The 142,989-nt window shown below is 49.9% G+C and overlaps 1 protein-coding gene across 5 annotated transcripts; it reads right to left on the reverse strand.

Annotated features, from left to right (window-relative positions):
* Positions 1-27,677: 27,677 nt before the first annotated feature.
* On the reverse strand, positions 27,678-77,502 carry HRH2 (histamine receptor H2). 5 transcript variants are annotated; one of them, XR_006060279.2, is made up of 5 exons: positions 77,422-77,502; positions 56,793-57,017; positions 50,529-52,129; positions 43,795-43,929; positions 27,678-40,826 (listed from the first exon to the last, which is right to left on the reverse strand). XR_006060279.2 is itself a non-coding variant. In XM_042251981.1 (4 exons), exons 3-4 carry the CDS (start codon positions 51,602-51,604, stop codon positions 29,984-29,986), a joined length of 1,431 nt encoding a protein of 476 aa, XP_042107915.1. In that variant the 5' UTR covers positions 51,605-52,129; positions 56,793-57,017; positions 77,422-77,502; the 3' UTR covers positions 27,678-29,983. The 5 variants fall into 5 exon arrangements, 2 of the variants coding, with proteins under 2 accessions (XP_042107915.1, XP_042107916.1); XR_006060278.2 differs by having other exon boundaries at positions 27,678-42,471; XR_006060281.1 differs by having other exon boundaries at positions 30,229-30,338.
* Between the last annotated feature and the right edge of the window lie 65,487 nt (positions 77,503-142,989).

Genomic DNA, 142,989 nt, shown 5'->3' on the forward strand with positions numbered 1-142,989 from the left:
GTAGCAGAGGTGCTCTGATGGGAGTGGGGAGGGTGTTGTCCTGATCTTGTCAAAGGGGGTCCTTGATGATCTTGCGCGAGAACCCCATCCTAGGTCTTCGTTCCCTCGTCCATGAAATAGAAGCAGTCACTTCATCCTCTCAGAGATGTTTGGAGGATTTGCCAAGGTGATGACCTCTTGGCAAGTGCTCTGCGAGCACGAGGCAGACTCTGAACCAGTGTGGCCTTAGGCAAGTTGCTTCTGCTCACTGAGCATCTTTGCCTGTACAGTGAGATCATGGTTGATCTCTGCACCCAGGATCAGGCATGCAGGAGGCACTCAATAAGCATTTGGAAACTGAGAGGAGAAGGAACTTTGTAAATGATAAATACCTACCAGGTGCCAGGTGTTTTCATCTATCTGGTCTCACAGTTACTGAGCTGTTCAGATGAGGAAACCAAAGCTCAGGAGGTGAACTTACTTCTCTGAGATCACACAGCGGAGGGCAGAGCCAGGCTTTGAGCTCTGTCCCTTAACTACCATTCCAGTCGCTTCCCGTATAAAGGCCTCCCCCTCAGGGCCTGGCTAGATGTTTACCTCTCGTGCAGTCTCCCCAGGGCCCCCAGCTCCCCAGGGTTGGGGCCGCTCCTCCCTTGCTCGCCTTCCCCCCACTCTCTAGCTCCCTAGGCCTCCATCACAGCGCTTACTCCCTGGAGTTGGAGCTGTCTGTGTGTGTCTCCCCGCACTGGACAAGGGATCAGGCCTGTGTGCCTGAGAAGCGCTGGTCCCTGGTATGCTGCTGGGAGTGATGGAGCGGGTCGGAAGAGAGTTTCTGGTTTTATTCCCAGATCTCCCTAGATGGACCTCGAGCAGAGTCCTGCACCTGGCTGAGCTTCAGCTTTCTCTTCTGGGGAATAGGAATAACAGGACCCTCTCAGCTGTGTTGTTGTCAGGATAGAAGTAGTTTAATAGTAGTAAGCAACATTGTTTGAGGGCTTACTCATTCTTCTTAGTTCTTGCAACAGTCTTTTAAGGCAGACACTAGAATTGTGCACACTTTATAGGAAAGAAACAGACCAAGAGAGAGGAACAGATTTGCCCAGAGTTGCACTGCTGAAACGTACAACATGCACGGCGGGAACCCGATGAGGGGGATCTACAGCAGGGATAAGTGTTCGTGGAGTCCCACACTGACTCTCTCTCTCCTCTGCCACCGTGGGCCCCTTTGTTGTTTTCAGTTGCTCAGTCGTGTCTGACTCTTTGCAGCCCCTTGGACTGCAGCACGTCAGGCCTCCCTGTCCTTCACAGTCTCCTGGAGCTTGCTCAAACTCAGGTCCATTGAGTCAGTGATGCCATCCAACCATCTCACCCTCGTCGTCCCCTTCTCCTCCTGCCCTCAATCTTTCCCAGCACCAGGCTCTTTTCCAATGAGTTGGCTCTTTGTATCAGGTGGCTCTTTGTATCTTCAGCTTCAGCATCAGTCCTCCCAATGAATATTCCCTTGGTCCTTGTTAAGTACAAAGCTTACCCAGGGCAGGTTACTGGTCTGTAAGAGGTTGGGAAGGAGAGTATGGCTCCATACCCCAGGGCTGGGGTGATTTCTGGAAGGAGGGTGGTTTGGGGCAGAACAGATGTCTTACTCGGCCAACTCTGAGAAGATACCAGGCTCGTGAAATCTGATGTTCTGATCTGGAGAAACAGGGTGCCCCTTCTCCCATCTCAGATTTTCCTTGCCTCTTCCCCTTAGCCACACCCTCCTCCTCCCACAGGAAGAGCTGCAGCGCCACACGTAATCTTGCAGGAGCAGCCGGCGACATTGCTGGAACATTTACAGCCTGTGCTCTCCTCAAAGAAGGAACGGCAGAGAGACAGGGGGCCCAGCACTGAGCAGGCTGGATTCAAATCCCCACTCTGACGCTCACATACTGTGTGACCTTGGCCTCGTCCCACTTCCTCTAAAGGCGGGAGCAACTGCCACCCTGTCTCGATGGATAAAGTGAGTGAGGTCTCAGTAAACACCCCTAGCATACAGTAGGTGCTTAGAAATGCTTCCTTCTCCTTCCTGCCACTTGCCTTCCTTCCTGAGACATTTTCTGAGAGCCTGTACTAGCTGTAGCAGAGGGATCTCAGGTTCTTTGGAAGCCTGGAAGAGCTGCAGTGTTGCATCCAAGGATCAATGCTGAGCCCAATACGTCTCCTCTCCTGGGCTCAGTGTCCCTAACTGGATGCAACTGAATGTCCCTCACCAGCAAGTGCACTGTCCTGGCTTCCCTGGAGGCCCCAGGTGAGAGACCATCAGCCTCCTTGGTCCCCTAGGTGAGGATCTCTTAGGATTCAAGGAAAGAAGGTGGTCTGAGGGTGGGGACTCTTTGCTAATCTCTGCCTGCCTTGGCTAAGGTCAGGCACTTAGCTGGGTGAGGTTGGGAACTCTGGGGGTTTTGGAACCTTCTGGTTCACGTCATGGCTACATGACCTGCCAGGGATCCCTCAGGAAGGAGCTGGAGATATTTGAAGTAAAAGGGTGGGAACTATGGAAATATGGGGGGCAGAAGTGATGAGGAGCTTGAGAGACATGCGCAGCGCACCGCCGTTAGTGCTAGGACCGGGGCCCGCCCGGGAGTGGAGGGGCAGTGGGAGAGGGACGCACTCAGGCTTTCCCAAAAGACCGGAGGAAAAGGAAGTTTAGGGGGCAGACTTGGACCCACTGTCCAGGGAGAGGATGATTTGCCAGAGAAGTGGTAAGCTCCCTGTCTCTGGAGGCATTCAAGGAGAACCCATGCCTATCAAAGACATGGAAGGGCTAGGTCACCAGGAGCCTTGAGGACCCTTCCTGATTCTCTGTCCGGGGCTGATAGATGATCTGCTGCTCTTCCTCTCGGTGACCCTGGCCTTGCAGAGAAGACCCCAGGGTGAGAAGCCTTGAGCTTCCTTTTGAGATCCTTCAAGGACAGGGCACAGCAACCCTCAGCAAGGTGCCAATGACTCCTCGTTTTCCCTGATCTCAAGGATGGCAGCTGCTGCCTCTCCCGCGGCTTAGCATCTGGTTCTGATGGATTCATGCTCCATGAGCTAAGTAGCCAGAGAGCAGACGGGCAGCTCACTCCCTGAGGGTGAAAGGACAGGGAAGGTCAAGAGGGCTCGGGGAAGGTACTTGGGTGACGTTGTCACCTGGAAGAGGTCAGGATCCTATGGGAAGCATTCCAACCAGAGCCAGGTGAGTTGGGAGTGTGGAGGATCAGGGACATCTTCCTTGGAAAGGTGGCATGAACCACAGTCTTGAAGAACGGGAGAAACTGAGGAAGAGGGGAGAGACGTTGGCTGTGCCCCCTAGACCTAAGAGTAGTGCCAGAGACTGGCCGTGCCAACGTCCATTTGGTTACCACCGCTAGAAAGAGGATTAAGCCCAAATGGGATTCTGCTGTGTTGTTGTCGTTCACGTGATCGAGATGTTGGCTTTGGTTATAGCTAGATCCAGATTCTCAAACAATGCTATGATTTCTTTCAATAAGACCCTAGTCTTCTTTCTCCATGGATTATGTCAGAGGAGCTGGCCCACGGTGGCCACCAGCAGCAGTTTATTCCCCAGCCACTCCAGAATAACCTACAAGAAAGCTTTCGTTGTCCTGGCTTGGACCAGTCCCACCGCTGAACCAGGCATGAAAGACTCTGGTTGGCTTCAACTTGGTCATGGTCCAACCCCCAGGTTAAGAATGTGCAAGAGTATCTCCACAAAGAAATTTGGGTTGCAGTCACGAGAAGGGGCAGAGCGAAGGCAGGCAAGGCACAAAGGGCTGTCTGTGCAGAGGGGTGATGCACTTCCCGCTGGGGCGCTGCCGCCTCGCCTTCCGACTTCCCAATACGCTCGTCTATCCGTCACTGCACTTGGTCACCTGCATGGCTGCTCTTTCTCTTGTCTGAGCATCCTCTTGGCGATCATGATGCCCCCCAAAGATGTCCATATCCAAAACCCTGGGACTTGTGGAGCAAAAGCATCTTGGCAGATGTGATTAAGTTAAGGATCTTGAAATGAGGAGATGCTTTTGAATTAGCTGGGTGGGCTCCACATAATCCCCTAATTATGTAAGATTGCTTATAAGTGAAAGAAGAAAGCAGGAGAGCCCAGGGTTGATGGGGGGTGGATATGGGGGCAGAAGCTGAGGTGGGAGGGTGCAGCAGTAGGCTGGGAGCCAGGAGCCGAGGAAAGCAGGCTGCCTCTAGAAGCGGGAAAGGCAGGAAGTGGACTCTGCACTGGAGCCTTCTTGAGGCCCCTTTTGGACTTCTAACCCCCCAGAAGGGTCCGATAATACATTTTCTTTGTTTGCAGCCATTGAGCTTGTGATAACTTGTCACATCAGCCCCAGGAAACTAATAACCCCCTCAGTACCTGGTGTGTCCACCTTTCGAATCTCTGCCCCACTCTGGTTCCCTCCATCAGCCGAAGATTGAACCATCTCCCAGCGACTCACTGGGGAAGGCAAGCGAGGACTCCAGTCTGTTCTTCTCAACCAACCGCACTCTGCCTGGCAGGCTGGGCCGTGCTCTGCACTGTCACCCTCCGTCGGGGCCACGGTCAGACAGCTTGCAGGTCTCAGCCTAAATGCCATCTCCAGGGAGTCCTTACACGTGTTATCAGCCACCTTGCTGGTGCTCTCTCCATCAGCTCCGTCCTCCTGGGGTACACAATTTTGACCATACTTCGGTGCAATCGCTCATCGTTTAAGTCTCTCCATTAAGCTTTGAGCTCATTGAGGACACTGATGGCATCTGATTCACTGATGTATTGTTGAGTTCCCTCACTCAGGGCCTGCACACAATCGGGTAAATGTCTGACAGCAGATGCACCCCCAGCCATGTGAAGCGGGCCAGAGAGACGTCTCTGAGGACGGGCTTGGACTTGGCCGTTGCCTGTTCCCCTCAGATTCACCTTTCTCACTTCCTGGTTCTTCCGCCCTCGTGGAGGGATGTGGTTGTGGGCTGAGTTCTGAGTTCTGGCCCGTGAAACGCAGGCAGAAGCAATGGACTTCCTTTGGGAGGCTGAGCCTTTTAAAAAGCAGGTGTGTCCCTCCTCATTTCCGCTCCTTCCTAAAGCTGAAGGAGACGGTGACAAGGCCCTTGTTTTCAAGGGGATGCGGCTACAAAGTGAAGCCTACTGCCTGGTCACGAGGAGGAGGAAGCTCCTACTGACTAGGAACACAGGCTCAGGACTCTCGTGCAAAGAAGAAACCAAATTCTGATGCTGTTAGCCCTTATTTATTTGGATCTATGTTTCAGCAGTTTATATGATTCTAATTAATACTCTAATAAATTGGTACCTTGAAGCGGAGGTGTTGCCATAGCAACAAGCTTAGAGTGTGTGGCATGGCCCAGCGCTGGGCAGTGGGTGGGGAGGACGTGGAGGTCACAGGCAGGAAGGCGGGGCACTCATGTCCTGCAGTTGAGAACACCTAACGAATCGTTGCCTAAAATGGGCATGGATGTGGTTGTCTCCGGAGAAGGGGTAAAGAGTCTGAAAGCTAGTGGGCATTCACTTCTTTCCGCTGCCTGTAGTAAGGTAATACAAGAAAGACACGCATTTAGGCAAGAACAGTCCAAACTGTAAACCAAAATGAAAGGAAATACAGTTTGGAAATGCAGGGCCTCTCTGGTTGGATTTTTCAGACTTGCACATTGTGTGAGAGAAGAAATAAATGTCTGCTGTGTTTGAATAGTCTTCTCTGGGTCTCAATTTTGTGGCTAGCACTACACACGTGATGTTGGCGAGTACCACCTTTGGGTATAAATGGAATCTTTGACACGCGCGCGTGTGCACACACACATACACACACACAATGCCTGAGTTATCCAGCATGTAAGTGTGGACCGTGCTGAGCCACCTTCTCACAGGGTGGCTCCCCAGGAACCTGCGGCATGGGTCTGCAGACTGAAGGCAGGACTTAGGCGGCTGCAGGATGCCTGAGAAGCAAGTTGCAAAACCCAGAGAGAGAAAAAAAAGGGCTTTGTTTATTCCCAAATAAAAGGCCCTAGGCTTTGTTTTCAGAACCAGCTCCCACGTCACCAAAGGGAAAGGCAAAAATAACAACTTGGAAATACAGTTTAGAAGCTATCTCGTATTTGCTTAGTTCCACAATTGACAGCGTTCTCACACATCTGTAATCTCATCCGATGCTTCCACCAAACCTGTTTGTAGTAAGGTGTTAGTCACATCACACATTTCAGCTGAAGAAACGGAGACTTCTTCAGACGTAGAAAACAGACTTACGGTTACCAAGTTGCTGCTGCCCCCACACCACAGTCTTCCGTGTTCCACACTGCAGAGCTGGGCACAGGAGAGGATGTTCTGGCGGCCCAAACTTGCGGTATCAAATGATGTCATGGATTTCCACTAGCCTGTAGCCTCCCTGCCCCTTTCTCTGGGGGTCTTGTTCCTCCTGAGCTTTCTGGGGGTGCGGTCCTGGGGCTGCCCATCGAGATGCATGTGTTTCCCAGAAGGGGAGAAGGGGAGAAGGGGAGGGGAAAGTTAGGAGTTTGGGATTAGTAGAAACACACTACTACACATAAAATAAATAAACAACAAGGACCTACTGTGTAGCGCAGGGGACAATATCCAACATCTTACAATAACTTATAATGGAAAAAAATCTATATATCTATAGCTAAATCACTTTGCTGTACGCCTGAAACTAACGCATTATAAATTGACTATGCTTCAATTAAAAATTGCAGTTCAATTCAAGACTAGTGGCAGCTAACGAACAAAGGGGCTAAAGCTCAAGGCCAGCTTCCCATCTCTGGGAGTTTGCTGTTTAATGAATGAGATATGGAGGGGGTTCTGTTTCCCTGGGGCCCGGTGAGTGTGTGTGAGTGTGTGTGAGAGGTAGTGGATGACAGAGGAACCCTGTCAGTGCTGTAGGCCGTAGTGACCCCGTCTATTGGGATTCTGCTGGACGGAGGGGCCAGGGCGGCAGAAAGGCCTTTACTGACGATGCAGCTGAGGCCCAGAGGAGGCAGAGGCCTGCCTGACGTCGCACAGCAGGTGGCAGGTGGGCTGCCGTGAACACCCAGGACTGCACCAGGGGCCTCTCCTCTCCCCCATCCTCTGTGAGCCTTACCCGCTCAGCCAGCTCTCACACTCTCAGAAGGAGGAATCTTGCCTGCTGCCCCCACACCACAGCTTTCTGTGTTCCACACTGCAGAGCTGGGCAGAGGGACAGGAGAGGACGTTCTGGCGGCCCAAACCTGCGGCATCAAATGATGTCGCGGATTTTCACTAGTCTGTAGCTTCCCTGCCCCTTTCTCTGGGGGTCTTGTCCCTCCTGAGCTCTCTGGGGATGTGGTCCTGGGGCTGCCCATCAAGATGCATGTGTTTCCCAGGCCAAGCCAGGCCGGGGGTGGTGGTGGCGGGGGGTGGCTCACTCCAGTAGTCTTGAACCACAAGGAGGGACCGTGAGAGGTCACTCATCCCAGGAATGGCAGCCGGGCCGCCAGGAGAAGAGTTCTCTTCATCTGGGGCCCCCAGAGATGCTCCAGCGTTTGCTCAGCTCGATCCCCTGAGCTCTTTTCATTTTTTGAGCTGACATCCTTCCAACAGATTCAGTTCCCTCAAGTCAGGGTTTAGGGCTTGCTGCCAAGCGCTGCTGAGGATGCTGTCAGAAACCCTAGTGGATAGTGGGGGAGAAAGTGTTTCCCAACGCCTTCCTCAGAGCAATGCAGTGTGGACTGATTGAGCACCGACTGTGGCCTGTGGCACTGCCTTCTCCTCTGTAACAAGCCCAGGGAGCTCCCGTCTGTGGGCAGGGGGAGAAGACAGGAGAGGGTCAGGGACCAGCGGAAGCGCTCTGCCGAGCCCGCTGTCTCTTGTGGAATAAACTCCCAACTGCTAATTCAATTGGCACCCCGAAGGGTTTGCTTCTGTTTCCTCTCATTTCCCTTAAAACAAAATCAATAAACTGTTCACGATGTCTTTAATAGAGGCTAAATCAGAGCTTTTCATAAGCTTGTTATGGGGCTTGGCATTTCAACATTTTTCCCCTAAAGCCAAAGTTGGGTTAATGTGGCATGCTCTGGGAATCAGACAGTGGACTGAGACTATGGGTGAATGATGATTGGCCGATCATCAATCCGCACGTGGCAATTTACCATTTCTGGAGGCTCTCCAAGGCGTAGCAAGAACCCCAAAGGTTAGGAGACGGAGGCTCAGAGAAGGGAAGGAACTTGCCTTAATTCACACAGCCAGGAGGGAAATGAGAGAGCTTGGGTTTGATCCGGGATCTGCCTGATGGCACAGCCTTGATTTTCTTGTTCAACAGTGCAAAGAAGCGCGGGAACTCAGAGCTGCGGGGTGACCGCGGCTGGGCGGAGACAGTTTCTGCAGAGATGGGAGCCTTAGGGAAGGGCGTTCTCAGGGGCTGCTGATGAGCATGTGTGTTCCCGCACTGCCCCCTGGTGGCCGCCCTGTGCCTGGCCTCTGGGGTCTGGGAGTTCTGAGCTTGAGAAGTTCAGGCTGGTTGTAGCGGGGGGGAGAAAAGGGGCTTCCCTGGGTGGCTTAGAGGGTAAAGCGTTTGCTTGCAATGCAGAAGACCCGCGTTCGATCTCTGGGTCGGGAAGATTACCCTGGAGAAGGAAAGGGCAGTCCCACTCCAGTATTCTTGCCTAAGATTCCAGGAGAACTTCCTGGTGGTACAATGCCTGTTTTTGGAGGGGTTCGAGGCTAGATAACAGACGTTCATGTATCACCATATTTGTGGGAAAAGTGTGCCTTCATTAGATCATTTCCTCAGGTCTCCAGAGACATCTGTCTGTAAGCCTCAGGGAGCCCCCAGCCCTGTGGGAGGGTAGGATGTCAGAGAGACAGGAAAGATGCAGGAAGAAGTGGGCACCATGCAGCCACGCGCAGAGCATCCTGAGAGCCCTCAGCTGGCCGGAATGGCGTGTGGAGGGAGGGGGTCAAGGAAGGTAGCAGGTGGGGTGCAGGTTAAAAGGGAGCTGGGACCAGAGGGGTCCAGCTGACCCCAGCAAAGGAGAGGCAAGTCAGCTGTGATCCAGTGGCCGGAAGCTTCGAGGGCCCTCACTTTCCAGGGCTCGGGAATTCATGTTGCATTCATCATTTTGTGTGCTTTTCTTTCAGGAAACCCACCCGCTCCCTCTGCCAGATTGAATAAGCTTCCGGGGCTCCATCAGATCTGGAGGAGCCAAGGCGGCAGCGGGGTGGGCTGGGGAGCGGCAGAGGAAACACCGACAGAAGCAGAGAACGCAGGCTGGCCCAGCCAGAAAGCGCGGAATCTGGCCCCCGCCCCGCCCCCGCCCCTCCCCGCCCGCCCCGGCCCCTCCCCGCCCGCCCCCGCCCCTCCCCTCCCGCCCCCTCCCTCCACTCCCCATTCCTGCCCAGCTTAGGGCTCCCAGCATGCTCTAGGCGTGGCTTCAGGGTGCCCACTTCTCCCTGCATCTTTCGTGTCTCTCTGAGGATCCCACCCTCCCACAACGCTGGGGGTTCCCTGAGGGCAAGAGCTGGGTCATCAGCCTTTCGGCCTGGGTGTCTCTGTAAGGGCGTGCATGCACGAGAGCGCGCGCGCGTGTGTGTGTGTGTGTGTGTGTGTGTGTGTGTGTGTGTGCGCGCGCGCACTAAGTCACTTCAAAGTAGTGTCTGACTCTGTGTGACCCTACAGACTGTAGCCTGTCAGGCTCCTCTGTCCATGGGACTCTCCAGGCAAGAATACTGGAGTGGGTTGCCATGCCCTCCTCCAGGGGATCTTCCCGACCCAGAGACTGAACCCCCATCTCTTATGTCTCCTGCACTGGGAGGCGGCTGCTTTACCACTAGTGCCACTTGGGAAGCCCTGTCCTACGGACAATGGAAGTGAAAGTCACTCAGTCGTGTCCGACTCTTTGCGACTCCATAGGCTATACAGTCCATGGAATTCTCTAGGCTAGAATACTGGAGTGGGTAGCCTTTTCCTTCTCCAGGGGATCTTCCCAACCCAGGGATCAAACCCAGGTCTCCTGCATTGCAGGTGGGTTCTTCAGCTGAGCCACAAGGGAAGCCCAAGATTACTGGAGTGGGAGCCTATCCCTTCTCCAGTGGGTCTTCCCGACCCAGGAATCGAACCGGGGTCTCCTGCATTGCAGGTGGATTCTTTACCAACTGAGCTATCAGGAAAGCCCTTTCAAGGGCAGTGGGGGCCTATTAAAAGCTTGGAGCAGGTCAGGCCCCTCCTGAGTTGGAAAGTTTTCTACAGAACAAGGAGCTCTCCCAATGCAACGCCCAGTCCCAGGCAAGAGGGACCCGGGCCGTGGTTCCCAAGCTTTGAAAGACCCTGTCTCGGTATTCCAGCTGGGCCGCTCCCTACAGGCGAGGAGTCTGTGGGCCCAGAGGATGTGCCCACTGGGAGCCCATTGTCTTCCCCTCTTCCAGATCACACCCTGGGGAACTGGGATCTGATTCCAGAACCTGTTCAGGCCTTGCCCCAGCTGCAGTCTCTCAAAGGTGGGCCATATTGACAGTTTGTGTTCTAGGCTTTTTGGCTGAGATCAAGTGGTGGCTCAGACGGAAAGCGTCTGTCTACAATGTGGGAGACCTGGGTTCGGTCCCTGGGTGGGGAAGTTCCCTGGAGAAGGAAATGGCAACCCACTCCAGTACTCTTGCCTAGAAAATCCCATGGACAGAGGAGCCTAGTGTCCATGGGGTTGCAAAGAGTTGGACATGCCTGAGCGACTTCACTTTTTTTTCTTTCAAGGATGGCTATTTAGGGGACATAGTGGGGGAGTTGGAGGAGGGCTAATGCAGGCCAGCAGGCAGCTGGAGCTGCTGTCAGGTGGGGGAGAGGCCACTCTCTGGCCTCCCTGCATGGACCTTCGTCCCCTCTGTGGTGACTTCTGAGCTCCTGCACTGTGCCCTGTGCTGGGCTGACGCGGAGCCGGGGCAGGCTCGGCTGGGTTGGACGTCCTCTGCAGGCCTGGGTGCTACTGGCAGGAAACATCCAGAATGGGCCCTGCGGGTGGGTTGTGGAAGCGGTGGGGGTGGGGCAGGGTGGGGTGGGGAAGCTTATTCCAAGAGGAGTCGGGCTGCAGACAGGCTCCAGGCCAGACAGGGGAGATGGGGCCTCAGGGCTGACCATGCCTCCTGTGCCGACCCGTGGAGGAGGGCAGTGCAGGGCGAGGGCCAGGACCAGATGCCAGCACACAGCAACCTCTGCTCACAGTTGGTGAGGGGCTGCAGCACAAGAGTAGGTCTAGCGGCTCAGGAGTCCTTGGGCAGAAACCCAAGGGGAGAAGCCATGCTCCGCCAGGAACCCAAGGGGAGAAGCCACGCTCCGCCAGGAAGCCTGATCTGGGGTTGTCTTCTTGTCTCTGGGATGCAAGCCAGACCTCTTGTTTCCTCAAGAATGGGATTCCCACCACGTCTGTAGCCCCCAGGAGACAGCAGGAGTCTCCCCGGAGGTTGGAGGAGGCGCTACTCTGGCCCAGCCTGGCAATTAGATCCTTCAATTGCAATTACTTTTGCAATTAGCTCAGCTGGTAATAGGAACTGGAGGTGGTAATTTCTGTCCTTCATGGAAGCTGCCTCTGAATGGGGCTTTACTGATCCGTCCAGGGGGCAGGGTGGAGCTCCGGGAGCCCTGGGCTCTGTAGAAGCAGCCGTGCACACTCAGTCCAGGGCTTGGCTCAAAGTAAAGCCAAGGTTTGGGTTCTGCTGGAGCCCCGGGGGAGGGGCGTTTGGGGCCTGGTTCCCTTGAGTGTGGACTGGCTTGGTGACTTGCTTCTTACCAATAGTAATGACAGAGGTGATGGTGCCCCTTCCATCAGAGTGTCCAGAAGATCGTGACTCCTGGCTTGCTGGCAGACTCCTTCCTGCCTCTGGCTTGAATGCTTTGACGATGTCAGCTGCCATGTCGGGGAGGCCCACGTGGCAAGGAACTGATCCAGGGCTTGCAAGGGACAGAATGCTGCCCACAAGCCCTGAGTGAGCCCAGTCGGGCCTTCAGATGAGACCATAGCCCCTGGGCCAACATGTACCATAACTGCAGCCTTCTGAGACTGAAGCAGAAAAGCCAGCCTAGAAGGTCCCAGCTCCCTGACATGAGACACTGTGAGATGATAAATGTGGGCTGTTTTAAGCTGCTAATGGTGGGGGGGGGGGGGCAATTTGTTACACAGCAATAGGTAACCAGTACACAGACAACCTATTAAAATGAAGTATGTTCTACCCTTTGAACTTGACCAAGTATACTGTAAAAACTACCTGGAAGGTCAGGCTCAAATCTGGAATCTTTGGGCTCCTTGGAGCTGGGCACCAGAGCATGACGGGAGGGGAGGGCTGGACCTTGGCATGAAGCCATCCCTCTTCTCTTCCCAGCCTGGCTCCGCCCCCTACACCCCCAGTCTTGCACACGCTGAAGGGTTAAAACCCCACATATCCCCCCTGCAAACAGCCACTTGGGGACTTCCCTGGTAGGGTCTGGTGGTTGAGAATCCGCCTGCCGATGCAGGGGACATGGGCCCGATCCCTGGTCCAGGAAGATTCTACATAGTGTAAAGCAGCTAAGCTTGTGTGCCATAGTGAAGCCCACGCGCCCCAGAGCTGGTGCTCTGCAGCAAGAGAAGCCGGCACCGGGAGGAACCCGCACCCTGCCACTGCTTGCTCACGGCAGCTGGAGCAAAGCCCGAGCAGCAGTGAAGACCCAGCGCGGCCAAAAAAAAAAAAAAAAAAAATTAGCCACCGGGCCCAGGCATGAGTACATGCCTAAGTCTGTCCCGTGGAGGCTGGCTTCTGGCGTAGAGCCTGCACAGACCCTACAGTGGGGCTTTAGCGAGTTCGGCTGAGGAAATCCAGGGGTCTAATTCCTCCAAGAGTGCTTGACAAGGAGGAGCGGGTGGGCTATCGTGGGCACATCCTCTTGGCTCCGCAGACCCTGACTCTGGGAGGCACAGCTGGAAAGCCAGGGAAGGATTGCCCAAAGCACAGGAACCACAGCAGGGGACCTTGCCTGGGGTCCAGGCCCAGGCGACCAGGCAGCCACCTTCTCAGTGAAGCAGGGAAGACACGCCTGAGGCAGATCCAGTGCTTCCCCCGAGCGTGCACGCGGGTTCTTGAAAAGCTGTGCCCAGCAGAGGCTTTTTGTTCGACAGACCCTCATTCAGTGAGAATTCACTGAATACCTAATATATGCTAGGAGCTGGGTATCAAGCAGAGAGGGCTTTATCAGCACAGGGGTTATTAGAAAGCTTACAGGTTTGTGGCAGAACCGGCTGGCTGGAGCTGTGACTGCGTCCCACCCTCCAGCCTGATGCACTGCAGCCTGAGTCCACGGCTTTCTGCACGGAGCTTCTTTTTAAATCAAAGGTGCTCCCTGCCTTTGATCGCGAGATTCTAAGTCATGTGTCTGCATTCAAGGAGTGAAGGAGGCTGGCGAAGGGAGATGTGTGCATTCTCCAGTGGACAGGAGAGATTCACAACAGAGAAAACTATAGAAAAAGGGAGAGGATGCTTACAGATTTGGGCAGCCATGATTGACAGCTGCCTGCCAGGGCAAGAAGAGATTCACAACAGAGAAAACTACAGAAAAAGGGAGAGGATGCTTACAGATTTGGGCAGCCATGATTGACAGCTGCCTGCCAGGGCAAGAAACAGACTAAATAGACCGAAGAACAAGCTGAGCAGCGGTAAACCCAGCAGCCTTAACTCAGCAATCCACAAAAGTGAAGCGTTTACATTTTCTCCTAATAGCATGTCACTTTTGTTTTTGGAGACCACTGGTTGGAAGAAGAAGGATGGATCTGATCTTGCCAAATAAAAGATTTCAATCCTTTCCAATTCTTTGCAAGTCACATTCTATTTAAATGTTGAGTAAATATTTAAACAACCTCATGAGTGTGCCTATGGCAGTTGCTGCCGTTTATAACCTCCAGATCAGCACTTCCTGCCCTTCTCACTGGTTCGTCAGCCTCCCCCTGTCTAGCTTCTGCCTCATTTTATTCCAGAATGTAAAAATAAGACTGCAAAATCAAAGCCAATCAATGTTTATATTTAAACATATTCTGCAAGCAGTAATATTAAGCCAGCTGGTGAACTGTAATTGAATTTAACACTAATAGAGTCATTTAAGGTAGGGTCTGAAAACATCCTCATATGTTGATAAGATGTAGAGAAAATCCCCCAGATTAGTATATCTTCAGCACTCATCAAACTACAGGATTATTTTAAATCCAGAAAACTTTACTACTTTCAGCTGGTGACATGTGAAAGTTATTAACTTTAAAATTATGGGACTTTTAGAGCAAATATTTACGAGGTACTAAATAGGTTGCTGCTGCTGCTGCTGCTCCTAAGTCACTTCAGTCGTGTCCGACTCTGTGTGACCCCATAGATGGCAGCCCACCAGGCTCCCCTGTCCCTGGGATTCTTCAGGCAAGAACACTGGAGTGGGTTGCCATTTCCTTCTCCAATGCATGAAAGTGAAAAGTGAAAGTGAAGTTGCTCAGTCGTGTCCGACTCTTATCGACCCCATGGACTGCAGCCTACCAGGCTCCTCCATCCATGGGATTTTTCCAGGCAAGAGGACTGGAGTGGGGTGCCACTGCCTTCTCCGAAATAGGTGCTGGGTACTGGTAAACATTATCTCCTTCAATCATGACCTGATCCTTAGACTAATGGCCACTCCCATTTTACGGATGGGGAAAGCCAAGGTACAAATGAATAAATTATACACTCTAAAGTTCCCTTAGAACTTGAACTGGAATAGGAATTCAGCTCTTATGGTTTTGAGGCTTAGAGAGGAGTGTATCCTTCTTAGTAAAAACCTTGAGACCTGCAACTTGTGTGTTTGCTTTCTCCTCCTATCCTGGGTCAGAAGAGAATCTGGCTTTGTCAACAATGATATGGTGGGTTTGACTGTAGTTTCAGAGAAGTGAGAAAGGGGGCCTTAAGGCCCACCCCACAGTTCTAAGAGTGACGTTAGAGCAATTCAGTTTCTTGTGCTTGAAAGAGATGGTAATGCGAATGGTGGATCCATGGTGAATCAAAACCGATTCTTCTAGATGATCAAAGACTGAAATGAGGATCTTAAAAAAAAATTAGCTAAGGACCTTGTGGACATGAGGACGTGAAATCCCTGTTGAGACCTCTTCTTTGCCCCTAAGCGTTACCATGGATACCAGTGGTGAATGGATTCCCCAGAAGACAGCTCAAGACCAGAAAGCTCTCAGCATTTCTTATTGCCAGGTCCTCAGAGCCTGCAGCAAAGATCCCATGAAGCCAAATCAGTTGGATGGGTGTCATCACCACATAGAAGAAGGAGCCTCCTACTAGGATGCTTTCACATGAAGTCTGGCGGGCCTTGGATCTTGTTGCCAGGATGGACAGCTGACGTGTGTCTTGACCCCAGCCTATGCCAGAGGCCCTGAAGCATGGCAACTGACCACAGAGAGAGAGAGGACAGAGCGTCCTGGAGATGCAGGAAGTCAGGGGAAGGCATGAACTGTGCCCACCCTCTCCTGCCAGATCCCGGGAGCCCAGGCAGGTTTGGTATGCAGACCTGGGGTTCTGTAGCCTAGAGTCAGTCTCAGAAGCAGGGCAGGTGGGACCAGCTGTCCCTCTAAGAGATTGTCTCCAAGTACGGAGCTATCTTTATTCCATCTTACTGCTGGTAAAAACTGACACATAGAACTTGCCTTCCCCTTCAGTCTTAAGGGATTCCTGACATCAGAAGTTGTGACCACAGAGAAGATCTCATATTAAAAGTAGTTTCTACATAATCCTGAGTGATAGTGATCTATGGTTAACAAGCTATACTTTACACTGACATTTGAAATAGTGTATTTTGTCAATATTTAACTAAGAATTGATTGATTCCTTGATTTACATGTTTCTTTTCATATTTTGGAGGCTCTGAATTTTTTCAGGCCGCAAATACCTTTGTACATCTTGGAAAAGCTTGTGCTCTTTGGAGCTTCCCTAGTAGCTCAGCTGGTGAAGAATCTGCCTGCAATGCAGGAGACCCCGGTTCAATTCCTGGCTCAGGAAGATTCACTGGAGAAGGGATAGGCTACCCGCTCCAGTATTCTTGGGATTCCCTGGTGGCTCAGCTGGTAAAGAATCTGCATGCAGTGTGGGGGACCTGGGTTCGAGCTCTAAGTTGGGAAGATCCCTTGGAGAAGGGAACAGCTATGCTCTCCAGTATTCTGGCCTGGAGAATTCCATGGACTGTGTATAGTCCATGAGGTTGCAAACAGTTGGACACGACTGAGTGACCTTCACTCTCACTTTCTTTTTCATAGTGTCTGAAGGATACAGCAACCCCACCAGCAGCATTGCTGCTCACTAGCTGTCGTGAGAAATCTAATGTTCTGTTAAAGCATAATTTTTGAACAATTAAAAACATGACTCGTACAAATGGATAGTCAACGTGTGACAGATTAATTTATCCCATTAGTAAGGGAATGAGCAAGAAGGTAGAACCAGCTCAGACAGGTGTGTGAGAGACAGCTAGACATCTGCAAAGGAGGAGTCTTGAAATAAGATTGTTAAGTTAGATCCCAAACTGGTTGGTGTTCCATAGAACAATACACCATAACTTTTAGCCTTGTCTTTTCTATGGGACAGAAGTCCTCTGCGTTTCTACTGGGCCAGAAGAAAATTATTTGCAGCTTAAATTACTCTTCTACAAGCTGGGTTCAGTCCCTGGGTGGGAAAGATTCTCTGGGGGAGGGCATGGCAACCCACTCCAGTATTCTTGCCTGCAGAATCCCATGGATAGACGAGCCTGGAGGGCTAGAGTCCACAGGGTCACAAAGAGGTGGACACAACTGAAGCAACTGAGCGTGCATGCACACACTCGTATACAAGTTAACCTCTAACTTTGCAGAGTCTGGTCCTTAATCAACAGTAAATAGTAAATAAAGGGATGTGTCCCAAGAGAATCAGCTAATTAATCATGGTCAGGCCTGCTAGGTATACTCACATACGACATTCAAAGACGTGTTGTCATTTGTTAGCCTTATTCCCAAGTTTTGATGAATTTTTCTAACAATAGAAAAGGGGTTTTCTGAGCAAGTCTTGCCAGGGGCAGGTCTGGACCTAGGGGCAGGTCAGTTAAGCTCAGTTGTACAGTCGTGTCTGACTCTTTGCGACCCCATGGAGAGCAGCATGCCAGGCCTCCCTGTCCATCACCAACTCCCAGAGCTTGCTCAAACTCATGTCTGTGAAGTCAGTGATGCCATCCAGCCATCTCATCCTCTGTCGTCCCCCTCTCCTCCTGCCTTCAATCTTTCCCAGCATCAGGGTTTTTTCCAAAGAGTCAGTTCTTCACATCACATAGCCAGAGTATTGGAGTTTCAGCTTCAACATCAGTCCTTCCAGTGAATATTCAGGACTGGTTTCCTTTAGGATGGACTGGTTGGATCTCCTTGCAGTCCAAGGGACTCAAGAGCCTTCTCCAACACCACGGTTCAAAAGCATCAATTCTTTGGCACTCACTTTTCTTTATGGTCCAGCTCTCACATCCATACATGACTAGCTTTGACTAGACGGATCTTTGTTGGCAAGGTAATGTCTCTGCTTTTTAACATGCTATCTAGGTTGGTCTTAACTTTCCTTCCAAGGAGCAAGCATCTTTCAATTTCATGGCTGCAGTCACCATCTGCAGTGATTTTTGAGCCCAAAAAAATAAACTCTGTCACCGTTTCCACTGTTTTCCCATCTATTTGCCATGAAGTGATGGGACCGGATGCCATGATCTTAGTTTTTTGAATGTTGAGTTTTAAGCCAACTTTTTCACTCTTCTCTTTCACTTTCATCAAGAGGCTCTTTAGTTCCTCTTCACTTTTTGCCATAAGGGTGGTGTCATCTGCATATCTGAGGTTATGGATATTTCTCCCGGCAATCTTGATTCCAGCTGGTGCTTCATCTAGTTTGACATCTCATATGATGTACTCTGCATATACGTTAAATAAGCAGGGTGACAATATACCACCTTGACGTATTCCTTTTCCAACTCTGAACCAGTCTGCTGTTCCATGTCCAGTTCTAACTGTTGCTTCTTGACTTTCATACAGATTTCTCAGGAGGCAGGTCAGGTGGTCTGGTATTCCCATCTCTTTAAGAATTTTCCACAGTTTGTTGTGATCCACATCAGGCAGAGAAGTAGTTTGGCACTCCTTTAAATCCATGTCTTTCCATCTCTGTTCCACATTTATACAGATGGATCAGCGGAAAAGTGATTTTTCTGGTAGTAAAAACTACATACAGAAAGAAAATCACTTACTCATTAATGTCCATGATCCCAGTGGAGTCAGTTCTGAAAGTATTCAGCAAAACAGTTCCTATTGTGTGTGTGTGTGTGGTCAGGAGCTTAACTTCCTTAAGTTCCTTTGGAGAGTATCCAAATCAGATAGCTTAGTGGGATGTATAGCAAAGAGTTTTAATTTTGCATCATCTATATTTTATTGGCAAGCAGCGTGATTTTTATTGGTAAGCAACAGAAATGACTGAGTTTCTGAATGTCAGCAGATATCACTGTGGATTCCACTGCTCTCTGACTGTAATGTATGCGTGGCAAAATGTATGGAAGAGGCAAATCCATGGAAAAGAGAAAGGTCAGCGGCTGTCAGAGCTAGGCGGGTGGCCACCAGTGGGCAGAGGATTTCTTTAGACAGTGGTGATGGCTGCACAATGCTGTGAATATATTGCAAAGTACTGAATTGTATACATATTTTAAACTTTTTAATTGGAGGATAATTGCTTTACAATACCGTGTCAGCTTCTGTTGTACAACAGTATTGAATCAGCCCTAAGTATGTGCGTGCATGCTCAGTCATGTCCAACTCTTCACAACTTCTGGGACTGTAGCCCACCAGGCTCCTCTGTCCATGGAGATTCTCCAGGCAAGAATACTAGAGTGGGTTGCCATGCCCTCTTCCAGGAGATCTTCCTGACCCAGGGATCTAACCCAGGTCTTCTGCATTGCAGATGGATTCTTTACCCCTGAGGCACTGGGGAAGCCCAGCCGTAAGTATCTATCTATCTATCATCTCCCCTTCCTCTTAAGCCCCCCTCCCAAACCCCCATTCCACCCCGCTAGGTCGTCCCAGAGGGCTGGGCTGGTCTTCCTGTGTGATATAGCAGCTTACCGCCAAGAATCTATCTTACACATGGTAGTGTGTATATGGCAATGGTACTCTCTCAACTGAATTATATATTTTTAAAGGGTGAATTTTATGGTATATGAGCTATATCTCAATTAAAAAAATTAAAGACCTGGAGCAGAATTAGCACAGAAAGAGGTTTATTTATTTATTTTTTTTAATTCCAAAAATCATTTGCAAGTTTAGGAGTCAATGCACTTTTTGCCATTTAAGAGGAAAGAATGTCTGGATATCTGGGGGAACATATTTGTGGCTTGTTTCCGTGATATTTCAGAGCTCCCTACCCTGCCTGCCTGGTTCAAACCAGAGTTCAGCTTGGTCTGAGCCTGTCTTTAGTGACCTGTTTCTGGGGAGACAGACTCCAAGAACTGAGGGGGCTCTCCCCTCTCCTCTCCTCACATGTAATATGAGTCTAAACTTTTTCGGACCGTTTGAGACATCTGCTTAGATCCATCTGGTGCTTTCGTATATTATGTATGAGGCCTGCTCTTCACATTGGAAACTCCCGTTACATTGTTTCTGGTGCTGTGAGGCCAGCCACTTTCTGCAGGATGCAACCATGAGGAAACAGCTCTTCAAACACTTGTGTCTCCATGTATCCATTAGATACTTTCATTAATCATATCTCTTAAATCTACAAGGTAGGTTTTATGAATACTCTATAACCAAAATGACATCTCAGGCTCCCCAGTCCCTTGAGATCTGGACAAGGTTGGTTTGACCCCACTCATTCCTTACCCTCTAGGAACACAGTCTTCCCCGGACTCTGGTGACTTCCCAAAGGGCTCTGGTTCTCAGGTCCTCATGGTGTTCTCTTCCTCTGGGTACCTACACCCTCTGGGGTCCCTTCTGTTATGTTCTACGTGGACCTGGCTACCCCCTTCCTCGATGCCCCCTGAGAGCCATATGTACTGAGCTATGCACGAGGACAGTGGACCCTTCTGGAGATCTTGTTGTCAGAGGGATTGTGCAGAAGGGGTTGCCTCACATCAATGCTCACGAAAGTAACCTGCATGCTGGGCATTCCCTTTTCACTGAAGTGTCCTTTTGGAAATGTGTGTGGTCTCCATCTTGGTGCCTCTGGTCTGTTTCCTCTTTTCCCATCCCTCCCCCACACCATTTGCTACCCCAGACCATGCCTTGGGGATTCCAGATCCTTCTCCTATCATTTTTCAAATACAAGTTTTCAGACTCATCCAGGTGCTCAACTAAAACAAGGGGACTCAGTGAACAATAATGGCCTTCTCTTGGAAAGGCCGTGCAGGTTAGAGAGAGTGTAGAGGAAAAGTCCACAGCACTGCTGTCTCACGGGTGAGAAAGTGATGGTCAGAGAGGATGGCATGCATCACTTTCAGCCCTGCCTAGCTCAGCCCACCAGGCCAGATGCACGCTGGGTCCCTGGGACAAGGGTTCAGAGTAAGCTCAGCATGTTCTCCACCCCTAAATCTCTGTGAGATATTGGATGCCTAGGGCAGCCCTGACATCCTGGGCTAAGCTCCAAGGGTGGTGGTAGATTTCCCCAACTTTGGGGAAGGGATCGTTTGCCAGGTCTCAGTATTTAGAAGACTCAGAACTGACAAAGCAAGAACGGACAGCCATTCAGAGTAGGCTGTGAGTGTATCTCAAGACTGGAACCTCATGGGAGGGCCAAGGGACAACGTGGCCGAGGTCAGGCAAGGCTGTGAGAGCCGAGCCAGGGAGCCTGGTCTGCATCCACAGGTGATGAAAGCCCCAAAGACATTCAAGTACAAGAGTGCTTAGAATGATTTGCCTTTCAGCAATAACGATGGTTGATGTGTATCAAGCATGTACTCGTATCTAAGTTCTTGTATTGCATGGTTCAAAGCACCTTGCGAGCCTGATCTCCAACAACCCTGGGAGATACTGCAATTACCCCCATTTGATGGGGAAGAGACTAGTGTGCGAGGAGGTAAAGCGTTCACACAGAATCAGATTGCAAAGCCAGACCGAGACCATGAGCTACTCCTCCTCTGAGGTTGTAGTGAGGTGGCCAGGCATATTAGAGGAGGGGAGAATGGGAAATAGAAAGCTAGTAAGGAGCCCAAGAAAGCTGCAGCAAGGCCTGATCCACGGTGCTGACCATGGAGATGCCAGGAGTAGGCACCGCAAAGACACTTTCGGAGGACCAGGAGGTTCTTTGGAACTTTTGAGCACTGAAGAGAAAGCTGTTTTCAAGACAGAAGCAATTCACGTTCTTGCCAAGAGTCTTCTCCTCTGCTCTCTCCCCCTCTGTCCACCTCACCCACAGGGAGAAGGGTAGGAAGGGCTGGGAGTGTGGGCAGTGGGGAGCATCCTCAGGGGGGTCTGCTCTGAATGGGAAGCCACATGCCATGTCCCCTTTCTGTCCTCCAAAGGTTCCAACAGAGAAACAGGGCACTTCTGTATCCGAGACCAAGAACTGGTCCTCTGGTCAAATGTGGCCTGTGAAAAGGCTGGATTTTGTCTGTACAGTGTTTTTTTTTTTTTTTTTGGTTTTAATTTTTTTGCCATCTTTTGAAAGATCTATATGCTGCTGCTGCTGCTGCTAAGTCGCTTCAGTCGTGTCCGACTCTGTGTGACCCCATAGATGGCAGCCCACTGGGCTCCCCCATCCCTGGGATTCTCCAGGCAAGAACACTGGAGTGGGGTGCCATTTCCTTCTCCAATGCATGCAAGTGAAAAGGGAAAGTGAAGTCACTCAGTTGTGTCTGACTCCTCACGAGCCCATGGACTGCAGCCCATCAGGCTCCTCTGTCCATGGGATTTTCCAGGCAAGAGCACTGGAGAGCCTTCTATCTAATTTATTTTCTATTATCATTATTAATTTATCTGTCTTTCTATTATGATCTGTCTCTTCACCCATTTATTCTAATACTTCTACAAAACTTATCATGTGCTCACCACTTTTCTGAGATCTTTAACAGGTTAATTCATTAAAATGAATTAAAAATGAATTAATTCATTAAAATGAACAAAAATTACTAATAGAAATCCAGACTATGGCTTCTCCTAAAAAAATAGGCTCTGGCTCCACATCCCCATCAAGTGACATCACTGTACACGGAGTTGCTGCAGCCCCTTGGTAATCTGAATACATATGCACACAAAATTAGTATGGCAGGGGCATAAACCAACTGCAGGGATATTATTCAAAAACTACCAGTGTGTCCTTTTCTGTCTTTTTCAACTAGTGAACTCTGATGGTCCCTGAGAACATCTGAGTTTGGGAATCCCTGGGATAAGCGAGATGTGTCCTGTGATAGAGTGAGCACCTAGGAGAAAGTGATTAGCTCTTCTAGGAAGGGGCAGGGATAGTTTTGAAATGGAGGTGAGGCCCAAGCTGAGATTTCAAGAATGGCTAAGGGGAATTCTGAAGATTGGGAAGGATATTCTGCAGGGGACATAGCCATTGAGTGAGACTGCATAAGAGGCTGGGCCCTTGGGCTGGGTGGGCAGGATGAGCAAGGGGAGAGAGGTATGAGGTGAGCCTGGAACTTTAGGCAGAGCCAGACCATAATGTGACCCTGAGTGCCCTGCCCCAGTGATGATAATTTCAGGGGCAGTAAAATCGTGGTGCTGGAGCACACATGTGTCTTCAGCTAGCGCCCAGATTTGAGTCTTGGAGACCTGGCTGTAGGCCAGGATAGAGAACTAGCAAAAGGTGTGTGGGGTACTGGAAATGGAAGCAACTACAACACTGTGGTGTGGGAGGTGCAGAGAGCTCTAGGGAATTCCCAGTAGCTTGGGAGACCCAGGTCTCCTCCATCCTGAGCAGCCTTTGGTTCCTATCCAGGCTTGGCCACAGTAGTGGATTAGATCGCCCTGTAACATTCATCCCTCTCTCCACCTCAGTTCCATGGAAGGGGTAGACATGCTCACTCCATCTCTGCCTGGGCCATGCGACTGACTAACAGTGTGTTTGCAGGCAAGATGCTCAGGAACCTGAAATGCACTCATGCTGCTGGGCTTGCTCTCTCAGGTCCCTGCCATTTCTGCAAGAAGAGAATGCCTGGATGGGCATTCGGAGAGGATGAGAGACTCGTGCAGCTAAGATGAGCCCCCGCAGCAGAGCCCGTCCCCCATTAGCCAGCCTACAGATTTCCGAGCCACGCAAACGTTACTGTCGTATGCTGGGAGTGTGTGTGGACATTTGTTATGCGGCACTGCTGAGGCTCTCGTGAAATGATGCAGTCTTTCTCCAGTGATGTGACTTGGGCAAGTCTGCTGTCCTCCGCAGAGAGCCCAAGGAAGAACATGAGGCTTAGGAAGGCTCGTGGGAAACCCAGGGTGAGCCAAGGGAGCCCCTGCTTGCCCTGACTGGAGGTAAGGCATCTCTAGGAGGACTATTGTGACTTCTTGGGGGTGAAAGACGCCCCACAGGGTATGGTAGAAAAGGCACAAGCGGATGATGGAGCTGTGAGGAGTCAAGCCCCGCCTAGTGCTTCTGGTGGAGCTTGAATGAGCCGTGCCTCTCTGGGGGACTACTTAGCAACACGTAATGCTCCATATCCACATATACTTGTAGGTATCTAAACACACGTGCACAGACACACACAGACATGGACACAGACACACAGACAGACAGACAGACAGACACGCACACACCAATGACAACAAACCCACTTGCAGGTGTGCATGAGGAACCATTGCTTCAGTTGATCGGCATATTGTTATTTTTTAAATTGAAGTGTAGTTGGCTTACAATATTGTGTTAGTTTCAGGCATATACCAAAGTGATTCAGAAGAGCTTATTTACAAGACAGAAACAGACTCGCAGACATAGGAAACAAATGTATGATTGCCAAAGGGGAACGGGTCAGGGGAGGGATGAATTAGGAGTCTGAGATGAACAGATACAAGCTACCACATATACGATAAATAAACAACAAGGGTCTACTGCATAGCACAGGGAGCTATATTCAATATCCTATAATAACCTTTAATGGAAAAGTGTGCTGTTATGTAAACAGAAACTAGAAATGATTCAGATGTCCATGGCTAGTGGGAACAGCTAAATGAACTGTGTGCACCAATACCATGAGACAAAATACGTGAGGAGGCCCTTTATGTGCTAACGTAGTTGAACCTTGAAGACAGATTATTGAGTTCAGTCCCTGAGGTGCAATATAACTTTTATGTTGAAAACCAAACAAAATTGAACCGAACACCATACGGCAAACTTCGTAGCAGTGGTTGCCTTGGAAATTGCTCAGGGCTGGGGAGAGGAGGTCCAAGGAACTCTGGCCTTTCCTGGAATGTCACATTTTTGAAAAGAGGCTATATCTGGTTATCACTTAATCCTTACACATAAATTTCGTAATATGAATGGTTAAAAAAAAAAAAAAGGTCTGGACTCGGGAGACAAGGTGGTCTGGGTTGGAAACCCAGCTATTTCACTCGGATTTTTAACTTGGGGTGCACCCTGTGTCTCTTCAGGTCCCAGGTGGTGGGGATGCTACCCTCTGCCTGTGTCCAGTGGAAAAACCGGCTCTGTGGAGGGGCTGACCTAATGTCTGGGTGCATGACAAGGCTTCTAAAAGTTCAGTTGAATGTGAAGGATGGGTTGATCTGGGAATTGTGTCCTTTGGGGCCTTACTTCCTTGGGAATCCTGCCAGGCTCACCAGGCACATGAGAGTGTTGGCAAAGCCCCAGGGAGTAAGGGCCTGGCTCACACAGTGGCATCTTGGGGCCTGAGGAACATGCTGCTTTCCACGACCCTGAGTGGAGAGGCTGGGGCCCTGGCGTCAACATCTGCAAAATGCTCTTCAGTTCAGTTCAGTTCAGTTCAGTTCAGTTTCTCAGTTGTGTCCGACTCTTTGCGACCCCATGAATCACAGCACGCCAGGCCTCTCTGTCCATCACCATCACCCAGAGTTCACTCAGACTCACTTCTATTGAGTTGGTGATGCCATCCAGCCATCTCATCCTCTGTCATCCCCTTCTCCTCCTGCCTCCAATCCCTCCCAGCATCAGAGTCTTTTCCAATGAGTCAACTCTTCGCATGAGGTGGCCAAAGTACTGGAGTTTCAGCTTTAGCATCATTCCTTCCAAAGAAATCCCAGGGCTGATCTCCTTCAGAATGGACTGGTTGGATCTCCTTGCAGTCCAAGGGACTCTCAAGCGTCTTCTTCAACACCACACTTCAAAAGCATCAATTCTTCAGCGCTCAGCCTTCTTCACAGTCCAACTCTCACATCCATACATGACCCCTGGAAAAACCATAGCCTTGACTAGACGGACCTTAGTTGGTAAAGTAATGCCTCTGCTTTTGAATATGCTATCTAGGTTGGTCATAACTTTTCTTCCAAGGAGTAAGCGTCTTTTAATTTCATGGCTGCAGTCACCATCTGCAGTGATTTTGGAGCCCAAAAAAATAAAGTCTGACACTGTTTCCCCATCTATTTCCCATGAAGTGATGGGACCAGATCACTTCACAAAATGCTCTTCACAGTAACAAAATTATGAACCCTGGAGGGCTGCTGGCGCACAGGAGGGCCTTTCCCCAGTGGCCCTGAGGGCTACTGGTGACTGTTGATGGCTCTTGAATGATCACTGGAATGCTCAGGATTCTGGTGGGATTTGGGAACTGTGGTGGGAGAAGGATGTCCTGGGCTGTCATTCCCTGCTTGAGGGACCTGGAAAGAGCCCCCTAAAGTGGGCAATGGAGATGATAAACTCTCCCCCAAACTCCAGCTAGAGCCTGAACAGCCAAGTGTCATCTGCTAGCACCCTAGCTGACGTGGGGTGCCAGACGGATGCCCTGCATCTGGCCTTCCCTGATAGCTCAGCGGGGGAAGAACCTGCTTGCAATGAAGGAGACACAGGAGAGGCAGATTCGATCCCTGGGTTGGAAAGATCCCCTGCAGAAGGAAATGGCAACCCACTCCGGTACTCCTGCCTGGAAAATGCCATGGACTGAGGAGCCTGGTGGGCGTAGTCCAGAAGATCACAAAGAGTTGGCCACGGCTAAGCACACAGGCCAGGGCTCTGAGCAGTCTACTGCCTACCAAGTGTCTAACCCGAGTTTAAACGCAGTCCCATGTGCACCATGAATGTTTCTGCTTAGAAGTTCACAGCTGCCTTGGTCCACATCTTGCCACACTACACACACACACATTTTCCTTTCTGGGTGATCCCAACACTGGCCTTCATGTCCCATTCCTTCTCTGATTCCTGGCAATGTTTAGGCATCAGCCCATCTCTCTGGAGGGCGGGAAGGGTCTGATTCCTTCGGGTACCCGGCCTGGAGCCTGAAGTCTGCTGTAGGGTGTGGGGTAGATCTGATGTGACTATCGACACCTCCTTCCCCCACCCCCAAAGTGGGGCTGTCCTTGCTCACTCTGCCTTCATCCCTTCCCAAGCTGGACTCTGAAAGGTCTCTTTGGTAAAACAGACCTCATCAGCTCCCTCTCAATGCAGGCCTTTTTGAAGCCTTCCCACTACTCACAGGATGAGGCAATGTTCCTGGATGCAGGGCCATCTGGAACCGCTCTGCTCCATGGCCCACAGCCCTGCTCAAGCCTCCCAGCGCCTCCTTCCTCTCCTCTTGCCCCTCCCTCTTTGGCCTACTTAGCAACAGTGGTTTTGCTTCTCCTCCACTGCCTGTTGGTGGAATCTGAACCTGTTGGGATGAGATTCTGGAAACTGTGGTCCCTAGGCTTCTGGCCCTGGCTGGGCTTCTATAAAGTGCCCCAGTATTCAGCACACACAGAGTTTTCCTTCAGCAGACACCTCCTCACTCTCTTGACACCGCCTACATAGAACTGTTTGACATTATCTAGAGACTGCCTTGTTCTGCTACTTTCATCGTCCCCAAGGACCTCTTAACACACTTTGTCTTCTCTGCTCTGAAATATATGAAAATCCATTTCAGGCAGATCAGCTCCTGTAAGCTTTGATTGTATGACTCAAATGATTTCTTCTCTGTTTCCTGTGGGAATTCATCAAGATATGTCTTGGTGTGTCTTTCTGCAAGGCCCCCCGAGGTTCAGGATTCCACAGCCTCCTCCTTCCACCCCAGGAAACACTACTCACTGCTGATACCGCTTTTCCAACAGTGACCTGGACTCTGGTCAGCTCCCTCCCTCCCTTTTCCAAGCCCTTTCATGAGTGCCTTTGGGAATCATTTCTTGCATAGAATCCTTGACCTGGTTTTTCACTTGCGCTTCACTTACTCTCCACTGCAGAAGACTTCTTTGATTGACAGGTTTTCCATTTTAAAGATGTCTTTCTCTCCCACCTAACAAAGGCATCGCTGAATCTGGCAATTTCAGAAATATTCCCTTCTGCAAACACTGATCGAGGGCCTACCACATACCTGGCTCACCAGGTGAGACAGATGAAGCTCTGAACTTCTGACCAGCCTGTCCTTCATTTCCAACACGATGTTTCAAGACAAGGCCTCTTTTGCTGAGGACTCTTTTACCTTTCAAGGCAATTTCTCAGTTGGCTTCTACCCCAACATTTTATCATAATCCTTTTTCTAAATCAAGACACACTGTATGATGAAGTTTGGGGAGTATTTCCTCACCAGGAAGTTAAAAAATAAAGCCACAAGGCAGCATCTGTTTTGATAGCTTTATTGGAACATCCTGATAACACGAAATGTGGATTTGGGGGCGCAGTGCAGATGCTTCTCCTCTGGGCAGCGCACGCCCCACTTCTGCAGCCAGCAGGGGACGCGGGGGGTCTCCAGGAGGGCGGGCAGCTCAGAGGAAGGTCCGCAGGGGCAGGCGGCGCGTAGGCACCCTGACGTCAGCCCTGACCAGCTGAGTCTGTGATCAGCCAGACCCGTCTTATGCTCATCTACCTGGGCCGTGACATAGAGACCCACCTGTCTCAGGTTCCTGGGAAAACTTCCAAGAGAGGGATCCTGAGATTTCCAGAGGAATCCAGCCCACAGATTGAGCATCTCTGGAGAACCCTGGGGCAAATGGTGCCTTCAGGTGTATCGGCAGAGAAATTGCTTAAAGCTCCCACTACGTGGGCCAAACAGTCTCCGAGGAGCTAGACACACAACGGTCAACAGAAACAGGCAGGACTCACTGACAGACAAGGGTCAGGGGACCACACAGGCATGACAGGCATGCCCATGGCTCCCGGGGACAGTTCCAGGGGTGTGGGTGGGAGGCCAGACCCAATAGGGACAGTCAAGGAAGACTCTGGAAGACTCCCTGAAAAGCGATATTTCAGCTGAGATCCCGTGGCTGAAAGGACAAGAGCAGCTTTTCAAATGATGGGAACAGCTCTGTGCCAGGTGTAGCTGGAAGGAGCAGTGAGATAAATAAACCCAAAGGAGAAGGCCGGTGGGGCTGGGGTGAAGAGGTGGAAAAGAGGATCGGGGGAAGGAAGCTGGAGGGCACACCAGGGCCCACGGCGCGGGGCCTGTGGGCTGGCTTTCTCCGCGCGGTTGCGTTTTGCACAGCCCACTCTGGCTGGAGGAGGGGAGGGGTGGGCCAGTGGGGAATGCGGGAAGCTTTCCCGTTTTCCTGATGGAGGGGATGGCAGCGGGACCAAGTGAGGGCCGGGCAGGTGAGAGAACCGGGTGGAAACACGTGGGCGCTAAGTCCATCGAGAGCCTGGAGCCTGAGGAGCCAGGAGGAGGGTGGGGTCAAGACGGACCTTTGAGGCCAATGGTCGGATTTCTGTCTGGGGAGGGGATTCTGGGGCAGGAGCAGGTGCAGGGCAAAGGTCAAGGTGCAGAGGCCGACATGCTCCAGGCGAGGCTGAGAAACAGCGAGAGGGGAACCTGGAAGGTACACGTCTGTGAGGAATTTTCGAGCTAAGCCTCCTGGTAGCTTCGGCAGTGCTGATGGGGCCACAGAGAGTGAGGAACGGCAGTGAGAGGCAAAGGCTCCGGATGAGCCTTGGGCGATGGCCAGTGTGAAGCCTCGGGAGGGGGACTGAAAAGGCATGAGTGGGTGGGGAGGGGGACCCCAGGAGGGCGTCTTGCAACCAGGGGAAGAGGGGCTCAGGGAGGGGCAGTGGTCTTGCAGGGAGCCCATGGACACCCTCATCTCCTCCACCTCCTTGGGTCTCTTCAACAACCCTGAAAGTAGGAAAGGGGAGCGGTGCCCCCGGGACGGAGTGAGTAAGGGGCTGCTCCAAGGAGGAGGCCGCCGCAGGTCTCCCCGCCTCCAGCAGAGGGCGCGCCGGGGCCAACTTCCCGACTCGAGCCTGTTGGGTCCCCCTCCCCCAACCTGACCCTCCTTGCTGCCGCTCACGTTTTCCCCAGCAAATCTGCTCCACGCCACTCCTTCTTGATGGAAAGCACCAGAGAGAGTCAGAACTGCAGCATGAAGGGCGCCCCCCGCTCCCCCCAGGCTCTGGATCGGAGCCTGGCTTCCAGGAGGGTCAGCTGAGTCAAGGAACTACCGAGGCCTCTCTGCAGAGGCAGGGTAGGGTCCCGTCGAAGAGCATGGGCTGGAGGCCTGGATTTCTACCCATCCCCTGTTCGTCTGTTTGTTCCCTCCTTCCACAGCGATTCTCAAGCGTCCTGAGCGAGACGCACCTTCTAGCTGAGCGGCCCCACACTTCTCTGAGCCTGTCTCCACCCCTGATCCCTGGCGCGCGTACTAAGGACGACGTGAGCCGACGCAGGGGAAGCACCGGGCACACAGAAGGTGTTCACTAAAGACGGACGTCCTTCCCTTCCCTACCCTTCCCTCCCTGCATCCCACAGGGCGCTGGGATGGCAACACCCTCTGCGGTGCCCAGACGGCACCCGTGTTTCTGCACACACACAGGTCCTCAGAAGTCCCGCCGTCTCTGCTGGTGACTCAGGGCCAGCACCAACGCGAGCTTTGAACCCGTGGGATTCGGCAGACCTGGACCCAGGGGAGTCCCAGCGCAGGGCGGGTCAGCTCCATTTCAGCGGAGGACCCCAGCACCCACCTGCCGTGTGCTCTGGGAGTCCCCAGACTGGAGCCAGGGTGTGTTCTCTGTGGTTTGTGGGGCTTTGGGGTCCTTAGTGGCTCCGGGAGTCAAATCATGGTGCTGGGGAGCAGTTATCTTCAGCATCCTGGGGCCGGGTCTAGCGGTCTCGGAGGGCAGTGTCCTCACCGATTCCTGGGCAGGTGTTGTTGGCGGCTCCTCTGACAGTGGCACCCCTGGCTGCTCCTCCCAGGGGCCTCCCCCGTGTCTCTGGAGGAACCTAAGCGCCCAAAGGCTCTTGCAGCAGCTGAGAAGGTTGCTGGAGCACGCAGCGCGGGACCGTGCTGGATTCCTGGGGGCATACAAGCACAGGGTGGGCTGAGGTGAGCTCCACAGCAAGGCCAGTGGGCCAGACCTGGCCTCTGGCCTTTGCTTCTTCTCAGCTGGGCCCTGGGGAGGGTGGGGTGAGATGGGACAGAATTTGGGGTGGGGGAATGGTGGGACCTCCCACGTCAACAGGGCTTCCAACACGGGGGAACGTTCAGGAGACTGGCTTTCAACTCCCAACTTGGCTTCTAAGATGCTGTGTACCCTTGGTCAAGTTAGAGTTATAAAATATGTCTACAAGTATCCCATACATTGCTTGGCTCGTAGTTTGAACCCAATGAATGTTTGCTATTTCTGTGTCTGAATAAAATGATTCCTGAACACCTACATCCTGTTTTGCATGAGTCGGGGGGAAGGCTGGGAGAGGACACAAAGACTTGTTCAGCCTTGCATTAAAACCGGTTGTGAATACGTCTGCCTCCCCGTTAGAACGTGTGGTCCCTGAAGGAAAGGCGCTTGCCTTTCAAACTCCTACTGAGCAGCCAGCACATAGTAGGTCCTCAGTTAATATCTGCTGAGTCAAGCTGATTGAAGGTCCCTGAAGGAAAGTTAGCCAAACACTCAGGAAGAAAGGTTGTAACAAAGTGTTTGATGTACATTTTCAGAAAGGATGTCCCCCACATCCAGGTATACAAAAGTCCCTTGCCTGTTGCATGCTAGTGTGGACGGCTGACCTGCCTTTTCCTTCCACTATGTTCAGTGAGTAAGAATTCCTTGGTCGTTTTTATCTCGAGCCTTCTGAGGTCAAGAGAGAACGGCTCCACACAGCGGGCCTGTTTTTCAGCACCCAGCATGCAGGTCTCGCTTTATAGCCCGGAGCGAGGGCAGGCTCGGAGCTTTAATCAGGCAGTGAAATCTGGACAGACTTGGGGGGCATTTTCTTGTGTCACTGTTTCTGCATGCAAAAGCACTTCCATTTTCCACAAGTGATGCTGGATTTCCGTTTATGGCGATAATATAAAGTCCTATCAATTCATTTTGGTGAAAACAGCCAGGGGTGTGGAGATCTTAGGTGCACGTAATACAGTTGGGAGAGGACCGTGGGCTGCACAGGGAAGGGGATCTCCCAGCAGTTGTGGTTCTGGGGGTGTCCTTGCAAGTCCTGGCCCACCCTGGCTCACCCGTGGCCCCTGGAGACTCTGCCTAGGTCTCTGCAGCTCCAGGGCAGGCAAAATCTGGCTTCAGCTCTGTCTAAGGCAGCGGCTGCCGCCTAGCTTCGTGCGTCCCTGCCTAGGCTGCTGGAGCAGTGGCTTTCCTCGTCCAGCGTCAAGCTGGGAGCTAGCCTTCACTTGGTGCTGAGATCAGGTCCTCTCTGAATGCCTTACAGAAGCTCGTGCCTGGCCTCAGCTCTAGCCATGATCTGTTAAGGGATTCTGGCCACCAGAGGAAGCAAACTCACTGCCTTCTCCAGAGAGAGAAAGAAGAGCACCATTGCTCCTCTTGGAGTCCTTCAGAGGGGCGCTGTGATACGGCTGTGACTCTGTAAGACGTGGACAGGGACACAGCCGACACCCGAGCCTCCCTCAGCGCCTGGCGTGTCCCGGCTCAGCCAGTGCTGGAGGCCTCACGTGGCCCAGCCTCTCGCCACGGGTCTGGCCAGCCCCACTCTCACCTGCACGTCAAGGTCACATCCCTGGCATTTCAGAGGCTCCAGTTCTCCATGCCAGCAGGGTACATATTTGACCAAGCAGGCAGGGATCTAACCTTGGATTAACATACTGGATGGAGCCTGAAGTGTGATAAAATGACTTTCACTGAGATTAGTGAAATTATGGAAGGCAGGATAGCTCTAGGCTATGAAACTACCTCCCTTCTCCAAAAAGGCTTACAAATCCCTTAAAATAATGTGATTGTGAAGTATCACATGTTCATAGTAAAAGATTCAGAACATAGAGACTCACAAGAAGAGGAAAACAAACATCTCAAATAACTCCTCTACTCAGATAGATCTTTTTGCTCCATGGTGATTCTGCCCTTAAATATTTTTAAATAAAATACATCAAAGAGATTATACAAAAAACACATATGTGTGGCTTAAAATATTAAAATGCATGCCAGCATAACCACCTCTCAGGTTAAGTAGCAGAATTTACCAGCCTCTGACTTGTTTCAGCAAATCTGTATGTATTGGTAAATAATACTTTGTGTTGTTCCGCCAGCATTTCACTTTTATATAAATGGAGTTGTGGTTTAGGGGTTTTTTGTTTTGGTTTGGTTTTAATGTACTACCATTTTTTACAGTGGTTGTTTAACATTATCTTTTGGGGACTGCGCTGTGTTCACATGTGGACCTGCAGATCATTTTCACTGCCATAAGGTACCCCAGCATGGGAAGATACTCTAGTCTATTTATCTGTTCCCCTTTTGATGGACATCTGAGTTGTTTCTCATTTTTATGATCTTCCCTCACAGACGTCTTTTTCAATTTACACTCTGCTGGTCTCATTAAATGAACAGGAGAGTTTCCTCCTTTCTCCCCTCTGAAGAGTCTGAGCAGCACTGGAATGATGCTCCCTCGAGTGTTTGGCGGAACTCCTTAGCAAAGCCAAGTACTGCTCAGAGGTTGTAGGATCACTCACCTTTTCTATTTCTTCCCAAGTCAGTTCTGGCAAATTCTGTTTTGCTAGGAATTTGTTCACTGCATCTGAGTTTTCCCTAGTTTGGGGCATAAAATTAATCAGGGGTTCTTATTATCTTTCTTAACCTTTGCAAAATCTATAATAGTATCTCCCTTTCATTCTTAATTTTGCTCATGTTAATGATTAATCTCTCTTTAAAGCTCTGTCAATTTTACCTTTTGAAGCAAATTTATTTGGTATATACAGGTCTGGAATTCTTATCCTTCTAGTAAACTGAATCTTTTTTTCAAAAGGTGGTGACCATCCTTATGTTTAGTAATCCTTTTTGCTCCCAGTTCACTTCGATATTAATGCAGCTACCCAGATTTCTTTTGGTTACTATTTGCCTAGTATATCTTATATTTCCTTCCTCATACGTTCTACAGTCTTGTTTCCTTTAAGTCTATCTCTTGTAAAAATATTTGTTTGGATTTAAAAAATCATATCTGACAACCTTCACTTTTGAAACGCTGGCACGACTTATCCCACTTATACTACCTATGATTACTGATGGATTTTGACTAATTTATTCAATGAGATTTTGTGTTTTATATTTGTCCCATCCTTTCTAAAATTTCCTGTCTTTTAATTTTTGTTTGGCCTGTTTTAAGTAGCCTTTTGTCCTCCTTCTGTTTGCTCCTCACCATATAGAATTTCTATCCTCTTATAAAAGATCGTTACCATGCACATCTCACTTCACAAGGCCTGGTGGTATGCAGCCCTTCCGCCTTTACTTAGCTTGCCATCCATGCCAGAGAAGTTGGATTCCCATCCTATGTAGACTTTCTTAACACTACACATGTCTAGAGATCCTAGTAGGGTTAATATTCCTTCATGGCCCATTTTTGCCCTGACAGTTGAAGCTAGAAGACATGAATGGGGTTTTAGCAGAGCCCATAACAAAGTATCTGCCATTCAGTAACAGCTTATGGAAACATCTCATTTTTACCTTCCCCTCATCAATTCCCCTTCTTTTGGTAAAGGTACCTGGATTCTTTATTGGGATCCAAACTTCCCTTACTCTATCCATGTGGGTGAGGTGAGATTCACCTCTTATTCATTGCCCTGGCTCCAGCTCTGGGTACAGCGGTAGAGATATGACCCAAACCAGCCAATACAACTAAAACTTTCCATTGGAACAGGAGGAAAGGGGCATATTTTGCATGGAGGGTGGGTACTAAGGTGGCAAGATGTAAAGCTGGAGCTTCTGGTGGCACCCCAGGGAGACTTTAACTGAAAATGAAGCAGCCTAGGATGAAACTAGTTGCAAGCTGGAGAAAGACAAATTTATGATGACATTTGAGTGGCTGAGTCCAGCTTGAAGCTACTCTTGGTTTCTTCAGTTCTAAGCCAGTTCCCAACCTCCACCAATCCCAGCCTCTTATAACTGGGTTGCTGCTAATGGCATTTCAGTGTCCTAACAGCATTCCTAAGGAAAGTCCTTGGAATCTCCAACTTTTCTCATGAAGGCACTATAATATGTTCAGCCGCCAGTGGTCAGAACTCAGTTTCATTGAGAAGCTGTGCTCTGGCCTGCTCTGAACCTCAGTTTCCTCATCTGTGAAATATGTTAACAGTAGCAAGCTCACAGGACTACTGTGAGGACCACAGACAATGAGGGTCATTGCCCTTTCCCATCACCCTCTGCCTCTTAGAGTACAAGTTATCACACAGAACCACCATACCCATATGAGAATCCACTATTTCTTATAAATACTTGCCCCTTTATACGTGTCATCCCCATCGTTTGAAATTCCTTTGTCTTCCCTGCTGTGCACTTTGGAGTGGTTCAAGGTTCTGTTCAGGCATAGCCTCCTCTGGGGAGTTGTCCCTGAGGTCTCCCAAGGTTACTGATTCCCTCCTGCCTCCTAGAACCCCTTTGCCAAGACCCTAACCTTCTTGGGCTAACGATCAGTTTACCTGTCTCCCAGACTACAGACAGGTGTAGGATCTGTCATCGTCTACCCCACTGTCCAAGTTTATAGCAGGGTTCAGTCGTGTGCGTGAGCTAATGAACGAAAGGCCCAGTCACTCTCAGTTTGGACGGCGGTGCTCCTGCCTTCCGACTTTCCGATTCACAGATGGGCCACAGCTCTGCACCTGGCTGCGCGGCAGCCTGCAGCCCTCTGGGTGGTGTCTCCTCCTGGTCTCGTTTCTACCTTCCCACCACTACCAGCCCAGAAGAGCACTCTGAGCCGGGGCCTCGGGACCGAGAGGCAGCCTTTCAGCCAATCCCTGCTGAACACCAGCCCTGTGCTGGGCTGATTGGGATCAAATGTGAGATCTGGAAGTTGGAGTCCTGCACTCGGGCTGAGGCTGCCTCACTCCCCTGCTGTCGGTCTCAGACAATTCCACCTCCTGCTGAAACTCATCTCATCTGTGAAATGGGCACGATCCCAGGGGAAGGTTGTGGAAGCCAGGAGAAGGGATGGGAGAAGGGAAAGGCTGACGAATTCTAGAAGATTCTTCTCCTCTCCCTCTTCCTCTCTTTCCTGCGATGGGTATAGCTGTTAGCTGCTTTGCCCTGAGGGTCAGCAAGGACTGGTGACTGAGGGTCTGTGTGCTGAAGGCTGGGCTGGCCCCTGAACCCAGACCCTTGCTGATCCCACACACAAGCACCTGGGGGAGCTGGCACACCCAGGCGGGCAGTTTCACCTACATCCTGGGAGCCGGCTCCCTGGGAAGTCCTGTCTCGTTCTTGAGAAGAGGGAAGTGGAGGAGCTTACAAAGGGGAAGTGACCCTCTAGTACCCTGGGAGTCACTACAGACCACGTGTCTGACTCCTTGCCTTGTGCTTTTACAAAAGTCAGAGGGCACCCTCTTCTCCAAGGAGACTTAATTTCTGGTTGTCCTAAAATAAGCTTTGAGGCAGAAATTCCCAGATGCCAAGTTACCAGAGCCCACTCGCATGAGTGTTATCTTCCCTGAACTGTTTACTATCACAAACCAGTATTACCCGATATCTGGCTAAAACGACCAAACATCCGCCCTTTGCTCATGAAAGAACTGATTTTTTTTTCCAGTGCATTCCCATAATTTTCTGGAAGTAAACCCAGTCTGCTTTGAAGAGAGGAGGGCCAGGCCAGGGTAGTGGGCGCTCAAGACTGAGTCCACAGACAGAGCTTTCTGTCTGTCCTTCAAGCAGCAAGAGCAAGCTGGGCAAAGGCTTCCTGCAGGAGCTTTGCAAACACAGCATTCATTTTCATTATAGATAAGACACCCACAGAACTCCCCGGGACTAAGTTGAGATAATAAGTAAGAGTCACAAACTATTATCCCTTTTTAGTTTTTTTCCTGTGACAAGGAAAAGGATGGTGAGGGTCAGGGTATGTAGGCTCCTGAAAGTGATCTTGATTAGAGACCTCCCAGAACATACACCCCTAAATGCTGGTAGGCCACAGCCTGGGACCAGACTAAGAGCTCAAGGGGAGGGCTGGTGGTGACTCACCCCCGGCGGCAACCCCCGTGGCCTGGTAACACAGCCAGCATCCATGAGTTGTACTGGTGAATGACTAGTAAGTAAGTGACTGACAAGCGAGCCTTTACTGCGTGCTCACCTGCTGGGTCCTGAGCGGGGTGCTTGGCATCCTTTTTCTAGTTAGCGGCACTCCAAGGTAAGGGCAGGTGTCCCCTTTCACAGACTAGGAAACTGGGGCTCCAGGCGAGTAAGTGATGCCCCCAGATTACTCAGGAGCAAAGCTCAAAGGTGAACCAACAGCTGTGGACTCCCAACTCTGATCCCTTCCCACTCCCTTTCTGAGGGCCAGACCACGTCAGTATGACGGAGAGCTAATATGAGAGATGCAGAGATGGCCAGGGCAGGTCACTGGTCTCGAGGTGCTCAAGGATGTGAGTGGGTGTGTGTGTGTGGACACACACGTGTGTGCACCCAAGAGCGTGTATGACGGCGCCTGAGTGTGCATGGCAGAGCCTGAGTGTGCATGGCAGTGCCTGAGTGTGCATGGCAGTGCCTGAGTGTGCATGGCAGAGCCTGAGTGTGCATGGCAGAGCCTGAGTGTGCATGGCAGTGTAGGCCTCAGTGAGTAAGCGTGCGTGGGCAGGCGGTCTGTAACAGCAGCCATTTCTGGCCCTGGGGATCCGGGGAGGTGTCGTGGAGCAGACATCATTGGAATCGGGTCTGGGGCAATGAGTGGAAACTGAACAGGTGGTTAGAAAGGTGGGTAGTTTCTCGAGGCCCAGGAAGGCAGCACGAGCTGTGTGCCGTACTCTGAGAGCTTGGAGTGGTCTAGGTCAGCTGGAGGAAAAGGAACTTGAAGTTGCGGTGGAGGGGAGTGGAAAGCTTTTCAGCGGCCGGAACAGCCTGGCCTTGCTGGAGCTGACAGGCACCTGAGCGCCGCTGAGGGCTTTCTGCCTGGGGAGTGTTTTGAACTGACCAAGGTATGGTCTCAGCTATAGCGTGGCCTGGCTGGTCTCCAGGAGTTGCTGACTGCATGCGTTAGTGTGACTGTACCTGCCCGTGGGTGTAGGAGCCCCGGGGGTCGGGGGGAGTGCTCCCCTCTGGTAGGGAGTGTGCACCCCCACTGGGGGAGGCGTGGCTCCAGGGCCGGGCTCTGCTGGTTTCCCTGGGGTCCTCCTTAAGGCCCTCAGCCAACAGTCACACTGAGCGCTTACTGTCAGTCTGGTGTGCCACGGGGGCCCCACGACCCACATCTTTACAGAGGAGGGGACTGGCTCCTTGTAGGGTTAAGCAATCGACCTAACCAAGGTCACACAGCCAGTGGGTGGAGGAACAGGGCTCTGTGCCACAGTGGCGAGGTCCGAAGCCCGTGCTCTGGGCCCTGAGGGCAGCCAGCTGACAGCGAGGCCCAGCTCTGGGCATTTTGTCAATAGTGGCTCAGTTTAATTCACACATCCACCTCAGCTTAATTCACACATCCACCTCTATTTGATGGAGGGGGAAACAAAGGCACAGAGAAGTTAGGAAACTCATCTGAGGTCACACAGCTGGTAAGGAGTCTGGGCATGTCACAGCACACTGGTTTTGCTGCTTCAAGGACATGTAAAGGCGTGGCAAGCCCTCCTTTCGCTCAACCCTTCCTCTGCGTCTGCTGATAAATGATGTGGCAGAATAATAGAGGATGGGAGTGATCACAGGTCAGCCTTAACACAGCTCTCATAGTATCCATGTGGTATGTTTGATACTATGATACTCTTATCTCCAGCAGTGGAGGGAGTTCCCAAAACCCTTCAGTCACTCGCACAGCAAGTAAGTGGAGGCGGCTTGAGAGAGCGCAGCTCGGCCGCCCACTGGAGTTCCCTGCCTTGGCTCCGCCCCGTCCAATGGGCCCTGCTCAGGCCTCCCCAGTCCTGGGGGGAGCTGGTGTTCACCCGGCCCAGGTGCTCCAGCCCTCCAGTAACCTCCATGTGAGACTGCCTGGCTGGCTCAAGCCTCAGCCTGAAACTGGCGTTTTTATTAAAAACTGAAGTAACCCCCTCCCCCGCCTTCCCCCCAACTCACGCCAGTGGATGCCATGGACAAAGAACCCATGGTACCCGAGGCAACTCTGAAAGTCATTTCTTATCATTCGTTCCATTCCCACCCCACCCACCCAAGCCCACACCCCAACGCCCACCACCACCCCTCACCGCCCCCGCTGGGAGGCAGGTGAAAGGTCACGCCCATTTCTCAGATGTGAAACTGAGGCCATTTGCTCCAGGCCAGTCGGGCATTATATCCCAGGCTTGGCTCCTGGCACCATCATGTCAGTCCTTTAGATCTGAGACTTATCTGCTCCTGTCAACGACAAATCAGCACTTGCTATGAACCTCCTACAAGGATTAAACCACGGGCAGCTGCAGCTGCTGACTTTCAACAGCCCCTGAAGGAGTCCAGGGCGGAGAGCACCACTGAGGCAACTCTGCCCTGGGAAAAACTGGCAGATCAGGTGTTCAGATGGACAGTCTCAGGAGCCGATTCCGTGAGCCTCCTTCTTGCATCTCCTCATGTCTAGAAAGCCCTGAAATCCTTCGTGGTGATAGTGCTCCTCGTGACTAGCAGAAACTTTCTGCAAAAAAAAGGTATGTGCCTGACTGCAGGTGCACTCCCTTCACCAGAATCACATTCTGACCTTCCCCTCTGCCCCTTTGGAGAAGCTTCTCAGAGCTGTCTGAAATGCTGTCCTGCCGGCTACAGTCTTCATTTTGCCGGAATAAAACGTAACTCTCAACTCACACGTTGTACAATCTCTCGTCTCTGAAGAGCTCAAGCCCTGGATGTGGGCACCCTGATGGCTCCTCCTCAGCCCATTCTACTCCCCTCCTCTGTCGCCCCTGTCCAGGCTAAATGGCAGAGCCCTCTCCTCCTTGCTGAGGAGGCCCTCTGTCCTCGTGAGCCCCCCTCACAGCGGCTCCAGGGCCCTCCCCGCTGCACGGTCAGAAGTGGCTGACAGCGACCCCCTCCTCTGCGCTGCACAGCCAAGCTAGAAAACAATTAAGCAAAGTGTAACAGGCTGAAAATATCCCTCCCCTTTCACCAGTAATTCTGGTTCCAGAAATTCAGTTTCTAGGGAAATAATCAGAAAGAAACAAAATGTTCTTTGCATGGAGATGTTCATCACAGGATTGCTTATAATAGCAAAAATAATGCCTAGACAAGGGCAAAATACAAACACGGGGGAACATTTCAGCCTGTCTCAGGCTCCGCGGGCAACCCCTCCCCCACCAGGACGGCCGTGAGCGACTCTGTTCTCGGGGCCTGTGGGTCTGTTCTCTCCACGAACCCCTGCAACTCCCATTTGAAGTGGGCACCTGCCCCGTGCCCATTTAACACTTGAAGGAATGGAGGCATGGAGAGGTAGCCTTCCTGAGGTCAGCCAGCTCCCAGGCAGTCAGGCGCTGTCAGGCGCTATCAGCTCAGCCCCTGGCAGGGCAGCGGGGGTACTGGTCATCACCATCGGCAGCCCGTTGCTGACTGCAGGCCGGTGTGTCGTCTGGGTGCTGTGTCTCTGGCAGGGCAGGGGGGACACTGTTTGGAGACGCACTGGCACCTGGGCGCTGTGTCTCTGGCAGGGCAGGGGGGATGCTGTTTGGAGATGCACTGGGCTTGCTTGGGTTCTCACCTGGGCTGGTTGTCCCGCCATTCAGGCCACGATCCAGAAGGGAAACAGAGCCATGTGGGAGTGTCCGAGGGCATCCAGCCTTCAGGAGCCTTGTTAAGAGCAGCTCCCCCAACCCAGAGAGGAGGTTGGGCGTCAGTTCCCTGCTAGAGTGGGCCCTGCACCCAGCCCCTCCTTTGGGGTCAGAATGCTCATTGGAGGTGAGGTGAGGGGGGGTCCCCTGCAGACATGGCAGAGAGGAGGCTTCATGGAGCTCTGCACCCCAGTTCCTCTGCTCCCAAGGGGGTGCAGAAGGCCCTTAAAATCCCCCAGACCTACAGTGAGTCTCAGCGTGCAGTTGGGCCTTGGGGCCTTCCTGCCGGGTGGTGTGGGGGCCTGTGGTAGAGGCCAAGGCCTGTGGGAGGATATGGCTGGTCCTCAGCAATGCCGGAGGGCCTGGAGCAGGCATGGCGTGGGCGCCACAGATGAAGACGGACACTGTGGGGGCCAGACAGCCCCCGGGAGCTTAGCTTACCCTGGAGGGAAGGAGTGGGCAGGGAAGGGACTCTTGCGTTGGTGGGGTTCCACTTCCAAAGTCACCATGGTTACCACTGGAAGTGACTGAGATCCCCTGACCTGGAAAATGTACGTTTCCCCACCATCTGTTAAGTGGTGGCCTATGGGCACGCAGAGCAGAATGAAACAGTCTTACACCTCAGCACTGTGCTCTAAGCTTCTGTCCTAGGCCAGACATGAATGCCTTTGGTCTTTCTTCCAGCCCTGGAAAGGAGGGAGGGGTTGGGGTGATCAGTCCTGCTTTTCAAATGGGGGCAAATTTTAGAAAAGGAAGTACATTTTCTATTCAAGCGCATTGGTGGGCTTCCCAGACCCTGTGAATCCCAGTCCCTGTCTCCGCTCCTCCCCAACTTCCAGCCTCTGTTGCCTAGAATGGCACCTCCAACCTCCTCCCTTCAGCTTAGAAAATTCCTGCCTGTCCTTCAGGAGTCCGCTGAGCCATCACCCCTTCCAGGAGGCTTTACCCAATTGCTGGGCCCCCCGGGGCCCTCTTGGCCCCCACCTGCACTTACCCAACGTGTCTGCACCCTGACAGCTCATCTGAGAGCTCCATTAGTTGCACCCCCTCTAACCACACCCCCCACACACACCGTACAGGGCAGGGGCTCTAAAGGGCCAGTGAATGAGTGAATCAGGAAGACTCAGCAGCCCCTGAGACAGAGACCTATCTTAGAGAAGTCCATGCATGGATCCTCTTGTCGCTGTGACCCTAGGACCTCATGTGCTCACAGAGACAGAAAGCGAGTACAGAGCGTGTATTCAGGGCTTGTGGAAGATGGCCCCATGAAGGGGGTTTCTCTCTGACTTTTAACTTTCACGTTCCATTTCAATGATGGTGAAGTATTTATAAATATTCTGTGCCTCCCGAGTCAATGTGGAAAGGGGAAGTTCCTCAAGACCTCTGGGTGCTGGGAAATGTCCCACTGTGTGCACAGAGCACCCATCTCCAGAGGATGATGGCACGCGCTCAGTCCCAGAATGAGGAAGGCCCGGGCCTCACCCGCCCGCCCACACGTCCCAGCGCCTGCAGTCCTCACCGCAAGCCGCAGCCTTCCACACGAGATGTAGGCAAGCAGAGCCACTTGCCAGTTTGGGGAGCTAGGACAACCCCCGCCCCCATCTTTCTGCACAAAACGGGCAGGAAAGGAATGGTCCTCACACCCCAGGGGAGCCTCGGGGACTCTGGACTCCCTAAAATGCCCAGCGGGTCTCAGACACACCTTGCCCTAGTCCCCCGATGCTGCCACAAACAGCTGCTGTGGGTTTAAGGAATACAGCATTGCCTGTGACCCACTGCTGTCTCGTCAGGAGCAGGAACAGCTGCTAGGAGCTGTAGCCCTCTTTCTCAGATGAGCACATAGAGGCTCAGAGAGAGGTGCGATCTTCTCAAGACCACATAGCCGTCCATGCCAGAGGCAGTGAGAAAGCCAGGCCCCCCGTCTGCCAGGCTGAGGCCCTCCTGGCAGCCCCATCCTGCACCCCATCTGCACCCCTACCTGCGTATGACCCTGCCCGCAAAGCTCAGGCTGCAACAAAGACACGTTTTACTGAATTTGCCTCTTCATCCTCAGAGAAATTCATTAGCATGAAAAACAGGTTCCTCCCCACCCTTGCCAGAAGATTCTTGACATAAACACTGTTGGGGGTTTGGCATAATTTCTCTCTCTTGTTAGTATTTGTATATAATTAGTGTTGGAATGGTCCCTTGCGATGGATCCAAGCCCCCCATTTTCAGAGAAGGGACACGAGGCTCAGGATCAGGGTCCAGATTGAGTGCTTCAGTGGCGCAGCTGAGATACAAGTCCACGGAGCCTGTCTTGGACTTTCCAGCTGCTCATTTACAGGGGAGCTGCAGGAGGGAAGGGAGGAGAGGCAGGGTGGGGGGAAGGAAGAGAGGAGGAAGGGAGAAAGAACGGGAAAGAAAGAAAAACCAGCATTTACAAGCATCTACCCTGTGCCGGCACTATGCATCAGCTGGTTCTGAGCCTCATCAAAATCCTCACAGTGAGGTATTTTAATCCCCATTTTGCAGATAAGCAAGTTGAAGCTCAGAGAGTGCAAGCCACCTGCCCAAAGTCACAAAGCCAGTAAATGCTAGCACCCTTTCCTTTCCCCCACCTCAGGGGTTGGGGGCTTCCCTGGTAGCTCAGCTAGTACAGAATCGGCCTGCAATGCAGGAGACCCCGGGTTGATTCCCGGGTCAGGAAGATCCCCTGGAGAAGGGATAGGCTACCCACTTCAGTATTCTTGGGCTTCCCTCGTGGCTCAGATGGTAAAGAATCCACCTTCAATGCAGGAGACCTGGGTTCAATCCCTGGGTTGGGAAGATCCCCTAGAGGAGGGCATGGCAACCCACTCCAGTGTTCTTCCCTGGAGAATCCCCATGGACAGAGGAGCCTGGCGGGCTACAGTCCACGGGGTTGCAAAGAGTCGGACACGACTGAGGTACTAAACAGCACAGTGCGCAGGGGTTGGCAGACACTAGCCTGAAATGGTTGACAAAAGTGAATGGAAGAATTATATTTTGTGACTAGTGAAAATGATATGAAATTCCTATTTTGGCGCCCATAAATAAAGTTTTATTGGAAGGCAGCCAGCACCATTCATTTCTGTATTGTCAGGGGCTGCTTCCCTGCTATGCCAGCAGGGCTGAGTAGTGGTTACCTCGGAACATAGGTACCAAAGAGCTAACGCACTTATCCTGTCTGGCCCTTTGAAGAAGAGGCTTGCTGAGCCCTGCCCTCCACCCTGCCTTTTCCCAGGGGTCTGGAAGGCGGGCAGGACCTCTCCGTGACTCTGTTCTCTGCACGAGGGTATCAGGGCTGAAATCCAGACCTCCTTCTGCTCGCCAAGCCATGTACTCTGGGGCTGGGTGCCCTGGAGAAAAGGCCTTCTAATTTGTTCACCTAGTGTGTTTACCCTGTTCTTGTTGGTGCAAAGCTGCTAGTGGCGGGCCCCCCTCCCTCTGCATTGCAGCCCCCGAGAAGGAAGCCCCATAGCAGTCCTGTCAGACCTGTGACAGAAGGCGCCAGAAGGGAGGGTCGGGAAAGGGCAGGCGCCAGGGTCTGTGCCAAGCCAGCAGGAGGGAGGGAGGGTGGCCGGGCACCGCTGGGGCCTCCAGCCTGCTTCAAAGGCGCCGTCCCCAGAGGGCGGGAAATGAGCGGTTCTCTACCTTTCAAGTGACTCCTGGGGGGCCACGGTTTATTCTCCTTGACTTGTGAGGCTGTAAAAGGCTTCCCACCTCCTTTCCCTCTGCTCTCCTTCCCCTGACTCCAGGGCTGGGAGGGGGTCTCACTCCCCAAACTCTCTGAAGAGACAGAAGATGAAAAGGATTAACGCCTCTGTGCAGCCCATGTGCTCCGCCGCGTAGCAGCACAGACACCACCCCCAGGCCCGAGCAGGGCCTCCCCAGCTCACCCAGGCAGGAGAGGGGACGCAGGCCTCCGCACGGTCCAGGAGGCAGCCTCACACCTGGACCCCCGCTCCCAGGGCCGTGAACGACCCGCAGCGGCCAGGAAGCCCGAGCACTCGGTAAAAGAGAGAAGGGACCCTGGACGTGGAGGGAGTGGGGAACCGGAGGGAAAGACAGCACAGAGCAGAATGGGAAAAGGAAAGGAAGTGAGGAAAGGCAGAAAATGCAGGAAGCACCAGAGCAGCACACGCTAAGTGCAGCAGCCGGGCACGGGAGACCATGGGCCATCTGAAATGCCCAGGACAGGCTCGTCCATGGAGACAGGAAGGACATTCGCGGCGGGGTGGGAAACGCAGGGATTGGGGGAGGTGATGGGCAAAGGCTACAGAGCTTCTCTGGGGTCATGAACACGTGCTGAAATTGACTGTGGTGATGGCGGCGTAACTCGGTGAACAGACTCCAAGCCAGGGAAGTGTGCTTGAAATGAGTGAGTCCTACCATATGCGAAGCGTGTCTCAACAAAAGCACTATACACAAGAAAGCTAGAAAATGACAGAAAAGAGACAAAATGAGAAGAAGGGAAAAGTGATGGATGGCAAAGAAGGAAACTCATGTCTGTTAGAGCACCTGCCACGTGCCAGGAACTGTCCTAAACGCCGGCATCCTTGATTCCATTTCACTCTCACAATTCTGCAGAGTAGGTCTGATAACAGCCATCATTTTACAGGTAAGGAAACTGCAGCTCAGACTGTCTGTGACTTGTCTAACATCACCCAACCCCTAACTAGGGGAAGACCAGGGCTCCTATCAGGTTCCCTAAGTTCCACCCCGAGGCAGGAAGACACCCCATTAGCCTTGCAGTGTGACTGCCAGGTGCAGAGGGCGGGGGACAAGGCAGCTGGCAGCAGGGCTCCAGTGCAGGGGGCAGGGAGGCCCCTTGGTACGGTGGGGTGGGGGTGGGGAGGGGATGGGGAGCAGGGTGCAGGATACCAGCTGCTCTGGGCACCTGTGCCAAGAGTGTTCGGGAAGGCCCCTAAAGAAATACTGGAATCAACATGCCAAAGGTTAGCCTATTTCAGAACCCAAATTATATGAGTGGACAAGTTCGGGGTAAATTACGCAATGCTTCCTTTCTGAGCAAAGCTGCTTCTTAAGAAGAAGCATGTATACATTAGTCATGCAAACTTTTTACTGCTAATGGGATCCCAGCCTCCTCTGCCAGACCAGACTGGACTTGGAGCAGAAGATAAAGCCAGCTCCGCCCTCCCCCAGCTCCCAACCTCAGGTCAAACTGGGTCACAGCAGCGTGGAGACACAATAAACCACATCCAGGCTGTCTGAACTCTGGATCCCCATCCCAAGTCCAGGATCCTTTCACCACTCCTGGGGGGCATGTGGGGTGACTCCGTGATTCACAGCAGGCTGTGGATCCCCCAGTCAGACCTGTTGCTGATGCTGCTAGTTGGAGGCAAGCCCTTTAGTGACATCAGAGTTAGAAAAAGGAACCAGGAATTTCTGAGCTTCCACTAGGTTCCAGCAACTTCCCTCTGAGACTGGGTTCCCTGATCTCTTAAGCAGGGGTGGTGTTAGTCACCTCTCTGGGCTCCTGTGGACCTAGGATAAGACATTTAGGCATTCAGTCATTCACTTATTCATTCAACAAGCACTGCTGAGCACACTGCCAGGCCCAGTGCTAGGTGTTAGGCAGGAACCAGCACAGACGTGGGCCTGCCCTCAGGGGGCTTACAGTCTAGGGGAGCAGAAACCACACAGAGAGGATGTGCCAAGAGGGGTGAGAAGCTGTCCTGGGCTGGGGGGAGGCGTGGCCTGGGGACAGAACTGAGGGGTGCAGAAGAGGAGGCAGGGAGCGGGCCGAGCTGGAGGGCAGGGCCTCGTGGGTCAGGATGAGTGCCCAGGGGCCGAGCTGAAGGTCGTCCTGTCGGAGGAAACATTCTCGCCAGCAGCAGAAGGAAGGAGGGCGGATGGGAGGCAGAGGGGAGAGGGCTGGCTGCAGGGGGCACCTGTGGCTCCCTGCCTCCCTCCACACCTCTTCTCCTTCCTGAGTTCTGACTCCCACCTCCGGGCCTCAGGGAGGAGGGCAGTGGGCACAGGGACCCTGCAAGGAGGTGGAAGACTCCGTCTCTAGAGAGACGCAGATACTCTGATGCTCAGAAAGCTTATCTCCCTGCCTTGGGAGACAGCATAGGGTGGCTGAGTGTATGGGGAAGGACTCAAGAGCCCTGGGCAGGGATTCAGAGAAACAGGGTCTCCTTCCAGCCCCTCCCCTAAGTTGCTCTGGGCCTCAAGTTGCTTGCTTCCCATCTGCTCTCTACGGGACTAGCACTGAGTCTGGGCTGAACTCAAGTCCATTCAGCGTTTCATCATGGAAAGACCCTGGCTTTGAGGTCAGATGGGTTTGGGCTGGAATCCTAGCTCTGGACGGATGAGGCAGCGTGGCCAATGTCAGCTACATTGCTCCTAGCTGAGGGCCCACATTCAGAGAACCACTACCCTAGAATAACATCCCCTTGGGACAAGGGCCTCTGCCTGGCTCAACGTGACACCCTCAAACAGTGCTGGCAGGTAGCAAATTCTCGGCAAGTGCGTGCGAATGAACTCATAGAGTGGTTTGTTCTGGTGAGGGCAGAAGGGGCTGGAGGGTGGCTGTGGGCCTGGGCATGGGGTCAGGAGGTGGTCAGGGGTAAACCATGAAGGGCCTCTAATCCTCATGCTAAGTCAGGGAGCTGGGGCTTCTGACAGCTGCACATGGGCCCCCAGAGGTCTACATCCTCATGGTGGAACTTGAGAACGTTATGTGGCAAAAAAGACTGCATATGTGATTAAGTGAAGGACGTTAGGATAGGGTAGTTATCCTGGGTTACCGCAGTGGGCCCTAAAGGTAATCACAAGTTCTCTTAATAAAGGAAGGAGGCAGGCGGAGAAGAGGAGGAGGAGACGTGGCCACGGAGGCGAGAGGTCAGAGTGATATGAAGAAGGGGCCACAAGCCAATGAGCTCAGTGGCCCCCAGAAGCCAGAAGAGGCAAGGAGAGGGGTTCTCCCTTGAAGCCTCCAGAAGAAACCCGCCCTACGCACACCTTGGTCTCAGTCTCCTGGTCTCCTGGACTAGCAGAGAAGAAACCTGTGTTGCTTCCAGTCACCAAGTTCACAGTCATTTGTTACAGCAGCCCTCTCTTGGGAGCTAACCCAGGCCTGTTTCAAGTAAAAGCAGTGGAGTTTACTGAGCAGGGTCAGTGGAGCAGAGGGGATGAGGCTGGGGACCTGGGGTCAAAGACGGGGAGAGGTGATGAGGGGCGAGCTGAAGAAGGCCACCTCGGGTCAAGAAAGGGCAGACAGAGCATCCTGCTGGGGAGGAGGCTGCAGGTCGGCCTCAGGGAGGGGAGGACCGTCCAGCTCAGCCACTCTCTCCTGGAGTCTCCCCTTGGCTGACTGTGCCATGCCCCTGCCCAACCCCCCATCCCAACCTCCCCCACCACCAACCAAGGGCACCCAGCCCTTTGGCAGTGATAAGGGTTTTCTGCCAGGTCAATGCTGGGTTTTGCGCCCAAATGGGGAGCAGAAAGGACATATTATCGGTCATCGAGGAAGCTGGGAGCCAACCTTACAAAGGGTCACACAAGTCCCCAATCACCCTGGCAGCCTCCACGGGAAATGCAACCTCTGGCTGTCCCTGGCTTCCTGAACATATTCCCACAACCATGGACGAGGCCCTCCAGCCGGTTCACCACCTCCTCCGCTGGACCCCTGTGCTCCGCGGCTGCTACGTGTGACCCAGGCAGGCCCAGTGTCTCGGGTGGCCTCGGCGGCCAGGGTGGTGCTGACGATCGGAACAGGAGGTGGCCACTCACTGCCCGCCACGCGCCGGGCACCCGGAGGACAGTCAGTAGGGGGGCTGCTACTTCTGCTTCTGCTCAGATCTTGGCTCTGGCTGCGTCACTAGCTTGAGTTCCTTGACCAAGTCACTTCTCCGAGCCTCGTTCCCCCCACCTGTAACGTGGGAGCTAAACACCTACTTCACAGGGCGGTACGGGGAACTACTGCAGCCCTGAGTCTCACGGGGCCCTGGCACTGCCGCCTGGAGGGCTGTTCCCACCTGCACGTAGGGCTCAGCTGGGAGGGCTGCCCCCAGGCTCCCTGGGCCGTCACTGCCCCCTCCGGGTGTGCTGCACGCTGGATGTCAAGGCTTAGCATACGCAGCGCTGAACCATGCCATCTCTTCCTCAACCAGACCGTGAGCAGTTACAGGCGGCGAGGGTGGCAGCATGCGAGGGGGACCGGCTCTATTTCCCTTTGCAACCCAGCACCTGGGAGGGGTGGGGATAAGACGCTGTCACGGAAAGATCAATATACAGAAATAACAGCCGAGGTGAAACTGGCACCGAACGGGTGTTGGATGAGGGCTGGTCACTGCCAGTGCAGTGCTTACTGGATGTCTCCCTGAGGACCTGGGGGTAAAGGCAGCCTGTTAACCCGGGTCCCACTGGTTAGCACAAGAGCAAGTAGAATAATGGCCAGACTGAACCGTGTAGACGGCTTTCTCCCGAGTGTACACTCCATGCCTTGTCCTTTGCTCTGTGAACTAAACTAGCTTTGTACTTAAGACTGCTTGTCCTGAGTGAAGCAGTGTGCAGGACAGGGTCATCTCACCCCGTGTCAGACCTCTTGATTTGCACTTTGGAGAGATGTCTTTGGGCGGCTTGGAGGATGGATTGGACAGGGAGAGTCTAGAGGCTGGGAGGCCTGGAGGAGGCTGGAGGCAGGAGCAATGAAGCTCATTCTGGAAGGATAGCAGGGCACAGGGGAGGACCTGGGACCCACATCGAAGGGGGGACACTGCACACCCAGCTGCTGCAAGGGCCAGAGGGACACTAGGCCAAGGAGTCCCGTTGGGCAATTTTGTCCCCAACAATACCAGCTCCCAGAGGGTGTAGGTGTGCGGTACTCATCCAAGCTTTTTTCTTGAGTCCAGTGCTCAGTGCTAGAGAGCAGACAAGTATCCCAGGGCGCTCACAGAGCTTGTTTGCATCCCTCGGCCCCCATGTGCCTCGGGTGATTCTGGGAGGTGAGCAGGGCAGGCTGCTTGAGGACAAACCCCAGGCCCAAGAGGGGCAGAGGTGTGCTCAAGCCACAGAGCCGAGATGAGGCTGTGCAGCGGACTTCCCAAACCTGTCTGTCAAAACAGATGCCAAAACGTCACTTCTGCATCCCTGCTGCCCAGCACAGTTCCTGGCATGTGATGGGAAGTTGACACACATTTGCAAATGAATGGATGGATGGGTGGGTGGGTGGATGGATGGATGGATAGATGGATCGCTCACACAGACCAGCATTCTGGGGGGCAAAGGCATGGTCTGTGGGAAGAAAAAGGAGGGTGACTTTTCCTGAGCATTTGTACGTGTCAGGGATTCTACCGGCATCCTTCACTCCCCTCAACAGCTAGATGGGGGTCACTAAGCCCTGTGAAACTTCTCTCCACGTGTGAGCTTCCTTGAGCCACTCAAGTCTTTGGGGAGGTTTCCCTTAATACCTCTCAGGGGCTTTGTCACAAGTGAGTTTATCTCAGCCTCATTCTGACCTTATCTTTCCAGCCAGGGTACCTCTCGAGGGTGAAGTCTTGGGGCCTCCTCTCTCTTGCATGCCCTGTGTCTCAGAGGTGCAGTGGTCTCCAAGCCCACTTTTTACTAGCCTCCTAGATCTTGCTCTATTCTCTTCCCTCTTACGGAGCAGTCACGCATCCCTCTTCACCGATGTCCCCATCTCATTCTTCAGGTCCACGTCTGAGAATACTCTCTCCAAACCACAGCGGTGATTGGGTTACCCCCATCCTAACTTCTAATCCTTCTATCTTCCCCTAAGACCTAAATTACAATGCCCAAGCCTGGCTTTCAAGGCTGCATCTTCCCGATGCAGCCAAGCCTCTTTTTTCTCCCACTTGAGCACTCCACAAAGTAAGAGCTGGTGCGAAACAGGTGCTCAAGACTGTGGGCTGAATGGGGTCTCTGATTTAAGCCCCCGGCGGCAGCACTAGTGCATGGCAATTTGAGGGCTGTTGGTGGATTTAAGTGAACAACTATGACCACTAACTAAGTGGGCGGGGTTGAGCCTCACACTTAGGCCCCCTGATTGTAAGGATGAGGGAGCTAGAAGAGAGGGCCCACCAGTTCTGAGTCAGGGGCACTCTGTGCAGATGCCAGCTCTGAGTGGGGCCCTGGCAAAGTTCTCTTGAGATCTGACTCGCTCCTTTTGAAAATGGAGGTCAAAAGTTCTACCTGACGGGGCGTTCAGGAGGATGCAGCAACACAGGGTTTGCAAAGTGCTCATGAAGGCTTCCCAGCACGCAGCATCCGAGGCAGCAACTGGGGAACGGCTGTCACCCTGAGGGAGACCCTCCCCTCCACCACGCTCTTCCTGCACGCAAACGAGACCCTCCCCTCCACCATGCTCATTCCCGCACGCAAACTGCCAGGGGAGTTACCTGTCTGCGGCGCCCTGGGGGGCCGTGACCTCAGTCCCACTCCACACCTGGAGCCTCAGGGGCCTCTCTTCCGGCCACCTGGGTTCCCGGCCCGGATGCCTCACCAGCTGAGAGCTGTTGGACCCCAGCGAAGTCCTGCGGGCGTCGTGGCCGGCGGGGCTGCAGCGGAAGAGCTGCTGGTAGGCCGTGCGGAAGTCCCTGTTGAGCGCGGCGTACAGCACGGGGTTCAGGGCCGAGTTGGCATAGCCCAGCCACAGGACCACGTCTTCCACGGTCTTGTCGACAGCGCTGTCCCCCTGCAGCCCCCGGTAGACGAACACGGTGAAGTAGGGCAGCCAGCAGACGACGAAGGCCCCCATGACGGCAGCCAGCGTCACCGTGGCTTTGTGCTCCCTGAGCGTGGCTGCCCTCCACGGGCCCACGTTGTGGATCCTCCTGGCCTGCTCCCGGGCGATCCTGAGGATGCGGTAGTACGTGACGCACATGACGAGCAGCGGCAGGTAGAAGGTGACCAGCCCATCCACCAGGCCGTACACCAGGTTTACCTGGACTTTGCACTTGGGGACGGCGTGGCTGTCACTGAGGTTCTCAGGCCTGCCGTTCCACTCCAGGTGGATGGACAGGAAGGACAGGGTGATGGAGATGACCCAGATTAAGACCAGGGAGACGGCGACCCGGACCGGGGTGACCAGCACGGGGTAGCGCAGGGGGTCCGTGACGGCGCAGTACCTGTCAAGGCTGATCATGAAGAGGTTGAGGATGGAGGCCGTGCAGAGCATGACATCCAGGCTGGTGTAGATGTTGCAGAAGACCTTGCCAAAGCCCCACTGGCACGACAGCTGGTGGAAGGCAGAGAAGGGCAGCACCAGGAGGCCGAGCAGCAGGTCGGTGATGGCCAGGGACACGATGAAGCAGTTGGTCAGGCTGCGGAGCCGGCGGTTCAAGCCCACCGCCAGGCAGACGACCACGTTGCCAGCGATGGTGATGAGGATGAGGAGGGTGAGGACTACGGTGACGGTGACCTTGAACGCGGCAGGGTCCAGACAAGAGGAAGAGGCCGTGCCATTGGACGCCATCCTGGGTCCCTGAAGCTCCTTCCCCTGTGCACCCCCGCCCCACCCCGGGCCCGTGGCTGCTCCTCTTCCAGCTCCCCAGCAGATCAATTATGTCCACCGCTGGGCTCCAGGCTGCCCACCAGAGCTGAGAGAAGTATCCAAATGTGGGGAGGCTCCAGGGACCAAGCTAGTGCTGTTTTTTTCTAGAATAAATAAGATGATCTCCAAGAAGGTGGGGGGCATGAGTAGGAAGGAAGATGAGGGACATCTAGTTCTCGAAGCAAGTTTCCTGGTTCAAGCCACAGTCTTCAAACCGCCTCCAACAGAGCCGGCTTCCTCCCAGGGCTGAACGCAGCTACACTCTCAGGCTGCTGCATGGAAACTGAGGCACTGGGGCGTGAGTCTGGAGGTGGCTTTGGTTTTATTGGGGAGGTCTCATGTGGTGCTGTGGCTGCAGCCTTCTCCATGATGGATAGCTGCCCCCATCCACGTGATGGGGGTCCGGCACGGCTGCCTTGCCCTCTAGGGTCCACTGGAGAGCGTGAGCTAGAAACACAAAGATGGAGGTTTGAGCATGTTGAAACCAGATCGAGAGAATTCAAAATGAACACTTCTAGACCTTGACCTCACTTCAAGACGCCAGGAGGCCAGTCCGGCATGTCTCCTTAGAAGGGCCCGGGGCAATCAGGAAACACAGTGAGAGGAGGAAGGGAGACGGGCTGCGAGGGGCTGACCAGCAAGTCATCACAGGAGGCACAGGAGGACGGGCTCATGTTTATACCGTTTATATTAGAGGTTCTAGACACAGATGCTGCGCTCTGAGAAAACGGGCGCTGCATCTGCTCGGTCACTGCTGGTTCCCAGGGCCTGGCTCCACCGGCAGGCATTACGCCTATGATGGATAAATGATAAAATGAATGAAAAAAATAGCCAACATTAATACACTGACTCTGCCAAGTGCTGAGAACAGTGTTCTACACTCCAGCTTCATAAAACGTCAACACACTCTGCACAAGAAGCCAACCAGCTTTTTCAGGAGAGGGCCAGCTCGTGAACATGCTCCGCTTTGTATCCTGCAAGCTCTCTGCTGCAATTCACTTAACTCTGTTTCGTGTGAAGGCACCTCCACAGACAGTGTGCAGATGAGTGATCCTGGACGTTACTATGGCCACTGAAGTGTGAATGTCACGTCGGTTTCATGGGTGGCAAAATCTTCTTCTCTTGAATTTTTCTCAAACTCTTTGAAGCAACTTCTGGGCAAAAAATGTAAAACTGCTATTCTTAGTTCACGTGATGCACAAAACCAAAGAGAGGACCAGATCTAGCCTGCTGTCCCAGTCTGCCAACTGCAGCCCCAGCCCTGCTCTGGACATCTCTCTAAACCTCACTCTCCAGGTCAGTGAGGAGAGTGAAAGACTCTCACTCAGTCTTTCAAACGGCCGCGTAACAGTCTGTGGGGTGGCTGGCTGTGGTTTATCACCACTCTAACATAGGTATTTTGGTGGTTTCTAGTTTCTTCCTTCCTCCCTCCATCCCTTCTTCCTTTCTGCCTCTGGTCCCACATCAAACATCACTCCAATGGAATACCTGCAGACGCCATGCTTCTTTTGGTTAAGTATCTGGTGAAATTCCTTCTTAGTGGTGATACTCTATGATTCTGATTCATGCAAAACAAGCTAAGGCCCTGCTTGATTCCTGGATGCTTTCTTTCAAGCGGATCCTGGTTTTCCAGAGAACAGCCGGCAGCAGTCTCCTGGGGTCTGGGAGTGTGCAGGAAATCAAGCTGACAGAGGACCTCCTCTCAGGAAGGAGCTCAACGCCATTTGACACAGACGAAGTTTCTCTCGGGCTCTTGGCCGGGAGTGGTTTTGCAATCTGAATAAGAGAGGCATCGTTGAATCGCAACCGCTATGTCGGCACAGGGATCACGGCTCCTGGTCACCTTCTGCCACTCCAGCTGGCTCAGCCACCTAGCCTAGCAGGCTGGGCCTCCAAGTATTCTTTTTAGAAGATTTTTTCATTACATAAATAGCCCAAACAGTATGGCTGTTACTGCCACACTTAATTAACTTTGGAGGGGGTAGCAAGACTGTTTGGTTTTTTTTTGTTTGTTTTTTTGAGAACCTCTATTTCTGATCAAAATTTCCTCCGAGTTTCCTTAATAGCCAGGTTTAGTTATTTTGAACTGATGTTTTAGTTAACATTTGAAGACTTTCAAATCTGAATAAACCGGCCTCTCATATAATTAAAAATTAATTCCTCTTTCGCTCCCTCCCTCCTTCCTTCTGTCACCTCCCTCTCCCTGCTCTTTTCAGCAAATGTTTCTTTCAGAACTGACCACGTGCCCAGCGTTGTCTGAGGCGCTGGGGCCACGGCCACAACCACCACAAAGAAAGCGCTGGTTCCCTTCTTCGTGGAGTTCCTGGAGTTTCAAAGAACAGCCACTTTGGTTGCGTTTCTGTCTTACAGCCCGAGTCCCAGACGTTTCCAGTGACCTTTGTGAAGGCAGGAGCTTTCGCGCGGAGCTTTGTGGGTAGAACGATGGCCCTCGAGGGTCATGGCCCTTGGGGTCACAACCCCAAAATCACTGTCTTCACGATCACCATCGTTGTTACCATCACAGCTAATATAAAAAACACTTTCTTGAACCTTCCTTTCAAACTTTAAAAGCGATGACATTGCTTATTGCAGGAAACCAAGGGCGCTGAGGTATACAGAAGGGGCCAACTGTTTGGATCACTGCATACCCAAGCCCTCACACTGGGAAGGTGACCTTTGCGGACCGTTTGGTGTTACGGGGACCATCCATTCTTTCTCCGAGGCTCTGCCCACACCAGACACATGTAGGACACTGTTCTGATACTTCCTTTCCTCATTTCTTTCAAAATCTCTCCGGTATAGTGGACACCCTTCTCGATCACTTAGATCTGACGCCTTCTGTTGGGAACCTAGGCTGTGGCAATAAACCACCACCAATCATGAGAAGAGCCGTGAGCAAGGAGGTCTGCTTTAGCAGGCTTGCAAGTGGCAAACGATGGGAGACGGTCTGAGTGTCCATCAGCAGGGGGATGGTTCAACCCAAGATGGAGCGTCTGCACTACAGCAGAGTCCTGGGCAAGGCGATTTCACGCATATTGAATAAAATATCTCGGCCTCACAATGACTGCTCACAAGGGGAATCTGTTGCTATTTAACAGTTGAGGAGAGCGAGGCTCAGAAAGGCCCAGTGGAGTCACATCCCTAGTAAGTGGCCGGAGAGCCTGGACTCAGACTCAGCTCACGTCCCTCCAGCTGCCTTCAGGCCCACTCTCACACAGACTTCAACTTGTCCTTCTAAGTGGATCTCAGCAGATAGTCCTGTAGTGGCCTCCCTCACTCTGCCATTCAGGCACCCCAACTTTGGCCCAAATGCACCCAGTCTCTTCCCTCCTGATCTGGCCTTTGCTGTCTTCTGCGCTTGGAGTCCTGTTCTTCCTTATCTTCAGTCAATGATGCCCTTTTCAAGGCCTAGCTCAAACACAGGTCCCCACACCCTCCTCCACCATCTGAAAGCATGGTGCTGTTTTGAAACCTTTTGAAAGCCAATGTGGTATAAAGTGAAGAAGACGTTATCTTAGGACCCATCTTGCTAACGGACGCACAAAATAAATCAAGATAAAGCACAGATGCTCAGATACAGTTCACAGCTTGATGCTGAGATGCTGAATGTAGCTCCCAGGGAAGGAGCTTTGGGGGGGCGGGGTGCGTGCATGCAGGCTGGCTCTATAACAGCTCACCGCCAAACAAACCTGAACACTATTTTTGCTTTTCATCTTTTTTTTTTTCGTAAAAGCAAAAATCCTCCTTAGATTTCTTTCGGTACAACAGGTACTAATGTAGGTCTTTCGTGAAAGAGAAGTGAGGTAAAGCAAACTTTCAAAAAGCAGAGGGATCCCCGTACCTCTGTCTCCCTGAAGCCTGCAGGCGGGGGTACCCTCTCCTGTACTTTGTACTGAGTTATAGTGGCTCAGACCGTAAAGAATCTGCCTGCAATGCAGGAGACCCGGTTTGATCCCTGGGTCGGGAAGATCTCTTGGAGAAGGGACTGGCACCCCACTCCAGGATTCTTGCCTGGAGAATTCCACAGACAGAGCATGGAGGGCTAGAGTCCATGGGCTTGCAAAGAGTCGGACTCAACTGAGCAACTAACACTCTCACTTTCACTTCATACTGTTGGCGCCTGGCTTTGTTAATACGGCTCAGTGTCTGTCTGCAAGCAGGGCCTGGATCTAGACCACCTGTCTCCAGCTTCCATCCACCTGTCTGTCTGTCCTTCCAGCCAGCCAGCCAGCCAGCCAGCCAGTCAGCAAGCAAGCATTTCTTGTTGTCTAAGGGAGAGGCCCAGGGTACACAGAGTGAGTGTGAAAATGATATGGAATTTTCACTAAAACCAGCTTCAGCCACTTCCTGTCCCGGTCTTGCAGGCTGACCACAGACATTGCAGTTGTGTGTGTCACCCCACTTCCTCTGATGTCATCTCAGTTTTTACCCTAAGAGCCTCTGAGAAAAGCACTTTCTGAAGAATTCGCTCATGGGTTGCTATGCCCCTTACTGCCCCCGGGGAGGTTTCTGACCTTCATCTACAGTCGTCACCTGGCATATTCAGCCATAACAAAAAGCAGTGGCCTGCTCAGAGTCTGATTCATCCCATCAAGCACCTCTGGGAGGCCATGGTGGCCAAGCAGCCTTCAAGAGCAGCCCCAGCTGAGTGTGTTAGAGGCACTCAGTGAGCTCACAGATGTGTATTAAACCCACTGTGCTGGGCTCTGCACGGGGAAGTCTGCTTGGATCACCTCCGATGACCAGCCTCGGCCACCTTTAAGTACAGATTTGACGTGACTTTCAAGGTTCTGTGTGACCTGGTTTTGTCTTTTCTCTTTAGCTTTAGCTCCTGCCTGCCCGGTGCCCTTTAGTTGGACAACACTTGGAGAAATAGCTCTGGTGGCATCTGATTCCTCCTGGTTTTAAAAGTCCTAGGCCCATTATGACTCTGTGCCTTTGCACATGCTATTCCCACCGCCTGGAATGCCCTTCCTCCCTTCCACGCCTGGGGAACTCGCACTCTTCCCTGAAGACCTGGCTGTCTCTGCCACCTCCTCCAGGAAGTCCTTCAGTCTTCCAGCAGCACTTGCTTCATCTTCTCTCACTTCTGCTTCCCACTTACACCTACCTCTGGTAGAGGCTTGTGATTTCTGGGGTGCACAGGAGAGAGAGGTTCTTTAACTTTCCACTGGGTAGAAATCTGAGTTTCCAGGGCCCTTGGAAAATTCTCCTCTGGATGTGGTCCTTGGTGATTCCTCATCAAAGTGCGTCTCCTCACCAAAGTGTGTGTGTGGAATGCGCTGTGGTGGGTGGAATCTGGAACACCATGACCCTGCTCAGTCCTCTCCTGTGACTGCAAAGAAAACGGGGCTTGAAGTATTGAAGGTCACCGCCCCCCCCAGCAGAGGTACAGACCAAAGGCCCACCAGGTCTGCCTAATGCCCCAACTCCCCTCTCACTGCTGCCCACCCACAAAATCCTGCAAGAGATGCCACTAACAGTCTATTCTATTTGCCAACAGAGGAGAGAAGCCATTTAGAAGATTAACTAGTCTGGGGGTTGGGATCTTCTCCCATCAAATTTTATCAAACTGAGCCCAATGCTTTTCTTTCCCTTTTCACTGAGAGGTGAAATGAGGCTCCCTTTTTGCAGTTTAAGTACCTAAACCCCCAGGCAAAGCCACTGGGGGAGTAACTAGCAATTTAGGGGAATCAGTTAAAGCTCCTCTGGGTTTCTCACTCAACCTGGAAGATGAATTCAATTCTCCAAGCAATCATTTACAATAGGAAAAGAAAATGATATTCAGCAGGCAACCATTGTGTGCTAGGGGGGCATACAATGGCTTCTGGGGGAACCAGTGGGCAAGTCTGCGGAGTAGGTCATTTGACCCTTATTGTGCAAAAATTGACACGCCTACCAGTGCAAGGACATCCAGGGTCTGAAAGACAAGGACTTTGACATGGGATGAATCTGGATTTTCATCTCAGAACTGTCATTTAAGAGCTTGGTGACCCTGGGCATATGACTGCAACCTCTCTGAGCCTTAGTTTTCTCTTTTGTAAAACAGGGGTTATATGTCCTTCCTCACTTGGTGGTTGTGAAAATGCAGAGAGCAAAGGTGTGTAAAACACTTTGTTCCTGGCATATGGCAGGTTACATTAAGTATAATAATAGTATAAGAATAATTTTTCATAATAACAGAAATGTTACCTATAATTATTGTTAAAAGCCCCATAGCCTGGAAACGGCATTCACACGTGCGCTATATGTGTAGGGAGTGGATCCGAGGGCAGACACTGTGCTGGGTGCCTGGGGACAGCGGTGAGCACGGAAGACAAAGCTCGGAGCTTCGGTGACAGCGTGGTGGGGGTGGGGCGGCAAACATGAAGTAACTCACAGCAGAGCTGCTGATTCAGCTGCAGTATGTTGACAGTTCTATAAAGGGGGAGTGTAAGGAGCCACCGGCTTCTCTGGTAGCTCAGCTGGTAAAAAAATCCGCCTGCAGTGCAGGAGACCCTGGTTCGATTCCTGGGTTGGGAAGATCTGCTGGAGAAGGGACAGGCTACCCACTCCAGTATTCTTGGGCTTCCCTAGTGGCTTAGACACCTGCAATGCGGGAGACATCGGTTCAATCCCTGGGTTGGGAAGATCCCCCTGGATGAGGGCATGGCAACCCACTCCAGTATTCTTGCCTGGAGAATCCCCATGGACAGAGGAGCCTGGTGGCTCCAGCCCATGGGGCTGCAAAGAGTTGGACACGACTGAGTGACTAGGCACAGGGGCCACAGTGATATACAGTGGGGGGACCCGTCCTGGTCTGGAGGGTATGTGATCTGAGGTCTGAACAGAAAGGAAAAGGGTCACTCAGTGGAAACAGGGGACGGGCGCGCTCCAAATAGAGGACAGCTGCTCCAAACTCTGGGAGGCAGAGAGTTGGGGATGTCCGCAGACCCATAGGAACCCTTGGGGGTGGGGGGTGAGTGGAGGCTGACGCAACCGGAAGGCCAGAGGTGGCTTTACATCCAACAGTCCTGCGGGGACTTCAGGGGGCGGTGGGGGGTGTGTGGCTGCAGGGTGGCAGGGGGCCTCACTTGGCCCTGCTAGCCGCTCCTAGCTGTCACTGCCGGTAATGAGATGCAGGGGTCCCTGGGTCCCTGGCAGGCAGTTCCTCGTCTTTATGAGCCATAATGTCCCAGAACATCGCCCCGTCACTTCGTCGTCTGAATGTTCTGGGTACTGGGTGCTGCGGGCATCAGAGGGTGGCCCCAGGGTCAGCTCCCCCAGGAGCGCTGCCCGCTCTGGAGTCCCAGAGGGGCCTGAGAAGTGGAAGCTATGTCAGCAGGGTGACTCATTCTTGAAGGAGGGAAGACGGGCCTTCCAAGCCCCGCTGTGGCTGCAGACAAAGGTGCTGAGTAGCGTGACTGGTGGCCATGTGGCGGGGGCCACGCCACTTCAGAAAGGCTGGCGGTGCTCTGGGACTCCATCACTGGGAGCCCGGGATGCAGGGCAGGGCCCGGGGGCGCACCAAAAGGGTGAGGCGGGTCCAGCCCCCAGCAGTTCAGACACTGCCTAGCAATGGGGGCGAGGGCCAGGGAGGGTGTGGGGAGCAGCAAGGGGCTATGGGAACTGGGAGGATGCTGTGGGTGGTGGCAGGTGACAGCTGTGTGTGTGTGCAGAAGGCAACATCTTATGGGGCCTGGAAAATCCCGTGAATGCTAAAAAAACAAACTGACCCAGCAGTTGCATTTTGAGGAGTTCATCATATGACCTGGAAATGCTGTTCAAGCCCCTGTGACAGCATGCAATGCAATCATCAAAAGGACAGCTGCGCCAGCTTCTCACATTTCCCAGATTCCACATATACGTGGCATCATAGAGTATTTGTCTGTGTCTGATTTATTTCACGTCAGCGTAATACCCTCCGAGTTCATCCATGTTGCTATAAATGGCAATATTTCCTTCTTCGTTATGGCTGAACACTATTCCATGGTATATATGTACCGCAGCTTCCTTCTCCATTCATCTGTTGATGGACACTTAGCTTGCTTCCACACCTTGGCGACTGTAAATAACGCTGCTACAAACATTGGGGTGCGTGTTTCTTTTCAAATTAGTGGGTTTTTTCCAGATATATATTCAACAGTGAAATTGCTAGGTCATATGGTAGCTCTAATTTTAGGTTTTTGAGAAACTTCCTTGCTGTTTTCCAAAAAAGAAACAGACTCACAGATACAGAGAACAAACCAGTGGCTACTAGTAGGGAGAAGGATGGGAGGGAAGGACAATATAAAGGGGGTGGACTAAGGAGTACAAACTACTATGGAGAAATAAGCGGCAAGGATATATTGTAAATGTTGTGATTCACTATATTGTATGCCTGTAACTTACATAACACCATGTATCAAATGTACTTCAATAAAAAAATTAAATAGAGGGCTGTCGCAGGCTTTGGGGCTGATGTGGAATGTTTTCTGCATGTGTGGGGCGTGACGTACTAAAGGGGGAACGCGTGTGTGTTTCGGTGCTCTGGCACTGACACGCAGCTGGTCCAGGAAGGGCACATGTGAAAAGGGACTGACTGCTTCCGTGGAGGTTGATGAGGGCTGAGCCAAGGGTGCGGGAAAGACTTCCTTCACCATATGTCCCTTGGGACCTTGGGAATCTTTTTACCTATAGCCAATGCGATGGTTTTTCCAGGAGTTATGTACAGATGTGAGAGTTGGACCATGAAGAAGGCTGAGCACCGAAGAACTGATGATTTCAAATTGTGGTGCTGAAGAAGAGTCTTGAGAATCCCTTTGACAGCAAGAAGATCAAACCAGTCAATCTTAAAGGAAATCAAGCTGGGATGTTCATGGGTATTCATGCTGAAGCTGAAGCTCCAATACTTTGGCCACCTGATGCAAAGAGCCAACTCACTGGACAAGACCCTGATGCTGGGAAGGATCAAGGGAAGGACGAGAAGGGGGTGACAGAGAATGAGATGGTTGGATGGCATCGCTGACACAATGGACATGAGTCTGAGCAAACTCTGGGAGATTGTGAAGGACAGGGAAGCCTGGCATGCTGCAGTCCATGGTGTTGCAAAGAGCTGGACACAACTGAGCGACTGAACAATGACAACCGTGGGTAGACATCACCTATGGCCAAAGTAACAGCCAGGCCACAGGGCTTAACCAGCAGAGAAGGGCAGAGGGAGGGCACCCAGGTGGAAGGAACAACAGCAAAGGAAAGGCAGCCGTGTGCTCAGGTGCTGCTTAAGAGCCAGACCTGGTGCGTCGGGGCTCCAGGCCAGGGCTGGCACTCAGCCTACTCAGTCAAGAGTAGAAGCATCGAAGCTTCTGAACTGTGGTGCTGGAGAAGACTCTTGAGAGCCCCTTGGACTGCAAGGAGATCCAACCAGTCCATCCTAAAGGAAATCACTCCTGAATATTCACTGGAAGGACTGATGCTGAAGCTGAAACTCCAATACTTTGGCCACCTGATGCAAAGAACTCACTCATTAGAAAAGACCCTGATGCTGGGAAAGATTGAAGGCAGGAGGAGAAGGGGACGACAGAGGATGAGATGGTTGGATGGCATCACCGACTCTATGGACATGAGTTTGACTAAGCTCTGGGAGTTGGTGATGGACAGGGAAGCCTGGTGTGCTGCAGCCCATGGGGTCGCAAAGAGTCAGACACGACTGAGTGACTGGACTGAGTGACTACTCAGTCAAGAGCCTCTGCTCCAAGCTCACCCTGAGGGACCCCTCTTCCCGCAGTCACTGCATAGGACCGGTCAGGCCCGGCCCCTCCTATTGCTTCTCCTGCCATCTGCATAGAGATGACAATGGCTGCCAAGCCCTAGCCCTGCATGGTCTGGCCGCTGCCAACCTTTTCAGCCCGTTCTCAGGGTGGAGAGGGAAACGTAGCTGTTGGGGGGAGTGCTCAGGAGTTTGCATTTAGTTCTAAGGGCAGCAGGCCAGCCCTGGAGTTTCCATCAACAGGTCCGAGATTGCCTAGGGACCTGGTGGCATGTGGGACACCACCCTCTTGATCCCAGCCAGCTGTCAATCAATGAGGCACTTCTGACGGATGAACATACATCCGATGCTTGCTTCACAACACGCCTAGGGCTATCTGCTTTCTGAACATCCTCTCACTCACGCTTTACCACAACATCTTGTGGCAAGAGGTCTTTCCTCATTTTAAAAATGCAGAAACCCAGGTTCAGGAAAGTGAGGTTGCCCAAAGTCTCAATATCACCAAGTCGAAAGTCAGAATTTGAACCCCCGTCTGTCTGACTCCATAATCCTGGTTCTCAGTTGCTGTTATTTCAGCTTTCTTACAGAGAAAGAAACTACGCCCTTCAGGCTTTCCAAAGACATGGTGGGAGTTCCCTGGGCTCCGCAGCTGAAGATGCTTCCTCTTTTGCTGTCTTTGATCTTCGTGGTTGTAGATTCCTAACTCCTTCCCCACAATGGGCTTGATGTTTGGTAAAAGCCTCTTATGGCAGTATACAATTTCTGGTTGTTCATTAGAGAGAAAGGCCTTGGGCTCCTGGTGGTCTGAGTTTTTCTTCCACCCTTTCATGTCTTCTGAGCTGACAGGGATCTGAAGCTGGGATTGTTTTCACTTCTGCTCTTAAGTCCAAGTTGTCCCAAACACTGCAGCCTACTTGATGGGGGAGAGTGTCCCCCTCTGCACAGGCTGAGAGGTGAATGGACCCAAATATCGTCTGGAATTTGGGGCAGGTTCTGTAACTGCTGCTGTTGGCACAGCCAAAAGAAGAGCCCCACCCATGTGTGTCTGCTGCTGCTGCTAAGTCGCTTCAGTCGTGTCCGACTCTGTGCGACCCCATAGACGGCAGCCCACCAGGCTCCCCCGTCCCTGGGATTCTCCAGGCAAGAACACTGGAGTGGGGTGCCATTTCCTTCTCCAGTGCATGAAAGTAAAAAGTGAAAGTGAAGTCACTGAGTCGTGTCCAACTCTCAGCGACCCCATGGACTGCAGCCCACTAGGCTCCTCTGTCCATGGGATTTTCCAGGCAAGAACACTGGAGTGGGGTGCCCTTGCCTTCTCCGCCATGTGTGTCTACCAGCCCAGAAAGGCAGGGTGCAGCAAAGCGGACCTTTTCCTGTGATGACTGTCATCACTCGGGCATCACAGTGCCGGGAAGGTGACCTGGGCTGGAAGCCAGGACACTGACCTCTTCCATCTGCTGAGCACCCACAGGTAGCTTAGTAGCTCTAGGCTGCTCTGTGGTGCTCAGTCGTGTTCAATTCTTTGCAGCTCCCTGGACTGTGGACTGCAGCCCGCCAGGCTCCTCTGTCCATGGGATTCTCCAGGCAAGAACTCTGGAGTGGGTTGCCATCTCCTGCTCCCAGGGGTCTCCCCAGCCCAGGGAGTGAACCCGCATCTCCAGCGTCTCCTGCCTTGGCAGGCAGATTCTTTACCGCTGGATCACCTGGGAAGCCCCAGATATCTCTGTGAGGCAGAGTCCCATTTGACAGATTGTGAAACTCAGGTTCAGACATTAAGTCACTTGTCCAAAGGTGCACAGCTGGTAAAGAGGCAGGCAGGGCTTTGAACCAGATCTAACTCCACTGTCTCTGAGTGTCCACAGCCAACCACCATGCCGCCCTCCGCCAACTAAGACCTGCATATAATTCAGTTCATTTGCTGACTATTTGTGTGTCCAGTTTTTGCTGAGGGGTTTTCTTTTCAGTGAGAGACCCCAGGCCATCTGCCTGGCCTGGCCAACGGCTGATGTGGGCAGCTGAAGCCGCATCGGGTGACAACAAATTCCCTTGGTCATTGCTGTTTGGGAGCATCTCTATTTCTCCCTTTCTTTCCATGTAGGTGAAGGGCACATAAGATCAAAGTGCACGGTTCAATGGCACTCAGCCCACCCATGATGTTGTGTAACTACCAGCTCTACTTGGTTTTCAAACATGGTCATCACCCTGAGGGAAGCCGACACCCGTTAAGCAATCGCTACCTGACTCCGGTTCCCGGCAACCACCGACATGCTTTCGGGCTCCATAGAGTTTGCCTGTTCTGGACACTGGGGACACAAAGGGAAGGAGGATCTCTGAGTCTCTTTTCTAGCCTCTGTTTCCCCTTCATCCACCTCGGGGCTCAGGCTACATATTCAAGCATCTTCTTGGACCTCTGTCTTTCCTTCATCCCCAACATTCAACCCATCAGCAAAGTTGATGGCTTTTCCCTCTGAAACACGTGCCTCCTGGATGAGGCAACTTCCCGTGGTTGCTGCCATCCCGCCCTAGTCCACGCCAGCACCATCTCTCGTGTGGACTTTCGCGACACTTGTCACCAGGCATCTCTGCTGCTCCCTTTGGTCTCCAGCACTGCCCTCCTGCTCCTGTCTCATCCACACTGTGCCTCACACACGCTCCTTGGCTCACAAGACAGCCCCCCCTGGGATCCGTGCCCCATCTCTCTGACCTCCTGCCTCAGGACTCACTGGGTACCCGGCACTCTGACCTTGCCCCAGAGCCTTGGACATGCACAGTCTCCTCCTCGGGCCTCTGCCTTGATCTGCTGCTGATGTGGACATTGGCATCTTGGCTCAAATATCAGTTCTGTGGAGGGCATCCTTCTTGACCCCTGGAGCAGCTCCTTGGACCTCACCGTATCTCCTCCATTTGGCTCTCCACAGAGAGAGCCAATTTTTTTTAGGCACTTTTTTCTTCTTTTCCCTCTTTGTTCACTATATCTCTTTCCTAAATAGAACATAGGCAGCATGAAGGCCAGGATCAATTTTTTGTTCCCTAACAGGCACTTAATGGGGCTTCGATTAATATTTATTGGGTTGAGTGACGCATACTGAAAACAACCATCATTGCAAGATAATACCCCGTTTATGGGGGTGCTTTGAAAGTGTATGCAATGCTCTACGAACTGATGTTTACATACTTTATCCCATTTAATCTCTCTGCAACAGCCTTCCTACAAGGACACCATTATTTATCTCCACTTTATAGATGAGGAACTTGAGGTTTGTGGTGCTTTGTAACCTGACCAAAGCCCATGACCAGACTTGAGGTAACAAGTGTGGGAAAGATCTGGGTGGGGGCACTTTCTAAGACGGGCATTGGCTGGGGCCAAATGAAAATTCTACCTTGATTCTTCTGGGGGAGATTATACCCTGGATTGCCAGTTTTTGCAGGGGGATCCAAATCTCTGCCACCCAGGACAAAACTCCGTGGGGTGCAGAGGCTGGGTGGAGAGGGCACTGGGCAAGGAATTTGGAACCTGAGTGAGTCCCTGGTGTGACTCTGACTTGCTCTGTTTCCTCCCACAGGTTTTATACTGCCAGTTTCCTCAGCAGAAAAGAGGGAAGATGGGCTTAGAATATCTTAAAAGTTTCTTGTAGCGATTAGATGTGTGTGCGTGTCTGGAGGGGGTGGGAGAGAAAGAATCACAAACTCCCAGACTAATTAAAATAAGAGGGTTCTGGGTAGAAACAACACTCAGTGGTCATCTGGTGCTCAGGAACCCCTTCAATAGCATCCCAGAGAGGAGATGATCCCCGATGGCCTTGCATACCTCCAGTGATGGCGGCTTACTAGCTTATAAATTATTTGCCAATCGTGGCCATTTAAAAAACCTTATAGAATCCTATCTACTCTTTCATTTGGAAGCATACCCCTATATTGCATACCGAATGCATTGCAATATTCCTAGAACACATTCCATCGAAAACAGGATTTATATTTAGCTGTTTAGTATAAGGAGCTGCCACCGACTAGCTGTCATAAATTGTCAATTAAACAAATATTATTTGTAATTTGGTGGGTTTTTTGCATTTTAGATCTGGTATTTGTGTGTGTCTGTGTGTGTGTGTGTGTATCTGTATGTGTGTGTTTGCAGACAATTTTGTAGGCTCCTGAAAGGCTATGAAGCCCCAGAGGACAAATCTAAGTCCCTTTCTCTGGACAGCCTCACAGAACTCCCGAGTCGTTGCTTCTCGGTGATACGAAAGTCCTCAGGCCCTCCAACTGAACACCTCACGGCCCTTGTCACTGCCAGTATTGCCCTCACCAGAATCGCCACCAGCACCATCATATCACCATGACAGGCACCGCCATCAGTGGTGACAGTAGAGCTGGGCACCAGAACCACCCCCCAGTCCGCATGGTCATTCCTCTCTGTTCTTCCCCGCAGCCTCACTTCAGCGAGGCGTTGCCCTCCCAGCAGGGCGTGTAGCTTGCTCTTACAAGGCGAAAGTCCTGCAGCTCGCTGGGTCACCTTAAAGATATCCACAGCAAACAGCGAAGGCTTGCCAGGAACATTCACACACTGGTTATCTGAGGAAATCCTCTCTGCCCTCCCCCACTTTCCACACCCTCCAGCCCCGCAGGAGAACTCCCTGTGGGATCGCCAGGGCAGTCACTATTACTGCACTTTGCAAAGATGGCTCGGACATGCCGAGTGCCTGGGCTGAGGTCACACAGCTGGCCAGAGGAGGGAAGAGCCCTCTCGGTTTCCAGTTGCAAACCGCATACCCTGTCTGAAGCCTCCTGTGTTTCCAAACCTCACGCATTCATGGACCAACTCCATGATTTTGCCAAACCCAGAAAATATACCAGTTCTATTTTGTACTTAACATTTTTCTTTAAAGTGATGGAATGAATTGCAAAAAGAATTTTGTCTTATTACAATAACCACCAGGATCACTTTCCCTCAAATAAGCTACCCTGAAAACAAAGGCAGTGGAGACAGAGCTGATGTTATTAAATTCCATGTAGCTCCTGCTGCCTGAAAAGCCAGCCTAACCCTCTCCTAGTTAGAAAGGCTGTGCTGCAAAGGTGTTAAAGACACATTAGCACCTAACTGATGACTTTCTTTGCATAAAGAAGAAAGCCTGAAGGAGAACTAAAGAGCCAATTTATTCACCGTGTGATGGGATGGTTGTTGGTATCTGAGACAACTGGCCATCCAGGTCCACCCCAGGACACTCAGGGCCACCTGCCATACTGGAGTATTTCGCTCAACCCAGGAAGCTAACACTGTGTAGTGGAGAGGAACCAGGAACCTGTCGGAGGCTCGGTTTTCCCATCTGTAAGTGAGCATGAAACCACAGCATGCGATGCCGGCAAGATGAAATGTGAAGGCAACGGGATGCTGGAGACTTGCTGGCCCCTTGGTAAATGTCTCTCCCCACCCCTGGCATTCTTTGGTCTTCTTGCCCACCCTCCTGCAAGAGAAGGCACCCAGGTAAGCATGTCTTCGTCTGGAAGGTCTGAGCACAGGGGCAGCTCCTGGGCAGCCCTGCACAGTCTTCACGGCTGGCTGGGACTGTGTGTGGGTCAGAGGACTTCTCCTCCCAGTCTGCCTCTCACCTCTCCCCAGCTCAGCCCTGCTGAAAATAAGGTCTTTCCCAGCAGCTGCCATGGGTTCGAATCCCAGCTCTGCTGCTTGCCAGGGAGGCACTGTTAGCCAGGCAGCTCTGCCTTGAACCTCAGTTTCCCTTTCTTCAAAATGGGGATACTAGTCCCAGACACTCAAGGGTGTAGAGTGGCTGGTGGGGGGTTAAGAGCAAGGCGCCGCCAGGACCAGTGACCTGGGCCACGTTCTGGCCCCACCGCTTGTTTATGCGGCCATAGGGAGCAGGGACTTGGATTCTCCCACCTCAGATTCCTCACCTGGCACAATGGAAATAACAGGAACCTTCCCGTTATCTGACTGTTGTGAGGAGTAGCTGGGCAAACGTGTGTCAAGCTCCAGAGACCACTAAGTGCTGAGCTCAAGTGAGCGCTCTACAGATGCACAAACACGTGGCACCATCCGGGGACCAGAGCCCGCTGGCCTCCGGGTCCCTTCACCCCCCAAGGCCCCTCCCACACCCCCTCCCTCAGCTACACGCGCCCAGCCCCCAGCCCTGGGGGACCAAATCACTGCTGCCTGGCTTCTACTCCGGATGCAGGCTTTCTGAAGATGCTCACTCAACACAATTCCAAACACACACACAACTGTAGGCTTAACTGTATTATTTGTGACAGGTGATGCTGCAAATGACTTTTATATGTTCAAAACTGGAAGAACAGTGGCGTAAATTATGTCCTAATAGAATTACTAGAGCTGCTGCTATCACATTTTGGAAACTGTGAAATAAGGGAAAACGCTTATATTTAAGCAGTAAAACAGCAGGATTCAGATTGTATACAGAGGATGACTGTAACCGTGAACTCCCTGTTAACCGGCTGGGAAGAAACACAACAAATAAAGTTTATGTCTAGAGGGGCAGGCTGGATGGTAGTAGCGGCTTCCTTTGGATGGTGATACAATGATTTGTTACTGTTTTCTTCTGTATCTCCTTCAAAATCTTCTACACTTGAGAATCAATCGTACTGGGACTAAGAAGCAACAAGAAGATGCAGAAGTGTGTCTAATATATTTTCCTTATATCAAAGGTGAGAATACACCATAGATATGTAAACGTGTGTTTATATATGGTGCTTCCCAGGTGGTGATGGCGGTAAAGAACCCACCAGCCAGTGCAAGAGATGGAAGAGACATGGGTTCAACCCCTGGGTCGGGAAGATCCCCTGGAGGAGGGCATGACAACCCACTCCAGTATTCCTGCCTGGAGAATTCCATGGACAGAAGAGCCTGGCAGGCTACAGTCCATAGCGTTGCAAAGAGTCAGACACGACTGAGGTGACGTAGTACGCGTGCATGTGTTTATATAAGAAGTGAGTAAGTTTTTGCATGAAGAACATCTGAAAAGATACATTGCAGCAAAGTAAAATTGACCCCCTCTTTTGGGCAAGGTAGATGGGGGCCTTTGTATATTATATCATGCACCTTTGTATGGGTCTCCCTGGTGTCTCAGGTGGTAAAGAATCTGCCTGCAATGCAGGAGACCTGGGTTCAGTCCCTGGATTGGGAACATCCCCTGGGGAAAGCATGGCAACCCACTCCAGTATTCTTCCCTGGAGAATCCCTGTGGACAGAGGAGCCTGGCGAGCTGCAGTCCATGGGGTTGCAAAGAGCTGCGCATGACTGAGTGACTAAGCATGCACACACCTTTGTATATTGTACCGCTGAGCCATATCAGTGTTTTATTTAATGAAAAAGTGAGAAGAAAAAGTCTTAGCTATCTAATGCTGCTGCTGCTAAGTCACTTCCAGTCGTGTCTGACTCTGTGCAACCGCATAGACGGCAGCCCTCTAGGGTCCCCCGTCCCTGGGATCCCCCAGGCAAGAACACTGGAGTGGGTTGCCATTTCCTTCTCCTAGCTATCTAATAAACCTTTAGCTATCTAATAAACCTTTAGAAAAAGGCGGTATTTCCCCAGATAGGGGCAGGGTACTGCTTAAACAAAGGAATCTGTACTGGGTATGACTCGGGGGTGAATCAAGTCAGCTGGGGTCCTACTGGACCAAGTCTACCAGCATGTGCTGTGACTGACAGACCCTGTGGATTGCAGGGCTTTCCAAAGAGCCAAATCAGATCCCAGACCCACCCTCTTTCCGTCAGCCCTACTTTTACCATAGAGCCTCCCCTGACAGTGATGCTCCCAGGACGTGTCAGAGAATGCAGGGCAAGGGAAAGGCACTAGGGCAGAGAAAACTAGGAGGCTGGTCAGACCTCCCAGGTCCGAAGGCCTCCTGACCCAGGCAGGCTGTGTGTGAACAGCGCACATCCTCCGGGACTGTGACCCAGAGAGGGGACCGGGACTTGGGCCAGAGGGAGGGGCACCGTGGTCAGTAAGGGCCCAGTGCCACGGGATCACCACATTCTGTAGGAGAAATGGGAAATATGGTGTTTAAGTGAGTGAGTGAGTGAGCATCGCTCAGTCGTGTCCGACTCTTTGTGACCCCATGGACTATACAGTCCATGGAATTCTCCAGGCCAGAATACTGGAGTGGGTAGCCTTTCCCTTCTCCAGGGGATCTTCCCAACCCAGGGATCAAATCCAGGTCTTCCCCATTGCATGCGGATTCTTTACCAGCTGAGCTACCAGGGAAGCCCTTAAGTGAGTACTTCCGGCTTTAAAATAAAACATCTAGGGGACTTCCCTGGTGGGTCAATGTTAAGACTCCGTGCTCCTAAGGCAAGGGTGTGCGCATGCTAAGTCGCTTCAGCGTCCAACTCTTTGCAGCCCATGGACTGTAGCCTACCAGGCTCCTCTCTCCGTGGGGATCTTCAGGCAAGAATACTGGAGTGGGTTGCCATGCCCTCCTCCAGGGGATCTTCCCCACCCTGGGGCTGAACCTGTGTCTCTTCCATCTCCTGCATTGGCAGACGGGTTCTTTACCACTAAATGCAGCGGCGCTGGGTTCAGTCCTTGGCCAGGGAACGAGACCCTGCAGGCCTAGAAGCAAAGATTGAAGATCCCAAGCACTGCAACCAAGATCTGGAGTAGCCAAATACATAAATAAACATTTAAAAAGAAAGGAAGGAAGGAAGGAAGATCTGAAAATATATACAGTCTTTGAAAAAAGTAAATAAAAGACCCAAACTTTTCAATGAAATCTCATTTTAAAATAATGGCTTTAAAAAAAGATCTTACAGTTTTCTGCTCAAGTCCTCCACCAGCAGGTGTCTAGGACCTTGGCACATTCTTGGGGCTCTCAGAGAGCAAGGTCAGCCCCCAGGATCTGGTTGCTTTTCTAACCACCCTCCCGCCTTCCATACAGCTTTGCGAATTCTGCCCTAGACCAAATCCATTGGTCAGTTTTTCAGGGTTGGAGGTGGGGCCTCTGACATTTACCCACCTCTGCCCGGGGAATGTGGTACGGAGTCCAGAAGAGGGGTGACTAAGTCCAGCAATGGGCTTTCTCCGGGGTAGTGAGTGCTCTGTGTCTGGAAGGGACAGGCAATGCGGCCATAGCTGGGACTGCTGCAGCCTTCCGAGGCCAGAGTCTCTGCCCCTTCTGCCCTCCCCAGCCTCAGTTTCCCCTCCCCTCTTATCACGCCCTGTGCTTCAACCACCCAGAAGGCTTCACCCTTCCTTTCACTCTCGACAGTCTCACACCTCTGTGCCTTTGCACAACCCAGTCCCTTGGTCTGGACACCTTCTGCCTCTGCCTCTGCGGTCTCGTCTCAGCCACCAGGGAAATGCCACCCTCACGGGCCAGCTCGCACAGCTCCCATGCCTCCCCATCACAGCAGCCTGGGAGGCTGGCCTTGGCATTTCCCGTGCCGTTCATTATTTAGACTCCCCGATCTCCTTCAGGGGCTTCTGTCTACCAAATGGCTTCACTTCAGGCTCTACCCCTTCCCTCCAGCGGCACTGCTCCAGCCTTCATCTCTGCTCATCTGGAAAGAACAAGGGCATCCAGACGGGGTGCCTGGTCTCCCCTTTGCTCCCTAGCACCCTGGCCTCTGGGCTGTCCGGGGAAAGGGCACTTTTCAAAAGTACAACCTGATGGCCTCTATCCTCAGCCTCCGATCTCTTCCCGGCTCCTGAAGCCTCCAGGGCTAAGTCCACACTCTTCTGCTCGGCACTGCAGGCTTTCCATGATCAGGACCTCAGCAAATCGAATCCTCTGTTACCTCCTTCCACTGTCCCCGGAGCCTCAGGCAAAACCTAATTGCTCTGAAGGCCCCGAGCACACCTGGAGGCTTTGCAGCCGTGTCTCTACACACGTCTTTCTATGCCTTTGCTACGCAGACACTTTGCCTGCCTGCTGCACTCCCGCTCGCCCCACCCAGCTCTGCGAGTCCTCCCGCTTCCCCGCCAGGGCAGTGGGTGTTCCAGTCTCTGAGGTCTGCTTGCAACTTCAGGGCTGCTTTTGCCTGCTGTTGGCTACAAGCCTGCCTCCCCACGACACCTGAGTCTTTGCGCAGGGGCGGCACTCATCTGCCTCTATGTCTTCGGGGCGGCACCCAGGACGAGGCACAAGCAGACCACCAGGAAGTGTTTGTTAAGTGACCGAGTGAGGGGGCCGGATGGCTCTATGCTCAGAGAGGGTTTGGAGGTTAGAAGATTACTCTCCAGGGGAAAGTGGGTGACTCTAGAGCTGAAAGTGGCCAAGGCAGAGACCTGGGCAGAGCTGTTGACAATTCTTCCTGGCAGCCACATGCTCCTGGAGACTGTCCCCATGGGGCTGGCGATAATCAGCCACGCTGCCTGCTACGATCCGTGACCAACTTGGCTCTAGCCACCTTTCTCTCGCTGCCATGGCGCCAGGCCGGCGCCTCCTGGCAGAGCTACCACAGGGAAGCTGGCATCAGTGAAGGGCAGAGTTAGAAAGGCCCTGTGAGGTCAGCCAGCTCATATACCTGTGTCTGTTTTCAGATGGGGCAGCCGGGACCCAGAGAGGGGCAGCCACTTGCCCAGGGTCACACAGGAGGCCCGTTCTTCTGGATTTTATGAGATACTAAAAAGGATACTCAAAAGAAACCTTCAGAGGGGATAGAAATGGCCTGGGGCGGGGGGTGTCAGGGAAGGCCCTTGAGACCAAGAGAACAGGGAAGCTCTTTCTGAGGCTGACCCCAGACCTGCTATGCAAAGGCGGATGGGGTGGCAGTCAGGGGTAGGGGAAACTCCCTGCAAAGGGCTTGCACAGTGACGGGCTTGCTGCTTTGAGGTCGGCTTGGCCATAGCAGAGTGAGGGCAGATGCACTCAAAGCTGGGTGCAAGGCCCTGTCGTGCAGGCCTGGTCCTGCGCTGTGGGGTTTGTCGTTCGGTCTAAGTAAGGGAAGCATGCAACCAACTTTTAAAGCTGATTTGAAAAGACAGCGCTGCAAACAAGATACACAAATGGCCAAGAAGCACCCAAAAAGATGTTCAAATTCATTAGCCATCAGGGGAATGCAAATCAAACCCACAATGATATCACTTCACACCCACAGCATGGCTAGGATCCAAAAGTCAGATCATAAGCACTGGTGAGGATGGGAAGAAACTGGAAACCTCAGACAGGGCTGGTGGGAAGGCAAGATGGTGCCCCTGCTTCGGAAAACATTCTGGTGCTTCTTCAAAGGATTACACCTAGTTTTATCGTACGACCTGATAATTCTACTTCTAGGTATACACCTCAAAGAAACGAAAATTTATGTCCTGACGAAACCTGCACACAACTCTTCAGAGCAGTGTTACTCATAATAGACAAAAAGGTAGAAACGACCCAGTTACCCATCAGCCATCAACTGACGAACGGATAAACAAAACTTGGTCTATCCATGCAGTGGAATAGGATTCGGGCCGTGAAAAGCACTGAAGTACACACGCTACAACAAAGATGGGCCTTGAAGACACGACGCTCATCGGAATACGCCAGACACAAAAGGGCATATGTTGCATGATTCCACTGACACGCAGTCTCCAGAATCAGCACATCCACGGGGACAGGAAGGAGACCAGTGACTTGTGGGGGTGGGGGCGGGGATAGGGAGCCGCAGCCAATGAGTCCAAAGCTGCTCTCTGGGGTGATGAAAATGTTCCGGAATCAGATAGCAGTCATGGTTGTACAGCTCTGTGAATATACTTGAAGCAACTGGCTTGTATTTTGAATTTTATGGCAGGTGAATTATATCTCTATAAAGCTTTCATGTTTTCTTTTTTTTTTTTAAAACAGACCACTCTGGCTGGTGGTGGAGGCAGAGGGGCAGCAGGGAGGCCAGGAGGGCCATCACGGGCTCCAAGGTGGCACTCGCTGAATGTCCGTGGACGCCTTGCACGGGCCAGCCCTGTTCAGGAAGGCCCTCTCCATTCCAGGGTTTCTCAACTCAGCACCGCTGACGTTTTGGACAGGTAAATTCTCTGTTGTGCGGGCCGTCCTGTGCGTTGTGGGATGTTTGGCAGCATCCTTGCCCTCTACCCACTAGATGCCCGTACACCTCCTCACCCCCAGCTGTGATAATAAAACTATCTCCATATGTTGATAAATGTCTCCGGGCAGCCAAACTGTGCCCAGTTGAGAACCACTGTTCTAGCCTGTCTTGCTCACCTGGTGGGTTCTTGCTTATCCTTCCAGAACCATTTCAGATACCACCTTGTCTGGGAGCCTCCGTTCTTCCTCCTCTGAGGCCCCACAGTCCCTAAAACAATCCCGCACCCCGACCAGGAAAGCCTCGCGGACACGGTTTACGCGCTGCTCTCCCACGTCTGTGCAGGGATGGCGCCTTATGCACCTTTGGGCCCATACCACAAGGCCTGGCACTTCAGAGGTCACTGCTGAGCCATTTCTTTTCTTTTAAAAAGGAACTTGATTTAATTTGGGGGGTCATGCCCCACAGCTTGCAGGATCTTCGTTCTCCAAAGAGGGACTGACCCTGGGCCCCCACAGTGAGAGGCTGAGGCGTAACCACCGAACCGCCAGGGAATTTCTTGAGCCGTTTCTTCCCCTGGAAAGTGCATAGGGGCCCCGCCTCCCCCAGGGTTTCTGTGATAAGCACTAAAATGCCGCTGATGGCATCTGCTGACCCTTCCTAACTGCAACTAGGAGTGCAGACTCTGAATTTGGGGAGCCTGGGTTTGGGTCCCGTGCGACTGGGGAAGTGGCAGAAGGTGCAGTGTCTTCTCTGAAAAACGGGGCTCTCACTAGCACCTGCCTCGCAGACTCACCACGAGCACACAGTAAAAATGTAACTGATGCCAGATGCTGGTGGTATTAAAAATTTAGTGTTCCTTCTTCCTTCTAAGGTGCCTGCCAGGCCTCAACACAGAGATGTCCCTATTGCCAACAGGCCTCCATACCCCAGCCGTGTCCTGGGTGCTGGCCAGGAAGAGGTGGGAGCGGATGGAGTAGATGGTCCTTAAAAATCAGACAGTTCTAGGTCCACTAATTATTATAGTATATGTTCCCTGATTAAAATCTGGAAAGTTCATAAATTATAAAGGGGGAATAAATCTCCCACGGGCAAACACTGTTAATGCCGTTTGACTTATATCCTTCCAGTCTTTTTTCTAAGTACTTGCCACCAATTTGTGATGCCACATATACACATATGCATGTCCCCCTCCATGAAGAGCTGTCCATTTTCCATAGAGGACAGGCTGGTGGTTGCCCAGAGGAAGGGGGCTGAGGCGGGGAGCAGTGGGAGGATGGGATTAGCAGGTATAAGCTGTTACATGTAGACTGGGTAAATAAGGTCCTCCTGCGCAGCACAGGGGACCGTATTCAGCAGCCTACGATGAACCGTAATGGAAAAGAACATTTGGAAAAAGAATGTCTCTCTCTCTAAATATATATATCAGTGCAGTTCAGTTCAGTTCAGTCGCTCAGTCGTGTCCGACTCTTTGTGACCCCATGAATCGCAGCACGCCAGGCCTCCCTGTCCATCACCAACTCCCGGAGTTCATTCAGACTCACATCCATCGAGTCAGTGATGTCATCCATCCATCTCATCCTCTGTAGTCCCCTTCTCCTCCTGCCCCCAATCCCTCCCAGCATCAGACTCTTTTCCAATGAGTCAACTCTTTTCATGAGGTGGCCAGAGTACTGGAGTTTCAGCTTTAGCATCATTCCTTCCAAAGAAATCCCGGGGCTGATCTCCTTCAGAATGGACTGGTTGGATCTCCTTGCAATCCAAGGGACTCAAGAGTCTTCTCCAACATATAACTGAATTACTTTGCTATATCAGCAGAAATTAATACTATGTTGTAAATCAACTATACTTTAAGTTCCAGTGTTTTTATACTGTGGTAAAATACAGATGACATAAAATTTAGCATAAAAAAAAGCCTGTCCGTTTTTATTAGCCCCCTGACTGTTCCATCGTTTCCCCACTTTTGAACATTCAGGTCTTCTCTGTTGATGAATCTCTTTCCAGCGGAGCCTTGGCTTATATTCCCATCATCTTGTTTGGATGTCCTCCTCTTCTCTTAGAACATTTTTGGCAAAGGAACCTCTCCAGCCTGCTGGAACACCCATTTTCCCAGAGCAGGGTGTCCATTTTCCCATCGTCACAGACATTCTCCCTAAGCTGAGCTAAATGCTTGAGACTGGGACCCAATCCTGTTTCTGCTTCTCTGGGGCCCTCGCGGAGATGGACCGCAGCTGGATTTGTTTTCCCCTCAGACATCTCAGCCTGGATGGTCAGTTCCATTAGTCATCATGAGAGGATGCAGAAGGAAGATTGCTCTTGCGACCTGGAGAGGCAGCCTAGGTTGCGGTTAACGGAGGTGAAGAGGCAGGAAAAGGAAAAGAAGCTGGCGGGATAGAGTGAGTCAGCCTGGTGTCTGCTTTCCGTGTGGAGTTGGGTCGTGATCTTTCTTCCTTCCAGACTCCTGGAGAAATCACCTGGCAAAGGCACCGCCCACCACACACCACAGCCAGAGTTCAGACTCACTTTCTCCAGTGATTATGTAGCACCTCTTCCTAACACAGGTGTCACAAGAAACCAGGCAACAAGCACGCAACGAACCAGGTGCCAGGAACGCCATCCACCACCAGATTTGGGGGGCAGTTTGGTGCTCTGAGAAGCACTCTACAGTCAGGCAGGACTGGGGCCAACCCCAGGGCAGGCACTTCCCACCAGTGTGACCTTGTGAAAATCACAGACCCTGTGAGCCCTGGTTTTCTGTAAACTGGGATTTAATGGCACTGGCTCCCCTGATTATTGCAATAACTATAGTCAATACCATATATATCACGTGCTGAGTTACCAGGCCTGGCAGGTGCCAAAGAAATGTTCTTTTTTCATTCTATTCAATTCTTCTCATAACTCAGAGTCAGAGGTGTCAATAAATATCATTTACTAATTGCCTTTCATAACCTCCAGCAACAGGAATCTCACAAATAGGGAGGAATTCATGACTATTGCAAATAAGGAAACTGAGGCTCTGAGAGCTTCCCTCAGGAGTCTTTACTGGATATAAGCTGCACATCTAAAATAACCACCAGGATGTTGTATCTGGGTTGGGGAGGGGGGCTCCCAACACCCCCCTCCTCATTTCCTGGGCACTGCTTCATGCCCAGCTGGACCACTAACCAGCTCTGGCAAAGGAGACCAGGACGGACCTGGCACATACAAATGAGTTTCCAGGAGGCAACGGGAGCCAGGACTCTGGGCGCCTGAGTTAGGATATGACAGCTGCCACTGGGGAATACCACGACCCGCAGGTACCTGCTGCCCCACCTTCTTATCCTTGAGTCTGGCCCTGTTCATGGGGGAGGAAACTGAGGCTCCCATGCTCAAGGTCAGCTGCACGCCTTAGGCGGCAGAACTGCGTTTCCAAGCCTCCAAGCCGAGGCCACCTGCCCGGCTCCATCCTAGAGGCTTGCTCTCCAGAAGCTCCTGGTTCCAGGTCCTCGCTCCCAGGCATCCGGGTGACAGTCCAGGAGGGCGAAGGCTCCCTAAAGAGCTGGGAGCCTCCTCCCGGCCCAGCCCCTGCCCTCTATCGGCTTTCCTTAAGCAGAAGGTCATGCCTTGCGCCCACAGACAACGCTCTGAGAAAACGCCAGCGCCCAGACATAGGGACAAAACACGGGCTGTTTCTGCGAAAGTGGGTTTTCCAAATCCATCCCCACGGGGGCAGCGGGGACTTCCGCGCGATCCCGCGCCCAGAGCACCACCGCAGACCCACGGGGGCTGCATCCCGCGCTTGCCGCGTTCCCAGGGCGCCACCCTCCGCGAGTCACAAAAGGAAACTGAGTCTCGCCGGCAAAGGGACTGGTCCAAGGTCAGGCACAGCCCGCACGCGGACGGGCCGGGGCTCGAACCCGGGGTCAGGGTCCAGCCGGCGACGGGGAACCGGGAGCAGCCGCCAGGGGCGCCCCTCCTCTCCACCAGGGCCTGCCCGGGGACCCCACCCCGCGCCCAGGCCCGGCGGGGGGACGGCGGCCGCGTTACCTGGAGCTGCTGCCGCCGAGGTGGCTCCGCTCGGGCTCGCCTCCGTCCTGCGCCCGCGCCGGCTGCGCTCCGGGCAGGGATGGAGCGGGCGGCGCTCCCGCCCGCCCGCGCCCTGCGCCTCGCACCCACTTCCTCGTCTCCGCCCCCAGCTCGCTGCTCCTGGCTCCAGCTCGCTCCTTCCCTTCCTTCCCTCTCCGAGCCCCCTTCTCTCCCTCTCTGTCGTCTCTTTCCCCCACGGCGCACGCACACACTCGCGTCCTCTCCTCCTTGGCTCTCCTGCCTCTCCCACACTCTCCCACACTGTCTTTTGCTTTCTTCTGGACCTGCTTTCCTTCTCTCTCTGCCTCTGACACTTTCCCTTTTGTCGTTATTTTGGTCACGCTCCCCCCTCTTTCCCTCGCTTTCCCCCCCCCCCCCCCCCCCCCCCCCCCCCCCCCACTGCCTGGCCTGGGACCCAGCCTCCAGCTGTGCCTTCCCTGGCTAAGAGGAGGGGGACTCCTGACCACAGCTGGAGGGCCTGCCCTGGGGAGGCTAGACCCATGGGATCAGGTGGCACCCGCTACCCTTCCGTGTCCAGCTCTCAGCCACCTGGAATCAAGCTAGAAGAGAGAGGAAGAACTGGTTTCAAGGGGAAAGTCTGGATAATTCTGCGATCTAGACTGGAAACAAAGAGGGCCTGAGGCTTAAGGGCACAGAGAAATCAGTTAAGGGGTTATTAATTAAAAAAAAAAAATCAGTGGAGTTTCAGAAATCCGCAGAGTGGACTTGTTCTAGTTGAAGGGAGAGATGGAGAGAGAGAAAAGGTAGGAAGGAGGGTCTTGGGGAAAAAGAGCCCTTGGAGTAGGGAAAATAACACCCGCCTTTCAGATGAAAACATAGAGGCCCAGTGGGAGAGAGCCTCTTTTACAGATCCAGGTATCACGGCTGCTATGCTAACCCAGCAGACCTTGGTGGAGCGGGGAGCCTGGGTGGGCAGGATGGTGAGGGTTGTGCCAGGCCTGGGTTGCTAACCCAGTGTTAGCGAGGCAGGCAGTCAGATGGGCTGCCCCATCTGATGCGTAGAGGGGAGTTTCTGCAGAAGCTTGATAAAGCAGGGGGAAAGAAAGCTGGTTCCGCTGCATCTAAGTTTCAGGTATGTGCTGCTGCTGACTGACACACCACCCCAAGTCATTCTGTCACTGTGGACCCCCCACCCCCGCCCCAGGGCTATGTGTGTGCTGAGATGCAGAGACTAAGGTTATAGTTCCTGGAGCTCAGAGGTCACAGCTTCTGGGGGAGGCTGTTGTAGATGGTGTATCCAAGTCACCAGTGTCTTGGAAAGACAGCAAAAGCCACCAAGTTGGTCTCACAGACTTTACTCCTGCTCACCAACAATTCACAAAGTAACGTGTGTGTGTGTGTGTTAACTCTCTTCAGTCATGTGTGACTCTTTTGCAACTCTGGACTGTAGCCCACCAGGCTCCTCCGTCCATGGGATTCTCCAGGCAAGAATACTGGAGCGGGTTGCCATGTTCTCCTCCGGGGGATCTTCCCGACCCAGGGGTTGAACCCACATCTCTTATGGTTCCTGCACTGGCAGGCAGGTTCTTTACCACTGGCACCTCCTGGGAAGCCTCACAAAGCAACATAGGTTATCTCAAAAAAGGTATAAATTAGGTCATGCCTTTCTACTTCCCTGAAGAAAACTCTTTCAGGGCTTTGTGTTGCAGTTAGAGTAAAATCCAGGCTCCTTATCACCATCCCCATGATCTGGCCATGACCCACCTCTCTGAGCACATGTCTCACCATTCTCTGCCTCTCTCTCTATTCCTCAGCCACAGCGCCTTCCCCCTTGTGCCCACAGCAACCCAGCTGGATCACCCCCCAGACCATTTGAACTGGCTGTTCTCTCTACTTCCCCTACATCTTTTTGCAGCTGCCCCAAAGTCAGTGAGACCACAAAGTCTGATCATCCTACTTAGAACAGTCACTTCCTTGCTACCAGTTTTTTCTATCACCGCTTTCTTATTGTAATGAAAACATGTATCACTGTGTTGAATTATTTTGTTTATTCATTTGTTTATGTGCTTATTGCCTGCTCTAGCGTGCCAGGATGTAACCAGTGAAGGAGCTGGAAACTTGTTTGTATAATTCCCTGTGTCTCCCCAGAGCCTGGAGCAGTGATAAATGCTTTAGAAGTATAGGCTGTATGAGTGAATGGACAGATGCTATAATGAAGAGGTTTAGAAAATGGAAAAGTGGGTTGACCCTGCCAAAGACAACAAAAATTGTCTATAGAGAGGCATGGTTTTTAAGGCAGATCTTAAAAGGAAAACAACGCTTCACAAGGTGGAGAGCAGCAGAAGGGCCACAGAGGCGGAGGAAACAGCTCGGTGAGCGGCATAAGCCGTCAAACAGCCTGGAGCATTCAGGCCGGCAGGAATCAAAACGTGGGGGCGCTTAAGAGGATGCCCGCGGGGTCTTAGACTCGATCCTGTGAGCCATGGAGGGGCTGTGGCCGGTTTTCACACTGGGTGGCTCCCAGAGAAGAGATGGTTGCAACGACCTTTGTCTCTCTGCTCTGTGGGCCAACGGGAGAATTAAAATGAGACAGATTTTGGCTCTGTTGAAGGATTTTTTTTTTAAAGGACTCAAAGAGGAAAATGGGCTCCACGTGGATGAGACTATTGTCCTTTCACATTCGGTGTCCCTCCCGGGAGAGGAGGAGCTGTCTGTGACCTGACTGGCCACTGATGTAACTGTGGATGTGATTTGTGTCACGTCTATGCAGAGGCTCTGGGCCGGTGAGTCCTTGCCGGCTCCCTTTTCTGTCTGTCATGAGACTGTTCAGGGGATATGCCATGGAGAGGTTGCTCCCTTGCTTTGAGTCCCAGAGTGAGGTCTCAGAAGCCCAGCCAGCCACGTGGTGGACACATGATGTCACTGAGAGATAAGTGTGATTTAGGCCGTTTAGATTTCTGGAGTCACAGATAACAACTTGGTCCTTGGTTTTCCTTGCTGAGTCAGAGGTTCAGTCAAGCTGGTTCCAGCGCTTACTATCTGTGACAGATTTTCAGAGTCGGCCACCATATGGCCCTCTGCTCCTCTGCAGTGTGACAGCTCCTCCCGTTTAGAGTGGAGTCTATGTCCCTTCCCCTAGTCTGGGCCTGTCTTATGGCTTGCTTGGACGGACAGAACCCAGAAGAAGTGATGCAGGGTCATTTCCGAGGCTAAGCCTTAAGAGGCCTTGATCCCCCAGCTTTTACTCCCTTGGAATCATCCCTGAGGCCACCAGGCTGTGGAGATATCTGAAGGACCACAAGGTGGGCAAGAGCCGGCTGTCCCAACTCTTACAGCCATATGTGTAAGCGCAGGTGAGCCCAGCAGAAGAACCACCCAGGCATGCACTGAGCTGAGAGAAATGATGTATTCTTGTCGGTTCAAGTCAGTGAGCTCTGGGCTGGTTTGTTATAAATCAGTGAATTACTAGATAAAGGGCCGTGGGAATCAGTTCCCATCTCTGAGCCCATCTGGGCTTCCCAGGTGGCAGTGGCGGTGAAGAACCCACCTGCCAATGCAGGTTAGGCCTAAGAGATGCTGGCTTGATCCCTGGGTCAGGAAGATCCCCTGCAGAAGGGAATGGCAATCCACTCCAGTATTCTTGCCTGGAGAATCCCATGGACAGAGGAGCTACGTGGGCTACAGTCCATGGGGTTGCACAGAGTCGGACACGACTGAAGCAACTTAGCATGGCATAAGCCCATTTAGAAAATGGGCTTTTCTTTTTTAAAGAAAATACACGTTAAAAACCATTGTTTTATTAATTGACATATATTAAGTTCACACATAATCTGAATAAAGCCTTTCAAAATCTACTGTAGGATCCTTAATCAAAATACAGATTACAAGCATTCGGAAACATTCTCATTCTTCTGATACTATTGTTTGAGAGTTACAACTTTTATGATTTACAAAACTGAAGCTCATTATTTAGTAACATGGACAGACATTAATCTTATGACCTTTTACTGAAAGGGTTACCTATACTTTCCTTGCATATCAGTGTAAGAGGTCTTTATTTCAACAATGCCAACTCACCATTAAATAAGCAAAACAGTAAGGTCTGCTTCAAAAGGCTCACATGGAAGAAATGAGTATTAAGTGCATTCATTCTTTCAGCACATGGTACTGGACCTACTATGTGTCTGGCACTGAGTTGACTCTGGGACACAGTGATGAACAGGATAGACAAAGATCTGACATGCTAGAAGGTGTAGAAAGACATTGAATAAGAATAAGCCAGATAATTTTAACTAAAGAGAATTGCTGTGAGAAAGCAAAGTGGGATAATGTAATTGAGCATGACTGGGGGAGGCACTTTCTTGAAGACAATTGGAGAAACTTTTTCTGAGCACGTGACATTTGAGCTGAGCCAGGAATAGGAAAATAAGGGGCAACAGTGTCCCATGTAGGAGCAGTAGGCGCAAATGCAAGTTGGTAGGCACAGACTTGGACTTGGCAAAGAACAAAGTTCATCATGACTGAGTGTAGGAGGGAGAGGGGGCATGGTTTGAGATAGTATTGGTACAAGGTCATAGTGAGGCGTGGGGATTTCATCTTAAATGAAATGAAGTCATTGGAGGGTTTTCATAGACAGCCGATACCCTTCATACATTGTAAAGTAAGGCAACTCGTGGTTGGCCACCCAATAGATTGGGATGACATTTGCAACCCCTTCCAGCTCTAAAAGTCTCCAGTTCTGTAATAATGATCTGAAGCCCTTTGGTAACTAAGCACTTTGATCATTGAAGTCGTCATTATTACAAATGGCCTCCCACCTCACTAGAGGGCTTCTGGATCTGATGGCCTCAAAGTCCTCCTGGCTCTGAACATGTAAGAACTGTCTTTCAAAGGAAGCCGGAAGAACCTTCTTGTTCTGAGGAAACCCAAACCACTATTTGACCAAAATAGATTAAAAAAAAAAAAAAAAAAAGTACCTTCTTTGGATGAGTAATCTCTGACGAGTCTGACAGCTTAAAATTGGAAAAAAAGAAAGATCACAACAATTAAGATGACGAATGGCATAGTGATAACATTTATCAAAACGGTCTGCGGAAAATTCCAGGGAAACCCCACCGGTTTCTGTCATCGGTCATTTCTTGTCTCTATCCTGAGCCCTGAGGTGGCTCTGGGTTTGTGGCAGGACACCTGAGACTGATTGGGGTGTGTGAGGTGCAGCATTTCCTGGCCGTCATGTGCTCTGGGTCTTGAGAGAGGTGTTGGGAGGGTCTCGGGGCTGGAGTCCTCAGACAGATGCAACACATTCCCACCCCGCTGGGCAACTCCAAGGAGCCTGAACTTGGCTATTTTCTCTGATGACTTTAAGACTGCATTACGTGCCCATTCTCACTCACAAGATAGGAAGGAAGATAATTTGCAGAGCAGGTACCATCTTCTGCATCTATGCTGTGTTCTTTATATAACACATCAATTCAAATAATTCTTATCAAAGCCCTGTAAGGTAAATGCTATTATTTCTCCCAGATTGCAGATGAGGAAACTGAGGCTCTGAAAGTCAGAGTTTTCTCCAAGGTCTTGCAGCTAGCTGCGGGATCCATGTAACTACCTCCAAAGCTCCTGCTTTTAACTAATTGGCTCTGCCGGCCCACTCCGGTAGAAAATAGACTGTTTCGTGGGAATCCAAAGTAGATGATGCATTCATCCTGGGTCTCTAGCCAGCCAGCCCACCCTGTGGATTTTGGACTTGTCAGCCTCCTTAATGGCATGAGCCAGTTCCTTAAAATAATTCTCTTTCTCTCTCTATCCACGTTCTATTGGTTCTGTTCTTTGGAGAGCCCTGACTAATAACGCACAGAAGAGGAGCTATTAGCCACATCCTAAAGCAAGGGTGGGATAGAATATTTAGAGCAGGTGGACACAGGCAGCCCAGAACTGGGGACTCCTGCAATAAAGAAAAAGCTAGTCCAGGACCCATGCTAGGATGATCCTCTGGGAGCCTGGCTGCATCATTAATCAGAGTGTTGGGAGGCAAGGAGTTCGGAGGTGAGCCTGGGCCCAGCTCAAGAAATCACGGGGAGCTTGTCCTGGGTCCAGGCAGGGGCAGAATGGCCAGAGCTGTTGTCTGCCACAATGATTTCCACCACCCTTTGTCCTTGCTTCACTCACTGTCAAGGCTGGAAAGTTAGAGGCTTGCTTTGCCTGCCTCCATTTTGGATAGAGACTCTCCTGTGACTCAGCCTGGCTAATGGGACAAAGGGTTAGTCTCTGGGGCAGGGATGGGGAATTTCCTGTCTGTACCAGGAAAGAGGGACAGAGGCATGCCTTCTCCTGATGACAGGCCTGCTTGTTCTGCCACTTCCTTCTTTGGATCTTGCAGCTGAGGCAACCATGTGGTACCCGCGACGGAAAAACTATGGAAGAAATGGAGAAACAGAGTAGGGCTCCCACACCAACCTTGGAAACACCGACTTGCCAACTTTCCCTTGTGAAGTAATGAAACACCCAAAGGATGGAACCAAATGAGTCCAGGTTTTTACAGTTTATGGCTGAATACATCTTGCTTTAAGGAGGAAATATTCACATGTGCAGAAAATATGACCCTATCCTTAATTTGCTGCTCTTTGAGGATATGGTGACTGAATTTTCCTCTGTTGGGGCATGCTCCCTTTCTCTCTACTCCTGCTCCCCTGCCAAGTTTAGGTATCAACTTTCTCTGAAAGTTCCCAGGCTAGATCACATGCCCTTCCTTGAAGTCTTCTTCATCTGACTGATGCCCCTTCGCTATCAGAGCAGATGTCCCATGGTGTTCCAATGGCCTGTTTCCACCAGCGTGAGCTTTGTGAGGCAGGAAGAAAGGGAAATGGGAGGGAGCCAGCAATATTTGCCCCTTTTTGGACTTCTGCTTATGGCTCATTTGCTACAGGGAGACTTGCCAAGTGGCGATGTGCCCTTCCACTCTCTATGTGGATGCAGGGAAAGAAGAGGCCTGGGATGGAAGGATTGGGTTGGTCACTAAGCAGTATCTGCCAACACAACAAAACATACTTTTTAAAGTTCTTTGATATTTTAACCCAGGTATTATTATTGTTTCTTCTAAGTGGAAATACTTCCATTGTTATTATTATTTTGATTCTCAAAGCAATAAAACTTGTTGTAAAAAAAAAAAAATTCAAACCATATGGCTTTAATGAGTCTCCTGAAATCTTATTCCCCCAGAGATAAGCTTATGGATAATTTGGTCTATATCCCATTCTAGATTTTTATCTATTCATACAAATGTTTTTAGACATTTATTTGTAAAAATGGAATTTTATATATTACTCTGCCACTTACTTTTTTAACATGAGTAGCATGGATAATTCCCCATATTTATGCAAATATATCTAATATAACTCTTCTGAAAAGTGACATCATTTTTGTACTCTGTTGATGTGAAAAAAAGGACTGCAAGCCTAGTGGCTCAAAGCAACACACATTTATTATCTCACTGTTAATGTGAGTCAGGACTCTGGGTGCAACTTAGCCAAGTCCTCTGTTCAGAGTCTTTTCCTAGACTGTAACCAAGATGTCAGCTGGGTTAGGTTCTCTTCTGAAGGCTTGAGTGGGGAAGGATCTGCTTTTAAATTTACCGACAGAGTTGTTAAGAGGATTTGGTTCCTTTTTAATTGACGGCCTGAGTTCCTCAGTGACTGTTGGCCTGAAGCCATTCTCAGTCCCTTGCCATATGACCCTCCCCGCCATGGCAACCTGTCTCATCAAAGCCGGAGAGGCAGAGACTCTGCTAGCCGGACAGAAGTCAGGATCTTTTGTAATCCATCACAGAGTGATATGCAGTCAACGCTGAGATGTTCTGGTGGTTAGCAGTACGTTATGGGTCCTTCCACACTCAAGGGGAAGGGATTAGACAACGGTGTGAAAAGCAGGAGCCAGGCTTCGCTGGGTAGCCGTCTGACATGCTGACCCGCTTGTTTAATGACGTCTGTTGATGAGAATTCTCTTCAGTTCTCCCAGGCTGTTTCTAGTGTTCTCACCAATGCAAACACTGTCATCATCTTTGAACTTGAATCTTCCTTAACTGGTCCAAGATGTTCTTTGGAAAATTCTTCCAGGTGGAATCTCTAAATCTAAGAGCAAATAGATTCATGGGTAAGTGCTCTCCCAAAGGTTGACCAAATATATACTTTCAGCAGCAGCCGTGTGTGCGTGTTGACTCTTCCCACCTCCCTCACCAACACTGAGCTTTTAACAGTGTTAAATGTTTCTCAATATGATAGGCGAAAATGGGTATCTCAGCGTTCTAGTTCGCAATTCTTTGTTTCTCAGTAAGGTTGAGTGTATTTTCTTATGTTATCAGCTACTTGTTTTGGTCAGAAATTTTTGGTTACCAGGAGCAAAAAGCTATTTGAACTAGCTTAAATTTAAAAGGAAAAGGGGGGGAAAAGAAAAGGAAGAGGTTGTTTGTTTTATAATAGCACAGAGCAGTTATGTAAACAAATCACTGCCTTGCCTTACGGGAAGCTGAACATCACCCATCCCTACTCCCTACAGCTACTTCCTTCACTGCTCACCCTCTGGGGACCAGGAGGGGTCTGTGTCTCTCCACTCGTTGGCTCCACTCTCTCCTCCTCCTTTCCTGAAGCTCCTCCACTTAAGAGGAGAAAGCGCCCTCTTTGCTTTCATTTTCAAAGAAAACATACTTAAATGTAATAGTGTCATACCCATCCCAATCCCTTCCCTCAAAGGCAAACTGATTTTTCGTATCTTTTTAGTTTTTTGTATTTTTTTGCTCTGTGAATGATGATGATGGTGGTGGTAGCTCCCAGTAACTGAGCATTTAGTGTGTTCCTAGGTGGCGCAGTGGTAAAGAATCTGTCTGCCAATGTAGGAGATGCAAGAGAGCATGTTCAGTCCCAAGTTGGGAAGACCATGCCCCCCCCAACCCTGGAGCAGGAAATGGCAAGCCACCCCCGTATTCTTGCCAGGAAAATTCCAGGGATAGAGCAGCCTGGTAAGCTATAGTCCATAGGGTGGCAAAGAGTCAGACACGACTGAGCAGCTGAGCTCATATACACAGCATTGTTCCAAGATATCACATGTTATAATACTTGTAAGACAACCAGTTGAAAATAATAGTTATTCCTCAATTTTATAGATGAGGCAACTGAGGTTAAATAATTTGTCAAAAGCCATACAGCTAATGATGTCAGAGCCAGGATTCCAATCCAGGCAATCTGAATCTGAAACACACACATACACACACTACAAATTTAAAAAACGGTTTTAATATAGTTTAAAATACCACAGTTCATTTCCTGCATTTTTTCATGTATATAAATGTACAGATTGAATCCCATTTTATTAATTACAAATCCTACTGCATTGTGTGGAACGGGCAGTGTGTACGGCAAGCCACCTGCCTGATGCTCTCTGATTCTGTCTCCTTCCGTGGTTGCCTGTCTGTGTCTTTTGCCTGTTTGTCTATGAGGTGCTTTTCTTTTCCTTATGGACTTCCATGAGCTCCTTGAATAGCAACTGTTGTGAATGTATTTTCTCATTTTGTTCTTCGTCTCCTTGCCTTGTACTGCAAAGGAGTTTTAAAGCACAATGTGATTCTATCTACTGATCTTTTCTTTCATCGTTACTGACTTTCATGTCATGCTGTGAAACCCCTTTCTCAACGCAAGTTATACAGCCTTTCTCTCCTTTGTGTTGTCTTCTCTTACCATTAGTGACCCTCATGTCGTGCCGGGAAAACACCTTTTAAAAGTCAACTCAAAATTGTAAACCCTTCCTCTCCTCTCACCCGCCTTTATATTCTCTACTTCCTTATGGCTTCTGTCCTACCTTGAAATATCTGATCCATTTCCCTTCATTTTCTCTATTGCTTTTATAATTTTTGCCTTGTGTTTAAATATATAATCCTTGTCAAATTTGTTCTTAAAATCAAATTAATCATCTCTCAAATAATTATCCCAAAACAGTCAGTCGGCTAAGCCACTTTCATGCTGACCTGAGTCTTGCTGTCCGTGGCATGACTGTCTGTAGAGCTCCAGAGCAAGGCCTTGGAGTTGGACGGACTTGGGTTCTGGGCCCCGCTCCGCTCCTTGCTGGCCGTGTGACTTTGAGCGGGTCGAGTTCTCTGGGCTTATGTTTCCTGCTGTGTAAAGTGCGGATCATCAGGATTCCTGAGTCACAGGACTTCTGGGGGATGCAGTGATGCCACACATTCAGAGCATTTAACAAACACCGTCCGAATTATCATTCCCTAAGTCCCCACCGCCTGCTTTCCAAGAGCCTCTATCTGGGCCCCCACTGTGTCTGTCCACTTCTGCCCCATAGTCACACCATTTACGTGCCCCTGGTTACAGCATACTTTATATCCACTGGACTGTAAGCTTCTTGAGGACAAAGATGATCTTTTTATCTTCAGGCGTGTAGAACAGGTGCTCAATAAATACCCACTGAAAGAAGAATGACTAGTATGAGCTACCCTCCTTCTTTCGTTTCTTGCACATTTTTGTGGCTCCTCTTGAGTATATTTTTCTTCAAATTAATTTTAATTAATTTGCAAAGGTCTTCTCCGAGGCACTAATGGGATTTTTATTGGCATTACAACAAGTGAATGGGGTAATTTGAGGAGCATCAACCTTGCAACCTAGGAAACGTGATGATCTGTGCTCCCATATCCCAGATCTCCTTTGCTGAGTTTTGCTAAGCTGTGTCGGCCTTGCCTGCTTGCCTGGAACTTCATTCCTGGGTATTTTTGCCATTCATTTTGCTCTTTTGAAGCCATCTCATCTGTGATAGTGACTGAACTCCTAGGATCTTGGTTATATTCCTTCCTGCTGGCATCAGTGGTTCAGAGCACTAGCTCTGGTGTTCAGGAGATCTGAGTGTGAATCCATGTAAACAGTGTGTGACCTTGAGAAATCACCTACCACCCTTAGTCTCAGTTTCCTAGTCTGCTCCACAGGCTCACTGTGAAGATCAAATAAGATATTACAGGTAAAGCTTTTAGGATGCTGCTAGGTAATGTGCAAATATGCGATAAATATCTGCTATTATGATCACTTACTATTTTAATGACATAAATATTTCATAACTCTAAGCAATGCACTATCATGCTGGGTGTTTTACTATTACTATACACAAAAAATATTTCCAATTCCTCTCCCCACCTCATCTCTTTGGTTGCTGGGAGATCTTTCGGTTCACTAAGCATACGTGTCAAGTAGTCAGTCAGATGGCTTTCCAGATTCTTAAAGATGAAGCTGATGTGGAGATGTTGTAAGAATGAAATTGCTTTGCCTGAGACCAGATGGAGACTAGGGCTGGGGGACAGGAAATCTTGAGAGGGATGAGGAGGGTTTAGGAGAAAGATTCTGGGGAGTGAGAGAGACCAGGGAGAGAAGGGCAGAGCAGAAATATCAAATGTCAAGAGGATTTGGGAGGGAAAGCTGCACCCCCTCTTATCTCCTCCACTCCTACTCATCTTCATGGCTACCATGAGTGGGTTTTTTTTCCCCAACACCAGTAAGTGTTTCTCTGAAACCAATTCAACTGATTCTGACACTGTCTATCTGGCAGTGGCATCAGATCCCACACCCGTCCTATGAGACTATCCCCCTGCCCCATTTCAGATACTAATCACAAGTCCAAGTTGTCATCCCTGTTTGTGGCTGAACGGGTAGAGATTAGAGGCACCGATAACGCCCTCCTACATTCAGTGAATTTCCTAGAGTGGCTCACAGAACTCAGAGAAACCTTTTACTTTCTAGATCCCCAGTTAATTACAAAAGGATGTAACTCAGAAACAGCCAGATAGAAGCAAAGCACAGGGCAAGGTACCAGGAAAAGGTGTGGTGCTTATGTGCCCCCCAGGAGTGCACCTCACTCCCCAGATCTCCACGCATGTGCCATCCCAGGAGCGCTGCAAACCCAGTCCTTTTGGGTTTTTATGAAGCCCTCATTACATAGGCAAGATTGATTAAATCTTGGCCGTTGGCGATTGATTCAACCTCTCAGCTGTCTTCTCTTCCGGGAGGTGGGCAGGACCAGAAGTTCCAACCTTTAATCATGTTGGTTTCCCTGGCAACCAGCCCCCATCCTTAGGGGCTTTCCATAAGTCACCTCATTAGCATAAATTCAGGTGTGGTTGAAAGAGGTTTGTTATGAAGAGCAAGACACTTTGGTTGCTTTTAATGCCTAGGAAATTCCAAGGAGTTTAGGGCTCTATACCAGAAGCTGAGGAAAAGGACGAAATACATATTTTTTATTATAAATCATAATGGAAAAGCAGGAAGTTTTGAGCCTCCTCCTCCCCGGCCCAGATATCTGTCTGGGTCTTTCCATGGGGCCCTTTCGTCTCCAGACAGAGCAACTGACTTGCCTCTGAGCTTTACCTGCTTACAATAGGTCCCCAGGCCCTCTGGCCCTGCAGAGACCTGAGCCCACCCGGAAGCCGTGCAGGTCCCCAGTGGCATGGGGCTGGGGTGTGGGGGTGCTGTGCGCAGCAGGAGTGGGGACTCGGCTCACTGGTCCTGGGCCCGGCCTGGCCACAGAGGCCCTGCCTGGGGGTGGGGGTTGGGGGGGAGACCTGCAGCCCTGTTGGCCTGGGTGTGGGGACGGAGCCCAGAGGCTGGTTCCCTGCCCGGAGCCCTCCCCGCTGGCTGCTCCTGTCAGCTGGGCACCATTTCCGCAGTTCAGCGAGTTTACCAGGAGTGGAAGACTTTAACTACCACCATCACCCTCTCCCCACTTTACCGACCCAACCCACCCCCACCCCCCAGCAATTTGCAGCCCTGCCCCTACCCTTGTGTCCACGCAGTCTGAAATTCAGCATCAAGTCCCTCTGATGCCAGAGCTTATTTCTTACCAACACCATGTGTGAATAAGTGTATTCTCTTATTGCTGGGCCCCAGTGAGTGTCCTGACAGAACTCCCACAGGGCGCGTGCACTAGGAAGTGTCCTGGCAGGAAGCAGATGGCACCCTCTGGCTGGGTAATTTGAAGAATGAAGCAAAGGGACTTTTTACAAAGGAGAAGACGGGGTGCAGGCAAGCCCCCAAAAGATGGTACGGCGCCCTCAACTGGTTGCAACTGGGCACCTTTCTCTCTAGGGCTGAAGGGACAAGAGAACTAGCAGGTTCCAACACCAGGACACAAGCAGGGGTCAGGGGGAGGGGGAGAACCACCTAGAAGGAGCTGCATCCTTGAGCAGAGGGCAGCAGTCATGCCCTCAGGGCCCTGCAGTGGGAAGTTGGGGGTACAGACCCAACTGCACTCTCCCCATTCTCCTGCAGCACTGGCCCTTGGCTGCGGGCAGTGAGGAGCCAGGGGGTAATGGAGCTCTTTGAAACACTGGGTCTTGGGGCTGGAGAGGTGTGGATTGCCAGGGTGAGATTGGCCACCCCAGCCAAGAGTCACACATCAGTCCCCAGGGAAGTAATGGTAAACACACAGAAGGCCCGCGAGCCAGTCTCTTGTAAGCTACATTTGTATTAATGTATCTAATCCCCACTACGGTCCTCTGAGGTAGATGCTATTATTGTCAGCATTTCTCAGGGAAACTAGGCTCAGAGAGGTAAGATCCTTTCCCAGGGTCACCCAGCTACCAAGAGGCAGAGCTGGAACCCGGATCCAGGCAGCCCAGCCCAGAGTCTGAGGTCCGGGACACAGCCATGTGCTGTCCCCCAACTCCCACATCAGGGTCCCCAGGAGAGCTGCCTTCCCATGGCTCTGCACTGTGAAATGCGCTCCGGATCCTAATCGGAAGGCAGGACCCCTAGTAAGGTAAGGTACACTCAAGAACTTCACTCAGGGGGAGCTGACGGCGAGAGATCGAGCTGGCAGCAGATGAAAAGAGCAATCAGGTTGGCTGCATCAGCTGACGGCCTGCAGCCCTGTGTGTGTTAAAATCAGCGTTTCAGCTCCCCAGTCCCAGTGAGAACCCTGGCCCCAAGCCCTCCTCAGCCGTGAATTTGCCCTGTGTCTCTGGGCCGGAGGGGTGACCAGATGCCCTATCTGAGTCCCAGCAACACTGCTTATCTGCTGGGTCTGGGCGGTCATAACAAAATATCAAAGACTGGATGGCTGATATTACAAAGGTTTATTTCCCACAGTTCAGGAGCCAGAAGTTGGGCATCTCAGTGCATCAGCGGGCTCGGTTCCTCCGAGCCTTATGAGGAGAATCTGTTCATGCCGCTGTCCCGTTCCTCCGCTTGTAAATGCTGTTCTCCCTGTCTTCCTCCGTCTGTATAGATTTCTGTGTCCAAATCATTCCCCACCCCCTGTCATCCCCCCCACGCATGCACTGCGTTTTTTGGCTGCACCACTCAGCCAGTGGAATCCCAGTTCCCCAACCAGGGGTTGAACCTGTGGCTTCTGCAGTGGAAGTATGAGGTCCTAACCACTGGACCACCAGGGAATTCCACCAATCTCCCCTTTTATATAGGGACAACAGTCACACTGGGTTAGGTGCCATCCTAGACCGTCTGTGGATCCTATTTCCAAATAAGTGCCCATTCCCAGGTGAACAGCATCTTTTGGGGACACACTTCAGCTGATGACATTGTCACTCCAGCCGCCTTAAGAGCCGAGACATTCGCTCAGTGTTTCATTTGCTCCCTCCACGCCCGCAGTGTGTGCTGCGCCCCAGATGTTCTGAGACGCAAAGACATCGACACCGAGGACTGGTTCCCTGAGGTCAAGATGCTCATAGCCCAGGGAGGCAAACCCATGAACAGCTAACAGGAGGGAAGAGATAGAAGGGGTGAGTGGTCTGGGAGAGAGTTAGGGGGTGACGGGGGATGCCAAGAATCGCTTTAAGTCCTATGTAAACCAACCTTCCATGAATCCACTTGCACTTATTGTCCAAGTCACTGGTTTCACGTTTGCTGTGCATTTGATGGGGTGGGGGGAGATGAGGGGGTGGAGTGGGGTGCAGAGGAGGGCTTCCTATTTCCTTATTGAACAAGAAAAAGTAAGTCTTCCAAACATATTCCAAACTGATTCTCTCAATAAATTCTTGAAAAAAAAATTCTCTCAAAACCTGAATCTGGCGCCTGGGTTTTTTACAGTCTGTTTCCCTAAGTTCTAATCCTGGCTCCTGTCTTACTGAGGAAAGCATGAGCTTCCCTGATTCTGCTCCAGCCCAGCTCCGAAGAGAGGGGTCTTCCCTTCCAACCATCAGCCAGCATTCTCCAGCACAAAGAAGTGTGTTTCCCCAGGGAGCCCATACTTTCAGCTGGAGTCTTCAGAATGACACTAGGGTAGAAAACATGTCCTGTTTTGAGTATTTAGTCTGCCCAACGTTGAGCTAAGCACATATACCCACCTAAGCTCGTTTTACCCTCCTACGTATGCTGATCTACAAGTGATGGGACTTGGAGAGGAGAAGGCCCTTGCTTACAGTTACAGATGAGGCAACCATCAACAGCTGCTCAGGCTGTGCCCTGCAGAGCCCCGGGTGGTGGCACTCGTGAACTCTGTGAATCAGCTGGTAAGATCCAGTGCTAAGATTTGAACTGAGGTCTTACTGGCTCCCCAGCCCATGATGTCAGTCACTCTGCTACAGGCCTTCCTTTAAAAAAGAAATGCTGGGAGGGACTTCAGGGACTACCTTGCCCAGAGGCTGCAAACTGGGGAACCAAGAAGTCATGTCTAACCCGTTTCACGTGTCTGGCACATTGGAGTTGACATTTACAAATTAGAAAGTATTTACAAATTATTACTTCACATAAAAATCCAGTTTCTGTCTTCTCAGAAGACACTGGGCTCATTCTTACAAGACGGCATTTGATGGGCCTGAGTAATGTCTCTCCTTCCACGGGGCATGAGTTCTCTACTCCACGGAAGCTCCCACACAGCCTTTGGTCTCAGACATCTGCCTGCCCCACTCACGTACATCACCTGCCCGGCCCCCGCAGGCACTGGACTCTGAGACTTTTGCTGCAAATATCCAGCACGCATACACACGTCCTTGCCTGCTAGGTACTCACCAAACAAAAGACACCTCCCAGCCACCGCTTCCTCCCCGACATGTCCTGCTTCTCTCCCTGGAGATACTCCTACTCATTCTTTGAGGTTTCGCTGTCATACCGTGATGGAGCCTCCTTCCATCGCGCCTCTGATTGCCCCTCAAGCATTACGATCAGCTGTTTACTTGTCGCCTCTCCAGACAATGGGCTTCCCGAGCACGGAGAGAGTCTTTGATCTCCGCCTCCCCAGTGCCCAGCGTGATGTCTGGCCCAGTGGCTACATGACGCTAATCAGCATTTATTCCGTTCTGTTTCTCTTTCCCTCTTTCTCCCTACAGGCAGGAAAACTGAGGATCAGAAAGGACACGTCACAGACTAGAAAGAGGACAGAAAGAACCTGTTCTTTGGTGACCATGAATGCCCACTCTCTTGTTTTCTAAGCAGTGCATTCGGGGAGCAGGAGCTGGCTCAAGGACAACAGTTGGTCTTCTAACGTCTAGTTTAGGGCTCACAATCTCTTTTTCTACAGACAAATTCTGGCTAATGTCTTCCCCACAGCAGAAGTGTGTGCTCCCTGTCTGACTCTACTCCCATCTCAGCTCCAAAGAGCGGAGTCTTTCCTTCCAGACTCAGCACAGAGGACACTGCTCCCTCAGGAGGCCCTCAGATTCCACTTGACATGGGATTCAGCACCTGCTGAGCTGTTAGTGACACTCCTCTTGAGTTCTATTTTTTAGCAGACTTGGGGAGCTTCTCTGGATTTCTAGAACATTTAGTAACATAACCTGGGCAAGCAAGGATTTTGGGGACCATTGGCATCTTGCAATTCTCTGAGCTAAAAGAAGGCCATCTGACTTTATCCATTTCAGAGTTGCTGAGAAGAACGCAGAGGAAAAGCTCAGTCTGAGGGCTGGAGGTCATTCCTGACCCAACCACATTGCTGTCCTTATTAATAGAGCACTGATTCTAGTCCCAGGACCTCCAGCTCTGCTGGGTTCCCCTGTGTGACAGCTATTCATAGACTCTGAGAGGTCTCAGCTTTCAGGCAGCCAGCCAAAGCCTGCCCGACTCACTTCCCCTCCTGCAGAGGCCACATCTGCCTGCTGAGGCCAGCGGTCCAGATTGCAACCGGTACTATTTCTCTCACTCTCTTTCCTTTGATGATGAACACTCTTCTAAGCCCCATCTGATTCTGTTCGCCATTCACTAAGCTCTTCTCAGACTTTCAGCTGGGGGCTGGATGGGGGTCTCTGCCCTCATAGAGCTTATGGTCCTGTGGGAAGGGCAGAAAATGAGGAGTTGTCAAAAAGCAAATTGTTGTTACTCAGTCACTAAATCACATCTGACTCCGCGACCCCATGGAGTGAAGCACACCAGGCTTCCCTGTCCTTCAGTATCTCCCAGAGTTTGCTCAAAGTCATGTTCATTGAGTCAATGATGCCTTCCTACCATCTCATCCTCTGTCGCCCTCTTCTCCTCCTGCGCTCAATCTTTCCCAGTACCAGGGTATTTTCCAATGAGTCAGCTCTTCACATCAACTGGCAAAAGTACTGGAGCTTCAGCTTCAGCATCAGTCCTTCCAATGAATATTCAGGGTTGATTTCCTTTAGGATTGACTGGTTTGATCTCCTTACTGTCTAAGGGACTCTCAGGAGTCTTCTCCAGCACCACAGTTTGAAAGCATCAGTTCTTCAGTACTCAGCCTTCTTTATGGTCCAACTCACATCCATACATGACTACTGGAAAAACCATGACTTCAACTAGACGGACCTTTGTCAGCAAAGTGATGTATCTGCTTTTTAATACAATGTCTAGTTTGGTCATAGCTTTTCTTCCAAGGAGCAAGCGTCTTTTAATTTCATGGCTTCAGTCAACATCCACAGTGATTCTGGAGTCCAAGAAAATGAAATCTGTCACTGTTTCCACTTTTTCCCCATCTATTTTCCACGAAGCGATGGGACTGCATGTCATGATCTTCTTTTTTTGAAGTTGAGTTTTAAGCCAGCTTTTTCACTCTCCTTTTTCACTTTCATCAAGAGGTTCTTTAGTTCCTCTTGGCTTTCTGCCGTATGGGTGATGTCATCTGCATATCTGAGGTTGTTGATTTATCTCCTGGCAGTCTTGATTCCAGCTTGTGATTCATCCAGCCCAGCATTTCGCATGATGTACTCTGCATATAAGTTAAATAAGCAGGGTGACAATATACAGCCTTGATGTATTCCTTTCCCAATTTTTGAAATAGTCCATTGTTCCAGTTCGATTCTAACTGTTGCTTTTTGTCCTGCATACAGGCTTCTCGGGAGACAGGTAAGGTGGTGTGGTATTCCCGTCTCTCTAAGAATTTTCCATTGTTTGTAGTGATCTACACAAAGGCTTTAGTGTAGTCAATGAAGCAGAAGTAGATTTTTTTGGGGAATTCCATTGTCTTCTTCACGATCCAGCATATGTTGGCAAGTTGATCTCTGGTTCTTCTGCCTTTTCTAAATCTAGTTTGTACATCTGAAAGTTCTTGGTTCATGTACTACTGAAGCCTAGCTTGAAGGATTTTGTGCATAATCTTGCTAGCATGTGAAATGAGTGCAGTTGTGCAGTAGTTTGAACATTCTTTGGCATTGCTTTCCTTTTGGATTGGAATGAACATGGACCTTTTCCAGTCCTGTGGCCACTGTTGAGTTTTCCAAATTTTCTGGCATATTGAAAGCAGCACTTTAACAACATTGTCTTTTAGGATTAGAAATAGCTCAGCTGGAATTCCATCATCTCCACTAGCTTTATTCATAGTAATGATTCCTAAGGCCAAATGATACAAATAAATAGAATAAAGCCAAACAGTTACAGCATGTGATGAGATACCATGACCAGGAAATATGTGATGGGGAGTATTAAAAAACGAAAATGGGACTTCCCTGGTGGTCCAGTGGTTAAAAATCCACCTTCCAATCCAGGGGACGAGGGTTTGATCCCTGGTAGCACCAAAGAATTGATGCTTTTGAACTGTGGTGCTGGAGAAGACTCTTGCAGGTCCCTTGGACTGCAAGGAGATCCAGCCAGTCCATCCTAAAGGAGACCAGTCCTGGGTGTTCATTGGAAGGACTGATGCTGAGGCTGAAACTCCAATACTTTGGCCACCTCATGCAAAGAGTTGACTCATTGGAAATGACCCTGATGCTGGGAGGGATTGGGGGCAGGAGGAGAAGGGGACGACAGAGGATGAGATGGCTGGATGGCATCACCAACTCGATCCACATGAGTTTGGGTGAACTCCAGGGGTTGGTGATGGACAGGGAAGCCTCGCATGCTGCGATTCATGGGGTCGCGAAGAGTTGGACACGACTGAGCGACTGAACTGAACTGAACTGAACTGAGGGGAACTAATATTCATTGGAAGGACAGAAGCTGAAGCTGAAGCTCCAATACTTCGCTTACCTGATGCAAAGAGCCGATATGTTGGAAAACACCCTGATGCTGGGAAAGGAGGAATTTGAGGGAATTGAAGAGAAGGGGGTGACAGAGGATGAGATGGTTGGAGGGCATCACCAACTCAATGGACATGAGTTTGAGGAAACTCTAGGAGATAGTGAAGGACATGGAAGCCTCACGTGCTGCCATCCATGGGGTCGCAAAGAGTGGGACACAGCTTAGTGACTCAGCAACAAGGGAACTAAAATTCCACATGCCACAGGGCAACTAAGCCTGGATGCCAACACTAGAGAGAACACCACAGCTAAAGAATCCCATGTGCTGGAGTGAAGACTCAGTGCAGCTAAAAAAATTTTTAAGTTAAAAAAAATATGCTTGAAGTAATATAGGTGTTGCCATCCAAAGCAGCCATGAAAGGGGGGTTGATAGCTCTAGTGATGGGTAAGGAAAGGTGCTGAAGATAAGCTATTATCAAGGGCCTCATCCAAAGACCACCAGGGGCAAAATGTAGGCTGTCAAAGGTCGTCAAAAGCTAGGTCTGTTTATCTTGCAGTGGTAAGGGAGAGTCGCCCCGAGGAACCACGAGGCGGGATGGGGGGCGGTGGGGGTTGAGAAGCTTTCTTAGAGACTTTGGCCTTGGGTGATTCTGTGGTGGGATTAAGGAAGCAGGTTCTGGATTGGATATTGTCAAGGAGCAAGGGCAGTTCGCTCATGGGGTGTCTTAACACGCTTTACCGAGGAGACAGTAAAAAGCAGGAATCATTCACATTAATAAAAGGAGGGGGTATGCAGTTATTTTTGTGGTTCTGAATGGCTTTTTCTCTGCCATGTTCAAAACACAGATGCGGCGTGACCCTGGCTGAGTCCAGCCTCACTGGACTCAGTCTGTGTTCTGTGAACACTGAGTATTATTTATACTCAGATGGGAACATCAGGGTCTGGCCGACAGCACAGCCAGTTTTCACTTCCTCATTGATAAAAAAAATCTGATTTCTAAATTTGGAAAAATACACACACACACACGTATATGTGTGTGTGTGTGTATGTGCATTACACCACACATGTCTATGTATATACGGGTGTGTATGATGTGTTTGTATGACAGAAATCAAATCATGATTTATTAACAGTGCTTCTTCTTTTTTTTTAGTAGTTGACAAGCCTTTGTGGTATTTTTAAGGTCTGAAAGTTTCACGTGAAATACATTCTGGCTTCTGCTGAGTAAAACGGGGAAGATTTGGCAACAATAAGCTCACATGAATTTCTTTTCCAAAACAAATTATACCAGGATCTTTTGGATAAAGAAGGTACAGAAACCCTCAAGCCCTGCCCTGCTCTCTGATATTTAAAATTAGGAAAGTTCATTGTGATGCTCCTGACCCCATAGAGACCCCGTATGCTAGTCACCCCCATAGAAATTCATAGTAAGGGAAAGGAAATCTGGGTTTATGGGAGGAGCTGAGTTCACATGGCTGAAAGCCCCTCTGAATCCAACTGCCATGCTTGGGATAGTGCTTAGAAAGAAGAGCTGAGTGGAGGATGTTCCCTAGGGGAGTTGAAATTTGATGTCAAGCAGAAGGCACATCTGTGGTATCAACAGGAAGGCTCAGATCAGCCAGAGTGAGCTGCTGCAGTAGACAAGTGTCCAGAGGACTGTGCAAGACCTGGGTTCAACAGCGGTGCCTTGCCAGGTCTCCCGCATTGCAGGCAGGTTCTTTACCAGATGAGCCGCGAGGGAAGCCCGTTAGTTGCTCAGTTGTGTCCAACTCTTTGTGACCCCGTGGATGGTAGCCCACCAGGCTCCTCTGTCCGTGGAATTCTCCAGGCAAGAACACCAGAGTGGGCAGCTAGTCCCTTCTCCAGGAGAACCCCCCAACCCAGGGATTGAGCCTGGGTCTCCTGCAGTAAAGGCAAATTCTTTACCGTCTGAGCCACCAGGGAAGCCCTAGGTAGTAGCAGGCACTGTAGTAGAAAAGGATTTATTGGAAGGCCGGGCAGCCTCCAGTAAACAGACTCTGGGCCACCGAGTGGATAACTGGGACCTCAGGCTTTGCAACCTGCTTTCTTATCTCAGCAAGTGGACAGTCCACCTAAGTTCTGGTACAAGTGCTCAGCTGACTTTTCTCTGTGTGGTCAGTCCTGGCTTCTTTCCTGAATGAGAAGGCTCTATGAGACTGGGTTCCAAAATCACTGCAGGTGGTGATTGCAGTCATGAAACTAAAAGACGCTTACTCCTTGGAAGGAGAGTTATGACCAACCTAGACAGCATATTAAAAAGCAGAGACATTACTTTGTCAACAGAGGTGCGTCTAGTCAAGGCTATGGTTTTTCCAGTGGTCATGTATGGATGTGAGAGTTGGACTATAAAGAAAGCTGAGTGCCAAAGAATTGATGCTTTTGAACTGTGGTGTTGGAGAAGACTCTTGAGAGTCCCTTGGACTGCAAGGAGATTCAACCAGTCCATCCTAAAGGAAATCAGTCCTGAATATTTGTTGGAAGGACTGATGCTGAAGATGAAACTCCAATACTTTGGCCACCGGATGCAAAGAACTGAATTATTGGAAGAGACCCTGATTATGGAAAAGATTGAGGCCAGGAGGAGAAGGGGACAATGGAGGATGAGATGGTTGGATGGCATCACTGACTCAATGGACATGAGTTTGAGTAAACTCCGGGAGTTGGTGATGGACAGGGAGGCCTGGCGTGCTGTGGTTCATGGGGTTGCAAAGAGTCAGACACGGCTGAGCGACTGAACTGAACTGATATGACTGAGTCCCATCTACCTCTCTGCCTTCATCTCATAGCCTGCGGGCTCTTCCTCACTCCGCTCCAGCCACGCTGGCTGCTTTGTCAGCACACTCTGCACATTGTACCTCAGGGCCTTTGCACCTGCTGCTTTCTTGGCCTGAGCTCTTCATAAGCCTGGACACTTTTCATCAGTCAGGACTTCTCTGCCCACTCTGTCTAATGAAGTCTCCCCTCTCACCTCCCATCACTCTCTATCCTATTACTCTGTTTTACTTTTCTTCATAGCACATGTTATGCTCTGAAATGGTTCCATTTACTCTTTTTATGGTCAATTATTGCTTTTCCTTTTTCACTGAAATTCATGTTTGTCTGTCTTGATTATTGACAAATTGCCAGTGTGTAAGATTGTGCCTGGCACATAGCTTCATAGCTATTTGTTGAATAAATGGTGACCCTTTCATCCTTTGCACTGGGGGCCAGTTCACAGCCGCCTGTCCCTAACTGATGTCTTGTGGGAAGCGTGGCAGGTGTGCTGTGCTGGACAAAGCCTTGGACTTGGGGTTCACTCCACCGCTGCCATTTTTTTTATGCTTTGAGGCTCTGTTTGCTCTTCTCTAAAAGATGTACAATGAGTTAACCATACAGGCTGTGAACTTGCTCTTAGGGGGAGGGTAAGTAATCTTTGGTGTGTTTGTGAACTCTGGAGGGGGTGGAGAATATGAGTAACAAGCTTCCTGAAGCAGACTGAGAGCCAGAAAAGTGAATTAAAAAAAAAAAAAAGCCTCTGTGGACACAGAAGCTGACTCGGCTGCACCTTCCTGGAAGCCTGAGCCAGTAGGCACCTTGGGGAACAGTGGAAGAGCCCAGCCCTGGAGGTCCCCCTGCAGCAGAAGTGAGGAAGGTGCCTAGTGTGGGCAGAGCTGCCTTGCTGAGCTAGGCGGGAGCTGGCTCCAGGAGTTCCCTGGGGCAGGACGCCCCGGGAGGAGGGGAGGGAGGCTGTGGATGTTCGAAAGTCTCCCAACTTTCAGTTCCTGTCTGTTCTGGGGAGCCTGGCTTACCTCCTCTGGGCAGAATTAGCTGCTCCTTCTCCAGGGCTCCTGCTGAAAATGGCCCATGAATCTGTGAATGCCATCATCTGGCTATATTGATATTTTTATCCGTGCATCTCTTTCTGTTCTAAATTCTAAACTCTTGGGATGAAGGAACCATGAGTTTTCAATTTACATCCAGAGGCAGCATCAGGCAGGACTGCTTTTCCAGGGCTGCCACTGAAAATGGTCCACACGTTGGGGATGGCGATTACTGGGTTGACTGGAATTGCTTATTCACAGGGGTGCGTCTCTGTTGGCAGGGCTCATGTGTTTCGATCTTGTGTGCCCTGCTCTGAGAATGTAGGATGGACGGTCAGCAACGGTTTGCTGAATGATCCAAGAACACTCCAGACTGCCTGGTGGAATTCCCATTCCCATGAGAATCCTATGAATGTACGCACAACTGTGGCTCTGTCCGTGACATCTCTCTCCGTAACTAGATTAGAAGGACTAGAGCCAGCGTGAGGTTTTGTCTGTTTCAAAACACCTACTACCTTTTTTTTGAACAGTAAAAGGTAACTGAAGGATCGGGAAGATGACCATCCATTGAGCTCTTGCAGTAACACCCTCATGACAATGCGTCTTCTGATTGATAGAGGGAACCACTCAAAACAAGATTTGAACCCAGGTCAAGGGGAGGCCAGAGCCAGGACACTTCTGATGCATCAGGCCACCTGAGGGGCCATGATGGAACCTCTCTGATCCAGTGACTGTGAGCTCGAATGATCTGCCCTCTTCCAGCACATGCGGGGAGAAAGTTATTCAGGCCCACGGATGGGAGCCTACCAGTACCAAGATCCCTGCAGCGGAGGTTGAAGGGGTATTTGGGCACTTGCTGGACACAGGTTGCTCTCTGCAGAAGGCACAGCTTCTGGAGGCCTCTAATTACCAGCTAATGATTGACGTGGCTGCCAGGGCCCCAGACTAAACAAGCAATGGGCCCCCCTGTGACCTCACCCGCTGATCTTATCTGCAACAGGAGGACACCAGCCGTACAGTGGCTTTGCTTCTAGGACACACGCAAACTGCCGTCCTTGGGGGCCTGGTGCGGCCAGAAGACGGCCCCCTTGTCCAGTCCCTGCCTGTCCTGGCCTTGCTGAGCAGATGGCCCATCGTCTCCCAGCAGCACCCCACACCCAGTGTCTGTGATGGCGACGTGTCTGCACTGCTCTCCATGGCCTTCAGCCCTTCAAACTCCACTGCAGCGGAGACGCCTGTTGTCTCTGGAGAGGTTCCCAAAGCTCAGATCAAAGCTGTTCTCTCTCCCATGAGCACCACTCCCAGGCCTTTCCGTCCATTGCTAGGATCTTCTTCCTGGATCTGCTCTTTCCCGAATCCACCAGCTGAGAATTCGGCAGTTCATGGGCTGAGTTCCTTGTGGTTGTGAATATTCAAGCCGAAATACTCAAGCTTGGGGAGGCTTTCTTTGTGACTCTGAGGCCTGTAGTTCTAAGATCCCCCTTATTTCTGATAAGCCCTGCAGAAGGAACAGTGTGGACCCTGGGGTTGACCCTCTTCTCCTTGGGAGCCATGCATCAGAGGGCACACCGTTCGTCCATCTCCCTGGACCTCCAGCTTCTCATCTGTACAATGGGATGTTAACAGCCACCTTACAGCATTATTGTGAGGCAAGTGGAAGTTTATAAAACTCCTTGCACAGTGCCAGACATATACAGGGTGGCTGTGGGCCAAGGTAGGTCTGCTATCTGTGCAGGAACCCTGGCCACGGGCCTGAACTGAAGCACTTGAGGGTGGATGAGAAGCCCATTGCCCAAAGGCAGGGCAATTCAAGGGCCTGCTCCCTTCTCTCCCTTATTTCTATACTCCTTAGATATGGGTTTCATGTTTCCCTGTTTCCCAAACATAAACTGCAGGTGCAAAGGTCCTAGGGCAGAAATGAGCTTAGGGAGTTCCCAGAACAGAAAGAAGGCTACATAGTGGGGAAGCAGCGGGAGAGGGAAACAACAGGAGGACAGGTGGGCAGGAGAGTTGCCGAGCTTTGCACGGCTGCCAAGACCGCAAGGCCCTCCTCACTCATCCCCTGCCTCCCCAAATTCAGAAGAGACTGCTCGGCTCTGAACTCCTTCCACATTTGAGTTGCACTCTCTCGTGTACATCAAACACTTTCTGACTTGGAAGTTATTTCTGGGCTCGTCCGACTCTGAGAGCTCCCCGAGGGCAACACAAGCATTATATTTTCATCTCTCTGTCTCGGGGCCCAGGGACTGTTGGGCACAGGAAAGTTCTCAGATTTGACTGAGTGTTTGAATCAGCTGTCACAGCAGGGCAGAGAGTGTTAATAACGCAGGAACCTGTATCAGGAAGCACTAATGTTTCCAGCTCTCATGTGAATCTTGTACCACTCAAGCCATCGGAGCATCAGGCTATGTGCGGCCAGTGAGAAACCTAGCACTCTCAGAGTTGGGCTATCAATCCCTGATCTCAGAAACGTTGATAGACATTGGGGATTGGGCTTCCCAGGTGGCGCTAGTGATCCGCCTGGCAATGAAGGAGTCTTAAGAGATGTGGGTTTCACCCCTGGTTCGGGAAGATCCCCTGGAGGAAGGCATGGCAACCCACTCCAGTCTTCCTGCCAGGATAATCCCATGGAGAGAAGGGGCCTGGCAAGCTGCAGCCCATGGGGTCACGTTGAGTTGGACATGGCTGAAGCGACTGAACATGCTTGTGATTGGCCCGGGCATGTCTCTTTTCAGACAGGCCCTCTCTCTGTGGAATCTCGGTGACGGCGAGCTGGGCCTCTTCACAATACGGCAGCCTCATGGTAGGACTGATGCAATAAGGATTCCAGCACACAGGCTCCAGCGAACTGAGTAGAAAATGAATCTCCTTTTATGACCTAGCCTCCGAAGGCATACGATGTCATTTATGCCATGTTCTATTGGTGAAGAAGTTCCTAAAGTTGGCTCAGATTCCAGGGAGCCCTGCTTCTTAATGGGAAGAGTGACAAGAATATGCAGATACTCTTGCAAACTGCTGCATGATGTTAGCTCTCCTTTCTTTTACCGCAGATTGGTTTAGGGCTGTTTGTGACCTATTTCCGGCCAATGAGAAATAAAGTTTCTAAGGACATTTTTTTCTTTTGTGATGAAGAAAGAATACTCCCTTTATGCCATCCCCCTTCTTTCCTGGGATACCTTTACGATACTTGGAGCTGTGGCAGCTGTATTGTAAGCATGAGTGAAGATACTGGTGATAGAATGGCAGGGATAGATTCGGAAGCTGGGAGGCATGTGGGTCCTTGATGACATGATTGAACTACTGCCTCCAGCTTGGAATCACTTATGACTAGATTCCTTGATATGCAGAAGTAACAAACCCCCACTGTACAAGCCCCATTGCCTGCACTTTGTTACTTGCCGCTGACCTCATCCCAACTAATGCTGCCTAGTGTGATGATGAAACACACAGGCTTTGAAACAAGATCTTTCTGGGCGTAAATTCTACCTCTTCTTTTAGCCACTGCATAACCTCGGGCAAGTCCTTAACCTCTCTGATCCTCCATTTCTTCACTGAGAAATGAAGGGAATAACTTTGCTTACCTCACTGGACTGATAGGAGGATTTCGGAGATTGCATATGTAACATTTTGCAACGTAGAATTTGATACATCCTCCAAGCTCAATAAATTGTAACTAAGGATATGTTCAGTTCAGTTCAGTTGCTCAGTCGTGTCCGACTCTTTGTGATCCCATGAATCGCAGCATGCCAGGCCTCCCTGTCCATCACCAACTCCCAGAGTTCATTCAGACTCATGTCCATCAAGTCAGTGTTGCCATCCAGCCTTCTCATCCTCTGTTGTCCCCGTCTCCTCCTGCCCCCAATCCCTCCCAGCATCAAAGTCTTTTCCAATGAGTCAACTCTTCTCATGAAGTGGCCCAAGTACTGGAGTTTCAGCTTTAGCATCAGTCCTTCCAAAGAAATCCCAGGGCTGATCTCCTTCAGAATGGACTGGTTGGATCTCCTTGCATTCCAAGGGACTCTCAAGAGTCTTTTCCAACACCACAGTTCAAACGCATCAATTCTTCTGTGTTCAGCTTTCTTCACAGTCCAACTCTCACATCCATATATGACCACAGGAAAAACCATAGCCTTGACTAGATGGACCTTAGTCGGCAAAGTAATGTCTCTGCTTTTGAATATGCTATCTAGGTTGCTCATAACCTTTCTTCCAAGGAGTAAGTGTCTTTTAATTTCATGGCTGCAATCACCATCTGCAGTGATTTTGGAGTGCTCAAAAATAAAGTCTGACACTGTTTCCACTGTTTCTCCATCTATTTCCCATGAAGTGATGGGACTGGATGCCATGATCTTCATTTTCTGGATGTTGAGCTTTAAGCCAACTTTTTCACTCTCCTCTTTTACTTTCATCAAGAGGCTTTTTGCCAACATCCGCTGGATCATGGAAAAGCAAGAGAGTTCTAGAAAAACATCCATTTCTGCTTTATTGACTATGCCAAAGCCTTTGACTATGTGGATCACAATAAACTGTGCAAAATTCTGAAAGAGATGGGAATACCATACCACCTAATCTGCCTCTTGAGAAATCTGTATGCAGGCTAGGAAGCAACAGTTAGAACTGGACATGGAACAACAGACTGGTTCCAAATAGGAAAAGGAGTACTTCAAGGCTGTATATTGTCACCCTGCTTATTTAACTTATATGCAGAGTACATCATGAGAAACGCTGGACTGGAAGAAACACAAGCTGGAATCAAGATTGCCGGGAGAAATATCAATAACCTCAGATATGCAGATGGCACCACCTTTATGGCAGAAAGTGAAGAGGAACTAAAAAGCCTCTTGATGAAAGGATATGTAGTGATTCTAAACCCAAATGGCAGGAGCTGTCACCTTTGTGAACCCCACAGTTCTGTGAGGTGGGTGTTTACATCTCTACTTTTGGAAGATGGAAATTAAGGGTCAGGAAGGTAAAGAGACTAGTCCTAAGTCACATGGCCGGTTTGAGGGTGGAGTCAGGGCTTCCTGTCTGCTGAGTCTATCTGAGCCTTCCTTCTCCAGTTGGGCATTTCATAATGACTCTTACCGTCTTTGTTTCTTGGAGAACCAGCCTGTTGAGATGGTGTTCTCTGAGACCTGAAGCTTCTCCATGATTCATGCTTCCTGCCATCACCCTCTGTCAACTATCCATTCCTGTTAATTCAGCTTAGCTACATCCTCCTAATGGAGATAGTGAGAGACTTCATTTTCTTGGGCTGCAAAATCACTGCAGATGGTGACTGCAGCCATGAAATTAAAAGATGCTTGCTCCTTGGAAGAAAAACTATGAACAACCTAGACAGCATATTAAAAAGCAGAGATGTTACTTTGCCAACAAAGGTCCATCTAGTCAAAGCTATGGTGTTTCCAGTAGTCATGTATGGATGTGAGAGTTGGACCATAAAGAAAGCTGAGAAGAACTGATGCTTTTGAACTGTGTTGTAGGAGAAGACTCTTGAGAGTCCCTTGGACTGCAAGGAGATCCAACCAGTCCATCCTAAGGGAAATCAGTCCTGAATATTCATTGGAAGGACTGATGCTGAAGCTGAAACTCCAATACTTTGGCCACCTGATGCAAAGGGCCGACTCATTTGAAAAGACCCTGATGCTGGGAAAGATTGAAGGTGGGAGGAGAAGGGGACGACAGAGGATGAGATGGTTGGATGGCATCACTAATTCGATGGACATGAGTTTGAGCAGGCTCCGGGAGTTGGTGATGGACTAGCAAGCCTGGTGTGCTGCAGTCCACGGGGTTACAAAGAGTTAGACACGACTGAGCAACTGAACTGACTGACATCCTCCCAAAGTTGCCTCCTCCCCATCCCCAAGCCAACACCTGTCTAGGCCAAAACTCCCTCACTCAGGTCACTGCAGGGTCCTATGAATGGCCTTCCCATGTCTTCCCACGGTCCCTCAAATCTAGAAGATTCTTTTTAAAACACAATCAGCTTACATCCCTCCAGCAGCTCTTCACTCCTGGTGGAAAGCACAAACTCCCCGTGAGGCCTCTGGCCTGCAGTCCCTGCTGAGTTCCGCATACCCCACCCACTTCCTCACTACAATTAAAGCCTTGCCCTCCCACTGCCCCGCTCCAGGCACCTGCCTCCTTCAGGTCTCACTCCCACCAACTCCTCCTGTCTCTGTCTCCTGACTTTACACCGCACAGCTTTTCATTGTGTGACTCTCCATCTGATTCTGAGTCGTTTCAGGCCTTACCTCGGCTGTGAGCCCCACGTGGGCAGTGAGGCAGTGTGGACCAGTGGCTAGGAGGATGGTCTCTGGACTCAGACCAAGTTCATATCCTAGTTTGCTGCTTTTTGTAGACCTGTCCCAGGAGAAGTTTTATAGCTTCTTTCTGCTTTATTTTCCTAGTCTGTTAAATGAGGCTGAGGAGTGGACCCACCTCATGGGGTTGCTGTGAACATTAAATGAAGCAAATCCATGTAATATTATTAGAGCAGAACATGGGTCCTGGGCAGCGCCCAGTGAAAGGAGTGACTTATTCTTCTGGTTCTGTGGGCTGCACCACCGCCCCGCACCCTCCTGGTGTCTGACATGGAGAGCCTCAGGAAGTACTTAGTTGAGGAGCAAATGGCTTGTTACTCCTGTTCCCATCACAGGCCTGTTGAGGTGGGAAGCTGGATACTGTCCCTGTTTTGCTAAGAAGGAAACACAGTGGAGAAGCAATCTGCCTGGGACACACAGCAAGTCAGAGGTGGAGACAAGGGTCGAGCTCAAGGCTCTTGATTTTCACATCCCTGTCCCCCATCCTTTCAGGGGATGGATGAGGCCCTGGGGAAAGGTGACTGAATCCTCGGCAAGGGAACACAAGGGACTCAGGCTGTCTCCTCCTCCTGGGGTCAAAGCTGGAGCTCTGATGCTTATCAACATGGCCCTTCCTTACAGTCCTCACTGGGCACAGAGCCAGTGGGGTGATTAGAAGGCATCTCCCAGATGTCCTTGGGGACAAAGAAGCCAGGCAGGGAGGGGTATAGGCCCCAGATCCAGAAGTGCAACACAGTGAGAGCCAGATCCCTAGCGTGATCTGAGCACCCACCATGTGCCCAGCCCGGGGCTGGGGGTGTCTGCCCAGGTGGTACACCAGCCTCCCCTCTTGCATGGAGTGAGCTTCCAAAACATAGATCTCACCTCGTTTGTCCTCTGCCTACAACTCTTTCGTGCCCCTGCCTTGGCCTGGCATTGAAGACCCTTGCCCTTGCTTGCGTCCCTCTGAAACTGTCTCATTTACTCACCTGCTGGTGTCTTGCGTATGTCCCTCCGGCACACTTCAAGCTCTGCTTAAAGATCTCTGTTGGCTCTCCAGCGTCTCTCAAGCACCTGGAATCCTCTGATGCTCAGTGGATAGCCCTTAAATGCATGAATAAGTGGGTGAATGAGGATGGCCCCAGCGACCTCTCTAGCCACATCCCCTAAGAGTATCCCCCATCCCCATCCTAGATTTTATGTTCCAACAGTGAAGAGCCCATTTGCAGTTCCCAGACAATGTTCTTTCATGCCTCTCTGCCGTTGCACGAACCATTTTCTGCCTGTAGGGCCCTTCTTTCTTAGCTTCCTGATGCCTATCCACCCATCAGGGCTCAGCCCTTCTTCATCTTTTCTCTTCCTGTCTCCAACTTTCACATTCCTCCTTCTCATTCCCCCAAGGCCTCTTTCTTGCTCTTTGGGAATTAACAATATCTTGAACCATGAGCTCTTTAAGAATGCCTCACCTGACCCATCTTCTCAACCTCAGAACCTAGCCAGGTCCTTAGACTTGGCATGCACTTGTAAACAGTTGCTGAAAGATGAATCAATTTCATCCTCATATACCCTAGGCATTGGAAATCCTTTGCATTTGGTAAATGTGCTTATCGTTGGTAAGCAGCAAAGCCTGTTTGATCCTAGGCATGGAGCTGGGTCATCTATCTCTTAGGCCATGGAATCCGACAGATCTTGGCTCTGCCACAGACCAGCTGTAACACAGGGACAGTTTTTCATCTTTCCACTTATCAAATGGGGATAATAGGATTTTCGTCACAGAGATATTGAGAGTTCAGTGAGATGATTCTCATAAAATTCTCGGCCAGAAGCCTGGCATACACTAAATACTCAATAAATGTCTGCTGCTGTTTTTGCTGTTATTGCAAATGCTGTCTCGACTCCACATCATGCACTCCATTCTACTAACCAGTTCGGTTACAGCTACAGACTAAACTAAGAAGCGACAGCACTTAGTCAGATTGTTCTCGATCTTTGATTGCCAAGGTAGACGTCAGTGATATTTGAGATAAGCTGTCTCTGTCATTGATTTGAGGAAATTAGGATCTCTGATCCCAGGGTGAGGGTGGGGGTGAGGGGCTGGGAGAAGTAAGGTGGTCATCTTTGCAAGGCTTATCCCAGCCCGGAATGAACAGCCCCAGCCCCCAGATCACTAGGACCTGTCCTGTCCTGGCAGCCTGTAAGCCAGGAGGTTGTACGGTGAAACAGCACAAACAGGACCCACATGTCTTATCAGGACCAAAGGGTTCACCAAGCCAAACAGAGCCCTTTGTGGAATCAGGAAACTGATTAGCAATCACTTGCTCTGTGGCTGGAGTTTTCACACACATGAGCTTTCTTGATTTCCCCCACCTCCCACTGAGTCAAAGAGCTTGTGGAGAGATTGTGGGCACCTGCCAAATAGCACATAGACATCCTCCAGCAATCCCTGCAGGTATGTGGGAGCCACATGACAACTGCGGGCCGGGAGCTTGTGAGCGAAGTAGATGTGGGTCACCCTGGGCTAGGACAACTGAGAGCCAGCGTACCTCCTCCATCCCCTTTATTTCCTCTGCCCTGATGGCCCTGGAGACCATGTGCTCTATATGATACAGTTATGGGACAAAGCTGTGCTGTGAGTGAGGAAGCATCTTTGTTATGTGAGGAAGTATTTGTCATTGTGGCAAATCCTAGCCAAATCCTGACTAATGGAGAATTATTTTTCTCTTTTCCAGATAAGGAAATGTAACCTTCTGGGCTTGAAGTGACTTGCTCAAGGTCATCCAACTAAGAAATGGCAAAACTGGGAATGTGCTATTGGCAATCGGATTTAATGTCTTTTTAGGACTCATTTCAAGCCAGAATTCTAGGCTTCTCTTGAAAACTAGGTAATCTCAGGGTCTGCAGTTGGGATGAGTTAAGAAAGCACAGCAAGAGAACCTATTATATATTAATAGCTCAGGGAACCCTACTCCATGCTCTGTGGTGACCTAAATGGAAAAATAATTCAAAAAAGAAGAGTTATATGTATATACATAGCTAATTCACTTTGCTGTATAGTAGAAATGAGCACAGCATTGTAAAACAACTCTACACCAATAAAAATTAACTTTAAATAAGAGAGCTCTTGGGTGATGGTCAGTTGAGATAGAGAATCTGAGCAGATCCAGGAAATGACATAAGCAAGTGAGGAATCCCAGCCTCAGCTGGGGAAGTGGGGTTTAGGTGTGCAGCTCAGGATCCAGGTCAGAAGGAGTTTTAGGGAGGGCCCTTGGTTACCTCAAGGTGAGCAGGATGAGCACGCATGGTTGAAAGATGGGCTCAGCCCCTGCAGAGGTCATTTCCACAGGCAAGATGTCTCCCCGGCTGAGAACAGAAAGTGAAGAGCCTGGGAACTCAATCAAGGCTTTGGAGAGGCAGAGGAGGAGGTGCTTCTCAAGGGAGATGGGTGTAACAAAGAATATATCTGGTTTTCATCCTGCCGTGGATCTCTAAAAACCTTTAAAATTTCCTGAATGCTAATAGTGTCTTTGTTGTGCTAATGAAGAGATCACAGTGGGACCCTAATAGCCTCAGGATGGGGACTGGTCACCTGAAAGACGAAACTTATCATTCAGCTCAGTTCAGTCATTCAGTCCTGTCTGACTCTTTGCAACCCAGTGGACTGCAGCACGCCAGGCCTCCCTGTCCATCACCAACTCCCGACATTTACCCAAACTCATGTCCATTAAGTTGGTGATGCCATCTAACCATCTCATCCTCTATTGTCCCCTTCTCCTCCTGCCTTCAATCTTTCCCAGGATCAGGGTCTTTTCAAAAGAGTCAGCTCTTGGCATCAAGTAGCCAAAGTATTGGAGTTTCATCTTCAGCATCAGTCCTTCCAATGAACACTCAGGATTGACCTCCTTTAGGATGGACTGGCTGGATCTCCTTGCAGTCCATGGGACTCTCAAAAGTCTTCTCCAACACCACAGTTCAAAAGCATCACTTCTTCGGTGCTCAGCTTTCTTTCTAGTCCAACTCTCACATCCATACATGACTACTGGAAAAACCATAGCCTTAACTAGATGGACCTTTGTTGGCAAAGTAATGTTTCTGCTTTTTAATATGCTGTCTAGGTTGGTATTAACTTTCCTTCCAAGGAGTAAGCATCTTTTAATTTCATGGCTGCAAAACACCATCTGCAGTGATTTTGGAGCCCCCCGAAATAAAGTCTGACACTGTTTCCACTGTTTCCCCATCTATTTGCCATGAAGTGACTGGATCAGATGCTATGATCTTAGCTTTTTGAATGTTGAGCTTTAAGCCAACTTTTTCACTCTCTTCTTTCACTTTCATCAAGAGGCTTTTTAGTTCTTCACTTCTGCTCTAAGGGTGGTGTCATCTGCATATCTGAGATTATTGATATTTCTCCCAGCAATCTTGATTCCAGCTTGTGCTTCCTCCAGCCCAGCATTTCTCATGATGGACTCTGCATAGAAGTTAAATAAGCAGGGTGACAATATACAGCCTTGATGTACTCCTGTTCCTATTTGGAACCAGTCTGTTGTTCCATGTCCAGTTCTAACTGTTGCTTCCTGACCTGCACACAGATTTCTCAAGAGGCAGGTCAGGTGGTCTGGTTCCCATCTCTTTCAGAATTTTCCACAGTTTCTTGTGATCCACACAGTCAAAGGCTTTGGTATAGTCAATAAAGCAGAAATAGATGTTTTTCTGGAACTCTCTTGCTTTTTCAATGATACAGCAGATGTTGGCAATTTAATCTCTGGTTCCTCTGCCTTTTCTAAATCCAGCTTCAACATCTGAAAGTTCACATTCACGTATTGCTGAAGCCTGGCTTGGAGAATTTTGAGCATTACTTTACTAGCATGTGAGATGAGTGCAATTGTGCGGTAGTTTGAGCATTCTTTGGCATTGCCTTTCTTTGGGATTGGAATGAAAACTGACCTTTTCCAGTCCTGTGGCCGCTGCTGAGTTTTCCAAATTTGCTGGCATTTTGAGTGCAGCACTTTCACAACATCATCTTTCAGGATTTGAAATAGCTCAACTGGAATTCCATCACCTCCACTAGCTTTGTTCATAGTGATGCTTCCTAAGGCCCACTTGACTTCACATTCCAGGATGTCTGGCTCTAGGTGAGTGATCACACCATCGTGATTATCTGGGTCATGAAGATATTTTTGGTACAGTTCTCTATATTCTTGCCACCTCTTCTTAATATCTTCTGCTTCTGTTAGGTCCATCCAATTTCTGTCCTTTATTGAGCCCATCTTGGCATGAAATGTGCCCTTGGTATCTCTAATTTTCTTGAAGAGATCTCTAGTCTTTCCCATTCTTTGTTTTCCCCTATTTCTTTGCACTGATCACTGAGGAAGGCTTTCTCATCTCTCCTTGCTATTCTTTGGAACTCTGCATTCAAATGTGTATATCTTTCCTTTACTCCTTTGTTTTTCACCTCTCTTCTTTCCACAGCTATTTGTAAGGGCTCCTCAGACAGCCATTTTACTTTTTTGCATTTCTTTTTCTTGGGGATGGTCTTGATCCCTGTCTCCTCTGCAATGTCACGAACTTCCATGCATAGTTCATCAGGCACTTTGTCTATCAGATCTAGTCCCTTAAATCTGTTTCTCACTTCCACTGTATAATCATAAGGGATTTGATTTAGGTCATACCTGAATGGTCTAGTGGTTTTTCCCTACTTTCTTCCATTTAAGTCTGAATTTGGCAATAAAGGAGTTCATGATCTGAGCCACGGTCCACTCCCAGTCTTGTTTTTGCTGACTGTATAGAGCTTCTCCATCTTTGGCTGCAAAGAATATAATCAATCTGATTTCAGTGTTGACCATCTGGTGATGTCCATGTGTAGTCTTCTCTTGTGTTGTTGGAAGAGGGTGTTTGCTATGACCAGTGTGTTCTCTTGGCAAAACTCTATTAGTCTTTGCCCTGCTTCATTCCATGCTCCAAGGCCAAATTTGCCTGTTACTCCAGGTGTTTCTTGACTTCCTACTTTTGCATTCCAGTCCCCTATAATGAAAAGGACATCTTTCTTGGGTATTAGTTCTAAAAGGTCTTGTAGGTCTTCATAGAACCGTTCAACTTCAGCTTCTTTGACAGAATGATCTCCGTTCGTTTCCAAGGCAAACCATTCAATATCACGGTAAATCTATCATTCAGTTCAGTTCAGTTTAGTTCAGTCGCTCAGTTGTGTCTGACTCTTTGTGACCAGGGTTGGAACTTCGGGCCAGCCTGACTTCAAAGGAGGGGAGGGGTTGCAGACTGAGATCAGTTATGTGGCCGATGATTCACTCAGTCATGCCTGCCTAAGGAAACCCAGTAGAAACTCTGACACCGTGGCACGGTGGAGCTTCCTGATTGGTGAATATATTGGTGTGCTGGGAGGGCGATGTGTCTCTGTTCCACAGAGGATGAAAAAGCTCTGCATCCTTCTCTTCAGACCTCATCCTATGTGTCTCTTCACTTGGCTGGTGCTGATCTGTATCCTTTAAAATAAAACTGTAATCATAAGTATAGCACTTTCAGTGCATTCCGTGAGTCATTCTAGAGAATTACCAAGCCTCTGGGAGCCATGGGAACCTGGAAATTTATAGTCAGCCAGTGAGAAGTGTGGGTGGCTCCTGAGACTGGTGGCTGGCATCTCAAGTGGAGGCAGTCTTACAGAAGAGATCTTAGACCTGTGGGCACGACGCTAGCTGCAAAACATCCAGCTGATCTCAGAGAATTGGTGTCAGGGTGTAAATGGGGCCGCAAGTATGAGTTCAACTGGATGAAGAGTTTGAACAGAAAGGTTGTGTGCAAGGAGCCCAGAGAAAGGGATTCAGTGCGTCTGAGTCCCCACCCAGGAATGCTAGGATCCACTCCTTCTCGTGGGTCTTCCTTGCACCGGTGATGGCAAGGATTCATGCTCAGCTGAAAATTCCCAGCCACTGCGGCCATCCAATCACTCTGTTCTGTTTTGTTTTGTTTTTTTTTTTTAATAAGATGAGCCTTATCAACATCATCACCACTATGTTCATATGCATCCCTTCACCTTCACTACAAACAGCATCACCACCATCGCAGGGCATGGAGTAACTCAACTGATGGATGTAAAGTGGGAGGTGGCCATTTTTTTTCTGCAAAGGACCAGGTAATAAGTTTCTCAGCTTTGTGAGCCATACAGTCCCGGTTACAGCTTCTCAACAGCTTCTGTAGTGCACAAGTAATCATAGACAATACATATTTACAAAAACAGGGAGAAGGCTGACTTGGCCTGTGGACCATGGTTTGCTGACCTCCGATACACCGCGCCTAGTCAGGACCAGGCACACACGGCGCTGTCTGTGACTTCTGTGGGCCCTAGGAACTTGCGCCTTTATGGGTCTCTTCCTGGTGGCTCAGACAGTAATGAATAGGCTTGCAATGCAGGAGACCTGGGCTCGATCCCTGGGTTGGGAAGATCCCCTGGAGAAGGGAACAGCTACCCACTCCACTATTCTGACCTGGAAAATCCCCACGGACAGAGGAGCCTGGCGGGCTACAGTCCATGGGGTCCGAAAGACTCGGACATGACTGAGTGATTTTCGTTTCACTTTCTAACATAGTAGAATACTGCAGACCCTAGAAATGTTCTTTTTTCAATATGAAATTTGTGTGTGTGTGTGTGTGTGTGTGTGTGTGTTATGATTTTAAAGTGAATTAAACTATTGTCACGGGACACTGAAAGTATTGTGGGCCCCATGTGCTGTGCCTGATGAATGGGCCAGCACTTGGCTCGCTGTCACTAACATTGCTTACCAAGTGTGAGTCTCTGTTGAATGCTTGCTGCATATCCCATAACGGCCCAGTGACATAGAAATTATCCCCATTTTGTAGAAAAAGAACTTGGGGACAGAAAAAGTGAAATGATTTCTCTGATAAACGCCAGGGAGGGTCCACCAGGATCTAACACCCAGTTGACCTTACTACAAAGCCTAAGCTCATAACAGCTGTCCTTCCCTCTTGTCCAATTTCAGGCTGTTAAGGACTAAACATTTGTCTCCCCACTCCCATTTGTATGTTGAAACTCTAACCCAGAGTGTGGGTGTATTTGGAGATTCAGCCACTAAAGAACTAATTAAGATTAAACCAGGTAATCAGGGTGGGGCCCTGATCTGATAGGGTTAGTTTCCTTATAAGGAGAGACATCAGAGAGCTCCTTCTCTCTCTCTCTCCCCAGCCCTTCTCCTTCATACTAAAAACAGGTCATGTAGGCACACAGTGAGACGGTGGCTATCTGTAGCCAGGAAGAAAAGCCTCACTAACATCTTACCATGCTGACTCCTTGATCTCACATGTCTAGCCTCCAGAACCAGGAGAAAATAAATCTGTGTGATTTAAGCCACCCAGTCTCTGACGTTTTCTTGTGCACTTCTAGACAACAAAGATACAGTCCCATCCAGCAAAGGAAAGAGGGTGGGGGGGGAGGTCCCAGTTGCTAAGCGCCTGCTGCCTGCCAACTGCTGACTCATCCATTAGGCACATAAGCACAATGCCTAGGGCCCACAATAATAATTTTGGTATCCTAGCCTATGGAAATGGTTTATTTTAAAGTCATAAGGAAAAAAAATTCACATTAAAAAGCAAATTTCCAGTCCTCACAAAATTTTATTATGGTGGAAGAGATCCACAAAGGCACACGTTCCTGGGGCCCATGGAAGCCATACCCAGCTCCGTGTGTGCCCCGTCTTGGCTGGGCGCTTCGTATCAGGAGACCATGGCCTGCGGGCCAATCAGCCTGCTGCCTGTCTTTGTGAGTAGGTGCTGTCCACGACTACTTTTGCACCACAAAAACAATGAAGAAGCTGTGACAGAGACTCTATGGCCCACAAAGCTGAGAACGTTTATTACCTGGCCCTTTGCAGAAAAAAGCGGCCACATCCTACTCTAGGCCCGTCGGTTGAGTTAGTCCATGCTCTGTGAGGCTGTGAATTGTATCCTAATTTTTCTAGATAAGGAAACGGATGCTGAGTGTGTCTAAACGACTTGCTGAAGATCCCACAGATGAGCAGTCTGTGACTTCTCAGAAAGCCCATGCGCTTTCTGCTACGACCACTAGCTGGGCTTGTTCCATCTGCCTCCTTCCTGAGATGTCTTTCTCTTGCCCCTGTACGTACTGAATGAATCTGCAACAGTTAGGCAAAATTTGTTCAACCGGTATTTTCGGTGCCATCAATATAAAAAGGCATATGACAGCCCCTTTGGAGGACAGTGACCGGCAGTGACTGCAGCGTGAGAGTGAGTGAGCTGGGGTGGCCGTGGGCAAGGGGTTTCCCCGCTCTGAGCCTTCATTTGGTGGTGCAGTTGGTAAGGCTGGGGCCCTGCTCCTATACTGTTGGTGGGAATATAAATCGGTACAGCCACTATGGAGGACAGTATGGAGAGTCCTCACAAAACTAAAGATAGAGCTACTGTATGATCCAGCAATCCCACTCCTGAGTAATTTTCTGGAAAAAGGGAAAACTCAAATTTGGAAAGATACATGCATCCCGATGTTCATAGCAGCGCTATTTACGATAGCTGAGATATGGAAGCAACCTAAGCGCCCATCGGTAGATGAGTAGACAAAGAAGATGCGATGTACACACAAACACGCAGACACACTGTGTGACAGCGTATTAGCCACAAAGAAGAGTGAATTCTGCCATCTGCAGCAGCGTGGGTGGAGCTAGAGATCGTCACACTGAGCGGAGTCAGACAAGGACAACTGCCATGTGGTATCAGTGACATGCGGAGTCTTCCAGAATAATACAAATGAGTCTATACACAACATAGAAATAGACTCATAGACGTAGAAAACAAACGATGGTCATCAAAGGGAAAGGAGCGGGGAGGGATAATAGGAGCTTGCGATTAACAGACGTAATAGATAAACAACGAGGACTTATTGGATAGCACAGGGAATGAACATTCAACATCTTAGAATACTCTATAGTGGAAAAGAATCTGAAAAAGAACATATATATGTATAATATATATTGATAATTGAATCACTTTGCTGTATACTGGAAACTAACAGAACTTTATAAATCAACTATACTTCTGTAAAAAGAAAGACTGGGGTTCTGGAGGCAACAGGTGTGAGTCTGAAGCCGACCCAGCGGCTAAATCTCTTTGTCTCTGTCCTCTAGAAATTGTGTAACTAGTAGCTCCTGCCTCGTAGGGTTGCTGCGAAAAGCATAAAAGTTGAACATGTAAATGCCTTCAGCCAGTGTCTGGCCGAGAGCTTAATGATTATCACCAATAGCTATACTGCAGTCATTATTGTCGTTATTATTATTGCTATGCACCAGGACCATTACCGGGTGCGGTGGAAGAACGTCCTGCGGGAGTTAACTTGCTGTACAACCTGAATCTAATTCAGTTGCTTTTTCTCTCCAGGCCGAGGTTTCCCCAGGCACTCTCCAGGTTCTACTTAGCATGAATTTTCCCCTTTTCTGGAGCCTCCTCACTGATCTCTGCCTTCTAAGCCTTTTCGGCCCAGAGTAGCGTTCAGCCCTGGCTGCACTGCTCAGGCGGTGAAGGTCACCCTTGCCTGCCCGCTAGAGGCCCAGACAGGGAGCTCCTGGGAAAGGTGAACCCAGGCCCAGAGCCCATCGGGGCTGGGAAACGTAAACAGGGAAGGAAATGGGAGGGGCGATCATCGGTGCTTAGCTCCGAGGTGTGTCCGTTTGCCCAGAGAATCAGGACAGACCTGAAGGGAGAAAAAGAGCCCCTGGGAGACGGACCCTTCCCTTGGCACAGAAGGGGACCCGGAAGAGTGAGGGTGTCCCAGCTCACAAGGGCACAGCCCTCTGGAGTTCACAGCACACACCAGGGCCAGGCTGCTCTTCTCTTCTTGTCGCTGCCTCAAGACACTCCTTCTCACCAGAACAGAATCCGAACCCTGCTCCCTGGCTTCCCGCCCTCGCACCTGCCTCCTGCCTCCCGCCCCACCCGTCTCCTACCCTCCCCGCCTCTTGCTCACCACCCTCCAGCCATGCTGGCCTCCTCGCTGTTTTCCTGAGAAAGGGCACGTTTATTCCCACCACTTTTGCATTATTTAGGCCCGGAGTGTTCTCTGCTGCTCTTTAACGGCTGGCTCCTTTTGAGTTTCTAATTTTCAACTGGAATGCCACTTTTTTCTAGGAGGCCTGTTTGCTCTGCTGTTACTGTTTTGCTGTAGCCGTGCCTTCCGGGAAACAAACTCACTCAGAAGGACAATGCAGATAGTGGCGTGCAGCTTATTACACCGGCGGGCCCAAGGCAGAGCCTCCTGGTAGCCAAGGACCCCGACCAGTTTTTCTGAAAACCTTATATACCCTAAGTGTACTTGCTCAAACCCACCTCCCCCAATTCCTTGAAACTAGTCTGGACAAGGTGAAAGAGAGATACGATCAGAGCTAGCCCAAGATTCATGTGTCACAAGACTAGATGAACAGTGGCTATTTGTCAATAGGCCTGTGGTCATAGTCCGATAAACATAATGGAATTCACCACTTTGTTCTGTTACGGAGATAATTAGCATATTCTTTTAGGCAACGGAGAGTCCAAGTGCTGAGGCTCTTTTATCTGGGGGTCTGGTTTTCCATTGGCATGCCATTTCTATAGACACTGGGCACAAAGTTCAGAGTCCACTGGGAGGGTAACCATGCGGGTAGCCTAATGTTCGCAGCCTGGCCTAAGACGGAGTCCAGCTCTGTCTGTTTCCTCCTTCAGTTTATCCTCAGGCAAGGATACTGGAGTGGTAGCCATTCCGTCTTCAGGGGATCTTCCAGACCCAGGGATGAAACCCGGGTCTCCTTCATTGCAGGCAGATTTTTACCAGCCAGTGGAGGCTTCCTGCTGAGCCGCTAGGGGCTTCCCTGGTGGCTCAGGTGGTAAAGAATCTGCCTGCAATGCAGGAGACCCAGGTTCCATCCCACTCCAGTACTCTTGCCTGGAAAATCCCATGGACGGAGGAGTCTGGTGGGCTGCAGTCTATGGGGTCGCCAAGAGTGGGACACGACTGAGCGACTTCATTTTCACTTTTCACTTTCGTGCATTGGAGAAGGAAATGGCAACCCACTTGTGTTCTTGCCTGGAGAATCCCAGGGACAGGGGAGCCTGGTGGGCTGCCGTCTATGGGGCTGCACAGAGTCGGACACGACTGGAGCGACTTAGCAGTAGCAGCAGCAGCAGGTTCCATCCCTGGGTTGGGAAGATCCCCTTGAGAAAGTGAAAGTGAAAGTTGCTCAGTCATGTCCTCCTCTTTGCCACCCCTTGGGTTATACAGTCCACAGAATTCTCCAGGCCCGGATACTGGAGTGGGTAGTCTATCCCTTCTCCAGCAGATCTTCCAGACCCAGGAATCGAACCGGGGTCTCCCACATTGCAGGCGAATTCTTTACCAACTGAGCTGTGAGGGAAGCCCTGCCCTGGAGAAGGGAATGGCAACTCACTCCAGTATTCTGGCCTGGAGAATCCCATGGTATTCTATAGTAAGGCTATAGTCCATGGGGTCACACACACGAGGGAAGCCGCCCTGCTTTCTCCCGCTGCCCTTAAATGCAGTCTTCCCCAGATACCCTTGGCCTTGTCTTTTGGGGCACTGGTGCTCTAGGGGTCTCGCATTTGTTTAGATGCTTATTGTCTGTGAGCTGCATGAAGCCAGGGGCCTGGTCCACCTGATTCCTGCTGCATCCTCAGGGCCAGGGAGGTCCCTGGAGTGCAGAATGCTATCACTGCTACCTGCTGAACCAACTGAGTGACATGCGCAGACATTTTAACCCTGGAATTTCATTTTCTGTAAGAGGAGGATGAAGGCCTGGGAGGAGAAATTATATTGAGAGCTCTTTTGAGGGAGCTGGTAGCATCACTCAGGCTCTGGGGCACGTTGCTGAGAGGTTGAGGAAAGAGCACAGGCTTGGAGAAGGAGTGTGGGCTTGAGGACTTACTCTATGGCTTACTAGCTGTGTGACCTTGAACAAGCCTCTTTACTTATCTGGAAAACTGTCACCTAAGCAGCATTCTGCAAAATGAATCTGACGAGTGAGTGTGAGTGCTTCGTGTGCTAATGGAGCTGTGAGGACCCTCCTATTGTCCCTAGCCCTGTGCCGCCTTCCCAGGCCTGGGCCAAAGGGTGTTAGGCATAGCAGACTCTGTACCTGCCCAAGAACAATGTGCGGTGTGCTTAGTCGTGTCTGACTCTTTGTGATCCCATGGATTGTAGCCCGCCAGCCTCCTCTGTCCATGGGATTCTCCAGGCAAGCATATGGGAGTGGGTTGCCATACCCTCTTCCGTGGGATCTTCCCAACCCAGGGATTGAGTATCGCAGGTGGATTCTTTACTGTCTGAGCCACCGGGGAAGCCCAAGAATACTGGAGTGGGTAGCCTTTCCCTTTTCCAGGAGAACTTCCCAACCCAGGAATCGAAGCAGGGTCTCCTGCATTGCAGGTGGATTCTTTACCAACTGAGCTATCAGGGAAGCCTGATTTCATAAAAGATCCAGCATATTAACCATGTTTCAAGCTGACAGTTGGGGGTTTCCCTGATAGCTCAGTTGGTTGATTCCTGGGTCCGGAAGATCCGCTGGAGAAGGGATAGGCTACCCACTCCAGTATTCTTGGGCTTCCCTGGTGGCTCAGCTGGTAAAGAATCCGCCTGTAATACAGGAGACCCAGGTTCAGTCCCTGGGTTGATGAGATTTCTGTAGAAGGGAAAGGCTACCCACTCCAGTATTCTGGCGTGGAGAATTCCATGGACTGTATAGTCCTTGGGGTAGCAAAGAGTCGGACATGATTGAGCGACTTTCACTTCACTACCAGGGAAACCCCAAAAACCAACTTACCAGCCTAAAACTCTTCCTGCCTAAAAACAACTTTCCCTCCACCAGGGGACGGGAGGGACTCCTTCTCCCCAGCTGGGAACCCATTTGGGTCTTCTTGGAGTTTGCAGGGCTGTGGCCTTCAGGAAATTTGGAAGACTCTGGGCTCTTTTCACGCATTCGTTTATTCATTCACGCACTTCTGCTTTTAATTGTGGTTAAAACACACAGAGCATGAAACTGAACATCTTACCGTTTTAAAGTGTACAGTTCGGCAGGATTAAGCACATTCACAGGGTTGTGAAAAACAAACTTTGCACCCAGTCAACAGCTCCCCACTTCTCCCTTCTCCAGCCCCTGGAAACCATCATTCCATTTTCTGTCTTAGGACCCTGACTACTCTTCCTCATGTTAGCGGAATCAGGCAGTATTTGTCTTTTTGTAACTGACTTATTTCAATTGGTGGAATGTTTTCAAGGCTCATCCGTGTGGCAGCATGTGTCAGAATTTCCTTCCCTGGTGGCTCAGAGGGTAAAGCGTCTGCCTGCAGTGCGGGAGACCCAGGTTCAATCCCTGTGTCGGGAAGATCCCCTGGAGAAGGAGATGGCAACCCACCCCAGCACTCTTGCCTGGAAAATTGCATGGACAGAGGAGCCTGGTAGGATATAGTCCATGGGGTCGCGAAGAGTCCGACACGACTGAGCGACGTCACTTTCACTTTCTTTCCCTTTCTAAGGCTTGAATTCCCTTGTATGTGTACACCGCGTTTTGCTCGTCTATCCATCCATCAATAAACATCTGGGTGTCTTCCACCTTTTGGTTATTGTCAATATTGCTGCTATGATCCTGGCTGTATTAATATCTCTTTGAGGTCCTGCTCTCAGTTCCTGTGGGTACACACTCAAAAGTGAAATTGCCAGATCATATGGTAATTCCATGTTTAGTGCTCTGAGGCCCCCCCCACACACACACTGCTTGCCGCAGCCATTGCACCATTTTCCATCCCTGCCAACAGCGCACAAAGGTTCCAGTTCCTCCACATCTTCCTGACACCTGTTGCTTATTTTTGAGAGTAGTCATCACAATGGATGTGAAGTGTTATCGTGGTTTCGATTTGCATTTTAGTGATGCTGAGCATCTTGTCATATGCTTGCTGGCCATTTGTATATCTTCTTTTAAAAAGATATTCTTTTACCTTTTATTTGCTCGGAATCCTACTATTGTATAAATACAACACATCCCCGTGACTTTCTAATGTTATAACGGGAGGAAGCTTATGCCTGCTGGCCCTCTGCGTCTCCCCGTATCACCCCTGCCCCCGGCGACTGTCACTCTGTTTTCTGTATCTATGAGTTTTGGTTTCCTCTGTTCGTTTGTTTTGTCTTTTAGAGAAACAATATAATATTTGTCTTTGGCTTCTTTCATGTAGAACAATAGTCTCAAGGTGCATTCATACTGCAGCAAATGGCAAGATTTCATTCTAAATTGTATTCTTTGAAGGAATATCTGTTCAAATCCGTTGCCCATTTTTTAAACTGGGCTGAGTTTGTGGTTGTTGTGGAGTTCTATTAGTTCTCCATGCATTCTGATATTAAGCCCTTATCCAATACAGGACGTGTAACAGTTTTCTCCTTCTATGTTGTCCTTTCACTCTGTGCAGTTCTAAATTTTGATCTAGTCCCATGTAACTATTTTTACATTTGTTGCGTGTTCCTTTCGTGTCATAACCCAAGAAATCATTCCAAACCCAATGCCACTGAACTTTCTCCTGTTTTAAGAGTTTTATAGTCCTGGGCTGTTTAAAAATACCAATAAAAGCCCAGTAAAAGACATTAGCATATAAAATGTCTCAGTGTGGTTTGGAATCCTGGCCCAGAGGTCCAGAGCCCAGAGTCCGGGGCCTAGGAGGTTTTGTAGATGAGTCTGCTTGAGCATCATCTGGGGACTCTGGAGATGCTGCCCGCTGCAGTCAGAGTACTACGAAGTAGGCAAGCAGGGAGCATCCTTTCTAGGAATTCCTTGCATCCTCACTTAGGGAGTCTCTGTTTTCCCATCAGCAAGATATCCCAAGCCCGTCATAGGTTTGCTACGAGGACTGAATGAGAAAGGATGGAAAATAATGGCCTTTAGTATCCATGTGGGCTGATAGGGTTAATATTGATTTCTAGAAACGAAAGTGGCATGTGAAAAAGTCCAGATTGATAATTTAAAAAAAAATTCTCCACATGAGAGGGATGTATCCTGAAAGCATTAATATAAGGAAATGGACCAGTCATAAAAGGCAGGATTCATTTCTGTGAATAGGCACACCCACAGAGGCACAAAGCAGCCCAGTAGTAACCAGGAGACCCAGGTGGATTGGTCTTGATGGCTAAGGAGGGAAGGGTTGCTTTTTGACGTAATGTTTTGATGAAGATGTTCCAAAATTGATTGTGGTGATGGATATGAAGCTCTCTGAATACCCTTGAGCCACTGAATGGTATACCTTATGGGCAAATTCTATGGTATGTGAATTATATGTCAATAAAGTTGTTAAAGAAAATCCTTTCACATCCCAAAGATGCAAGATGGAAGGTGAATTTGTTGACCCACGGTTGCACACCAGTGAGAGACAAGGGTGGGATCCAAGACTGGTTTGCATGACCCCAAAGTCTCTTTCATGATTTTGCCTCTGCTTCCTTCCTCAGGACGGGGTGAGGAAGGTGAAGGGTAGCACTTGTCTCATGGAAAGTTGAACACCTCTGCAGAAGAGTGTTCAGTTCAGTTCAGTCCCACAGTCGTGTCAGGCTCTTTGTGATCCCATGGACTGCAGCACTCCAGGCCTCCCTGTCCATCACCAACTCCTGCAGTTTAATCAAACTCATGTTCTTTAAGTCAGTGATGCCATTCAACCATCTCATCCTCTGTCGTCCACTTCTCCTCCAGCCTTCAATCTTTCCCAGCATCAGGGTCTTTTCAAATGAGTCAGTTCTTCACATCAGGTGGCCAAAGTGTTGGAGTTTCAGCTTCAGCATCAGTCCTTCCAATGAATATTCAGGACTGATTTCCTTTAGGATGGAATGGTTGCAGTCCAAGGGACTCTCAAGAGTCTTCTCCAACGCCACAGTTCATAAGCATCAATTCTTTGGTGCTCAGCTTTCTTACAGTCCAACTCTCACATCCATACGTGACTACTATAAACACCATAGCTTTGACTATATGGACCTTTGTTGGCAAAGTAATGTCTCTGCTTTTGAATATGCTATCTAGGTTGGTCATAACTTTCCTTCCAAGGAGTAAGCGTCTTTTAATTTCGTGGCTGCAGTCACCATCTGCAGTGATTTTGGAGCTCAAAAAAATAAAGTCTGACACTGTTTCTACTCTTTCCCCATCTATTTCCCATGAAGTGATGGGACCAGATGCCATGATCTTCGTTTTCTGAATGTTGAGCTTTAAGCCAACTTTTTACTCTCTTCTTTCACTTTCATCGAGAGTCTCTTTAGTTCCTCTTCACTTTCTGCCATAAGGGTGGCGTCATCTGCATATCTGAGGTTATTGATATTCCTCCTGACAATCTTGATTCCAGCTTGTGCTTCATCCAGCCCAGCATTTCACATGATGTACTCTGTATTTGCATTAAAAAGCAGGGTGACAATATACGGCCTTGACGTACTCCTTTACCGATTTGGAACCAGTCTGTTGTTCCATATCCAGTTTTAACTGTTGCTTCTTGACTAGCATACAGATTTCTCAGGAGGCAGGTGAGGTGGTCTGATGTTGACATTTCCTGAAGTATTTTCCACAATTTGTTGTGATCCACACAGTCAAAGGCTTTGGCATAGTCAATAAAGCAGAAATAGATAGTTTTCTGGAACTCTCTTGCTTTTTCCATGATCCAGTGGATGTTGGCAATTTGATCTCTGGTTCCTCTGCCTTTTCTAAATCCAGCTTGAACATCTGGAAGTTCACATATTGTTGAAGCCTGGCTTGGAGAATTTTGAGCATTGCTTTGCTAGCGTGTGAGAGGAGTGCAATTGCGTGGTAGTTTGAGCATTCTTTGGCATTGCCTTTCTTTTAGATCAAAATGAATACTGACCTTTTCCACTCCTGTGGCCACTGCTGAGTTTCCAAATTTGCTGACATATTGAGTGCAGCACTTTCACAGCATCATCTTTGAAGATTTGACATAACTCAACTGGAATTCCATCACCTCCACTAGCTTTGTTCATTGTGATGCTTCTTAAGGCCCACTTGACCTCACAGTCCAGGATGTCTGGCTCTAGGTGAGTGATCACACCATCATGATTATCTGGGTCATGAAGATCTTTGCTGTATAGTTCCGTGTATTCTTGCCACCTCTTCTTAATATCTTCTGCTTCTGTTAGGTCCCTACCATTTCTGTCCTTTATTGTGCCCATCTTTGCATGAAATGTTCCTTTGGGATCTCTAATTTTCTTGAAGAGGTCTCTAGTCTTTCCCATTCTATTGTTTTGCTTTATTTCTTTGGACCGATCACTGAGGAAAGCTTTCTCATTTCTCCTTGCTATTCTTTGGAACTCTGCATTCAGATGCTTGTATCTTTCCTTTTCTCCTTTGTCTTTTGCTTCTCTTCTTTCTCAGCTATTTGTAAGGCCTCCCCAGACAGCCATTTTGCCTTTTTGCATTTTTTTTTTCTTGGGGATGGTCTTGATCACTGCCTCCTGTACAATGTCATGAACCTCCATCCATAGTTCTTCAGGCAATCTGTCTATCAGATCTAATCCCTTGAATCTATTTCTCACTTCCACTGTATAATCACAAGGGATTTGATTTAGGTCATACTTGAATGGTCTAGTGGTTTTCCCTGCTTTCTTCAATTTAAGTCTGAATTTGGCAATAAGGAGTTCATGATCTGAGCCACAGTCAGCTCCCGGTCTTGTTTTTGCTGACTGTATAGAACTTCTCCATCTTTGGCTGCAAAGAATATAATCAATCTGATTTCAGTGTTGGCCATTTGGTGATGTCCACGTGTAGAGTCTTCTTTTGTGTTGTTGGAAGATGATATTTGCTATGACCAGTGCATTCTCTTGGCAAAACTCTATTAGACTTTGCCCTGCTTCATTCTATATTCCAAGGCCAAATTTTCCTGTTACTCTAGGTATTTCTTGACTTCCTACTTTTGCATTCCAGTCCCCTATAATGAAAAAGACATTTTTTTTGGCTATTGGTTCTAGAAGGTTTTGTAGGTCTTCATAGAACCGTTCAACTTCAGCTTCTTCAGCATTACTGGTCGGGGCATAGACTTGGATTACTGTGATAATGAATGGTTTGCCTTGGAAATGAACAGAGCTCATTCTGTCGTTTTGAGATTGCATCCAAGTACCGCATTTTTGACTCTTTTGTTGACTATGATGGCTACTCCATTTCTTCTAAGGGATTCCTGCCCGCAGTAGTAGATATAATGGTCATCTGAGTTAAATTCACCCATTCCAGTTCATCTTAGTTCGCTGATTCCTAGAATGTTGATGTTCACTCTTGCCATCTCCTGTTTGACCACTTCCAATTTTCCTTGATTCATGGACCTAACATTCCAGGTTCCTATGCAATATTGCTCTTTACAGCATTGGGCTTTACTTCCATCACCAGTCACATCCACAGCTGGGTGCTGTTTTGCTTTGGTTCCATCTCTTCATTCTTTCTGGAGTTATTCATCCAGTGATCTCCAGTAGCATATTGGCACCTACTGACCTGGCTGAGTGCTTTTTATGCACTGCGCTGAGTGTGTATGTGCATATTACTGCTTTTATAAGGTAGAGGCAAGTATTGTCCTTATTATACGGATGAGAACATTGAGGTTCCAAGAATGAAGTGGTGTGTTCAAGATGACACAGCAGGTCTGGGATTTGCCCCTGGGTCTGTCCAGCTTGAGTCTGCTTCTAACCAGGTAGCTCCCAGGAAGGAATTGTCTCAGTTCAGTTCAGTTCAGTCGCTCAGTCGTGTCCAACTCTTTGCGACCCCACGAATCACAGCACGCCAGGCCTCCCTGTCCATCACCAACTCCCGGAGTTCACTCAGACTCACGTCCATCGAGTCTGTGATGCCATCCAACCATCTCATCCTCTGTCGTCCCCTTCTCCTCCTGCCCCCAATCCCTCCCAGCATCAGAGTCTTTTCCAATGAGTCAGCTCTTTGCATGAGGTGGCCAAAGTACTGGAGCTTCAGCTTTAGCATCATTCCTTCCAAAGAAATCCCAGGGCTGATCTCCTTCAGAATGGACTGGTTGGATCTCCTTGCAGTCCAAGGGACTCTCAAGAGTCTTCTCCAACACCACAGTTCAAAAGCATCAATTCTTCTGCGCTCAGCCTTCTTCACAGTCCAACTCTCGCATCCATACATGACCACAGGAAAAACCATAGCCTTGACTAGACGGACCTTAGTAGGCAAAGTAATGTCTCTGCTTTTGAATATACTGTCTAGGTTGGTCATAAGTTTTCTTCCAAGGAGTAAGCATCTTCCAATTTCATGGCTGCAATCACCATCTGCAGTGATTTTGGAGACCCAAAAAATAAAGTCTGACACTGTTTCTACTGTTTCCCCATGTATTTCCCATGAAGTGATGGGACCAGATGCCATGATCTTCGTTTTCTGAATGTTGAGCTTTAAGCCAACTTTTTTGCTCTCCTCTTTCACTTTCATCAAGAGGCTTTTTAGCTCCTCTTCACTTTCTGCCATAAGGGTGGTATCATCTGCATATCTGAGGTTATTGATATTTCTCCCGGCAATCTTGATTCCAGCTTGTGTTTCTTCCAGTCCAGCGTTTCTCATGATGTACTAGAGCCAGACATCTTGGAATGTGAAGTCAAGTGGGCCTTAGAAAGCATCACTACGAACAAAGCTAGCAGAGGTGATGGAATTCCAGTTGAGCTGTTTCACATCCTGAAAGATGATGCTGTGAAAGTGCTGCACTCAATATGCCAGCAAATTTGGAAAACTCAGCAGTGGCCACAGGACTGGAAAAGGTCAGTTTTCATTCCAATCCCAAAGAAACGTAATGCCAAAGAATGCTCAAACTACCGCACAATTGCACTCATCTCACATGCTAGTAAAGTAATGCTCAAAATTCACCAAGCCAGGCTTCAGCAATCCATGAACCGTGTACTCCCTGATGCTCAAGCTGGCTTTAGAAAAGGCAGAGGAACCAGAGATCAAATTGCCAACATCCACTGGATCATGGAAAAAGCAAGAGAGTTCCAGAAAAACATCTATTCCTGTTTTATTGACTATGCCAAAGCCTTTGACTGTGTGGATCACAATAAACTGTGGAAAATTCTGAAAGAGAGGGGAATACTAGACCATCTAACCTGCCTCTTGAGAAACCTATATGCAGGTCAGGAAGCAACAGTTAGAACTGGACATGGAACAACAGACTGGTTCCAAATAGGAAAAGGAGTATGTCACGGTTGTATATTGTCACCCTGCTTATTTAACTTATATGCAGAGGACATCATGAGAAACGCTGGACTGGAAGAAACACAAGCTGGAATCAAGATTGCCGGGAGAAATATCAATAACCTCAGGAACTGTCTAGACCATTAGAAACGAGGGCCTGGCCAACTGGCTACCGTGCAGTGGTCAGTTCCAGTCTCTGCATTTGTCAAAGACAGTTGGCAAGGCAAGCAGATAGGGAGGGGAAGGTACCGGGGACCTTGCTGTGTTAGGAACGGTGGGAGGTCTAAGGAGGTAGGGGGTGGGGCTGCAACACCATGCTGCTTCCGGCTCTGCCACACAGTCTCTGCTGCACCGGGGTGGTCTTGCTTTGTGAGGCCAGGAAGGAAGAACACAAGGAGCTAGGACTAACAGGTGAACTCAAGTGGTGGAGGTGGGTTGGGATCTAACTATCGAGAGATGGGTTGAAGCAGCCTTGTAAGGTAGTGAGCTCCCCACCACTGGAGGTACGTAAACTGAGGCTTGTTTTCCAAGTGGTAGAACTAGGCACTGGGGCAGAGGTTGAACTAGATGTCCGTGTTAGTTAGTGTGTACCGGGAACAAACAACCTCCCCCCAAACTCAGTGGCTTGCAGTCAATAAACGGTTATATTTCACTCCACGATCTTTAGGTCAGCTGTGACTCAGCTGGGTTTGGATTCCAATCTGCTCCATGTGTTTCCAATTCTTGGTCTTCCCAGAATGAGTTCTTCTCACAGCCAGCACGGAAAGCGTGAGAGCAAGAACAAAACAGGCAACGCATCGTAAATCCTCGGCTTAGGATGGCCACGCTGTCCACTCCACGCAGGTTCCATTGGTCAAAGCAAGTCACGTGGCCAAGGCCAAGTCCATGGGTTAAGGATGTATATTCTGTTCATGCGGTGCAGGACAGGGGTGAATACAGTTGACCGCAATGACCATTTAGATGATCTGATCCATACCAGACAGACAGGTGCTTCTTCACATGACTGGACCCTTCCAGAAATGTGTGGTTATCAGTAAATTCACAGCCAACTCCAACTCCAAAGTGCTCCCTTGCTCCCTCCTGCCCTTCTCTTGACTTGTGTGCTGTGTCATCATCCATCCATTCATCTCTTCTCTTTTTCACCATCCATCCTGGGTTCTGGGAAAATGAGACTGGTGAGATGAACTGGAAAGAAAACTAGCAACATACAAGCCCCGAGATTTCCTTTATTCCTAGATGAGGCCCCTGACCTGGAATTTGGTCACAGGAAGAGGAACGGTTAAATCAATGCCTTGCATTCTCTCCATGCAGCTCAAGGACGGTCCCCAGGTGTGGAAGGCCCTTGGATGGCCTGTGAGTGTTCCCTGAGCCTCTAATAGATTAGGGAGTAGAGAGCTGAAGTCTCCTAGTTGAGAGGAGATTTAAAATGGAAAATGAGGGCCTGAGGGGCTGCCTTGGAAGGCAAAGACCTGGAAAATATTAAGAAGCAAGCACCTAGTATCAAAGGGTCCAAGTGGCCAGTGAAAGACTCCTCTTCGTGGGGTTTTAAGATGATATTCAAGTTAAAGCTGTGACCTGCACTGAGTGATGTGCAATAACCAACCTTCCCGCCTCCTAAACTTTGAGTAGAAATCTGTTACACACAGAACCTTGTGCTTGTGGTAATTTGGGGGAAGTGAAGCAATCAGGCCTGAGTCCAGCGTGGGGTGGTGCAGGGAGGCAAAGACAGCGTGGAGGGTAAGAACGCAGAGGAAACCAGAGATAAGAGCAAAGGCTGCCTAGGAGAAATGTAGCTGTCTAAGATGCGAGGCATCGGCTATTTTTATTTAAATATCCAAGAGTAGGCCCAGCTCAGATCCCCGGAGGCCCAGGGATCTCCAGGGATCTGCCATCTGAGTTTTATTCGGGGCATATTTGGGATAACTGGGGACTCTGCAGCAGGCCCTTTGCAGCTAACCATTGGCCTGGTGTTGAGACAGAACTGTGTCCTTGGTGCTTTGGTAGAGAGCAGCCTTGAGCTTGACAGACTCTCAGAGCACGCCACAAAGTCAGAAGGAAGTTGTGCAAACAGGTCTGAAGCCAGCCTGACGGCTTTTGGGGTGTGGGGTTCCTCTGTTTGAAGCTGGGGTTTGCAGACAGAGCACCGAGGCACCTGTAGCTCTGAGAGAACTTTCTAGGGCTTTTCAGTCCAGCCAGTCCCCTGAGGTGCATGGACTTGAGGCAGCCTCAGGTGGTGAAGACAGGGAGTAGGGTGTGAGGAGGCTATCACAGTCCAGGGAGGTGTGAGGAGAAAAGCCATCAGCTCTGCCCTGGAGGCTCCACAAAAGCTCTACCACAGACAGGACCTTTCAGCTGGGCCTTGAGGATAAAGAGGAGTCTGCTACAGGGCGATTGTTGAGAATGGGCTCCTTAGGCAGAAGCAGGAAAGTAAGGTAGAATCTCAAGAGGGCTGACACAGAGCTTCACTAGTGAGCATGAGCTCTTTAATCTCTTTCCTCATGTATTTCTGTTTCCTGTTAGAAACGAGAAATGTATTCAGATTTATGGTAATTGCATACCCTGCGCTCAGAATAGAAAAAGTCGTAGGCAGCGGCTGCAGGGCCGTCACTGCTGTGGGAACTTCTTGCTGTGAGAGATAAGAGTCTGTGGCTTCTGAGGAAGAAATCTGGACCCCAGAGCCTTCCGTTCCTCCCGGGGCAGCCCCAGGCTGTGGACACGTCACTGACCACGCAGTCACGTGGACGGGGGTTCAGCACCTGACTCAGGTACTTGGGGCCTCCGTGACCTTGGCCAAGTCATTTTTGCCTCTCTCAGCTTTAGCTTTCAAAGCCTGAAATAGGGATGCAGGCCTGCCCCCTGTCGCTCTGTCTCCCCAGGGCTGATCGCTTGGTCTGTCCCCCTGGCTGTTTGCCAGCTGGACTCCCGAGGCACTTTCTAACTTGGTCTGGAAGTGGCTTGGCTGCATGCCCCAAAGCACAAGGTCGCTTTGATCCCTCTTTTACTCAGCTGCCAACACGTCCCTTAAATAAGCAAGAACAGGCAGGCACACCCATCTTCCCTCCTTGTCACTCAAGTTTCCCGGTGACTTCTCCCCAAGGGTCCACAGGCCCTGCTCCGTCAGTGGGACTGGATTCTCATGACCCTGGCTTCAGGGCAATGCACAGACAGGACCTATCTCCTTTTCACCCCACGCCAAGCAGGGTAAAGCCCTCCCTTCTTTGGGATCCAGAAGACTTGGCAATGTCAAGGGCTTGGATTGGCATCCTGGCTTGGCTGTGATGCCTTGGGCCAGTTTACTAACCTCTCTGAGCCTCTGTTTCCTAATCATCGGTAGGAGATGGTGGTATCCACCTCCCAGAATTATAATGAGGAAGACATTAAATGGGATGGTATATAAGTGGCCGATTGTGACAACTGTATATTTGCACTTTGTCCCTGGTTCCCACCACAGAGCTCCTAAAACCCTTGGGACATTTGGGAGTGGCAAGAATGTTTTTAATAATACAAATGAATCTATACACAAAAACAGAGAAAACAAACTTATGATCACCAAAGGGGACAGTGAAGTGGGAGAGAGACAGATCAGGAGTATGGCATTATCAGATACAAACCACTATACATTGTGGGAGACAGGAAGAACAGAAGAAAAGCAGACCCCGGCAAGGGCCGCAAAAGAAGTTTGTAATTATTGATACTCTGGATGCTATAAGGCATGAGACTCTTGGGACAAGTCCAGAGGGAACAGTTCATAATCTTGAAAACAAGATATGATCCTGGGGTCGGAAGACCGACCCCAGACTGTTCCTCAACTGGCATCTCAGAGTCACATGTTTTACATATCTGGTGGAAAATCTATAGATAAGAATGTTAGTCTTAGTTACCGATTTGTTATTGATTACCGTTTCCTAATTACTCAATGGTTAATGATCATTTTGTTCTTTGGCCCTGAAGGCCACATGAGTTACAGTTTAACTCCCCGCATATTCTTTCATTCGTGGCTGAAAGTATAATAAAGCTGGCTGGGATACAGTCTCGGCACCTTCACCTTGGAGCGGTGTTGGTTCCCTGATCCTTGCTTTTCTCTGAATTCTTGTGTCTCGTTTCTCATTCTCTCGCCGTATCGCCCTTTCGGAAACCCTGCTTGTCGAGCTGGTCTCGACAATACAAAAAAAGATAAACAACAAGGATTTACTGTATGGCACAGGGAATTATACCCGTGCTCTACAGTTCAGTTCGGTTCAGTTCAGTCGCTCCGTCGTGTCCGACTCTTTACGACGCCATGGACTGCAGCACGCCAGGCCTCCCAGTCCATCACCAACTCCCGGAGTTCACCTTGTAATAATCTGTAACGGAATATAATGTGTAAAAAAAAAGCCAAACCCTAGTCATCATTCTGCACATCTGAGACAAGCACAACGCTGTAAATCAGCTCTATTTCTTTAAAAAGGTTGTCTTTTGTGTGTAATGGCTGCTGTCTGGGGTGCCTAAACAGCTTCCAGCAGAGGATGGTTGCTGAAAGACCAGAGCACGATTTAAAGGGTCTGAACGTTCAGCCTCTCCCTTAACCTCTGGGGAAGGCTGACGGGCGGAAGACTGAGTTAACTACTGATGGCCAGTAATTTAGTGCCTGTGGAATGAGACCTCCATAAAATCCCCTGAACAGCAGAGTTCTGAGTGGGTGAGCACATTGAGGAGCCTGGTGGGTAGAGTGTCCAGACAGACCGCAGAAGCCCCTGGCCCCTCCCTCAGCCCTTCCTCCATGGACCTCGTCCATCTGTCTGATCCTGAGGTATATCTTTTTATAGTGAGCTGAGGGTCAGACACGACTGAGCGACTTCACTTTCGCTTTTCACTTTTATGCATTGGAGAAGGAAATGGCAACCCACTCCAGTGTTCTTGCCTGGAGAATCCCAGGGACGGGGGAGCCTGGTGGGCTGCCGTCTATGGGGTCACACAGAGTCAGACACGACTGAAGTGACTTAGCAGTGGCAGCAGCAACTAGTCAGTAAAGCACTTTCCTAAAGTCTAGGAGCCTCCCAGGTGGTGCTAGTGATAAAGAACCCGCCTGCCAAGATGTGAGGTGCAAGAGACGAGGGTTCGATTCTGGGCCGGGAAGATTCCCCAGAGGAGGAAATGGCAACCCACTCCAGTATTCTTGCCCGGGAAATCCCATGGACAGAGTCTGGCAGGCTATTGTGCATGGGGTCACAAAGAGTCAGACACGACCGAGCGCATGGGTGCATGAGTTGTTCTGACAAATTCTTAAACTCGAGGAGGAGGTTGTGGGAGTCCCCCGAGCGTAGAGCCCAGTGCTCAGTACGCAGGAGATATGCCCCTGCAGACTATGCTAGAGCCTTCTGGAAAGCTTGTGCCTTTCAGAAGCACAGCCGAGAATACTGCTGCCTGGTTTACAAAGAACTTTCACTTGAGGTACCAAATTTGACAACAGATTTTGGGCTTTCCCCCATTCTGTTACTTCAGGGGGCAGCCCCGCGGGTCCCTGCTGGACTCAAGCAAGCATGTCCTGGAGAGGCTGAGCAACAGGCTGACCAGGCAGGTGATAAGGGGTACATTGTCTGAGAACTGGACAATGACCTTATTATCACCTTACGACTGACATTCTAAATAATGTTAGTGGTAAGATATTATTCCCTAAAAATACATCTGTTGACGTAAGTTCTAGGTACTTGGCTTTGTCCTTGTTGAGAGTTTTAATAATACATGTTGGCTTCCTATTAGCACCTTTTTATTATATATTCTTTAAAAGTATATCATTCTACATGCAAACTGATTCTGAGAACTCCCCATACACTCAGGCTCAGCTTTAACTCTCGTTTGGAAAATAAGTTCATACCGATTTGGAACTGGTCAAGTTCACTCTGGGAGGGGTTAAAGTTGCTGTGTATTCCCATGTTTGGGCATTAGATTTGAAATAAGTAGAAGCACAGCAACCCCAAAGACTTAGAAACTGAACTTGAGTTTCTTCAATTCCTTCATTCCAAGTGGCTACTTAGAGCTTGTCTTTATGTTTAAAATTTAAAGCAGTAGAATGGAATACCAACTGTGAGGTGTAATATTTTCTTTTGATAGTGCAAATTTCAGTTTATACATGAAATATGTCAATTCTGTTGAGGCAGTCCAAGCTCAAGATGGAAAAGAATTTCCAGACACAGAGTATTTTAGAAGAGAAAGAATCTATTGATAACAAAAGGTAGTGAGGGGGCACTGCCGAGACAGCAGGCCGACTTCCTGACAGCCCAGGGAGGGCTCACCTCTTTCAAGGGCTTGAGGCCGGTTTTTATAGTCTCGAGACAAAGAAAACTCCTGTGGGGAAGGGTGGTGTTAAGTCATTGGTCAGAGCTCTCTTGGTGCCCACCTTGCCTTATGCGGGGATGGGAGCTGGCTGGTTAGGGACAGGATGGTTCGTGGCAGACGAAATGCCTCCTGACCACGGACGCTATGGAGCTTGGCTTATTCTGGAAATATTGCCCTACGACCTCAGAATAGGGCTTCACAGATTTCACTTTGCAATATTATTTTATTTCAGATTATTATAATGGAATACCTCCCTCATAGAGAGGGAAAAAAGGCAAAAACGGACCCACTCTGGGTGTCAAATATGGTAGGTGCACTCGTGCCAGGGAACCAGTTAGGCTGGGTCAGGTCTTTGCGGGAGCTGGATTGACCCCCGCCTTCCCACCCCAGAGCAGGACTGCCCAAGGGTCTGGGAGACTGAGCCGATGTGTTGTGTGACCTGAAAGAGGCAGCAGCTGGTATGACAAACGAGAGCACAGCCTTTGGAATCAAAGGAGAAGTTTACACAGCTGTGTGTCCTTGAGTGAGTTGCTGAACCTCGCTGAGCCTTTGTCATCATCTGTAAAATAAAGATGACCTAGCACCTACCTCCTGCTTTGGTTGAGACCATATGGCTAAACTCTGCCTGGCCTGCCTTTGGTGAACAGGGGTCAGTGGCCATTGCTCCTGATATGATTTCCATACACTGAGGGCAGGCAGGGAAGGGAAAGACGGGAAGGGAAGAGACTGTGAGCATGGGTATTTGCAGTATGATCCGGGGTGGCTTTTCCAGAAGAACAGAGGCTCTGTTTAAGGGCTCAGGTCCAAATGCCAGAGTCTGGTTTCTCAAAAGAAGCTGGAAACGGGAAGTGAAATCCCTTATTTGAAACTGTTGGCTCAAATAATTTTAAAACACTGCCAGAGTCAAATAAAACATACTATGGGCTGAGTTTGATCTATGGCCCACTAGTTAGCGGGTCTCCAAACACAACAGGAAAGTTCTACTGCCCTGAGAAACACCAATGAAACCCTCCTCCGTTATCTTGGATGCTGATCTCTGTCTTCGTCTCTCCTATTCTCAGTTTTATCTGTCACCCTGTCAGCTGTTGTCTCTGAAAGATGAGGACTCTAAAAATGTAACCACAATACCACTATCACTTAATACTTAATATCAGTTAATGCTTCATCAGACACTCACTACACTGTCACTATTTCCCGTCGCCTCGCGGAGCTGTACTTCACAGTAAGTGTGTTTCCAAACCTTTTATTTTTAATCATGGCCCCCTTGTTTAAGACCTCCCTCCACCAATCAAAACGCTTCCCATCCCGCCCCATGAAGTTTGAATACCACAGATGACTATATTTCTTTACATACTGCAGGCCTTTAGAGACCACATATCACTGTAATAGCTAAGATTTTTCCACTCCCTAAAGAAATGAGTGTTGCTGTCTTCGTGAGTGACTGCCTCCCTCTTCCTTCATTAAAAACACGTGCTATGGGAATTCCCTGGAGGTTCAGTGGCTAAGACTTGGGCTTTCGCTGTCGTGGGCCTGGTTTTGATCCCTGCTTTGGGATCTAACATCCCACAAGCCACACGGTGTGGCAAAACAAGCAAGCAGCCAAACACAACAGGAAAGCGGAAGCCAGGCACGCTCCAATGGGCCGAGCATGGCATGGATCACACTGTAACCATCGGCCAATGCGCTGCCCTAGAACCCGTCTAAGGCTTTCCTGCTCTCTCTCTCTCTCTGTTTTTAAAAGCAACTTTTTGTTTTTGAGGAAACATGCTCACGTGTCACGTTGCATCTCCTCACTCCGCCCCCCACCCCCCTCACCCCGTCTCCCTCTCCGTCTGCTGACTGCAGCCTGCTGGCATGGTTTAACATGGTTCTCAGCCTCCTGCATTTCCCGTTCCTTGCTGTCTGGATCCAGTCGAGGCTGGGTCAGTATGACAATGGATCCTTTTTCCTTTCTTTTGCAAGACGACTTCTCTTTTAAAATGAGCAGACACTGACGAGGAAGGCCTGGATCCATTAATTCACTGGGAATTTTTTTCCCTTTTAAGTAAACGTTTCTAAGAGTTAACGCCTCAAAGGACTGGAAATTTTAGCATTTCTTAAGGGTTTATCCATTACACTCTCTGCAAAGATATTTTAAACTTGTTTAAAGCACAAAATCTCTAGTTAAAAGTTCAGTTCTGGTGACTTTTGCAAAGTAGTAAGAGAATATATACTTGAAATTCACGCATTTCATAGCCTACTACAAACACAATGGGAAAGGCTGACCAGACAGAAAAAGGTGGTCTTTCTGTTTTCTTTTCCTTCTTTGCTCTGTAAACAAGTACTTTCTAAGCAGCTATTACAGGTACTGGATCTGGTCTGAGGTACTTGGGATCCAGCACTTGGGAAGGACTGAGCTGGGGAGATCATGTTTGCAGAATGGACCCACCCCTTCCCTGCAGCTCAGTCACAAATTGTGTTTTCTCTTGCCCTGGATTTTTCTGTGGCGTGAACAACAACAACAACAACAAAAGCACAGCCTTGGCTGGGCCAGGGATGCTGGGGCACGCGTTGGGAAGAGTCCAGGCTGGGAATTCTGGAGGAAAACATGCCTCCTCTAATGACTCAGGAGACCTCACCCTGCCTCTGCCCCTGCTGCTCTGCAGGCACTGCTCTGGACATGGCTCACCATCCCCTCTCCGGCCCTCGCCCACCACGTGGCTGAATTCAGCAGGATCAGGGACAGTGGTTCGTTGTGAGGACTGGCAGTCCCTGGCTCCTGTCCACCTACGTCCCTCCCATGCAAATGTTCTCCAAAAGATAGCCAAGTGGCTGCTGGAGACTGTGTTTTGTCCTTATTTCCACCATTTCTAACTTCCCATCCCTTCCCCATCTCAGATGCGGGACGTCACATCTGGCGGGCAGGTGGACTCCATCTCCGCTCCAGACAAGAGCAGCTTTGACTCTGGTCCTGCCCTCTCCAGCTCCTGCCCTCTGTTTACCAGTCACTTCTCCTTAAAATAGGATGTGAGGTGGCTCCCACCTGCCTCCCCAAGGGGAGGAGGCTGGAAAGGGTTCTGCTGAGAAAACCCTCTAGAGAGGAGCTTTCAGAGCATCTTCAAGGTATTTCCAGGTGGGGAGATGAAAAGTTCCTTGAAGAGCCAATGTAAGCTTGAAGGGAAGTATTCCAGCAAAGCTGGTTGCAGTGAAATTTTCACCCAAGCCCAGATTGTGCAGGGCTGGGCTTAGCCAAAGACCTGCTTGCAATGCTAATCAAGCAGAATCCTTGAAGACTGGAAGGAGGAAATGTGAGAGACTCTGAGAGGGGCTAAGAACTGTGATCCGGCTTCCTGCCTGAGCTGGTGTCTCAGGATATCTGGTGGGGGCTCAAAACCAACTCTTTGAACACTTGGAATTATCAGAAGACCAATCGAGATCACGCATATGGAAGTGCTTTCGTCATCTGTAAAATGCTGCAGTCAAGGGCAGGCTCTTTTTCATTAACATGAATTTTTATCTTGACCTTGAAGGGTGAGAGTGGAGTAAAGAAGGCAGGAAGGGATGAAAGTATTATATGCCAAGTGCTTTCAAAATGTGGATCTTGTTTAATTTCTACAGTCTTTAAGTAGGAATTCTTATTCCATGATTTATCAGACTCAGGAAGTTCATTTTTTAGTTTACACATTCCAGAAACATCCTGGATTGGATGCTAGAATGAAGAAAACTGCCCAGACAGATCTCCCAGGCTGTTCTTTGTACTCTTGTTCCATAAATACTTACTGAGTGCTTGCTTCCCAGTCATCTGACAAATGAGGACAGTGGTGTAACACAGCCAAGTTCGCACCAGATGGGTGACCTTGGCCATGTCCCTTTATCCCCCTGCACTTTCATTTCTTTATGTGTGAAAATGAGGATAGTAAAATGGTCTTCCAAGTCTGCTGTGAGGAGTCCCTGAGAACCAGGCACATAGTAGGGACTTAATAAAGCCAGAGATGAGGAGTTTTCCTTTACGGTATAGATCTGGGATTCTTCCCTGATTGATAACACCCACTAGGGGGGCATTTTGGAAATGGAGAGCAGCAATTTTTATTGTCCCAAGAACTGTGCATGCCGCTGGCGTGTCGGGGAGGCGGCCAGAATGCCTGAGCCCTGTTCCGGGTGGGGCGGTCCTGCAAAGCAAGGCACAAGGAAGAACTGTCTGCATCTCTCCAGGCTTTAAAACATCTCCCCGGGCTAAAGAACACAAATGCAATCAAGAATGCTTCAATAGTTTAAAGGACAAGTTTTTACAAGACGTTGCATGAAATCCCAGTAATTTAGGGAAAAAAAAGGGTTTTTACAGCGAGAGAGGCTTAAATAGAAGAAACATTCTGTCTTGAGATTATTGACCAATTCTCCCACTCAAGCACTAACCAGGCCAGCTCCAGCTTAGCTTCTGAGATCTGGTGCCTTCAGGGTGGTAAGACTATAACCAATTTCTCTCTTCAGTTCAGTTCAGTAGCTCAGTCGTGTCCGACTCTTTGCGACCCCATGAATTGCAGCACGCCAGGCCTCCCTGTCCATCACCATCTCTCGGAGTCCACTCAGACTCACGTCCATCGAGTCCGTGATGCCATCCAGCCATCTCATCCTCTGTCATCCCCTTTTCCTCCTGCCCTCAATCCCTTCCAGCATCAGAGTCTTTTCCAATGAGTCAACTCTTCGCATGAGGTGGCCAAAGTACTGGAGCTTCAGCTTTAGCATCATTCCTTCCAAAGAAATCCCAGGGCTGATCTCCTTCAGAATGGACTGGTTGGATCTCCTTGCAGTCCAAGGGACTCTCAAGAGTCTTCTCCAACACCACAGTTCAAAAGCATCAATTCTTCAGAGCTCAGCTGCTTTCTTCACAGTCCAACTCTCACATCCATACATGACCACAGGAAAAACCATAGCCTTGACTAGACAGACCTTAGTCGGCAAAGGAATGTCTCTGCTTTTCAATATTTCTCTCTTGTACACATCCAACTCATCTTCTACCATCGAGTTTACAACTCCATATTTACTAGTTGAAGAGGGCTTACAACAGTCTGTAAAAGCAATCACTCCTCACATCTTTCTTGTCAGAAACTTAGAACAAAGCTGTATTAAATCAGTGGTGCTATGTGACACGCAGAACTCTCGCTAAATTTCATAACTAAAAATTTCCAAAATATTCAAAATTCTGGCTATTCAAAATAATTTAATATTTTCTTTTGTCCTAATGCTAAGAGATTCGTGTTCTGAAAGTTACACATTAGATGTATTTATTTGGGGGTTGCTTATTGTTTTCCATTTTTATGATGATAGAGTTTTCGGTTGACCACATGGACTTTCTAAAGCCTCTAGCATTGTTGCTACTAGTTTTCTCCATCTAGATGCTACGTCCTGTCTTTCCTCCAAGGACACAGTCCTCGAGCCTGGCTGTGTGCCTCAGGAGGTACTGAACTTTCAGGGCAAGAGATATGTTTTCCGGGGTACTCTGCGCTGCCCTGTCGTAGGTCACACCGCAGGAATTATCTGGACGCCACTCTTGTAGAGAAGGCCCAGCTTCTCTGTGAGGCTGTCCTCCATTTGCCTTGACATAGTCAGCACACTTGAGCTCAGGTTACTTCCCTTTCTCTTATCACTTGTGAATAAGCTAGATCTGTTTACACTAACCCTGATGCTGGTTTTTAATTTAGGGTCCACTCAGCCTCTGGCTCTTCATTCTCTTGGGCTTCTTATGCCTTTTTGCATGAGGCATCGTGCCTTGTTCTTCTTTAAGACAAATTAATACATTATCTGAATAAACAGGAGCCAGTGTCTCACTGTCTGTCCCTTCACTACCTCATCTAATGTTGTCAGGCCAGAGCACCGACATACTGAAATCTGTGCTATTGAATTATGAATTATTTTCCTTTACGCTAAGGGTGGGAGCTTTCATATATACGTGCATATATATTAAAATCATGTATGTTGGTATGTTTTACTACCTAAAAACTTCAAGATAGTAAAGGGAACACGTTTTTAAAAAGACTTAAGCAAATTTAGCTTAAAAGAGAACTCTCCATAGCAACACGGATATGCCGGTTACGCAAATTTCGGATTCACTTTTTAAATAAAAAGGGAAGTCTCTTGTGTATGAGGGCTGGGAGCCTAGGACCTGGAAGATTCCAAATCACATCCAGTCTGTGGGACTGAAGACTCCTATCACGGCCTGAAGTCTCCCCAGGTCAGGTCTGCACCCTGCTCTGCCTGCTGCCCTCTCCTGCTTCACTCCACCTCCCACCCCCACCCCTCAGGGACAGGCTCCTCTCTGCTCACCCACAGAAAGGAGGGGCTTTCGAGACAGATCACGGGCCCTTCACATTTGGAACAAACAGGTGCAGTCCGTCTCTGTCCTCTCACGAGGCTTGGTGAGTGATTGGTAGGGTTACAGGCGGCTCTTTCCATCATGCATTCTGCATCACTGCTTTGGCACACTATGAAGTTCAGTCCCAAAGAAAGGCAACGCCAAAGAATGCTCAAACTACTGCACAATTGCACTCATCTCACACGCTAGGAAGTAATGCTCATAATTCTCCAAACCAGGCTTCAACAGTACGTGAACTGTGAACTTCCTGATGTTCAAGCTGGATTTAGAAAAGGCAAAGGAACAAGAGATCAAATTGTCAACATCCATTGGATCATTGAAAAAGCGAGAGAGTTCCAGAAAAACATCTATTTCTGCTTTATTGACTATGCCAAAGCCTTTGACTGTGTGGAAAACAACAAACTGCGGAAAATTCTGAAAGAGATGGGAATACCAGACCACCTCACTTGCCTCCTGGAAAATCTGTATGCAGGTCAAGAAGCAACAGTTAGAACTGGACATGGAACAACAGACTGGTTCCAAATCCAGAAAGGAGGACATCAAGGTGGTATACTGTCACCCTGCTTATTTAACTTATATGCAGAGTACATCATGTGAAATGCCGGGTTGGATGAAGCACAAGCTGGAATCAAGATTGCTGGGAGAAATATCAATAACCTCAGGTATGCAGATGACACTACCCTTTTGGCAGAAAGTGAAGAAGAATTAAAGAGCCTCTTGATGAAACTGAAAGAAGAGAGTGAAAAAGTTGGCTTAAAAATCAACATTCAGAAAACTAAGATTATGGCATCTGGTCCCATCACTTCATGGCAAATAGATAGGGAAACAGTGGAAACAGTGACAGACTTTATTTTAGGGGGCTCCAAAATCACTGCAGACGGTGATTGCAGCCATGAAATTAAAAGACACTTTCTCCTTGGAAGAAAAGTTATGAACAACCTAGACAGCATACTAAAAAGCAGAGACATTACTTTCCAACAAAGGTCCGTCTAGTCAAAGCTACGGTGTTTCTAGTAGTCATGTATGGATGCAAGAATTGGACTATAAGAAGGCCGAGTGCCAAAGAATTGATGCTTTTGAACTGTGGTCTTGGAGAAGACCCTTGAGAGTCCCTTGAACAGCAAGGAGCTCCTACCAGTCCATCCTAAAGGAAATCAGTCCTGAATATTCATTGGAAGGACTGCTGCTGAAGCTGAAACTCCAACACTTTGGCGACCTGATGTGAAGAACTGACTCATTTGAAGGCTCTGATGCTGGAAAGATTGAAGGCAGGAGGAGAAGGGGACAACACAGGATGAGATGGTTGGATGGCATCACCAACTCGATGGACATGAGTTTGAGTAAGCTCCAGGAGTTGATGATGGACAGGAAATCCTGGCGTGCTACAGTCCATGGGGTTGCAAAGAGTTGAACATGAATGAGTGACTGAACTGAACTGAAGTTGTACAATGGCTGAGGCAGGAAGGATGACTGCTGGGTGCTTCCTACCCATCAGTGTTCAGACGAACATGGTCCAGAGAAGAGCATCACATCCTGCCTCTGTCACCAAGAGGCTGTTATGAGCACAGAATCTAGATCTCAGCTCCCCTCTACTCCCTACTAGGCAGACTAATCACTCTGTACCTCTGTTTTCTCCATCTGTAAAATAGATATAATCATGGCACCTACCTTGTAGGATTATTATAAAACTTTGATGAATTCATCCATGAATAGTGAGTAAGCATTATAGAATTGCTGGATACCCATGGCTTAATTGGAGAAGGAAATGGCACCCCACTCCAGTATTCTTGCCTAGAGAATCCCAGGGATGGGGGAGCCTGGTGGGCTGCCATCTATGGGGTCGCACAGAGTTGGACACGACTGAAGCGACTTAGCAGCAGCAGCAGTAGCAGCAGCATGGCTTAATTAACATTTTCTTGAGATCAATTCTCTTAAAAAAAAAACCAACAACTTGTGTAGCTCCACGGTAAGAAGTAGTTCTCCATAACAGCACAGATTGAATGTGCTAGTTATACATTTTTCACTTCTGAATAGCCACACAACTATTAGTGAAGTCGCCACTACACACTTCACACCCTGGGATGGCAGATAGATCTGATCCCTCCGATGCCCGCAGGGAAGGCCCGTTTTGAGTCCTCAGCCCCCAGAGCCCAGGCGGGGCAGACA

This window comes from Ovis aries, chromosome 7, assembly GCF_016772045.2.
Source record: "Ovis aries strain OAR_USU_Benz2616 breed Rambouillet chromosome 7, ARS-UI_Ramb_v3.0, whole genome shotgun sequence".
Taxonomy (NCBI): Eukaryota; Metazoa; Chordata; class Mammalia; order Artiodactyla; family Bovidae; genus Ovis; species Ovis aries.

Excerpts from the sequence above, each read along its gene's own strand:
- HRH2 (XM_042251982.1), bottom strand. The coding sequence starts at position 51,604 with ATGGCGTCCAATGGCACGGCCTCTTCCTCTTGTCTGGACCCTGCCGCG. Across the intron at positions 30,339-50,528 it reads CCCCAGGGCGCCGCAGACAG|GAATCCAGCACGGTCCCGCG; the intron begins GTAACTCCCCTG and ends GTATGCCCCCAG.